Source organism: Parasteatoda tepidariorum, chromosome 5 (genome assembly GCF_043381705.1).
Source record: "Parasteatoda tepidariorum isolate YZ-2023 chromosome 5, CAS_Ptep_4.0, whole genome shotgun sequence".
In the NCBI taxonomy this organism is placed as follows: Eukaryota; Metazoa; Arthropoda; class Arachnida; order Araneae; family Theridiidae; genus Parasteatoda; species Parasteatoda tepidariorum.
Genome location: NC_092208.1, coordinates 38614807 through 38758985, shown reverse-complemented (window position 1 = coordinate 38758985; position 144179 = coordinate 38614807). Strand labels below are relative to the sequence as shown.

The 144179-nt window shown below is 27.9% G+C and overlaps 3 protein-coding genes across 5 annotated transcripts; 2 read left to right on the top strand and 1 right to left on the bottom strand.

The window, feature by feature from the left end:
* Positions 1-179: 179 nt before the first annotated feature.
* Positions 180-37114, bottom strand: LOC107440473 (AP-5 complex subunit beta-1). Of its 2 annotated transcripts, none has more exons than XM_043049034.2 (24): positions 36865-37114; positions 36247-36341; positions 34460-34583; positions 34230-34361; positions 29988-30109; positions 28698-28731; positions 26589-26729; positions 24794-24868; positions 23657-23803; positions 18402-18528; positions 16519-16672; positions 16332-16421; positions 13747-13888; positions 12377-12512; positions 12142-12248; positions 11567-11636; positions 10241-10307; positions 8450-8511; positions 6949-7022; positions 5803-5890; positions 5541-5585; positions 4931-4991; positions 1561-1743; positions 180-1477 (listed from the first exon to the last, which is right to left on the bottom strand). In XM_043049034.2, the coding sequence occupies exons 1-24, from the start codon at positions 36997-36999 to the stop codon at positions 1204-1206; spliced, it is 2685 nt and encodes an 894-aa protein (XP_042904968.1). In that variant the 5' UTR covers positions 37000-37114; the 3' UTR covers positions 180-1203. The 2 variants fall into 2 exon arrangements, with proteins under 2 accessions (XP_042904968.1, XP_042904969.1); XM_043049035.2 differs by having other exon boundaries at positions 18402-18525.
* Positions 37115-37294: 180 nt separating this feature from the next.
* On the top strand, positions 37295-61928 carry LOC107440468 (Poly(U)-binding-splicing factor hfp). The gene is made up of 13 exons (XM_043049036.2): positions 37295-37509; positions 39955-40018; positions 44671-44912; positions 45537-45583; positions 46044-46257; positions 50822-50949; positions 52731-52799; positions 52882-52984; positions 55266-55394; positions 56456-56642; positions 56782-57173; positions 58462-58651; positions 60273-61928. The coding sequence occupies exons 1-13, from the start codon at positions 37477-37479 to the stop codon at positions 60380-60382; spliced, it is 1908 nt and encodes a 635-aa protein (XP_042904970.1). The 5' UTR covers positions 37295-37476; the 3' UTR covers positions 60383-61928.
* A 6315-nt stretch (positions 61929-68243) lies between these two features.
* LOC107440467 (lateral signaling target protein 2 homolog) lies at positions 68244-134204 on the top strand. Of its 2 annotated transcripts, none has more exons than XM_016053385.3 (13): positions 68244-68629; positions 109809-109955; positions 111387-111518; positions 114331-114480; positions 116835-116887; positions 117247-117336; positions 118720-118809; positions 120615-120716; positions 121425-122708; positions 125631-125782; positions 126683-127060; positions 129172-129275; positions 131703-134204. In XM_016053385.3, the coding sequence occupies exons 1-13, from the start codon at positions 68594-68596 to the stop codon at positions 131829-131831; spliced, it is 2847 nt and encodes a 948-aa protein (XP_015908871.2). In that variant the 5' UTR covers positions 68244-68593; the 3' UTR covers positions 131832-134204. The 2 variants fall into 2 exon arrangements, with proteins under 2 accessions (XP_015908871.2, XP_042904972.2); XM_043049038.2 differs by lacking the exon at positions 68244-68629 and adding an exon at positions 98880-99057.
* The last annotated feature ends 9975 nt before the right edge of the window (positions 134205-144179 follow it).

Genomic DNA, 144179 nt, shown 5'->3' with positions numbered 1-144179 from the left:
ATAATTACATTTTATGCAATTTTAATTTTTTGCACAGAATTTCCTACATGTCCATAGATATAAAGTTTAATTCCTGCATGTTATTTTAGATATACGAAACCGAAGAGTAATGAAATAAATAAAAAAAAATTGTGAAGTAAATAATTTTAAATTTAAGAATATAATAATAAAAGAAAACATAGAAAAATATACAAAAAATTTATTTCAAAAATATTAATATTCACAATAATATACAAATCAAAAATATACATCTATAGCTTTAATCAAATTTAGTAACACCTAATTGTTTGAGTGTTACTTATATTAGGTAGTTAATTAGAATACTTTATTTTAACGAAGTTAAGATTTAACACCAATTACATATATTGGTTAGATTGTGACAAATTACTTGAAATTGTAAATAAAGGATTAAAAAATTTACAAATGTTATTATAAGTCATGATTACGAATACATTAATTATGCTTTACAATACTAACACTTCCATTTGGAAAAAAATTATTCCAGCATATAAATATATTTCATATTACATTGAAAAATACACAAAAAAAAACAAAAAAAATCCTTAATCTTAGGTATTGCAATAAATGAATTGTAATCTTGGATTACTTATAACAGATACTACAATTGTAATCAAAATTATGATTCCTTGCAACCAATCACATTTTTTCTACAGGAAAATAGAAAATGTATTTTAAAATAGAAAAGTTATAATTGTAATAGAAAAGTTATTATTGTAATAGAAAAGTTATTATTATAATGAAAAAGAAGTTACAACTGCATAGGAAAATTAAAAATTCCTATTTTTACAATAGAATTTATTTTATTTTTTTATGTTTCAATAAAAGGAATACAAAATATAAAATTTCATTTAACTAAACTTGGATATTGCAATAACTAGTAATAAATGTATAGAAACTTGTATTACTTATAACAATGCAACGATTGTAACCAAAGAAGTTATGTTAATTTGTAATCACGTTTTCTCGTTTGCGCAACTCTGATTTCTATACGATAAAATACTGCTTTATATTCTTTGACTTATATCATAGATAAATGAGAAATATAAAATAAATCAAATATGCATTTAAAATTTTAATTTACAATATCATACATGTTATAAATATATTATTGCATTCATTTATAAAAAACATTCACATAATAAACAAGGCATACATACTTTGAATGATTAAATTTACAAAGATTTAGAGAATTTCACTAATGTTTTGAAAATACAGTGTAATCCATGGCAAAGTTGAAATATTGTCTACAAGAATATGTACAAATGGTTTATCATTTACTAAATTAATTTTTAATAATAAATGATTGTGAGGAGGGAGGTGTATTGCAATTTTGTACTCAGGTGAAGGCAGTTTTGATACGATAAAATGCTTCCACTTCTTTTCAACAAAAGTTGAAAACTCTTCAGTTCCAATCTTTAATGCAAACACAGACTGACAGCACTTAGAACCTTCCTCACTAAAATATTTTAAATATAAATAAATGACTAAAGAAATTGCAAATAAATAATAATTCATAAAAAAGGGAGGGGAAATACATACTTTAATTTTATTTCATTTGTAAATCTTTCCCATAATGCATGAAATAAGAAAAGTCTCCATGATGAACTACATTGAAGGTAAGATTCTGAGACAGGTAGTGGCAAAAATAAATCATCCAAATTTAATGTGACAGATTGAAGATTGCAAGTGTAGCTGTAGCCATTATTGCATGTAAATTCTACCCTGTAAATAATATACATACAATTAAAAAAATTACTTGCAGTTACCAGTTTTCAATAGGGAATAAATTCATCTTTCCAAAAGTAAAAAAATATTACATGGAAGAAAAACTATTTTTTGATAAAATTTTCAAGTATTTACTCAAAATAATAACATTTGTGAACTTACTTGTGCAATAGTCATTCCTGAGAGCCATGACATTAGACATAGTTAATATTGGATATAATGTTTTTAACTAACAACAAAAAATTAATTCTTGAGTTAATTTTTGAGATTTAATTATCAATAGAATTAATTTTTAAATATATAATGCCTACAGGATAAAAAAATTCTAAATTTTAAAATATAATTATGTATCTATATAGACATATATTTATTAAGAGTAGAACGTGCTTTGATTCCTCTAACTAGTATTTAAATGCAAGGCGGTTTTAGGGACTTTTAAAGGCCTTTTTTTAAGGCCATTCAAATTTGTACATAACAAAAATTTAGTTTGAATGGTAAATTTTCAAAATCTGTATTCATTTTTTGAATTATATTCAATATATAATTAAAGATGGAGTTCAAATAACCAACTAAGATGTTTAAAAAATATCGATGTATAAATTTTCTTTAAATAAGACTTTTTGGTTTTCTCAAATTTATGTAATGTGTTATAAAGAGAAATTGTATGTAAAACTTCATAACTTATATTAAATATGACTAAAGTTTCATGAATGAGCAACATCATTAGAATTTCTTTAAATTATTTTAACACTATGTAAAAGTTTATTAAAATTACATTGTCAGGTTAATGTTGCAAAATTTAACTCATTTAACAATTTTGTTAAAAACACACACACATGCTCAAAAACATAAAACTAGAACATGAAACAAAACATTATGGCTCTTAAATAAGAATTTAAAAATTAAATATCTAGATGTTTGTTCAGTTTCAAAAAATTTAAAATTATTATAATTGCTTATTCTAAATTGAAATTGATAAATTTTAACACAAAACCAGATTTACAAGATCAAATATAAGAAAATTAATAGAATAGAAAGTCCCATTTATATAAATATACATCACCTTATTTTAGTTTATTTCACAGTTTTAGTTTTTTAATGTAAAATTGAAATCTTTCTTCATTACTTATACAATAAATAGGCAGAATTTATGAAAAATATTTTAAATTTTATTTAAATATTGCAGTAATATTATCAATGTAAAAATTTGATATAAAAATTTAAAATAAGAAAAACAAAAACATTAAATAAATTACCACAATTTGTAAACCAAGCCGTTGTAAATTTTTTTCCAGTTTAGAAGCAAATAGTAGTAATAAATTTTAAAAATTATTATGACAAAAAAAATTAGGAGATTGATTATTAGAAAAATATTTTGCAAACTGGAAAAGTTTCATTAGTTTAACCATAAATTCTTATCCATAACTCAAACAAGAAAAAAAAACTAATGACAGATTTTAAGTTTTAATTAAGATAGAAAATAGGTTTTAGACATTTAATATTTATTCATTTTGATTTTTTAATAACCGAAATGCATAATATTTTATTTGAATCATTTTTACAGCTTAGTTATACTAAGAATGGTACATGGAGTAATTATAAATACAATTTATGCATTTAAAATAAAAATTTAGGCCTTTGGAAGGGCCATATTTTGTTGCCATATTCTAATTTAAAGCAGCCTTTTTACGGACTTTTTAAAGCAGTGGCAACTCTGTAAAAATAAAAATGTAAACACTTGTGTGCTTTGAAACAATACATTGCTTTTAACAAACAATTTCATTGAAGATGTTATCTATGCCCAATTTTATTACAATTTTACTGATAGACTTTAAAAATATTACTAGGCAAAGAAATACCAGAATAAGTTTAAAAAAAGTTTTTATGTCAGTATATAATTAACAAGATATTGTTTTTGCCTTTACTTGTCATTCCTCAGGTCCATGAGCATACATAGTAAATGATTGATGTGCTTTTAAATATACAGGTATAGGACAAAATAATAGGAACACCTGTGCAAGAATGGAGTCGTCATTTGACCGTCCAATATACAGTGGACACGTGTCGCAAGAGTGTGCCACCTAGTGGTGATAAAAGGAAAAGTATCAGCATTTGACAGTGTGAGAGTTGCATGAGAAAAATCTGCTCCTAGGAAAGCGAGATTATGTCTGACCTTAAAAGAGGCATGATAATCGGAGCTCGCCTCGCTGGAGCGTCCCCGTCCTGAACAGTGAACCTTGTGGGTGTTTCAAGGACCACTGTATCAAGGACTCTGTAAGAATACACAAAGTTGGGTAAGGTGTCTTCTACGAAGCACAACAGCGGCAGGAAGTCAAAGTTTTCGGACCGTGATAGACAGTGTTGAAGAGAGTTCGAAAACGCAAGACTACACTGCCGGTGATAACGTCCGAGATGAATACCCACCTTCAGAACCCCGTATCCATGAAAACTATTCAACGGTCATTCAGGCCAAAGGTGGCCAAACTCCTCATTAATAAAATATTTTCATTTTTTCACATGTTTCCTATTATTTTGTTCTATTATTTCCTATTACTTTGTTGTAAGCACAATTGATGCTTTCGACTTATTAGTTTATATGCTAAAAGTTTAATTGTGCTGTATTGTTTTAAAAATTAGATAGCAAAACAGAAATAATTGCATTTTGTTAAAGCTTTGAAAAAATTTTGCTTTTAACAAACATCCCTTTTGCCTTTTATTTACAGATAATGACTGTGTTTACAATTTTATTAATACAATCATTATTGCAATGTGGGGCAGTCATTGCAATGTTTAAAATTAATATTTGTATAATGTAAAAAACTCAACTTTGCGGCAGTGGTATATCTGTTTTTAATTTAATTTGATTTCAGGTCAGAAAGTAATTTTTTATGCCTTTTTCGAAAACATAAAATTAACAAAGAGTATATAAATTTTAAAAATAAAATACTCAGCATAAAAAGGTAAGTGGAAGAAATTGAGCTCCATCAGTTTTTTTTCTTCTTTTTGTCATAAAACAATGCACACATCAAATAATTAGTTTTGTAATTAAGAGAAAGAAATTTTTAGATTTAGTTGTTTTACGACAGTACATAAAGTTGAAAAGAAAAACTGTTAAATGATACTATTTTCCCCAACTTATCTTATTTGCTTATTTCGTATAATGATGTAAGGTAAACATTTTTACTTAAAGCGCAGAGTCAAAGGCTGAGGTTCTCTTGGTTTTAACTGCAGTGTAACAATTTTCTCTAAAAAAGATTAAATAAAATTAAACATCTTCAACAAAAAATATATGTCTATTCATTCAAAAATATATCATAATTTGTATAATTATAAAATATTACACACTATATAGTCACTGATTATTTTGCTAAACAATGGAAAAAATAGCTGGCCACTTTAATAAAAATATTTAAATGTTCAGTCGAGCATACATAGCATTAATCAGAAACATAATATACTAAAATGTACTGATGTTTTATATTTAAGCTTATTATCGCTTTTCACTTATGCACATTTTTCCTCTGAACCCTGCTTCTGCACATAAATGACAGGTCACTGTAGTTCATTTAATTCAAGAAAAAAAATTTGGAGTACAAATAATTAGACAGATGCAACAATTCTTCGAAAGAAATTTTAAACAAAAAAGAAGTGTTACAAAATTTAAATTGAACTGAACAAGTAGAACTATTTGTTAAAACGACTGAAAACATTAACTTACAAATTTTTGATGACATTTGATCCTTTATAAATCAAAACACATACTACAAGTTTTTATTGCTAACAAAGATACATACCTTGGTTAGAAGTTGGTGTAGACTTCAGAATAGGAATTTCTATCACTGCAATTGTAAAAAATAATTGCTCAAACATAATGTCAAATAGTTTGATAAAAATTTTAACAGATTAAATTATATGTATTAGTAAATTCTAAGATTTTTAAATATGAAACACACATGAGTTGATCAGAATATACAATCTAAGTTCCTATTTTTAAAATACCATTTACTACAGTATTTTAGTTTGTTTTTATTTTATCATAAAATTAACAATTATTACCTGAGATTTCTTTACAAGAAGGTTCAGATTCAGCAGAAATCACAATACCATACAATTCAGCAAATGAATTTTCTTCCACAGTGCCAATCTATTTTTAAAAAAAATGTGTTTGCATTTTGAAAACAGGAAAAAATGCTGAACAACAAAGATTTTGCTAGTAAAAGAAATTAAGATAATAGCAACATGATCATCCATATCGTCTTAGTTGAAAATATACAAAATCCTGGAGGAAATAGAAAAGTCACAAAATGAATAAAGAAAATGTATGCTTCAAAAATATACCAAATGAATACTTGAGAATAAAATGAAAAATATACAAAAAATGATGTTCAAACAACTTGTGTGAGCAAAATGCAATCTACAAAAAGTGCAAAACGATAAGTTTTAGTGACTCACAAAAAGTGTTAAATTTGATTGCCCAGTGTGTTAATGTTGGCAGAACTATATCCTTTATGAACTATTCACCTTAAAGTTATAGAACAGCAGTGGTATTATGAATAAATTACTAAGTATTTGACGTTAAAATATCTGAATATCTGAAAAGGAGTTAGCAAGTTTCTTCGATTTCGGTAAAAATAATCATGAAAGTTTTGTTTGAGTATAGAAATACACATTTTTGCATTTTTATTTAAAGTCTTAAAACAATAACAATTTAAAAACTAGCTATATTAAAAGTCTCAAATTTAGGAAACTTAGATAATAAAAGGTGCCAAACAGTTGCAAGCAATACCTTTTACCTAAAACATTATCAATTATCAAATGCATATGCATATAAACAGTGTGTGTATAAAATTCACACATATTTTATACATAAATGGTAAAAAGGATTTATTATGCAAAAGTTTACAATGAATACACAATAGGAATATTTGCTACAATGAATTGAAGAAAAATTACATCTTAACTCACGTTAAAGAAAAATTAAATAAAGCCATTCAATCATGCAAGCTTGTAAGTTTATGTTAGAATGCATGAATAATTTAAATGTTGATTTAGAGTTTTTTAAGTCATATCATTGATAATATAAAACAAGCAATGGGTATAGCATTAGCATATATGAAGGTAATAACTACCATAATTGATTTTTAACAATTTTAATTTTCTCATGGAACTTTTTGTTTTATACGAATAAGTAAAAATACGTACATGTTTTAAAATGAAAGGCAACTGAAGAAATGATTCTTGTGAAGTAAGATGTTGCTGATATAATTCTAAAATACCTAAAAATGATATAGAGTTTGAGAACAATTCAAAATAAAGTCATATATATACCGCTACATTCAATTCAAAATTATTTCCAGCATTATGCATCTAGCAATATAAACTTAAGCACTCTTTTAACCATGTACGAGCATTAGTTACAGCTTCTCCATTTTAAATTTAATCTGATTTTCCTGCCATTGGGAATTTCATCAGAAAGTACAGCATATGCAGAGAATATTCAGTGTAAATTTTCCTGCAATTGAAACACTTCAAGCGTTTGAAAAAAATTTACTTAATTAATTAAATCTTTAAATTTATTTTTTTCAGACTCCTTAAAAAAACTGAGTTTGAGATCCAGTTGAGATGAAAGACAGAAACTGATTCAGATTTGGTTTATTATTGACTTTAAAAAAACTTTGAATATAATTTGCAGTAACATTTAGTTTGTAGTATAATCTTGTCTTTAACATTATTAACTGTAAAATTTAGTGCAAAAAGTTACAGTGTAGTTTACTTCCAAAGCTACATAGACTTGACTTTCAAAATATTTTAGAAAAGAGCAATTTATTTCTTTTATTTAAAAAAAAAATTCTGGTTATAAGCAATATCTCTTTTTTTATAAATTCTAATTAAGTAGAGAAATTAGTAAATATATACAAGTATTAATGTGGTTAGTTAAATTTAAAAGTAGGAATAAAATTTTAGTACCTAATGGGATATCACATTTAGCTATCACAATAACCATCATTTTGATGAAAAATTCTTAAATATTTTTTCATTACTNAGTTACAGCTTCTCAATTTTAAAATTTTAATCTGATTTTCCTGCCATTGGGAATTTTATCCAAAAGTACAGCATATGCAGAGAATATTCAGAGTAAATTTTCCTACAATTGAAATGCTACAAGCATTTGAAAAAAATTTACTTTTTTTAAATCCTTAAAGTTACTTTTTTTCAGACTCTTTAAAAAAACTGAGTTTGAGATCCAGTTGAGATGAAAGACAAAAATTTATTCAGATTTGGTTTATTATTCACTTAAAAAAAACTCTGAATCTAATTTGCAGTAACATTTGGTTCGTAGTATACTCTTGTCCTTAACATTATTAACTGTAAAATTCAGTACACAAAGTTACAGTGTTGTTTACTACCAAAGCTACATAGACTCGACTTTGAGAACATTTTACAAAAGAGCAATTTATTTCTATTATCTAAAAAAATATTATGTTCAGATGCAATATCTTCTTTTTTTTAATTCTAATTAAGTAGATAAATTAGTAAATATATGCAAGTATTTCTGTGGTTAGCTAAATTTAAAAATAGGAATAAAATTTTAGTACTTAATCTGATAACAAATTAAGATGGCAATAACCATCATTTCGATGAAAAATTAAATCCAAATAAGTATATTTTGTAATAATACATCCAACTAAAAGAGCTAAGTTACCAGATATCGGCTCTTCTATAAAATTATCATCAGTGTTTAGGCTATGAATTTCACTGTCAAGCCTGTAAACAAATAAATCATTAAATTAAAATAATTTCTATTCAACCATTTCAAGGAACTTTAAAATAAAATACAAAGTTTTATAAAATGCAGTGAAAACAATAAAGTGATATATAAAAAAAGTTATAAAATCTTGAAAAGACTGAAAGACTTCGTCACTTTAAAGATTTCCATTTAAGCTATTTAAATTTTTAATATTAGCTGCTTTAAACTTATAATTATTCATGAAAAAATTATTCAAAACACCTAATATTTATAAATAATCAATGCAAATGTTTCAGTTAATTTTCATATGGCTATTTTTCCAATTCAACATAAAACTATGTCTCAAAATTAAGAGGGTTGTTGCGATCCTTTTCTTCAATTGTAATATTATTCCGTTCATGATCCTTTAATAATTAATCCATTCAATTCAAAAGTAAAATACAAAGTTCAATAAAATGTATTGAAAACAATCAAGTGATACATAAAAAAAGCCATAAAATCTTGAAAAGACCAAAAAATCTCTGGCAACTTTAAAGATTTCCATTTAAGCAGTCTAAATTTTTAATATTTAAATAACAGCTGTCTTAAATTTATAATTAAAAAATAATGCAAAACATCTAATATTCATAATTAATCATTGCAAATATTTAAGTTAATTTTTATATGGGTGTTTTTCTAATTCAACATAAAAATTTTGTATCAAAATTATGAGAGTTGTTGCGAGATATCCATTACCTTGAGTGTAACATTAATCCCTTCATACAGGGCCCCCCACCAGGGGGGAAGGTGGGCGCAGGATGCGCCCACTTAAAGCTTGGAGGGGGGGGGGATTTTTACACTAATTAAAACGAATAGTTTGGGGGGGGGATTTAGAATTTTCCCAAGAGCTTGGGGGGGGGATGGGGGCCACTGTCTTCATAGTAATCTTATGCTATCTAAAAGTTAAAAAAAGGTTTCAAGGTTTTTGTAAAAGATATGAGTATCCTGCCCTAAAGAGGTTCTCATTTTCTTGGTTAGTTCATACTAATACAAAGTTGGGTTTTCAGCTGTTGTTCTGAAAAGAGCAAATACCTCTCAAAAATAAATATCAGAAAAGAAATGTGAGTAGCTACATAAAGTTTTATTTCAAGATAAGTACAGTTATGTAATGAGCAACCAACTAAATTATAACATGAAATGTATTACATGAAATACATGATTTCTTCAAGGGTGGACAATAAAATCTCCTTACATATGTCTTCTTTTATATTAATATAATGCCATATATTATTACAAATATCGTTTTATAATTTAAAGTGTGGATGTATTTCAAGCATGAGGTACATTGACTATATTCCTAATATTCTAATAAAAGACTAACTAAACTAAATAAAAAAAAGGAAGACATCAAATTGACACTTCTCACTTTTTATCCAGAAGATATAATAAATAATTTTGACTAATTTTAAAAGGCAAACGATTAAAACTTGGATCAACAGGAAACAAGTCTAATTTATTGAACTTAAAAATGAATGGTTGGGTAAGTAGACTCTAACTAGAAAACAAAACCGTAATTGGTAATTTTGCAGTTGCATTAATATTGTTTCATTGGTAATTTTGCAGACACACAACTGTCATTTCATATTAATTGGGTGAAAAATATTTTAATATCAATTACGTTTGTAATAAGCAAACAAACAGGTGTAGATAGGAAGAAGCATGTTTAATGCATTCTAAATGTGTAAAAATTAAGTAAATATTACAAACCTTAGCATCTGTAATATTGGATTGTTTAGTTTCTGAATACAAGATGCAAACTGCAATGATTCCCCACCTGCAATATCATACATCAAATAACAAAAATAATTATCATTGACTAATATACAGAATTAGCACCAATTAATGGAAAATAGTTTTTGGAACTATTATACATATAACATTACATATTCATTAAATTAAAGAAATATACTTGTAATTAATGTACAGTGTGCAAAACAACAACACAGCACCTTAAATAATTTTTGGTGGAATTTCATACACTGACGATTTTCACATGCAATCTTATTCAAACTTAATGTCTTATCTTAAATATGTTAATTATAGGTCAGGCTTTGAAGTGGGCACAAATAAAAAAATCAGAATATTTTTAGAAACAATATGCATATATACCAGACTACAATTATAAAAGGCAAACAGCAAACAAAAGAAACTATAATTTGCACTTCTACAAATTTTATGGCAGAGTAATAAAAAAATTTTTTGTTTTGGACAGAAAGTTGTAATAGTTTTCAATATAATTTTATTAATACTGACTCATAGTAATAGTTTAAAATCAATATATGAAAAGTTTTTACAGTACTGTTGCTTTAAAAAAAATTGCCAGTATAAATTAAATATTTCCTCATACCAATATAAAATAAAATTTTCAATTAATAATCTCAAAATGCAAACACAATGAATACGCGGCAATACATTTTTTTCTAATTTTAGAAGATGATCTCTAAATTCACAATTTAAAAACTCTAATGTGTTCAGAAAATGTTTCTATTCACTTAAAAAGTTCTAGAAAGAGGGCAAAATATGCAAAAAGTAAAAATGCCATTAAAGTGTCCAAACTTTCAAAAGAACTTGGTATATTTTAATTTTATACATTACTTATTGCAACATGAGTAATATTTTTGAAAATCTAAGTATTTAACAACTGATCATTTATTTGCACCAACTTCACATGACACAATGAATGTTTTTTTTTTTTTTTTTTTACAATATTGCTTACTTTTTTATTTATACAATAACAAATAATTGAACATATAATCACCATTTAAATATAGATTGAAGTAAATGACAACTTCTCTAATAAATAAATGTATGAATGTTTCATTTATCTATTTTTTTTATTTATTATAAAAAATAAAAAAATAACAGTTTAAATTCCAACAAAGCTAGCCATAATAAACTAAGAATGTGGTACTTTTTTTAAAAACAAATTTTGTGATATTAAAATTTCACTGTTCTTTGCATGCCTTTTTTAAATACTCTTAAAGTATTCATAAAATTAAGCGGATTCTATTTTAGAACGATAAATAAATATACCTGTAACAAAAGAATTCAGGGTATTCTTTCCCTCTTTTTCAGATGGATTCCAAGCAAAAATGGTTTGTACCTTTACAGAAATTAGAAAAGAAAAGAAAAGTTTGGTTTGAACATAAACTGAATAATTTATTGGGAATAAAACCTATCAAACTAAAGTTGTTACTACCAAACAACAGAGAGTTAAATCATTCTAGATATCTAGGTAATTGGCACAAATTATGAACTAAAAAAATACAACTATTTATTATTCAAAAAGGATCTGGAGGTCCATTATTTTATACCATTTTATATTTCTTACCAAAATTTTTTTTAGTAGAGTATTATTAAGTATTAGCAATTTAAGATACAAATTGGGCTACAAATTTCTGTACAGTCAGATATCTTAAGTTTTGCTTATTTTGGAAATTTGTAAATGTAACTAACACTTTAATTATCTTGATTAACAATATTTTCAAAAAATTAATATAGAACTTTTCTTTACTTAGGCCTTAGATGATTTAAAAAATATTCTAGTAAATTAAAATCTAAATTATACAATTTGGTTTCGAAATGGTAAACTTGATAAAATAACTCACTTTTAATTTCGATAAAGAGGTTAACATGCAGTAGTAGATTTTAGCTCTATCTTTCACATCTGTATCTTGAAACTGCTGAATGATAAGGCAAAGTACTTCTGCTAAATCTGATATTTGAATAACATGTTAAATTCAATATAAAAATCACATTAATGGCGCGAAAATAAATACATTATTGGCATTAAGCAAATCCTTACAGAATTTAATTTATAATTATTGTATAAAGATGAATTACCATAATAAAATATCTGAACATCATGATATTTCATCAAAGTCCGACAAAGAGATAAGATTCTGTTGCCAATACACCAGGTATTTTGAAGATTCAAATTACCCTCATTTAACATTTTCTGCAATAACCTTAAAACAGCCTAAAAATGTAAGATATACTTAGTAAAATCAATAAGTTTATTGGATAAAATAAAGAATTATACTGATAAATTATCAATGATATAAATAAAATGCTATGCATAAACAACAAATGAATCACTTGAAGCAAAAACGATGAAAACCATACAAAAATAGTGATATCTTTTATTCAATTATCCTAGGTTCAAACATTGTGTTTGAATATATAAGGAGATCAAACACCCAAACCACTAAAACAGTGGTTCATAAGCTTTTTCAATTGTGAATCAGTAAAATTAAGTTAAACAGTACACAGAGTGGCTGAACTTAAAAATAAGTACTAGTGTAGACAGATTTTAATTTCATCACTTTAACTGTAGAGGTATAAACATTTCATTTGTATGTAATTTCTTGAGAATAAGCCATACCTTCAACAGAACCAACTGCTTTTAAGAATAAGATTTCTAAATCATTGTTAGTAACAAATAAACAAAGCAGTTATATTTCAAAAACATTTTATGTTTTAAAAATGACAAAAACTCTGTTATAAAGATTATAAATACTTTAAAATGAAACAATTTTTTATTTAAAAAATTATCTAATCAATATAAAGCTACAGTAAACTCTGTCTAAGGCAAATAATGTATGGAACAGAATACCGGCTGAAATGGAAAATTTAGAAAACCTTGCAAAAGTTGCAGCAAATAACAGTAGATTGTCTACAGCTCCGCCTTTCATAATTAGCTGTTGAGGTACTGTAATTTTTGGTAGGTTATCCTTTGGTTTATAATAATTTGTACTGTTTCCAGTAGCTGAAATCTGTTTAATGCATAAATAAAAGTTAAAGCAGACAGAAAAAGACTTATCAAGCAAGGAAAAGAATTTCCTTAATTTTTTGCAATGATATTTATTCCTTTTTTCTTACAAAAATGTTTACTTATTAAGTTGGAACATTGATGACAAAAATTTGTATTGCTTAAATGAAAATTTTAGCGAGTTCCTAAATTCAACAATAATAAAGGTGCGGAAGAATGAAAACTTACAATGGACAACAGAAAAATGTGTTCCAAATAGGAAACAAAAAGAAACAAATCAAAATTTTCCCTATTGAATTAAAATAACATATATCTAGGGCAAATGTTTGATAAACAAACAAAAACAAAAAATTAGAAAAAAAAGATAAATTGGCAAAAATAAAATTGGTAAAAATAACAATAATCATAAAACAATTTAAACTAATCAAGAAATGTATCTTACCCGAGGTCTACATATAGATGCCGGTTCTTGAGAAGCACTTTCTAGTATGGCCAAATAATATTCAAGATTAGAATGAAATTGTTTTAAAGGAATGTTTAAAATATGTTCAACCATATGATCAAGAGCTTTTTCATGAAATTTTCTGGAGAAAAAAAAAGGAAAACATAAAAAAATTAACAACAGTGCTCAGTATGTTCTGCAACAGTTAGATACATTAAAAAAAGGATTAAATGAAATTTGGACATAACTAAAAAAATTTCACTACATAAACGATAATAAATTTGAAAATAAAAAAATTCATAACTATTCTGATAGCTACTAAGTGACATTTTGAAATTTAACTTAAAAAAGCAAAAACATTAAAAAAAATTAATAACAGTGCTTGATATATTCAGCAAAAGTTAGATACATTAAAAAAATTCATATAAATTTTGAATGTCGCTAAAAATATTTTACTAATAAATGAACTACAATAAATATAAAAATAAAGAAATCTAAAGCTATTCTGATTGTTACAAATATTAATATAATAGTATAAATCAAGTACTAATCTTAGATTCAACTTGATTTTTTAGCAAAGGGAAAATATTGCAAATATTTTTCCCACAGTAGAAGAGTTGATTTGTCAGGTATCTGGCTGTAGTTTATTTCCATCATATTTTAAATTTTACAACAGGAATGAATCTTACAAAATTATAAATCTTAAGATATAACTCATACATAAAGAAATTGAACACTCATAATTATTGATATGGAATCTGCCCTTAAAGATATAGACTAAGATGACAGATATTTCATTAAAACTACAGTATATTTTAACGAAGAGCCAACTAGTGGTCGAATGAGTAAAAATTATTCAAACTGTCTTAGGGGCCGTTCAAAAAGTACGTACACAAAAATGGAGAAATTTTAACCCCCTCCCTCCTTCGTACATTACCATACATAAGGTCTTACCCCCCCCTTAGAGTACGTACATTTTATAAGTCTGCTCCCCTTTTTCATAAAAATTATGTGACATTTTGCGAGACAGCTTTTTTTGAGAATTGATTTACGCATTCTAACAAGTGGTCGCCGTGTGAAAAAAGATACAAGAACAAACATATGTATAATACATGTGTAGGAAAAAGACAAATTTAAATTTGGTGTATGCTTATAATGTACATACTTTGTATAATACCTCCCCCCCTCCCCACCGTACAAAATAGCAAATCCCCTCCCATACCCCTTCGGGATGTACATATTTTTTGAACAGCCCCTTACCAGCAGAACATAAAAAAGACTTAAAATGTCAAAAAAATTATGAAAAATTATTAGTATTTTTAAATTTGGGGACAAATGATCACCTAACTAAAAAAAAAAATAACTGAAATAAAAGGGGAAAAAACGGAGACCTTTTAATTAAAAATTCAATGCAACTACACTTTAATTTAAATGACTAGTTGCAATTTTTAATTTTTCTAGAACTCAGTGTAAATAATATGTAATTCAATAAAATAAAGAAAGGTTTTACTGGTATAAAAAATATTAGTATTGTTTTAGGCACATTCTTTACAGATTATCTACTGAAAAAGTGATAAATTAAATTACGTGACAGAGAGTTTGGCCCAATGACGATAAAGTGATGGATATTTTTCAAAATGTACAAAAGTCATTGTTTTGTCAATAATTAATTCAACTTTACAATTTTAATTAATCATAGATGTTTTAAAAGAAACAACAATATTTAGAAATGAATTATTTTTATAAAAAAAGAAGAATTTGCAGATAATCAGTATTAAGAAATAAAAAAATCTTGTAGGAAGCTCATAAACATACAATCTTTAAATATTTCACTAGAAAAGTGAAATATAATGTTATTGATCATTGATGGCATGACAGTTGTGAGTGGGCTATGGCCTTTTTTTAAAATAAATTTTGCCAGGCCACTCTTACACAAGAAGCTGCTTTTGAATTAAAGACAACAATTATCCAATCCATTTTAATGTTTATTTTTCTTAAAAGCCCCTTGCCATTTGTGGGGATAAATAATCACTCATATTTTTTAAATCATTCAAAGCAAGAGAAAACTTGTTCTTAATTGAAATGTTATGTGCCCCACCCAATTTTATTAACCCAATTTAATGAATCCTACCCAATTTAATTAACCAGATTTAATTAACCCCACCTAATTAAATAAACTTGCTTTTATTTTAAATGTAATGTCCCACATGATTAAGCAATGTGCTATCATATTCATATCACAATTCAATTCAACTGCTGCAAAAATTAAATCATATTAAACAAAATTATTGAATTCAAAAAAGTAACAATCAATTTAAAGACCTTTGTCATTTTATTTAATATCTCATTTTTAAATGCATGCTATTTTCTTTTAATACCTATTTATACCTAATTTTTATTTTACAAAATAATATATTTGCATCTAGCCTACACTGATGTAAATAATTGGCAACATTTTTTTGCATTTCCTAAAAATTAGGAATCTGTTAATTTATCAGAAATGAGAATGCATAAAAATTTTCTTAACAATAAAGGAAATAAATTTTTATACAGTAGGCATAAAGAAGTGATGAACATTGTTTTACCTTTCATTATATTTAGTTCTTGCAGCATCCAAAAAACTTAAGGCATATGGTGTTAAATGTAGAGATGTTTTTAACATACCAGTAATCAACCTGAAATTAGTCAATTATATGTAAAAACAAAACTTTAAAAAAAGTTTTGTATAGTAACATTTTTAATTTACAAATGAACTTTACTGAATTTTCTCACTTATAAATAGAATTGGAAATGGTGTCTGACGTCTGTGTAGAGAAATATATAAATAATGTTCTGAATAAAGAAGGTGCTGCTTTTGTACCACCAGATAACATTGAACATTTTACTAGGCCATTTACTATCTCATTTAAGAATTCACCACTAGCTCCTATAAAAAAAGAAAATATTTGTAAATGCACTAAGTTTTCTATTTATAATAAAATTAAGAGCTATGTCAAAATTTTTAAGGGAAATAATTTTCAAAGGACTTAAAGACTGAAGTTATACATCACACATTAACTATAAAATTACATATGTAAAATAACTATGAAATATATTAATTTTTAATAATCATTTACTTAATTAAATGTAATTCAAATTCTAGTATGATTGAAATTATGCCCAACACATTCACTTTTTTTTTATCAGACCTGTTACTTATCTGTAAAAGATTTAAAAAATCTCATGGTAAGAATATCACTTTTCAACCACTTTTTGAGAAAAATAAACAATCTGTAACTATCACTACTTATTATAAAACATAACATATATTTCTCTGTTTAAGTTCAAAAATATTATATATGTCACTGTTAATGAAGTAGTCGTAGCTACAAATAGTTTATTCATTCAAAAAAAGGTAGCATTAAAACATACTTATATCTTTTCCCGATAATTAGTACCCATTTTATATTGATGTGACTATTGCAATTAAATTATGTCAATCGTACAAGTCCTTCTTTATACTTTGTAAACAAAATTTTATTTCCTTCCTTTAGACCAACAAAAGACAATTTGAAAAGATCATAATGACAAAGATAAAATGGCTGCCTTGTGTTTTGAATTTAAAAAAAAATATTGAAATTTGATAAATCCAAGATTTGAGAATATAGTTAGTACAACTAAAGGTTTTGATATTTATCATAAGTTAATACATATATGTATATATATATATGGGGTCGAAAATTATATTGCCCGAAATGTGTGGCACACATGCATTTTTTACGTCTACATCCCCAACTGGGAATATAAATATTCAGCCAGGAGTACTGTAAAATATCTATTATTAAGCACAATTTAATATAAAAAAAGAAAATTAATTTTGTTTAATAAAACTTAAATAGTATTAACCTTAATATTTCATAAATAAGAATTTATTAAATAAAATAAGCTTATTATTTCTCGTCTAGCCATGCTTATTTTTGTTTTAAGAAAATAATTAAAATAAAAGTTTGTAATGCTATAGTAAAGTAGTATGTCGAAGGTAAGTAATATGCTTGCCAATAGTACTTAATTTTGATTATATTACTTCTTTGTAAATAATAATGCTCTGCATTTATTTCATTAACACTAAATGCTTTCTTTATAATAATACTTAATACTTATAATTAATATTTTTTTAAAAAATGTTGAAGTAGACATAATGTTGCTTTTATCATTTTTTCTTGACAGATTAATAACAGAAACACTCATGTGTTCTCATTAATATGTTATTGAGTAAGATGCCAGAAAATGAAAAAAGTTAATCTGAAAATGTATTTTGAGACTAACCCGCCCAATTTTACTACCAAGCAATATTACTTTTCCGATACGCAAGTAAAAATTATGAGATTTTTAGAGTCCAGATATACATATATGTAAGAACATAATAGAATTATAATACAACCAATAGAATTATATAACAATCCAAAGATGAGGTTTCATTGGTATTATGAGGTATTTAATAAAAAAATAATAACTACCTATTTATATAAGGGTCATACAACAGTTTTTTTTTTAAATTTTCAACTATTATAAAATTATTAATGATTTGATTTTTAACAAAATTAATTAGATTGATTTATTAAAAAAGTTACTAAGTTTTATTAATTATTAATTTACAAATCTTAGATAATTCTTACTTTCTTCAGAATTTGGAGGAAGGGACAAAGCCAGAATGTGAGCCTTCTTCTCTACAGTAAGAGGACCATCAAATGGACTTGGTAAAAGTGTTTCAAGATCAGAAAATGATAGACATGAAAAAGCCTTCTAAAATTAAATGCATGCATAACCAATTTACTTAAAACATACAAATATTAAAATAATAGGTAGCATAAAAAAAAGTTGAAAAAATTCAACTTATATTGGACATAAAAAATTTCAAACACTCATATAACAGTCAGTTGTTGAGAAAGATGATGGTAGTTTAAATCATGGAGGTGACTGCATGATTTATGGCAATGTGATCAGCATTGGGTATGCTCATTGGGTAAGTTCAGTTATAATGATAAATAATGAAATTCAGACCATCTTTAAAGGTTTAAAAAAAATGTCATTACTTTAAATGCATGTTTAGGGTGGCTACTCTCCAGATAACACCAATTTCCTTGAGATTTTCAGAGTAAAATATTAAAAAATGTACCAGATTCATGTGGTTTAAATTAGTGAAATTTTAAAAAATTGCATATATTTATATAAAAAAGAACTTTTTTTGAAAAAAATTTATTCTTAAAATTTGTTCTTTTTTGCATTTTAAAAGCATGTCTATTAGTTTTTGCAGTACAAAATATAAATAAAAATTATATGATCAGTCAACCAACTTATTATCACAATAGATAAATATCAGTTGTGATCAACAGATTTCACAATAAATAAATATGATTTTCAAGAATAAAACATGTAATGTTTCAATCATTCATATAGTTTTACTTTAATGCAAGAAAACTCTGTTTGGAAGAAAGTCGAAACAATTATTAGAATTATTTATTCAACAGAACTGAATTTTGCATCAAAATAGCAATGATGGCAAGGAATTAAATGATAATACCACTAGATAAGTTTTTATAAGCTTACAAACAATTAAAGATTGTGTAAGAATAGATTAAAACACACTAGCAGTGAGTTTATATGTGATTCACAGATTATAGGTATGAAACTGCTGATTGCCAATACTTAACTTCCAGAGAAAATTGCAAATTTCTTAAAGAATTTCAGCTTTCAGTTACACTTAGCCTTCAAATAGTGGTACTTTAAAATTCCCTGAAAATTCTAGTTTTCCTGATTCTAGCACCAATGGCCCTCCTGCAATTGTAGAGCAGGCCGTCATGGACTTTAAAGCTCCATAATTACGAGACCTATAGTATAATGGTGGTAATAACGTTAGCACTGCCCATAGCTGATTTTTCTTCTTCAACAGCTGGAACCTATCAATCTGAAGCTGGGTGGCCTTCAAGTCGAAGAAAAAGGGATAAAAATTAGCTTCCACAAACATGAAAACTGACCTCCCAAGAGTTGGTGCAGGGTGTATAAAGAAAAAAGCAATATTTAGGGGCACAACAGCAAAGGATCTCTTTGAAATAAATTTATACCTACCTCTCCCCCCAACCATTCTGCTAGGATTGGTTAAGAAAAGGAATGTTTTCTCTATTTATTTATGGTTGACAAGTTATTGCATTTTCGTACTATTTATTAATAAAGTACTATTATGATATTTTCTAAAGAATTCATTTATACTATCGATGTTGATTATATCTGCTAGCACATTTTGAGAAAGAATAAAATGGCGATTGTAAGGCGCAAGGTACGCAGCCAACAACCAATTCAGGTAACATAGCTTCTGATAAACACTTTGCGTCTAATATGCTGAATCTTTATACACATATTGCTCTGCTAAATCTCAGTATGCTGCTCTCTCTGTAAGTTGTTTTCTAGTATGTCATTTCGTATTTAACAATTCCCCGAGTTACTAAACTATTCTTAAGAGCTGGACTTTTTCTTTCTATGTTTCGTTAAGGTTTCACAATTATAAGACTAACAGTATAACAGCGGCAATGTGATTGCTGCTTCGTGCAAGCTGCTTTTTCTATCTTGAGAAGCTGTTACCCATCAATCAAAACTAACCAAAGATAGATAACTGATTCATTACACTAACAATTTGGTGCCTTAACTAAACTGAACTATTGCAATGCCTAAAATCATCCTTTTACCTTTTTTTTTCTTTTGTGGAAAAAAACAGCTATCTACTTGTTTTTTAATGAGAAAGTTGTGTATTAAGGAGAAATCTCCATTCCAACCAGACCCGAACACTAAATGTTCAAAATGGGTAATAACTGTATATAAGGTAATAATAATCTAAACTAGAAAAGTAACAACTATCTGACACTAATCACCAGACTTTCTTGATAAAATTATCAAGATAGTCTGAATCAATTATCTGAATATAAATTAACAAAAAATAAAGACTAATAATGACTACAAAGATGTAATAAAAACACTACAATTGGATCTAGATTTAATTAATACATTAGAGCCTAAAATTTTGTTTGTCAAATTACGGTTATTCATAATATCAAAGTCTAAACTAAAAAGTTTCTTCACTTTACTTAAAAGCCATAATACGTAACTATACTAAAATATCCATAGCTAGAAATTGTACATTTTTTATTCAGCAACTAAAAATACAGTGAAGATCAGAAATATTTGTTCATTTCACTTATGTACATGAAAATTCTACTTTTTGAAAGCATTTTTCAATTTCATTTCTGGACCAAAAATTATAGCACAAAATATAGAAAACCCAAAAAGTTGACTTACCAGGGATACTAGGGAAGTGTGACTCGCCAATTTTGAAATAAACTAGTGGGATGTATGCCTTATGAGGAATAATTTTAGGGGGCAACATTCGTTTCAGCCCATAGAAGGTCCTATGAGAGATAAAAAATAATTCAATACCGTAAACCGGGGCGAGTCTACCCATTTTTTCAGTTTGTCAACTTTCAAGTGGTCAAACTTTTGTNTTCTGGACCAAAAATTATAGCACAAAATATAGAAAACCCAAAAAGTTGACTTACAAGGGATACTAGGGAAGTGTGACTCGCCAATTTTGAAATAAACTAGTGGGATGTATGCCTTATGAGGAATAATTTTAGGGGGCAACATTCGTTTCAGCCCATAGAAGGTCCTATGAGAGATAAAAAATTATTCAATACATAGAAAAATCGGTATTTTATTACTNAAACCTTTTTTCTTTAATATTTACAAAAGTTTGACCACTTGAAAGTTGACAAACTGAAAAAATGGGTAGACTCACCCCGGTTTACGGTACATAGAAAACTCGGTATTTTATTACTTCAATGCAAACTATTAGTTACTGTAATTATCTTAATACTCCAATTAATTTTGTGGGACTTTCACGTACTATATAATGCATATTTATTGTCAATATTGATTTCAAAATTTTATATATCTGTAGTTTTTCAGAAAAACCTGTTAGGTTAATTTAAAAACAAAAAAAAATTGGCATCAAATTTTTTAAATTTTCTTTTTCGAAAAATTTTTTAATATAAAAACAAGGGAACAGTAATAAGTTTTCTTTATATCATAGTCGAAATATAAGTCGAAATAAAATACGCATTTTCCCAACTGATGGAATTTCTTGTGGGTATAGCTTATGTAACATCCAAAAATGTGATTTATAAAAAATTAATTTTTTTCATATTTTTAGATCTTGTAAAAAAATCTGAAATAATTTATGTGATTGCAGAAAATTAAATTGCATTTTTAAAAATATGCTCAAATTTTTTCGGCGGGAAATTTGAACTTAAAAAATTTTTAATATTTCAATTCCATTTTTTTCATAAAAGATCAATTGTACTGTATACGCAAAATTTGAGGTGATTTGTCACTTTAAGGTAGAAAATCCGTTGATACCTATGTCCTGTGAATTGTTCATTATTTTGCGAAAACATTGCTATTTTTCTAATATTATTCATAGAATTATTTTTACATCTCATATCCTAGCTAATTTTTGAAATATTTAACTTTAAAAGTTGGCATCCTCCTATCTTGAAACATAGGTTAGAGTAGCGCCGCCATATAAAAAGAGACTACACGCTTTTGGTCCGTGCTATTCTATATGGCGGTGCTATTTTAACCTATTCGTCAAGATTGGAGAATGGATTGGAAGTATATTAAGCATTAATTTCTGGAAAATACATTTTTTTTAGGACTTTGATTTTTTCAAAAATGTTTTCTTACATTTTGGCTCTGATATAAATGAAATTTATTACTGTTCATTTGTTTTTATATTAGAAAATTTTTTGAAGAAAAATTTTTAAAAATTTGATGCCAATTTTTTTTTGTTTTTAAACTAACCTAACAGGTTTTTTTGAAAAACTACAGATATATAAAATTTTGAAATCAATTTTGACAATAAATATGCATTATATAGTACGTGAAAGTCCCACAAAATTAATTGGAGTGTTACAGTAACTAATAGTTTGCATTGAAGTAATAAAATACCGAGTTTTCTATGTATTGAATTATTTTTTATCTCTCATAGGACCTTCTACGGACCGAAACGAATGTCGCCCCCTAAAATTATTCCTCATAAGGCATTCATCCCACTAGTTAATTTCAAAATTGGCGAGCCACACTTCCCTAGTTTCCCTTGTTAGTATCTTTTCATAACATTTTTATACAATGATGCTATAATTCTTATTATAAGCACCTTTTCATTATTCATTTTTATAGAATGAATGATATCAAAGTCTAGTAACTGGAACACATTTTTACAATTTGAAACAAAAAAACATAACGTTCATGTTTTTTAATTTGCAAATTAGAGGGAGGATGGACATTGATGAATAAACATAAAAATCTTCCACTTTTATATCTTAATAAATTTACTAAAGGTTCCAAAATGTTTAAAATAATTTTTTCATAAAAAAAAATCACATTTTAACAAAAGAAACAAAAAAAAAATTTGGCCTGCTAAAATAATTTGCTTATTTGGGATTTATTGATTGTTAAATGGTGGGTTTTACCTTCCTTTAAATCTAATTTAAAGAAGGAGCACAGAGTGGGACATTGATAAACAAATAAATCTTTCTCTTATGTATCTTAAAGAATTCATTTAAAAGTGCCAAAATGTCAAATTTTTTTTTTTGCTATCCATTAAATATCCCTTACATTTTGACAAAAGAGGCAATTTTTTTTTTTCTGTCTGTTGAAATGAATTTGAGGTTTATTGTTTCAGAAAGGGAGGTTTCTTACCTTTCTTTAAATCTAAAATAAGGAAAAATGTGTTAAACTTCAAAATTTCAATAAATATTGATCTGTTAAATCAAAGTCCGACCGTACATGCAAATAAAATGAATTTAAGACATGAAATACTCACCTCATTATGCATAATAAAGGATTTTAACCAATCTAAGAACAATAATTTGTGAGATGAAGTAAGGCTAGGGTGAGTTGATAGATTCACAAGTTGCTTTAAAAGTTGTTTTTCTTCTTGGGTTGAAAGGAGATCAGAACCAAATGTTTCCTTAAATATTCAAAATACTTTATTATGATTAATAAATAAAATGGAAAATTAGTTTAATGATTTACTTAATTTAAAGAGACTCGAAATACATTCGATTTTTTATTCTAAAATTTTTTTTTTAAAAATTGTTTTATAGGAAAAGTTTTTTTTTTTTGGATTATTGTTTAAGTTTTCTAAATTTGATATCAATCAAAAGATTTTTTTTACTTATTTTTAGTCATATAAAAAAATTCAGAGGGTCTAAAATGTTTCAACTTTTGTTTTGATACTTTTTTTATAATATGTTCAATCAAATTAATTTATGTGATTTTCCGAAACAACACTATGTTATCACTAGCTAAAACAAATATGGTTAAATATTTTTAAAATTTCAACTATTAACTCAAGAAATGTAAGTAAATAATTCAGTTTATTTACAGTAAAATAATAGATTTTTATAACAGGCTCAATTAAAAATTTTATGAGATATAGTTTTAATTTTTTTGTAACAACTTCTTTAAAATTATTAGGATTCTATTATGTTTTTAAAATATGTAATTTTTATAAAGCATTGAAAAAAGTGGTACAAAACAAAGAAAATTTTGATCATTTTGCTTAGAATCATAGTATTTTCTGAGAATACAAACTTACATTTGACATTTTTTGATTTGATGATTTAAGTATCTGTTATAAGATTTTTTTCACCACCATTTTTGAAAATTGTGTTACTTATAATAAAACAAATTATTTTTAGCGCTGATCAGGAATTTTTTTAAAAACTATATTTGAAACTTATATAACATTTAAACGCACCACAAATAAAATAATTAATATAATTTTATTCTCTTTTACAAGAAAATAAAATATTAAATAAAGAAAGTGAGGAAATAAAATTCCATGTGCAATAAAACTTCCTTGTTATTAGTAACCCATATTCTATGTCATGCAAAAAAAAAAAAAAAAAATATTGAAACATTAAATATATTTCTAGACATAAAAACTTCAAAATACCTGTAAATCAAAAGCAAGATGTATGAGAGGTACTTCGGAAGATAGTGTTAAACCATTAAAATATAGCTTAAAAGTCTGAAAAAGAAAAACTTGCTCAATGCATGTTAACAAGCTGAACATTATAAAACTGACTAACTTATAAGTTTAATATTAAAACTTAAGAGTTATTAAACTCTTATTAAGAGTTATTAAACTCTTTAACTAATTAAAAGTTATAAGTGTACATTTAAAAGATTAGATAAGAAAACTTATAAGTACACACTTAAAAATTTCAAGTATGCATTATATTAAAATAGAATACAAATTTTTATGCCACATTTTATCGTCGTTTTCAGTGCAAAGTACACTACAGAAAAATAACAATAAAAAATATCTATATAAAATCTGAAAGTTTTTATTTATTTTTTAATGACCAAAAGGCAGCATTAGTTAAACTAAGCATGCACAGAATTTCATACTCAAAGAGCATGCATCAAAAAATTAATCATTCATTTATTGACAAACATTGATGGTCCAAGAACTATAAATACTTCTACTATTATTCAAAAGTATTTTTCTTTTATAGACTTGAACTACTGAAAAGTCTATCACATCATCAAAAACACTACAAACAATATATAAATTCACTTTTCTGGCTAAGCATTTTTTTCACCATTGAAACTTATATGTAACTGTTTGTGCTGTATGAAACTTGTATGTGATGTGTTTGAGAATTTTAACCTTGCTTTTGATCTTTTACTATCATCATCACAAAAGAAGAATGTTTCATTAGTTTGGAATTAATAAAGAAATTACACAAGCTTGTATCATTTACAAAATACTTCATAATATTTCTTTGGATTTTGGTCAGAAAAACTAAACCAATTCAATATCTTAAGCAAATATACTACATGTAATGTCTTTAATAAATATACACTAAAAGTTTTCTGTCTTTCCCTTCTGTTACAATAAAAAAAATTGACTTATTATTTTTCAAGACTGCTGAAAGTTTGACTGATTTAAGTTAAACGATGTGAGATTTTAATTTCGTTTTATAAAATAAAAATCTACTCTTTTAAATGTCACAAAGTTACAGTTAGAGAGAGAAATTCAAGTGTTACAAAAGCTGGAAAGTGTTCACTAAATATAACACATATTTGTATGATGCCATTAAAATATTGCATAAGCACCGTTTTTAGATTTTGAACAAAATATTAAAAAAAATAACAAATTGCAACCCTCCTCTTACAATAAAATTTCTTTCAAATTTAATTACTTTTTCCATTCATATGAACTTTTTAACAATAACAGTTGCTTACTTTCATGCATGTAGGCAATGGTCACACCCCTACTCCCTAGTCATCAAAAATAAACAAACTGCAATCCCTTCTATACATATACCAACCACAGCAAGGATAATGATTAACTAATGATTGCAAAATTCACAACTTAAGCTTTATCTTAGTCTTTTTGGAGATTAAATCTTTTATGTTGTCTTTTAGTTAAAATTGTTCTAAAATAAGTGTTTTATCAATACAAATATCATTTTAAAAAATATATACTATAAATAAATTAGATAAATGAATAAAAGAAAAGAAAAAAATCCCAAGCCAAAGAAGTAAAACACTTTAAATAAACAAACAAATAAAAAAAAAAGAATTTAAATATCAATGCTTCACAATGCCTAAGAAATCAAATAATTTAAATGATGGAATACCAATTTTTTCAATCCCTATTAATTTATCAAAGCAGTTTTTAAAATCATTAGTATTTATCATGCATTAAATATTGTAATAATAAAACCAAGAAAACTTACTTTAGGAGAAAATTGTGATGTATTTTTCACTACAGATATTAAGTTTTTCAGAACTCTATATTGAGCAGTGTGGGTCAAGAGAGGATACAGCTCTAAAATATTTGACATAATAGTCGAGATTAATGACTTGTTATTTAAAACCTGTAAATAAACAAGAAACAAACAAAAAAATTAAAGAGTATTTCTTAATAAAATGTATTCTCTCACAAACAATACTGATCTAATTCTTATAGTTGTGAGAAATTTATTACGATCAAAATGCATCAGCAAAAAAAATTTCACAGTCAATCAATATTTTTTAATAAATGGTTTTTAATATATTTAGAATAACAGCACCTCTGATGGCAATATCCTACCTAAAAACATTTTGCTGTTGCCTGATCAAACTTAATTATAACAATATTTGCATTTAGTAAATCAATTCATTGTATAAAATGTATGTTGCTCGCAATTACATCTCATTTATTTTGTATCAACCTGTACTATAATGCAGCACGGGCATTGCAATTTTTGAGGTGGAAAAAAATTGCTCTGATAAAATATGTAGTTCTCAATATTTTACAAATAAGAAAAAAATTCCTAAATGTGCTAAATACTTAAAAAAAGATTAATTATTTTTAACTCTTTCTTGTTGTTAACTTTAAAGAGTTTAAATCGATGATAGTTGACTAAATTTTCTTTATTTACAGATTTCTAATTATTGAGGGGGACATATACTCAGCGCCACTAACTCCACCAACAACGCCCATGTAAGGAAGGCTTTATAGTGGCTTTATAGTTATATAATAAAAATTAAGATGAATTTTACAACGAAAAAACAGGACATTTTTTTAGTACAATATACACACACTAAACTATTTTTAAGAAGGAGAAATGTAGAGCTAAAAAAATATTGTAATTTACTGTTTTGAAAACTTGGTTCTTTGCGGCATATTACTTTAATTGTCCACAATCTTAAGAATTAAGAGAAAAAACTTAAGCAGACACTTAACGCTTTGAAATAAAAAATTAAGATATGGGCAAGTTGTTTAGAAATGGATATAAGAAATGGTGCAATTTTGCGCATTAGTACACATAAAAAAGTTTGGAACCTGAGTCTTCTTGCCTTTGCAAATAGATTCATCAGTATAAAAATAGATTGAAATAAGTTTTAAAAAATTGATAATTATAGATATTTTTATGCAACAATAAATTATTTCAAACACTAAATTGTATATAATCTGCATACTAAATGATAAATGTGCACAAAAATAAACAAACAATAAGGAAACGTAATATACAGTTATCTGGAAACAAATGAAAGATTAATGAAAGAAGACACAATAAAAATTAAAAAAACTAAGAAACTAAACCATAAATTAAAGTGAATGGATATTTAAAATTGCTTTCCATTTTACAATAAATAAAATGAAAAGTTTAAGAAATTAAAAACAATCACTCAATTTGACGAACAAGAGAAACAAATTTCTACTGAAAAATTTCAAAGTTTACTTTTGGCAGCAAAAATGCCATGTTTCTTTCTCATAAGAAGTCAAAGAGTGTGAAACAAGATTAACAACTGGAACAATTAAATTTTGCAACTTTTACTAGTATTTTGACCACAAAAAAAAATAAATAAATAAAAAATTATATTGAAAATCAAAATCTTTTGATTCTTATAATCTATCATTTGTAAACACAAGCAAAAGGAGATAATTTAATTAAATACATCATTGCTCATTGCCTGAGATAACAAAATAGAAATAACACATCAATGTACATCCGCCACTAAAAATAAGTAATAGTGTTATAATGGAATTTTGAGTATTGTCATCCATAAGAAGGATAATCAATCAATTTTGAATAAGTATAAGAAACAGCAAGGCTGAAAATAGATTAGAAGGAAATTAATGAAAATTAGGGAAGGACGATCCTCAAGTGATTAGCACAATACAAATAGCAACACAGTAACCAAATAGGCAAATATATTATAAAAACATAAAAAGAAATTCACTTTTAAAAAAAAACCTACTTTGAAATGATTGGCAAATAAAGGAAATTTAAAACAATTAAATAGATTTAATAAGCGAATATCTTTAACATTACACAAAGAGTGGCAGTTACACTTACCATATCTTTACTTTCTTTGCCAGCCACATCAGTTCTGAAAAAACATTAATGTAAATCATAAAATATAAAAAAATATTGAATAGCTAAATTATTTCAAAGGTTAAAAAATATTTTAATTTATTATTACTGTCATGATTCTTTTAATTGATTAAAGATTAAAATATCTCAAAATGCATGAAATTTTTTTTATAAATGTTCAAGAAAAAAGTGGAATGCCTTAGTTAAAATAAAGAACAGTTATAGTTTGAGAAAAAAAACAGTTCTTAAATTACAAATCACCTTCGGTGTTTCTGATTTTTTTCTGAACTCTAAGCTGGTTGTTTTCCTGCAACAAAAACTTTTTCGTTTCTCACGTTTTACTTACCATCTTGGCCAGACTTGCCATATGTTATGGGCAAAAAAATAAGAATAAAGTTAGTTCAATAAAAGAGAAGTGATTACCTTAATATTATTGTGATATTTAACAAAGATTTTTGATGAGGAAATAAAACTATAATAATAGTAGCACTAGATAGTTATTTATTTATTTTGACACCCAGTAAACCAAAAATAATAGACAATTTAAAAAAATAATGATGGGAAAACTGTAGGAGATAGAATTAGTGATAGCTGTACTTTGCTGAGGAAACCAGAAAATTTATACCCACTCAGTCAACAATTTTGTAATTTTTGTAACAAAGCTCATTAACAGATGGCACTGCCATTAAAAAAAATACAAAATATTATTTTCTAAATAGTTACTATTTGCAGCAAAAATTTACAACAAAATTAAAAAAGGTCCATGCAATTATTTCAGTTAAGATGCTTGGACAAACAGCAGCAAAAACAGAAACATAGTTTTATATTTATTCTAGATTTTATAGATTCTAGGTTAGATGGGCATTCTTGGTTTTTCTTAACTTAATTTTTATCATTGGTCGTATCTGGGCCACCCATTAAATATTTTAATAAAATTATTTTTTTTATTTAACTGCTTGAGAAAGATTTGATTGCTTTTCCACACACGAAACCAATATTTCTCTAACTTATTTTTAAAAAAAATTTTAAAAACTTCATTTAGCACTAAGTTGAGAAACCATGTTCAAATAGTTTTTGTTACACACACCTTAATAAAGCGTTAACATAAACCTGCTCAGGTAAAGAAAAAAAAAAGATTACGTATTTTTCGGATTTCTAAAAATAATTTCATGAATTATGTGACTATGATGAAACTGAGGAATAAAAATTTGAAGGTAAGTAACCTAAATTAAATAAAAATAATAATAAATAATATTAAAGCTGTTGACTCACTTTTTCATGGATAATAGAGTTTCAGCACAAGTATTAAGCAATAAGACATAACTTTGGAAGGCAGCAGAAGTTTCTTGATCACAGGCTAGCAAAATATTTTCTATTTCTGCATGAAGCATACCCTATAAATATATATATCAGATCAGATAGATGATTTCACTAAGGTCTGGATAGCATTATATAGACCGGTGCAAAATTTTTCAGTTAAAATCATAAGAAACAATTGGAAGTAAAATCTATTCAATGGTTTCTGTCACAATATTTTCAGTTATTCCTTATAATAAACACCTTCAAAGCATTAATAATTTTTTGTTACACACGCCTTGATAACTAAATTGGTGATGCTGGTTTAAGACTAACTGACAGAACTATCGCTAGAATTTGCAGGGCCATTAATAAAATGGATCACTCAAGTAATCATCAGCAAAATCAACGAAATAAACTGATGGAAAAAATTTATTTCTCAAAAACAAACAACTAACACACATGCAAGTTCATTCAAGAATCCTGTAAAAACAAATGAATTTTTTACTTTGTTAAAGAAAAATTATCAGAAAATTTTAATAATATAGAAACTTAGCTTTTCAAAAATATTTTGAAAAGCTATTACAACTAAAAAAAAAGCATAATTTTGAAGGAAACTTTAAGGTAAAAAAAAAATTGTGTTCTGGAGAAATATTTAACTCTGAGAATTTTCAGTTACCCTGGATAATAATAGACCTCACAATGTAAGTCTTTATTACTTATCTACATACATTTTCTTTCTTTTTTTGATTACAGGGCTTTTAAAAAAATTGAATTTCCAGTAATTGAATACATTACCTTTCATCAAAAAACAAAAATTTAAAATTCATTAGAATTATTTCATAAGCATGCAATGATGAAAATTTTTTGCTTATGTATGTTTTTTCTCTAAATTTAACATACTACTTAACAAAAATTAGACAAATTAAAAAACTTTTTGTGTAACATGTTATTTTAAATTAAGTTCGTCAGTTGTGCGTAATTCAAAAACTACTTTATAAATTACTTTATAACTTACTTATAAAAGTTATATTTCTTGCAGTGATATGACTATATATTAAATGTAAACCTTTTGATTTAAGGTTTGCAAATAAACAATAATTTTTCAGCTGAACAAATTTTAAAAACTTCTCTCAACATGTTTCTTACAAAAAATGTGACAGTACATTCAAAGATCAAAATTTGTTTTAATAACCCCAAAAGGGCAATCCCACGGTCTTGGACATAAAAAATGAGCATAAATTTTTTTTTTTAAAAATTTCAAAAAATAATTCAAGTTTATAATCATAAAATTTCGTTAAGTTTATAATAATAAAATAATTAGTACATCATAACTTATCAAAAAGATATTTGATTCATAAAAACTGATTATAATAAGTTCGAATTAAATGGATTAAATTGTGGGTGTCGCATGTAAATCATATGAAAACAAAAAATAATTTCTCATTTACAAATTGTCTAAATTCTGAAAATTCATTTGTAATTTAAATGTAAACTTGACTGAATTTTGAAGCTGACACTTAAATAAAGAATTTTATGCTGTTATTAACTTGTAAAATGTGACGCATAATTAATTAGAAATTTTCCACTTTGGTGTTGGATACGGAATTTTTGGTGTCGGATGTAAATTCTTCAAGTTGCATATAAATTCAAGTTAGTGATAACAATTATAAATATTGAAAATTACTTTAATTTTTATTTAATTACTATAAATATTATTTTTCGATTAAATAGCTTTAATAGATTAAATAGTTGGTTTTTTTTTAATTATCTTCTATTTCCTGTTGAAATAGATGGATCAATGTGTTTTATAATTTTTTTCATCTTGTAAAAGTTAGTTGAAAAATCACTAATTTTAATTTTATATATCCAGTGTATACTAACAACAATACAAATAGAACTCACATTTAAGCATGTTTTAGGGAATATATCATTTAAATTCTTTCCAAATAACATGTGGAAAAAATAGGAAAAAAATGCAGAAAAGTTTCACAATTTACACATAAAATTAAAAAAATCTATTGAAAAATATGTTACTGTACATTAAAAAAGGAAGAAAAAAAATTACTGAATAATTAGTTTATAACAATTTTTTCCTGAAACAGAAAAATATATTTTGGCATAGGAAAAATGATAATTTAATAGCTTTATTTATTGCGTGGATAAAATTAAATAATCATTTTGTACAGTTTTTACAATTTATTGTTTTTGATGTTTCTAAGCAGACGATATTAATAGATAGACCTTTTACCTGTATTGAGTGGCATAGCTAGCAGGAGACAAGAAAGAACATTTGTCCCATTTGTAGCCCTAGATATGAGCTGATTTTATGAAAAATAATTAAAAATGAATTCCAGAATAAATTTTTATCTCTTTTAAATACCACTCCCCCAGTTTCTTTAGTCAAATACAGGCCTAAAACTACTAACCCAATAACAATTTTTATCCCATTTGCCTAAAACTTGAATAGGAGACGTATTATTATTAAACTTAGCTATACAAGTAGACTTATTATTTTTTTAAATCACTTTCTGCAAATTGGTGAAATAATAAGAAACAATTAACACTTATCCTTTAATCAAAAACAATAAATATCTAAGTGAAATCGAAACTACATACATTAGAAACGTGTACTGTTAAATTTTAAACTAAATCAAATTAATGTTTTTACGTTGATGAGTTATGTTGATTTAAAGTTGTAAATTTTTGTTGAATGTAAAATTTAATTAATGAATTTAGTTTTACAGAATCTAAACTTATAACTGTCCCAAATAGTTCCCTTAACTCTGACATAGACACATCTATATTCATATTAGAGGGTGCAAAAAATGAGTTTGTCCCCAGTGCTGTAAGTCCTAACTATGCCTTTATTTGTATTAGTAAGTTTGGCACTTAATATCTGAATGAATATGGCAACCAATTAGCAAGCCTTTATTTAACCTAAATATACGCATGTGCTTAAACTCGAAAACGGTTTTCTGAATATGGGCCTGAGTTTTGTTCTCAAAAAAATAAATAACTGCAGAACGTTCTAAAAAAGTTTTGCTCCAAATACAAACACTTTTCAAGCTTCGAAGCTAAATGATTAATTTAAAATGTTCTAGATAAAGTTAAATTGTTTCACAAAAAATTTTAACTAATTTGCTTACTTCAAAAAAAGGAAGAAAAAAAAGAAATAAAATAATAATATATAAGAAAAGAAATATATAAACAAACCTTATTGATCAATTTTAAATTCTAATATAAATACTTTTAACCAAAAGCAGAGTTAAGGGGATTTTATTAGATTACTGAGGTGAAATACATTATTCTAAATTAACCTATTAAACAGCCTTTATTCATATTTCACTATTTAGACAGTTTTTATTCATATTTCACTTCATTTTATAAAGAAAAAGCGAAATAATGAATGGAAATAGGTAAAATAAATATAATGAGAGAAAAGCAGTGGTGTTGGATTTGAAAATAATTAATTATTAGTTTTCAATAAAAATATTTAATATTTTCAAAATCAAAATAAACTATACAAATGAGACTTAGAATCTTGCTTTAAAAGAAGAAAAATAATTATTATGTAAAATCCTACTGGCACAGTTCAATTAAACATGTATTTTGGTTAAGACGTAAAATATCAAAAGTGCATAGTGGGATTTTTTTTTTGTAATTTTTAAATCAAAATCTGAAATGTTTCTACACATTTGTGCAAGATAATCAGTTTTATTATAGTTTACGTAATTATTTATTTCATGCAGATAAATTTTTCGAAAAAACTCTGTACTTGTTTGAGATTCAATTACCATAGTCAAAAATTTCAAATTATGTAGCCCCTCATTTAACAGCCTATAACTTAATGAACACTGCTTGTATTAAGTTAAAAGTCATTGTTTTAGAATCTTCAGTTTTTCACTTTGAAAATACTTTGTCAGCTTAAAAATATTAAGCTATAAATATAGCCATCTGGTTGACCTTACTGTAGAGTTGCCCAAAAGTGTTTTTTCCTATAAAACAATAAGTATAAAAAGACCATTTACATAAAAATATGTTTTATCATAAAGCTTAAAAGCATATTTTCTAATTCACAAATGGCTTTTAGCTAAATGATATAATTTCAACCTCTATATAAAAGTGTAAATATAAATTTTGAAACCATCAAAAAGTTTGATATTATTCACTTGAATTAGTAACATAATTAAAAAAGAACGAAATCAAATAACTTACTGGATAAAATATCTCTAGCTCTTCCAAACAACTACATGCACTTGATGTTACTATAGGATCTTCTGAAATACTATAAATAATTTCTAGCAAAAATATCTTTATTTTCTGTATGAAGGATGACAAATCTTGATCCTAAAATAATTATTTGGAAAATAATTAATACCAAATATAAATTATTATCGAATATATAATGAAATGAAGTTAATAAACTTTACTTAGGAATTTCTTACCAAATCAAGTGTTAGTAAAATTGTCACTACAGCTATAAGTACTTGACTTTTCAAAAGCCTTTTTTCAGTTTTTCTTCCTAAGGTTTTGAATAGATTTGTCAGAGATTCAATGCATTGTTCCAACCTAACAATTAATAAAACAAGAAAAAAAAATTTACAGTAAATAAAAAGGCTAAATGGCAAAATGCAAAAGTAAGTGTATATTAGAACTAATTCTACAAATAAAAAAAAACTAACATTATAATTTTAATGACCTAAATTTGTATTTTTTGTAACTGTTTAAAATTTAATAATTAACCCATAATAGGATAAACCAAGACGATAGGAATACAATTCATTTTAGTATGAGAAAATATTATGTTTTTTTTCCCATCAATTTCATACCATTATGAATGCAAATTTTTTAATTCATATCAGAACTGCTTTATCTTAATTTATGGTGAAGAAGATTAGTTCAATAAGACCACATCCACATGGGTACACTTATCCACAAAGGTATAGTTCCACTATTATCTAACTTTGACAACAAAATTAATAAAAGACAAAATTGTCAGAAACTTTGACACTTTTCCTCAACCTTTTGCCTATAATGACCCTTAGCATGCTAAAGCAAGTCATTCAGCTCCATTGCATACCTGCCAACTCTTCCGGATTTTCCGGAAGATTTTATTTTCATATTTAAAGTGGTAGTAAATATATACTATTTTTTCTTTTATAAACATAATTTTTAAATGATTTTGATCACCACTATTCTTTCAAAAACTAAGCACATATATTAATATGCAGTACTATCATGGTTGTCAACTTAAGTTTTTTCAAATGCAACATATTTGTTTGCTTAAAATTTTAATTAATAAGTTTGCTAAATAAGTTTTAATTCCATTTTAATACCACTGGGAAAAATGATAATGGAAGGGATTAAAAGTTGGCAGGTATGCCGTTGGTTGAATCAGCAATAAGCAAAAGATTAATAATGCCAACTGCAAAATTTATTTGTAGCATAATAAATACACATCTTATTATTACTAATACATTATAAAAAAATTTGTATTTTAATAAGTAATCAGAAAAATAAGTTAAGCATTCTTAATAAACAATTCTCAAAAATGAGAATACAAATCAACATTCATATCACATGCATGAATATGACAAATTGTCATATTCGTCACATCATTGTCATTGGCAATCAAATTGACATTGTCTAAATCATTGTCATTGACAATGATTTAGAATGTTTACAAATTACTTTACTAACCTTGTATTCTCTGAATTACTAGAATCAAAATTGAACTCTTCACAAAATTTCAATATCTGAACAACAAAAGAAAATTTCTTAATTATTTTGATGATGATAAATTAACAAGAGTTCATATAAGGTGTTTATTCCTGAATTACTTTCAGGAACCATTAATTAGGTTCAAAAATTTTACCTTGTGCATTTTTGATTATCTTTTTTTTAAAATCGAGTTTTTAAAGAAATCTTATTTACAAAGATAAACTCTTTGCATCTTTAAAAACTCAGAAATTTACCAAAGCAGGGTCCTTATATATGAAGGAATATGAAAGTCTCGAATTTGCCAGAGCAAAAAGATGTGTTAATCAGAGAATTTAAATGAGCAAAATTACAAAAAAAGAGCAAATCGTGAAATTAGTTTTAATCTGAATTTGTTTCATCATAAGAAATTAACTACATAAAATAGTAAGTTATACAAAAGAAGCCAAAACAGGTAAATGTAATATCAATAATGTTGGCAAAAAATAATTTAATTTTAAAGCATTGTACTTACACATTTACATCAGTAATCAACAGAGAAGAATATTCTTGTAACAAAAGTAATATATGGACCTTGCATTGAGTTTCAATATGATCAGAGTATAAATCCTGAAATCCAAAATATATAGTTACATATATTTTTATTTAGTGTATTTGGGTTAATTTAATTAAAATCAATTAAGATATTGTTGTTAATAACTCATGTAAAGCATCCCCTTAATAACAACAAAAGCTATTTCAATGTCCCTTCCCCCTTTAAGGGAATATTTTCGGAATAATTTCCAAACTCTAATAAATGTAGAGTAAAATAATAGAAAATTTTTATTCAAAGATATAAGTATCATGAAACACATTTTTTTCATAGTCCGCTTATAAAGCAAATATTTTTACAAACTTTAATGTTTTTAAAAGCTGTTGCTTCTGCAGTAAAATATATCATAACTATATTCTGTGCAAAACATACATTATTTCAATAAGCAATCTAATCTTCCCAAATTTTAAAACCTAAAAATAAGAAATCTTAAAGAACTAATTATTTTCAGGAGTGAAAAACATTTATGCATTAATTTCCCAATAACTTTTATAAAATGTGAATTTATGAAAGCTGTTTTAAAGTAATTATAAATTTAACCTTTAAAGCATCTAAACAAAATGCATCTTTAGTTAATTTCCTCCTATCTAGAAAGGCTTCTGGATTAAGACGAAATGTCAAAAATGTTTCAAACCAATCCTCCCCAAGCGTTGATTTTGTAATTTTTGAAGCCATATTTAATATTAATTTAGAAAGTGCTACATTCAGCTACTGGTATATTTAACATTTAGCAATCTTGCTCATTTTGAATAGCATATGATCGATTGGTTTATTTACTTTCTTGGCGTTAGTGTTGCCACTCAAAGGTTTGCCACTTAATAAGCATATGAATAAACTACTTCAACCCATTTCACTTTATAAAACCCTAAACAGAGACTTAATTTTTACTAAAAGAATATTTGCTGAATATTTAAATATAATTTAATTAATAATAATCATTCAAATCATTTTACAAATTTTTTCCAAAACTGTAAAATTGTGGCAACATTTCAGATTAATCGACTTCAATACTGCGGCTGCGGTGCTCTGTGAGCCAATTTTTTGGTTAAAATTGGTCATTTATTAATAGTAATATTTATGTTAAGGTCCTTCTTACCAGAAATTGCTGTGGAAGCTGTCTCCTCTGTCATAATATCTATCCATTTTTGAAAAATGGCTACTTTAGGAAATGGACAAATATTGGAGGTAATGATACTAGATAAAATGTATCTCACCGCAAATTAAAATGGCTGTCACATAAATAACACAAAACAAATAAATCAAACCTACGTGGTAAATGTATGCAAAGACAAATATCTTAATTGGTGGCAATCTTATTTTATATTTGAGGGAAATTTCAATCTGATAAATATTCTAAAAACTGTTCTCGTTCTATTGAAATCTTATGATGTACAGTAAATTTTATATATATATATTTTACTAATATAATCTTCTTTCACACTAAGATACAATTTTTTAACTTATTTGTCATGATTTGCTACAATAATTTTGTTTTATTTAGCTCTAAAGAAATGGATAGGCTACTAATTATTAACATCTGAGATTGATCGAAGATAAACTTAGTAGTCTTAAGTGTTTATGATCAGTACACGCTTACATGAATTTACATTAATCAGACAAAATATTTCTTAGAAATCATTAGAAAAAGATGAGCCTAATGTTGATCGATTTTAATAATGGTAGAATCAAATTTAATTGGATAAATTTTATAATCTAAATTATCTTTCTAACTTATCATTTTGACTTTTTATATACCTATATATAATAATAGGAACTGTACTACTGGTCAGTGAATAATATTCTTATTATTAAAATGAAAACTCAAAAGGACTGTGTTTTTTATGGCAACTTTTAAAATGGTGCTAAAATTAAATTTATTCTAATTTATAGAACTGTGCATTCAAAATATACTAAAGAATTAATAAATCCTTAATATATTTTAATTTAATATAATTATGAAATAATGAATACTCTAATAAAGTAAATAATCGCGAGTTGTATTCAGTAATTATGTGTATAAATAGCATACAAAAATTATTTTTTTATTTTAAATATAACAATATCAATAACAACATCAATTGATAAATTGGTGGCATAAATATTTATGTTATAATTTAATAAGAACAATGTAATTGAATTTTTTACTGTAATGCTTAGTCACAATTAAAAAAAAATATTGCCTAATTTTGTTGGCACAAGAGGACATATAGTATTTTGAAATGAAACTTGGCCTTTAAAACCATTAACCTATTCATTTTATCACTAACTATTACAGTAGTTTTTTTTATTACGAAGAATCTTTAAACTAAATAGCTTTTTTTGACTTACAGCATTTTCTTAAAAGCATTTTCTATCTGTATTTTATATGAAGTCGTTTTTTTTTTTTTACATGGTGTTTTTGTTTTATTTGATGTTATATGTTCTGCTTAATTCCGAATGAATATTTCTTGAATCTGCAAGTAAGGAATGGAAATAAAACTGATTTCTTTTAATTTAGTTTAAAATCCTATAACTTATTATATAGCCAACAAATTTTGCTAGGTATAATTATGATTACTGTTTATATATTTTAGTTTCTGATTATTTATTTTCAAAAGGTTGATAAAATTCAGCTAATTATTATATCACACATTTTCTTTCTCATTTCCCTGAAGAATATCACTCAAATGTAGTTATTTCCTTGAAGAATATCACTCAAATGTAAACTTATATTTTTTAACAATTGAAGAGGAATTAGAAGTCTGCTGTTTTGAACATTAATTGGTGTAATAATAAAAGTTTTTTTTAAACAGCAAACTGTAGATCATTGGATTAAATTTTATTTCATCAACGTTGTTGAGCAACCAACCCAATTTTGAGCTTACGACTACCAATGTTCAACTCCGTAGCCTTCCAATTTTGAACCTAACTCAAAAGACGAGCACTCCCGGATCAAGTATTAAGAGAAATTTGCCTTCGTGTAGCATTTTTTTTTTATGGCTCTAACCTGCATATGTATCACGTAGAGAGGAAAACCTATGGTTACCCCTGGCAGTGAGGGACTCTAAGCCGTGATCCATCTACTGCATAAATTGGGTTCAATGACAGTTATATATAAAATATATTCAAAGCATTTATGCTATATGTATTATATATATTAAAAGCTCAGCTTCATAGTAGCTGTTTGCCTGTTTTTTATTTTTTTTGTGTATATATATTAGAGTTTACATCCCTTGTTGAAACCTTTAAGAATAGCATATTTCTGCCAAATAACATTATTTTATATGATGACAAAGCCTTCAAAAAGTAGCATAGTTGCGCATGACACGTCATATAAAAATCTGACAATTAATTTTAAGATNCTCCCGGTTATAGTGAACCGAAATTTCGGTACCTTGATGGTTCACTATAGCGGGGTTTGACTGTATATATTAAAAGCTCAGCTTCATAGTAGCTGTTTGCCTGTTTTTTATTTTTTTGTGTAAATATATTAGAGTTTACATCCCTTGTTGAAACCTTTAAGAATAGCACATTTCTGCTAAATAACATTATTTTATATGATGACAAAGCCTTCAAAAAGTAGCATAGTTGCGCATGACACGTCATATAAAAATCTGACAATAAATTTTAAGATCTTTCCTTTTCTTTTAGAATGGCTTGAAGTTGGGGATTATAATACCTGAAGATCCTGCTTTAAAGAAACTAAAGTTAGATGGTGAGTTATTAATCAGTAATTTATGAACTTCGTTCACTTTTGAGTACAAGGTATTAATATAATAAGAAAACTGAGCTTGACTTGAAATAAATTTTTGTCAATTTTCTATTGTGAAATATTGTTTGGTTTTATGCTATTGAACAAAAGGGTATTCATTTTTCCTATCTTTTTTTTCTTTTGTGGGTTTTTCAGGTTGTCAGAATAGGTGTCCTGGCATGAAAGTTCTGGATGTTACATCTGCTTGTTATGTACCTGTTCAACTATTTTTTTTTTTTTTTAACTGCACATTATTGTAATTTGTATTTTTACAGTTTTTAATGTTAGGAAATTTTCTTTCTAAACAAATTGTGCATATACTATATAGTTTTTTAATTCTTAAAAGAAACTAGTTAAGCCCTGTAAATTGTCATTTCTAAAATTATACGTTCTAATCAATCTTAATTTTAAGAAATAAAAATAACATTATTTTTCAATCCCATGGATTGCCCTTAATAGATCTTTGAATATTTCAAAGTAATAATCAAAGTCTCTTTCTTTTCTTATGTATTTTCCAGAAGCTGAAAATATTTGCTAAAGTTTGTTTAAGGAAAGGACCATTATAGAGGAAGGTGGATTGCTTTTACTTGATGTTCCTAAACTGGAAAATGCCCTATTTTAATTTTGAAATAATATTTCTCAATATAAATGTATTTTATTTCTATTCAATGTGATGTATATTTTCTTCCCTTTTAATTTTTTTTTTTAATTTACAGCTTTTGTTAGAAAATGATTGTTTATAATAATTTTGTTTTTTGAGTTTTCATTTCAGCTTCTGGTTACTCTGCTACAACATTCATCCTATGTATATGTGTGAAATTTGTATCGCTCATTCGCATAGTTTTCTTTAAAAATTTGATATGGAGGAAATTGTTTACCTCTTGTGCTTGAGGTTGTATATTCTATATCTCCTCTAGTTGATTTTTACAAAGCCTCTCCAACTCTTGTGAGCTTATGAAGTTGGAAGTTAGATTTCGTTTTAACCACTCCTGGTCTGATAAATCTTAGGAGCATTTAGATTATTTATTGACTAAAAGATTGATTTAAGTTCAAAAGTTGGAAACTTTAATTTATTGGATTGCAATAGTTAAGAATAGAATCAAAATTACTTTCAAAAAGGGAAATAATATTAGAGACAATCTATAAAAATTAGGTCTGTTCAAGGATACTTCACAAAAATTGCAAACCTTAAAAAAAACCTTTTAAAAATCCAAACCATGAAATACGACTCAATAGTCATTACAATGACAAACAAAGTTTTCCATATAAACTGTTCACTTAGTGGTCTTATATACATGTGGCTTTTGCTAGAATATGTATTTCATAGAGATAGAGCATTATTTTTTGAAATAGTTAATATAAAACTGTCCTTCATTGATCCTTGTAATGATGTGTAATACAGCTATTTAGCTTGTTATCTTCTATTGTTTAATTTTGAAAGATAAAAAGTAATTAATTAAAAATTAGCATAGCTAAAGACATAAAGACTGATTTCTTGACAATAAACTAAGCTATTTTTTTTCAAATTATAGCTGAACTGAAAAAAATCAACTTTGTAATGATGATTTAAAATATAATGTTAAATCAATGCTGAATATCATGTTATTAATCAATATTCCTACAAACTACTTTAAAGAGGAAAAACCATGAGAGTTAATCAATATTTTAAGAACTACAGTACAATTATTTTCCAAAATACTTGTTTCATCTTTGTTTCAAATTGTATATTTGCTCTTTTGTTGTATGTACCAGTTACTAATTTTTTGATTTTTATTTAGTATCTGAATAAGTTAAAACAAGTAAACCATTCAAATCAATATGCATTGTTGTTATTAAGTTTTATCAGAACTAGTTGCATATCTAATGTTTCAGAATTTCCTAAAGCACTTCATATATAATGTCAGATAAATTGGTTTTTGCCTTTAAGGAGAAAAAACAATTGTTGACTGCCTTTAAGGAAAAATTATTGTTTGAAATTGAGGATTTTTGAAATGCTAGTTTTTGCTTAGCATGTAATCTTTAGTATCAGATTTTCCTTAAGTTTATTAATGTGTTCTAAATCCAGAACTCTAAATTAACCAGTTTTTTTATTTATTTATTTTTTTTTTGCATAAAAAAAGTTAATTATTTGGCTATATTTTAACTAATTTAATTTTAAGAATTAATTATTTTATTAAAATAGTTTTGTGTTCCCCTTTGTATGTTAGTTATTTCTAAAAGTTTTCTTCTTTTCATTAAAAAAACTACTCAAAAATTGCTGCGTAGTTCCCTAATTTTTCATTTAGTAATTATAATTTTTTTAAATTTTTAATGTAGTTGGAAAAAATTTCTTTTGAATTTTTTTTCTAATTAATGATATAGTTTCAGCATAAGACATTTTAGACATGATGGTAAAAACTATGATTTTCACCACAGTGTTCAAAATGTTACAAATTCTGCTATCTCTTCAAGACAAGACTGAGATTTTATTATTCCATATTAATTAACATCTTGCACCATTTCAACTTTTATTGCAAATTATTGTTCCATTTAGAAAGTATTTTCTTTCATAACTTCACCTATTATTAGATAAGAATTTTTATAAATAGCAATTATTTGGGTTTATTGTATTTATTTAGACAGTTTTCATTTTTTGTTTAATATATTTTCAGTAGCCAATTGGAGTGCTGTTGCATAGTCTTTGAAGTTCTTCTTACTTAGCTATAATTTCTAATGAATTTCTGACAACATTCTTTTGGAATATCAGTTGCCTAGATTTCTTTAATAATATTTTGGTATCTTCGAAAAAGTATCTCAATCATCACATCTTAATGCTTAGATTTTTTTTTCTTCCTGGATACTGGAATTTTTAATTGTGTATAAATAACGTACTACATTTATTTAGCCTTTTATGGCTGTTTGTAGTTAATTATATTTGTTTTTTAAGTATTTTTATGCATTCTCTTATAATTAGTATTTAAGTATTTGTTTTTTATTGTAACTGGTCTAAATATAGAATCTGAATATGATAAAAATATTATATTTGCTGAAGAACTTTAATGCTTGTTCATTCTAAACGGAACCATTGAACTGAACCTCAACTTCTTTTGTTTAACAATTTTAATTTCTCTTTTTCTCCTTTTTTTTCGTTTATTTTATTTTCTCTGGATTTCTAAATGATATTAATCACTGAGTATTTCCCGAATTCATAGCAGTTATTCGTTTAAAAAATACATAAGTCATTGTTTATGTACATTCTTTATGCCATGCATCAGCATTTAACATAGATGCTACTCTTCAGTCTTGTGGACTGAAATCAGTCTTAAGAAAAGATCAGTGAACTGAATTCTATTCTCAAATCAATATTTATTACCATTTTTTTTAAAATTAAGTTTTCAAAAGAAATTCTTCAAAATAATGGAAGTGAGGTATAATTATTGCAAAATGATGGCACACTATAGTGAAAGATAAGGATTAGCTGAATTTCAGCATTTGCTTGTATGAGCAAAATTTTTATTTGCTTGAGTTTTATTTTTCCTTGACATCCTGAGATGCTGGATAGAATTAAAAAGGTTATTTTTGAAAAAATGGAAATTTATAGATCTGGGACAAAACATTAATGATGAGAAAGGAAAAATAAGTAAAGATATACTCCAAAAAAAGTTAATGGTTGTAATTCAGGGGTTGATGCAAAAAGATATATGATGTTCATTTGTTTTGTTTGCTTTAAAATATAAACTCATGAAATTTAAAATAAGTCTTTTTTTTCTGCTATGGTGCACCTATTTCATAAATTTATCATTATTCAGATTCTTTTTTTAGACATAAATATTTGAATCAAATGTGTTCTATTTTAAAAAAGAGTATTTTTAGCTTTGCGGAAAAGTAGTAAACATCCAATTATTTGTAATAAATTTAGTGTTTGTTTTGTTCCGTTTTAATACATTAAATAAAGAACTGAAAAATTAAGCATGGTATTGTCAAGTAAAAAATATTCTTGTTTCTGTGCTGTAGTTGGCTTTAAGAGGTTAACCAAATATATTGCATTGCTGTTCCTATGTAAGAAATTTTTCCCAATGCTTTAAATGCTCTTTTATGTGAATTTTCTTTTTTTAGGATAATCAAATATGTTTATGTTCAACTTTAATTTTTCTTGTTCTTTTCTCTTTTTCTTGTATTTTTATGTGGTTTACTTCGAAACTGACAGAAGACCGATGCTCTGGTCTCAGCATTTCATTTGCTCTTGTGAATCACTTGCAGCACTGTGATTAGCAAAAAGCGGTAAAGGTCATATTTCGAATGTTTCTTTTAGTTATCCTTTTATGGGGTACTATTTACATTTATTGAACAATGTGCGCAGTCTTCTTCAGAAAAGAGTATTAATTTTTTTTAAAAAACAAATTACATTATATATTTTTTCAAAATTTATAAATTATATTTTAGCTTTAAATGCTTTTAATAAGTTGCTCATTTTAAATCAGTTCAGTCCAGCTGATGAGTACAGATGTAATTTGATTTTGAAAAACTGGAGTAACAGCTAAATTCAGAAATTTTTCCATTTATTATGATGTAATTTGGAAAAACTTCTTATTGAGTTTTTTTCATTAATCTAATATATATAATTTCATGCATTTCAGATGGGTCGCCAATCCCACAACTACCGGAACTTGATCTTTTGTCCCTGGAAGCACAACTGGAGCAATCTGGGCCGGTGCTTGCGGGACCGGGTGCCTTGAAAACTCCGAGTGGCATCTTAGGTATAGGTCTTACTAAACTCACATCTGAGCAACAAGAAATGGTAACCAAAGCGAAGAAGTATGCTATGGAACAAAGCATTAAAAATGTTTTAATGAAACAGACTATTGCTCATCAACAGCAAGTAAGTAATGGGCACCAAAACTTTTTACAACTTTGCCAATAAAATAAATAACCATAGATTAAATATTTATAAATAAATTGATAAATTTAGACTGGGCAGTCTCCAATAAATTCTCAACATAAATCAAGTTATGGTAGTTACTGTTTTATATGGCTTTGCAGATCTTAACTCTCAATTAATCTTTCAAAGCTTATCTCCCTGCTCTTTGACCCTCATAGTGGTCATTCTCCCATATCCTCAAGTATCCACTTTGCTAAAACTGGACAAGTTATTTGTGTTTACTACTAAAGACACCTAATTGCTTTGGAAACTGACCAATTGAGGTTTTAGTTGTCTACTAACTTTGACTTGTTTCTTGTTCATTATTAATTTTATGCATGCTAAAAATGTCTTTGGTTTAAATAAAGAAATATTTATAATGTTTTTTTTTTATTAATTAAAAATATTTTTTTTCTTAACAGTTAAAATTTTGCTTCTACATCCATTTATAGCAACAAACCTATTTTTAAAGCATAAAATTTATTCATTATAGCATACATAAGAAAAATTAAAAAATTCTATTTTCAATGTTATTTATGTTTTTATCTTCTTCTGTTTGTCAATTATCTTCCTTTCTCTTTTCAGCAACAAAAGACTCTTCAACGACATCAAGCTCTGGTCTTAATGTGCCGGTATGACTCTTTATTTTTTATTTTTACTAAACAAATAATGGATAAGAAAATATTGAAATAATATGGATTAACATATCATTCAATCTTTTCTTTTATCATATTAACTTAATATGCTATTTAATCTAAAACAAGATACAATTCTAAGCCGGTAATGTTTTACTCTAAAAGCAGTTTACTGCAATTAGTTAAATAAAATTCAAATGATAATATGGGTATGCATATCAACTTACGAATTTGTTATTTTAAATTAAACCTAGCTTTTAACTTTTTTGATTTGGAATACATTGATTTTACTTGCGCAATAGAAAAATCTCATCAAATTCAGTTAATTCATCAAATTTCCTTTTACTATTAAACTTGTGTTTTATTTCATTTTAATTCATTGGTCTGATTCATTTGTAAATTTTTATATATCTGTTAAGAAACAAGTTTTAAAATATCAATTGTTGTTCCCATTCAGTGTATATGTTGGCAGCATCAGCTTTGAGCTAAAGGAAGATACCATACGACAAGCTTTCATTCCTTTTGGACCTATTAAGTCCATTAATATGAGCTGGGATCCAGTTACGCAGAAGCACAAAGGATTTGCATTTGTGGAATATGAACTTCCTGAAGCTGCGCAATTGGCACTCGATCAGATGAATGGAGTTATGATAGGTGGAAGGAATATTAAGGTAACTATACTTTAATATCTTTTAAACACATTCTATTGCTCCCCTCCCACTGTTTTTAAGTGACTTTCAAAATTTAAGTGTTTACTAGAATAATATGGTCTAAAAATATGAAATCTTCACTCATCTTAATTGTGGATGATTTACAAATTTTCCTCATTGTATTATAAAAGTCTTTAATGAACTTGCTCAGTTTTAGGACAGTCAACTCTGATGTGTTTTATTAACCCCTTTACCTTTCCTCATTGATTTCTTTCAATAACAAGAAATCTTACAAATTAAATATATTTTTTCATTCTGAAATTCTGTTAGATTTTATGATATATTAAATCTATTGTATCAAGGTTTTTATTTAATTGAAGTTAGTATAATCAAGGAATTCTTTTTTCCCAAAAGCAAACTGAATTTTTCTCTAAATATTTCACTCTATCTTATTTCTGTTACATGCGAATGTGTGAATTTTCTGCCTTTCAAATGTTCTTTGAATATAATATTAAAATGAATGGTAATGTAAAAAAATTGAAGGAAAAAGTCTCGTTTTTATTTGATACTTTAGTATTACTATTTGTAGGTATTTGAAATAGTTTAAATGATCTTTTGACTTATTTTGCCATAAAAAATTAAATACTTGAAAGCATATGGCACTTTTTCTCTGTATAATCCCGCAGAAATATTCTGTTGAAATTATTCCAATTTTTATTACAAAATATATAGCATAGTGGTACAAAAATACATTGAAACCTGTATGAGTTGGTTAACTTATAAAGGAAAAGTTGGTTTATTCCAGTTTGATACTTGAGCATTAAAATAAACTTAAATGCATAATAAATATACAGAGTGTTACGCTGAACAAGGTTCACTGTATTGTGTAACAAACATTAATGTCATGGATTTAGCAACAAAAAAAAAATAGTTTTTACTTTAAATTTAAAAAACTGAGTTTACTAGAAAGAAAGAAAGATATAATGATTTAATGGCAATGTTTGGGATAATATATACGTTTCATATTAAATTATTATTTTGCTTGTTTATCGAAGACATTTTTTGACATCATTTGGGCATTTTTTTGTTCTTAGTTTATTTTATTTTTCTCTATAATTTCACTTATTGTGTGGTAATAAGTTTCGTTCTGGAAATTTTAAATTAAGCTCTATCATTGCATGTTGTTAAAAGCAAAATATTATGTTCATAAGTAAAAGAAGGTCTTCTGAATAAAATGGTTTTTTGAAATTTAAGAAGAAAAAATAATTTTTTAACTACAGTTTACAGTTAAGCTGAATGTATTGTGATTTTGTTATTTTCATGTAAGCAAACCTTATGAAAGCCATTGCTAGAGGTCTATTTTATTTTTAAAATAGAAACCTGTTAAATGTGGCTTACAATGAATCTTGTACTTTTCGAGGAATTTATTTCAATTAATTCTTTCCTCAGCCCAATGCAGGATACATTTAAATGTGCAGTCACAGTTTTACTGGGGAAGTCTACTATTTTAATTTATAATGTGATACATGTTTATTTGTTGGTGAAGAGTCTTTTTTCATTTTATGGGAGATAATAAATTTTTTGTTGGTGTTGATAAATAGGACCATTTTATAATCTCAACTGAAATTTTATGTGCATTAGCATTTAAACTAAGAACTTTTAGATTTAGGATCATGACGACATTGTCATAGAATTTTACAGGGTTTTTGCAGAAAGATTTTTTTTTGGGGGGGGGATAAAAAATGTTGGTTAGCTTTTCTACAGAAATTGACACACAAAATTTGAATGGTGCATTTAAATGATCGCATTTTGAAGCGCTCTGTTTATGCCGATATAGTAAATCTGCTTTGATTGTATTTTCTCCAGTTATTGGCATTGATTTTCACATGGCTTTTAGATATACCAATATAATTCAGTTGATATGGAAAATTCGAATTGCTCATTTGATCATTTACTCTTTAAGGCAATGATTCTATCGATTTTTTTGGCAGTTATTGCCTTTGGTTTTTCACATTTTGGTTTAATTTAATTGATCACCGTATAGTTTCAAATTAGTTTCGTTAAATATGGCAAATAAATCAGTCATATAGGCTTTGTCTTTTTTTGAGTTAATTAAATTGTGTCACAAATCATTGTCTTTACTTTCCCGGAATTTGAACACTGAGTCAAAGAGAGCATAAAATCGATTTAAACATATATTTTTAGATAACCACGTAACCTCTGTGTGAAGTAGTAAATTATTATACTGCCGTGCAATTGAAAAATTAACGTAAACACCAAAAAATTTTAAGTTGTTACTTTCATACATTTGGCATCTTTGCTCGGTTAGCTACATATTGCAGAAAGAAAAAAAACTTCAAAAATATTTTTTATCAGTTTTTTAAAATTCTATTTTAGCATTCATAACATTAGCAATAGAGGAAAAATAGTTGCCAAGCCACTTTTCTAGGAATCAATCGTGAAGCACTTGTGTTGTTTTTGAATTACTCTTTTACAAATCTTATATAAGTTAAAAGTAAAGCTTCGTTTCCTGTTAAAGTGGACTTGTCAAGCTGTATAGAAAATGACAATGTTTTAAGTACTGACATAAAAAATTTCTACGCACTGAACCATTTCATCAATTTCTTTTACTCTATCATTACTCTGGAATTCGTTTTATAATCTCAAAAATTGGTTTCCTCACTTACAGCTGGTAAAATAAGTTCTATGTCAGTAGTGTGCGGCTTTCCGGGAAGAATTAAATGATGAATGAAAAAATATTGTAAGAAGCGTGCAGTTCATTGTCACTTAAATGTTGTCCCTATGAGTTGTTGCAGCGACTGTGTTTTCAAATACTTTTCTTTGGCAGTTTTAAAAAAAAAAAGAACTTAAATGCTTATCTTTCTTGTCCCTATGGATTTTTGTTAAATGTTCCTTAATCTTAGAAGGTTTCATTGAATCATTTGACATAGTTTTATTACATAGAAGATGCCTAGGTAAATTCCTGGCGAAGAAATAAAGCCATACTTCAAATATTCGACACTGTATGGTCAGTATTTTTTCTTCAGCTCACTCATACTGTTATCTGTTAAAAAGAGCACAAAAGGATAAAAAATTAAATATCAAATGTTTTGTTAGTAATAATTTTGTTAGTTATTAACTTTTTCAATGGAATGCTGCAGCAAAATCCTTTTGAATTAATTATTTGAAGTAAGGATAAAATTTCAAGCAATTTTTAAATAAAGTATAATTTTCAATAATTAACTTCTTCCAAAAAGTATCTGTGTTAAAAAAAAAAATTGCGATCTCTTCTTATATTTTCAATTAAAAAAAGGTAATCCCTTAACTCAGGATGTAAAATCCACTACTGTTTTATTTATTGTTATTTATTTTAATTTCCATTATAATAAAAATATATCAAAATTTTATTATTTTATATTGAACCTTGTGTGGACCCCCTGATGTTGTTCAGAGACCCCCAAATCAATTTTAATTTACCCCCTGAATGATACTGGGGGTCCATAGGGACCACTTTGGGAACCAGTTGCAAAAAACCAGGGTTTTTTCGGAAAAACCCAACCCAGGTGGGATTTATTGTGCTTTTATGGTTTTTTTATTTTTTTTTTATTATTATTTATTTATTTATTTATTTATTTATTTATTTTTTTCAAAATAGAGGGCAGGAATAAGTACCTTATTTTAAAAACGCTTATATTAATAATTAAGTTTAATTTTATGAATTGATTTAACATATAGGTAATTAAAGTGTATTTCATAATTATACAAATAAATTGGTGCAATAGTCGGAAAAAAGTTTCGTCTGACATCACGATATAAAATGTTATGTGTACTCACATACGTCACACATTTGTAACTTATTTTAAAACAGGATTACATTTTATATTTTAATCTTAAAAAAATATTTGACGAAATATTTTTTTTTTTTTGCATAGAAAGCCAATTAAAGGCACTGGCTAATCATAGTCAAATCTAGCCAACAAGGTAACTCTTAGTCTCCAAACACTCTCCAATGAAATACCTTTTATTGTAGTATGACTTATAGTCATATTATTCTGTTTTTTATATAAAAGCTCTAGAAAAAAAAATTTCATGATTTCCACAAATAATTTTCTTTTCAGATTATTAGTTATTTCACCATAGGTTCATTTTTTAGGCTAGACTACATATATATTTCAATAGAATAGCTCCTTAATATAACAAAGGATCAAAAAGAAATCAAATTTAGAAAAACCCACTTTAGGGTGGGTTTTACCCAGTAAAACCCGGTGGGTTTTTTGCAACCCACCACTGGTTTGCAACCCACCACTGGTTGGAACCACTGGTTTAAAGGGTTGTTTTATTTCTATCATGTCACCATACGTTCAAACCAAATTTCATTCAAACCTGTCCAGTGGTTTCTGAAGATAGTAATAATCTGATGAAGTTCCTAATTCTAAACATGATTTTATAATAGTACATTATTGAAATAGTTTTTATGAGTTTCATGACTTAAAGCAGATTAATGATTTAAACTGATCAATGCTCACTATCAGAAGCAGTTATTAATTTATAAATAGTTATAAGGTGAAATTTTTATCTGTTTTAGGTTGGGCGTCCTAGTAATATGCCTCAAGCAGCACCTATCATTGAGCAAATAATGGAAGAAGCAAAAACATATAATCGCATTTATGTTGCATCTGTTCACCAAGACCTTACTGAACAGGATATTCAAAGGTTTGCATTAACTTATATTGTTGATTCTCTTTGCTGAAATAAGGAACTGTTTTCTTGCTTGAAGTAAAATCTGTATAGATCTTTGATGTTGTTATTAAATTTAATTTCAGGTGAAGGGGTTAATTTTATGCTGTTATTTTCTTCTTGTTTTTTGCATTAAAGAATGTTTTTTTTTTTTTTTTTTACGTACGTACGTACGTTTACGGAAAATAGAATATTTAAAAGGATGACTGACTTCTTCTCAGAAACTAGGATTGCTTTGCTTTTATCAGCACATAAACATATTTTATTCCTTATATGTAAGCATCAAAGTTTAAAAATTGTATTAATATTTCTTAATTAGTGTATCCTTTTACCTGATTATAAGGTTAAAACATCCCTGCCAGCATCACCTAAAGTAAAAAAAAGAAAAGAAAAATATGAAACATCCTGTTGTACGTAATCATCAAAATTGGAAAACAGTACAAATTTTTGTGCTTTTACAACTTCATATGGTTAAAACATTCCTGTCATTATCAACGAGAGTAAGAAAAATAAGATATACTGTCTGTTTATAATTCTTTGTTTAGTATATATGTTTTTACTATATTTTCAAAAAACCATAAATATATACTTTGTGAAAGTATATATTTCTTTTAAATGTCAGGTGATGTAAAATTTTTCTCCACTAAATTGTTAAATTATTACAATGTATGTAAAAGCAATAAAATTTACCCGCAAAGCCTTCAGCTAACATTTCTTGTTTGGTGCACAAGTAAAACACAGGGCAGAATATTTCTATTATCTGTATTTGGGAAGACAATAAGTCAAAGTTTAAAATCTAATACCTTTCCTATATTTAAATCCTTTTGCGCTTACACAAGACTTTAGAGTGTGACAACACTGTGAAATATTGTGCTGTTGCATAGAGACAAATTTAAATTGTTTTGATGCAATTCAAATTCTAAAATTTTAGGGTTTATGGGAAAGTTTTTGCATTGGTTTTGTCTTCAATTTAATATTCATTTTACGTGCTCAAATAAAATGCCAACTTTATAGATTATGCAATAAAGATGCAGCGCTTTAGTTTTATGTGGACAAGCTTACAGTGACTTAGAAAGAAGCTTTAAAAAAAAATAATTATAGTAAGGAGTGGAAATCCAATTTAGAATAGAAGTTTGTATTACAGTAAAGATTTTTACCAAGTTACTTTGCATCCCTATTTTCAGCATTACAGCAATTATTAAAGAAGAGAAGTTAGTGACAGATTGAGTTGTTTCACAATGTTTTGAATGTGGCATCACAGAAAGCATTTGCTTTGCTTAAGTCTTAGTTAAAACATTCTTTATCTTATTTTTTGTATACAGTATGCTAGAGTTTTATAGATAGATCACTCATTCGTGCAATATTTTTTTTTAATAATATTTGTTAGATCTTTGTTCGGGAGCAAAAACTTGAGTAGCTTTCTTGAAGTTTAATGCCTAAACTTAAGCCGTAAAGAATTGAAAAAGTAAAGTGGCTTGAGAAGGAAAAAAAATTTAAAGACAGGCTTATCTGGTAAATGACTAGATTTTGCTAAGAAATAAAACTTGTGCGGGTATTTTATGATTATGCAAGTAGTTAAAAATTATGCTGTTTCTGCATCTTTCTGTATGAACGATCTATAAGACCTTATTGATTTGTATTGTATTGTACTGTACTAAACTAAATTTAACTTATTCTTAAATTAAAAGGTTTTATTTTATGTCACTTTGAAAGTCATACTTCTTGTTTTTTATTAGAAATATTTTATTTCTTCCTAGTGTCTTTGAAGCATTTGGTAAAATTAAGATGTGTAAATTGCAAAGTGGTGGCATTCCTGGCAAGCACAAGTGAGTAATGTATTATCCTCTTCTCCTTTTTTTTCATTTTTGATAAATCTAGTATTTTATTAATTTTTTTCTTTTTCTTTAGGGGTTATGGCTTTATAGAATATGAAAATTATCAATCAGCACAAGATGCAATATCATCAATGAATTTATTTGACTTAGGTGGACAATATCTAAGAGTAGGAAGGGTAATATACTTTTTTTTTCTAATTAAACTTTTGAATCTGGTTTAATAACATTTCTGAACTAGTAACGTTCCGTAACAAATCTGCCGATCTGCTCATGTTATGGGTCCAATTCTTTATTTTATTTACTCTTGTTTTGGTGTCGGTTTGATACCAGTGAGCAAGGCTATCATATGTAGCGTCATATATAAAGTCATACCTTAGAATTGGCAGTTAAAAGTTAATGTTAATAGTTTACTCTTGTTAGATATTGGCAGCAAATCAGGATAGAGTTTAAATAAATTATATGCAAATATAATTTAAAATAATTTATATAAATAAAATAATTTATATAATTTAAAATAATTTATATGCAAATCAGGATAGAGTTTAAATAAATTTTTCACTCGTGCTTGTTTTGCTATTATTATTACTGATGTTAATAGGAATATTATTTGTTTCTCATGCATTTCAATATTAAGTTAATAAGTTGCTTTTTTGTTCTGTATTCTTCATTTTAATATATTTCTCTTTAAATATATAAGTGTTTGTAAAAGTCTAAAGTTCCTAAGTTTAAGTTATCTTTGGCCTCCAGTCGATGAACGTTCCTTGAAGTCAGTAGGGGAAAGTTGGATGAAACGGGATAGTCGGACAAAACGGGATACGTCGCCTAGGGACCAGACTATTACAGCTATCTAGTGGACAACGACAGAAACGTGTTATTCGACCGTGATTATATTATTCTCGGTGCGTCCCGTCTCGAGATCACTATTCGATAGAAAGTTGTAGGTCTCAGAATTTTTTTATTCTATTTTCTTGCCATTTTCTACATTTACGTACGTTGTTTTTTACATTGTACTGCCTCTATATATGGGAATAAAATTCCGGTGAATATTAAATTCGATTAACCATTTATTTACCAATACTTTTATGTGCAGTCTATCGAATTTTCTTTGCACATTTAGGCAGCAGCCATGTTTGTTTCAAAAAGGATCGGAGTCGGACAAAACGGGACACTTATGAGTTGGACAAAACGGGATAGAGTTTTTTATGTCCCGTTTTATCCACCTATTTATTTGTTGGATTATTACATTTTAAAATAGTCATATATTAATGTAGGCCTAGACTTTTTNGTATTTTATGATTATGCAAGTAGTTAAAAATTATGCTGTTTCTGCATCTTTCTGTATGAACGATCTATAAGACCTTATTGATTTGTATTGTATTGTACTGTACTAAACTAAATTTAACTTATTCTTAAATTAAAAGGTTTTATTTTATGTCACTTTGAAAGTCATACTTCTTGTTTTTTATTAGAAATATTTTATTTCTTCCTAGTGTCTTTGAAGCATTTGGTAAAATTAAGATGTGTAAATTGCAAAGTGGTGGCATTCCTGGCAAGCACAAGTGAGTAATGTATTATCCTCTTCTCCTTTTTTTTCATTTTTGATAAATCTAGTATTTTATTAATTTTTTTCTTTTTCTTTAGGGGTTATGGCTTTATAGAATATGAAAATTATCAATCAGCACAAGATGCAATATCATCAATGAATTTATTTGACTTAGGTGGACAATATCTAAGAGTAGGAAGGGTAATATACTTTTTTTTCCTAATTAAACTTTTGAATCTGGTTTACCAACATTTCTGAACTCATAACGTTCCATAACAAATCTGTCGATCTGCTCATGTTACGGGTTCAATTCTTTCTTTTGTTTACACTTGTTTGGGTGTCAGTTTGATACCAGTGAGCAAGGTCATCATATGTAGCATCATATATAAAGTCATACCTTAGAATTAGCAGTTAAACGTTAATGTTAATAGTTTACTCTTGTTAGATATTGGCAGCAACTATATACAAATCAGGATAGAGTTTAAATAAATTTTTCACTCGTGCTTGTTTTGCTATTATTATTACTGATTATTACTCAATAGGAATATTATTTGTTTCTCATGCATTTTCATATTAAGTTAATAAGTTGCTTTTTTGTTCTGTATTCTTCATTTTAATATATATCTCTTTAAATATATAAGTGTTTGTGAAAGTCTAAAGTTCCTAAGTTTAAGTTATCTTTGCCCTCCAGTCGATGAACGTTCCTTGAAGTCAGTACATTGTCTTTTGCAAAAATTTTTCACTCTTAAAGAGGTGCATGTCAGCTTCTTATACCAATTAGTACAGATGCTTATAGATATAAGCATAGTGTTACAAATTATTATTCTAAACTTGTTCAAATAGTTTTATATTTGGAATTTGTTACTTTCCAATTTTTTTATTGTTATTTTTCTCATGCTATTTTTTTTCTTTAGGCAATAACACCTCCAAATGCACTACAGGCTCCAACCACAGCAAGTACTATGCCTACTGCTGCTGCAGTTGCAGCAGCTGCTGCTACAGCTAAAATTCAGGCTATGGATGCTGTAGCTAGCAACGCTATTGTAAGTCGATTGATTGAAAAATCAATGAATCTGATAATTTAACTTAGTTGTTTCACCTGACCAGAACAAACTTAAGTGTTTATAAACTTTCTTCAATGTTAATTTTGGAAAAGAAATTAGTTTAGAGCATGCATTACACATTGAAAATAGCTATTAATTCTCAACAAATAATTATGAACCGATAAAAGTGTCATTTTAAAGTAATCACAGCATACTTATTTTACTTTATTTACCTTTTTTTAATAATCAATAATAAGTCCCATATTTAATGTAAATTTAAGATCACCCTTTGTAATCTCAGTTTTCCATTTATGGATGATAATTGTATTTTAAATTTAAGAAGATAATTCTTCAATAGGTCAAGTCCTACGTCACAGTTAGCTAGCATTATTTAACCAGGAGCTAACCCAGAATTTTAAACTTAAAACCTTTTTTTTTTTTTTTTTCCAAAAAAAAAAAAATGTTTTACAAAATTTTTTGATGGTAAAATTTTTACGAAATATATAGAAAACATTTTCCTTAATAATAAAAAGCAATAAGATACTAATTTACAACTCTTTATAGCATAATACCTTATTAACATGAAAGACACTTACTATTTACAGAATTATTTCTTGGATAATTAAAATATTTGCCAAAGTGCTGATAAACGGTAATGAAATCCACCTGTATTAAGCCTTGTTAGAATGGGTGAATTAAGCCAATTATCAAGGTAAATGTAACCACTCCCAAATAGTTTTTGAAAAATCCTTTTAGGTTTCATTTTTAATTCTCCTGGCCAGTTTTGAATGCTTAGAGTGATTTTGCCTCATTCAAAATGAAACAGTAAAGGCAATTTTTATCTTTAATATGTTTTCTATGGAATAAACATCACAATTGTAGTGTTTCAAACTCAAAGTTTGCTTTTGAAATTTTATCTTTAATTTTTTGCACTTTATCTTATAATATTATTTATTATGATAAAAAAACACTATTTTTATCAGTATAACTTATTTATTGTTAAAAAAATTACTTTTATACATTGATTTGGATGTTATTTAATGCTCTCTGTATATTCATAGGCTTTGGGCTTGGGTGCATCTGCTGCTGTTACCCCTGTCGTTACAGCTACTCCAACTGAAGCCACACTAAGTCCTGTTATACCACCACCTGGTCTTGCCATACCTGGAATAGGTGCTCCTGGTTTAGTCACCCCTTCCATTTTGCCTCAACCTGTGTTAGCTGCTAATGCTCCTGGCATTATAACAGGTAATTTTATATATTTGCCTTGAGAATAGTTTTGTTGCAGTAATGAAACAATCCTTTTAAGTGTCAAGATTGCTTTAAATGGGGAAGATAATAATTGCTTCATGACTTAAAAAATTGTTGATTTTCTTTTTCATTTCAGGGGTTACACCAGTACGTCCACCAATTATTATTCCACCTCCTGGAATTGTGACCCTTCCTATCGTTGCTCCTCCGTCTTTAAGTGCTGTAGTTACCGCAGCAAAATCGGAGCTTTCAAATTCTCCTAGTTTGAAAGCTGTGATACCGCCTCCTGTTATGGCAGAAATACTACCCCCAATAACATCTACTGCTATGATATCTGGTGTTCCTGTGCCTCCCGTGTCAACTGCTGAAATAGCAACTACAGATGCACAAAAACAAAAGTTAGAAGAGCTTGAAAAGAAACTAGCTGAGGAACAAGAACCCCAAACATTACAGCAACAGGAAAATATGATGATTAAAGGAACTAATGCTAGACACATATTAATGCAGAAACTTATGAGGAGGAATGAGGTGAGATTATTTATATATATATTATATGATTGAACTTGTTCAAAAAGAGAACAAATAAATAAAAGAGAAGTACGATTTCAAATCCATTGTTATGGGCATTTCTCTTTGCAAGATATCGATTCAACAGCATTAGTACATACTGTATAAATTTATGTGAATGTTATATTAAAAAGTATACATTTAAAAGGAACATGACTGTTGTAATATATTGTACGTCTATTTTAAAAGAATGAAGATTTAGGAGATAAAAAATAAAGGCAAATGGCAAAATTATAGAAATTTAGATGGGGGAAAGGCAATAAAGCAAAACTGCTCTTATGTCCTTTTACTAAAAATAATTTTATAAATAAAGAAATGGGAAGTTAAATATTTACTCACTTTAACTATAGTTAACAGTAAGGAAACACGAGAGAAAGAGGGGTAAGCCAGGACAAAAGACGTAATATGGGTAAGCTACGTTTGTAATTGCATACTCAAAATATTTTTCACTTATATTTAAATATCAAAAAATAGGAAAAGTATTGACTTATTCTTATTTTTTTACAACTGTGAAAAGAATGAAAGTAGGGGAAAGGCTATTATAAAAAAAAATAATAAAAATGCAGGTGGACTCTAATGCTCCTGTATGCCTGATCAATCACTTAACTTGTCCGTTTAATCTAGCTATGATCATGCTTTAACTTGTAGATAATTTTGTTGCATTTTATCAAAATAATATTTTTCTTTTGATTACTTAAACAAGCTGAACATGTGCTAGCAGATAATATCCTAAAAACAAAAAGCGCATTCTCTGTACACATTTTAATTAACAAAAAATTTGTTACTTTGTAAGTATACAAAATAAATGTTAATGATTTTTTTTTTTTTTTTTTTTTTGAGACGAAGTTTCACTCTTGTTGCCNTTTTTTTTTTTTTTTTGTTCGTTCTTAGTATATTGTTAAGAAACTTCGTAGCTGTAAATTTGCAAGCTAGTTATACACTTTTTGATCTGTATACGCAACTCTTAGCTTTAAATCGTTTATGTATCTGTTAATTTTAATTTCAACTTGAAAATTTTTACTATTTGATGCGAATTCCAGAAAGGATTTCTTTGGAGAGAATACACAACTCATTAAGTCAGTAATATTATAGTTGGGAAAATCTAATTTTTAAAAATATATTTTTGTGTGTGTGTATTTAAACTTAAAAGTTTGATAATGTTAGCTTTTCTTGCCTGAAAATGATTTATTAAATGAAGTTAATTGTTATGTATCTAAGCACCTTTATTGACAGTTATCTCTTATTTTAGTCTTCCGTTATTGTTCTCAGAAATATGGTTGGGGTTGAAGATTTAGATGATGATCTAGAGTCTGAAGTTACAGATGAATGTGGCAGATATGGTGTCGTAAATCGAGTAATAATTTATCAAGAACGTCAATCAGAAGATGATGATGCTGATATAATTGTAAAAATTTTTGTGGAATTTAACACCTCTACAGGTTTGTATTTATTTATTTTTTGAATATTAGTATTTACGATATTATCTTTATATAAAAATTTTATTCCTTATGTGCTTTAAGATAGAGTTCTTGAATATGTGTATAATGTTTTTTTTAAGCTTCAATTAATCTTTTTATGTTATTCCTTTTCTGTAAATTCTTTTCTTAATTTATTATTGAAAGCGAATTTCTCACACTTTTAAATTCACATCCTGTCCTTTAATCTATTTTTGACTACAAGTATGCATTTATCAAAAGTAAGACATTTTGCTCTTTGTGGGAATCGTGCGACCTATTTAATAAACCAATTACAATTAGGGGAGAGGGGGGCACATGTGAGCAATTTTTTTTATTTCTTCATTTTTCAAAAATACCATCAATTTTTCTTAGCAAAAAAAGTCCATATGTTTAAAGAGTCTTTTCTTTGTCTTATGGAATTTTTTGAGATTTTTCAATAAAATATTTCTTTACTTTATGATATTTTAGAAAAATAACTTCAATTGTTCTAGGGGCAAATGTGAACATGCCTGGGGCACATATGAGCAAGATCTTTTCATTCGTAGCTTTAGCAATTCTATTTTCTCAGTTGTATCAGTAAATATGCGTGATTCGCGATCAACCATTTAATAAAATTAAAAAAAAAAATTATTTAAATTAAAAATTTATGAATTAACTGTGGAAAATTAAATAATAATAATTTTAAATGAATACATATTTTTTAAACTTATAATATCATGAGGATAATAATCTTAATACTGTGTAGGGGCACTTGTGAATTGTTCACATCTGCCCCAGATGTTTTGTTCACAAGTGCCCCATCATCCTTCTTAAACCTAACTTGAAAAATGAAGAATTTATAATTGAGTAAAAAAAAAAAAAAAGAATAATTGTCATAAACTTACCTGACTGCTCATGTAATGGTCTGCAATAGTTAATTTTAGTTTAGTAGTTGATTTATACTATGCTTTCACTTGAAGAAGCGAGTGGTTATAATATATACAACACCAGCTGATACAAAGAAATAGTCAGAATAGAACAACAAAATGTCTCATTGTTCTGAAAGTTTTTCAGAGAGGTAAGACTAGTACTGCCATCAATTGAAAATTTTTCGAGATTTTTTATTTCAAATCATATTGTTAAAACATACCATGTTCACATGTGCCCCCCTCTCCCCTACTAAGTTTTTCCTAAAATGAAACATTTTACGGATTTACTTTGCAAGATTTTCCCTTACTTATATTGAGCACGACATTTCGTGACCACTTAGATAAACGTTCTCTGTCTAATAATTAATAAATAAATTTTGTACCCTCCTTCCCTGTCTAAGACCTGTTTTAAACCTTCCACTCGACAACGACGTATATATATATATAATTTTTTCATAAAACCAGAGATATCTTCCATTTCAAAAACTTGTTTTCAAGAAAGTGACTATGATGGTAGTTATGTATCTATATTTTCTAAAGATAGTGTGTATGCAATTTCATTTTACGCAATTGTGGGCAATGAATTTCTAAGAGAAAAATTTTCCTCATTCTTGTTACTTGTGCTTCGATTTATCTCACTATAACTAAAATGTTATAATGTCTTATATTCATATGTTTTTCTTTTATCTTTGCAGAAGCGTGTAAAGCAAGAGATGCCTTAAATGGACGATTTTTCGGAGGACGAATTGTAAAAGCTGAACTATACGATCAAACGTTGTATGAGGCTAATGATTTATCAGGCTGATAGAATGAAAACAATTTATCATTTTATGTTATCATTATCATTGTGATGAATTATCATCTTTCATTCATGCGTTGTAAATATGTCTGCATGCCTTATTTTGTTTTGTAAAGTTTCATTAACTATTTTTCAGAGAAATCGCTCGCATCCAACCACAGCTACCAAAAGGCTTCGCGTGCAATATATTGGCAAGCAATTCCACAACATGATTAAGAAGCCTGGTCCTGAAGAATTGTTTTATGTATGAAGTAAATTAAATTTATTCTATGCAGAGTTACTGTATCAGCCAAAATGTATATAATTAAAATTTTGTTTTTATCATTGTAGGCTCATTTAACCAATTTATCTAAATTATTACTTGAGTGCTTTTTCTAATGCTGAAACCACAGCCAGGTTTCTTATATGCTATGTTAATTGCTTGCTTGCATGCGAAATCCTTTGTTAGTGGCTGTGGTTGGGTGTGAACTTGTGGTTTCAGCAGACTAGCACATCATCCTTGTAATTTTATATGACCTTCCCTCTTCATTGTAATGATGCTTACATAAGAATATCAGAATGCATAAGAATTTATAGGTAAAAATATTATCTGGATGATAATTTTTATAAAGCTTAATCTAATTTAAAATCTTGAATGCAATATTGTTTTCATTTCTCACCTGCATGTAACAAACTGTACATTAATTCATATCTTAAGGGTTTGCTTGAAGAAGAATGTTTAAGTTAGATGAAATTATCTTTTATGCATTATCAGGTTACATTTTATTTAACTATAATTATTTATTGCTATAGAAAAGTAAAAGTTAAAATATTTATTTACAAAAATAATCACTAAATGTTGTCAGGAATTAGTGATTACTACGTTTTATTTTTGACTTAAATGCATTGATTTTGTAGTAAACTTCCATATGTTTATAAATCATATTAAATTTATGTTGATAATCAGATGATACAGAAGAAATAGTTTTGCTAGTGAAAGAAACTGATGTCGGGATTTTATATATTAACGAAGAAAAAAAAATTTCCTCATTAAAAAATTTGTGTTTATTATATGAATTACCAACAATAATTTTATCCTATTCTTTTAATTAAGCTTTTATATTTTTCTGCACCATAATTTGTCTTCAAATGTAATCTTACTTGGAGGAACTAAAATTACTCCTAAAAATTTAAATACCGTTTGAATTATTGTTGATTATTATAACTTGAAACATTGAAGTTTATTCCATCCCTATTAGATTCCAAAATGTATACATAAAAAATTTAATATTGTATCTTAAATGATCTTATATTAAATTATTTTGTTGGTGCTATTAAATTTTTCTTTTAAGTTAACTTGCTTCAATCTAGTGACGAATGTAATACTTTTTTTTCCAACTGATAATTATTTTTGTGATAATTTAGTTTTATTGTTACTTATTACATAACTTCTCAATCCTTTGTTATAAATTATTAATAATTGGTTATTTGTTTTATCTCCTTTTTTCTTGTTTTAATTGTATCAAAAAATGTAAACATATTTGTACAAAATAAAATTTAAATATTATTTGTGTATTTTGTTTCTGAATTTTTTTTTATTTTTATGTTTAACCAAAGTTAAAACAAACTGATCATTATCTTTTATTGATAAGAATTACTCTTACTGTTATATTAGTTTGATCATTTTGTGATCTCTTAAAGTAATTTTACTTGAGAAAGTGCAATTTTTTACATACCCAGTCTCTTATGATCGACACTCAAACCCACTATATTCATTGATGCACGAACTTACAATCTTTTTACTGGTCCTCAGACCCGCAATCATTTCATCAGTACTCGAACCTGTTTTTATCATTTGCGAGTGCAACGCTCAAATCATCTGGGAGAATCCAAGTCCATATGGGGAGAAAATTGGTTCTATGTCTAAAACCTCTCTTCTCAGCTCAGATGTAACGGAAAGTTTAGGGATGTTTCCCTAATCCATAATATCCACATTTAGATGTCAAAAATATTTTTTTAAATCCAACTTTCCTTACTTTAAGCGCTATCTTTAGTGCAATATTGAGTTCCATATAGTGTCCAAGCTTGTAAATCAAGAAAGAAATTAATGTACTTCGTACTCCTGTGATCTTTACACGCTAATGCTGAAAGCATGCCTTGTGCTGCCATATATAAAAAGAGTTCTGTTATTTACCACCTGAAGTCCATTTCGATCGCCAACGCTCAAATCGATTTTTTTTTTTTTCGGTACTCGAACACGCTATCATTTGATCAGTACTTGAACTTAGTATCTTTTTATAAGTACTCTAACGTACAATCATTCGATCGATTTCCTAGCGGATTCTATTTTGTTCAAAATTCTAGCCCACTGTCTTTTTATTGATTTAACAGTACTTGAGCCCTCTAACATTTGATCAATAATCGAACTTTTTTTTTTTTAATGTGGTACTTAATCCCGTTGTCATTTGATCAGCACTCGAACCCTTTACTTAATTATATGATCAATAATTGAACCTATTATAATGTGATCATTAATCGGACTCACTATCATTTGATCACCTTTCTGAACTACTTTTTTTTTTTTTTTTTTAAATACTCGAACTTGCTACCTTTTAATTGGTACTCGAATTGCTTTTATTTAAACCCACTATTTTGTACCGGTTCTCGAACTCGCCTCATTTGTTTAGTACCATTGAAGAACTGGAATATCCTGGAGGTCAGTGAACGCAACTTCAAGGAAGTGCCATACCGTATATATTAAACTAAATTGGAAAATTTCTTTTTGAATATTAAATTTTTCTGAATCTTAGATTATGAGTTATTTGAAGAAACTACTTTTTTTTTTTTGTTGTTGCGGGATCTTGAACCTTCTTTTATTTGATCAGAACTAGAACTATTGATTATTCAATCATTGATTGAACCCTCTCGCCTATAGCCAGTTCTCGAACCTACTCTCTCTTGATCAATATTCGAATCCACTACCTGCACTCAAACCCAGTGTTGTGACCTTTTGGTATACTGAAAATTTGCACCCGTTTTTAAATCTAACAGTCGTTTCAATGTGTAACCTCTCGTGAAGTTGTAGTAAAAATATTACTGTTTAAAACCATTTATATTAATCTTGTGGAAAAAAAGCACTAATTTTACTACTAATTATAACTTATTAAAAAACTAACCGCATCCGGCCCGCGAAACCTTTTTTTGTAGCCCGCGAACTAAAATATATTAGTTGTCAATTTTCGTAAAAAATCTATTAAAATACTTTTCTCGTTAATATAAACCTAATTTCTTCGTTTCTGTGAAATTTAACATACCAACTGTGCAAAAAAAAAAATTATTTCTCAGGTTTTGCATCCAAGAAATATTTATTCAAATACAAAAATAATCGTGTATGTTGCTCTTTTTTTTTTTTTTTTTTTGTATTTTGTGAAGATAATTTTGCATGTGCGTATTAGAAATTTTCTCAAAGAAATTCTCCGATTTAACTTTTTGAAACCACTCATTTTGGATGAAAATATTTACAAACACATTTGTAAACTTAAAATGTAAATTTCTATTTTCTGGTGGTTGCAGCAGACAAACCTCAATTTTCTCATTGAATATTTTGTGTGCTACTATGTAAGTTTTAATACCAACCTTTTTGAAGTTTTATATCTTAACAATTAGCTATCTGTTGCACATTAAAGTTATTGTAGCACGAATTTTTATTATTTATTTAATATTTTTAAAAATCTACTTATTTTTTTAATTTGTAATTCAATACTTTTGTTTAGTACAACTTGGTAAAATACTGACAGTAATATTTAATGTTCCTTCAATCAAACATAAAAGAGTCCTACATAAAATGTTGATAAAGTTGCGACCAGCCATTTGATTTGCGTTTTCAATTGTGGCCCCCGGCCTCATGTAAGTTGGAAACCCCTGCTCCAGCGCAATCTTTTTCGCACTTTCAACATAACTGTTGACTACAGTTGAAGGTGGCAGATTTACAGTAGGAATTGCATCGTTCCTAAAACATGGTCTTCGTGTAGGAATGCTTGAAAGTAACGATAGGTCATTAATCAGAAACAGAGCAAGAGGAGTTTTATCTATTTTTTTCTTTCTTGCAGAAGCAGTTCCTTCTTAATTATAACTGTAAATTAAAATGCTCCATTCAAATAATTTCTGCTTAAATTTTGAATCTCGTATTTCACTTTGAAAACTGTAGTTTCTAATTTTTTTAAAACCTGCTTCCATTCTCAAAATATACTCCATTAACCATTATTTAAAGTACATTACAAGTGTAAAAAATCTATTGAGAATATTGCGTTAAGTTCGAAAGTTCAAGATAGTGCTCTGTGTATCTAAATTCGCAACCTGCAAGTGCATATACTAATCTTTGCTGTACACTTACTGTGTTAGTATTAAGTACAAAATCAATCATTTTGAAAAGAATACTATTATCTTTCTTTTATTATCTTTTATTTTTTATACTATTATCTTTTATTTATTAGGCTTTATAGAGAAGACAGTCAGAATTGATTTCTTTTTATCTTCAAGGAACGTTTTGGATGCAGAGAGGTACGTACCTCAGTACTGTTGACAATTATCGGTCGCTGTCCCAGCAATTCTGTACATGTTGGAGGAGCGTGAAGGGGGGGGGAGATCGTGAAAAGAATTCCGTGTATAAACCGGGCAATGGCACTTGACCGTAAAAAAACATCAGTATAGGGTATACCGGGCAAATGTATACCGGGCAGTGGCACTTAACTAGACCTTGTATATATTTCAGACATTTAGCAAAAGTCTAGCCAACTAGACCTAGTATAAGTGCCACTGTCTGGTATACCCTACACTGATGCTTTTTTTTAAGGTCAAGTGCCTTTGCCCGGTATACGCTGCACTGATGTTTTCTTAAGGTCAAGTGTCCCTGCCCGGTATACCCTACACTGATGTTTTTTATTAAGGTTCAGTGCCATTGCCCGGTATACCCTCGCTGCACTGATGTTTTTTAAGCTCAAGTGCCATTGCCCGGTATACCCTACACTGATGTTTTTATAAGGTTCAGTGCCACTGTCCGGTATACCATGCAATTATGTTTTTTTAAGGTTTAGTGCCACTGCCCAGTATACATTTGCCCGATACTCCAAACACTGATGTTTCTTCTAATCTATCGTCAGTAAGTATTAAAATATCGAATAAATGTAATTATATAAACGAAATAAATTAATATCAAATCGGATGTAATAAATATTTCGGACATTCACCAAAGCGACAATGTGATAGTCAACATTCACCGATGAAAGTCAACAACCACCGATTTCGGTCATTCACAGTAACATGCACATCATTTACATAATAGCCGCATCAGGACGTTTATTTCATACTTTGTCTAAATAGCATTTGTCATTCTATAGAATGCCTAGGCATTATATACATTGCCTAGGGAAAATATGTTATAATTCTCATATTTCCTACTTTGCCTAAAAACATCCAGCATTCTATACAATGCTGGCGTTTCATACTTTGCCGATAACATACATATATTAAGATCTAACTAACTTTAAAGTTAAAAAAAATTTAAAAACGAAAGCAAAACAAATAACAATAATAAAAACAAAGACATAACGACAAAATTCAACAAAAAACATATTTTATACGAGTTCGAAAATGACAGCAAACGTCGCAAAAAATAAACGTAAAAACAAATGCGAACGGTGACGGTAAACCTTTGAAATTTAGTCAATACGCCAAGGAAGCGAACAAAGAAATCCCCTATATTCTCAGTGTAATTTCCCTCTTTCTCTATTTTCACTCTTCCGACGAAACTCTAAGTTTTTAACATTATGGAATCGTCCTTTCCCTAGTCCAGGGATGGCGAACCAATGGCACGCGTGCCATTTATGGCACTCGACACAATATTTTGGGCACGCCACCTATCACAATTGAAGCATATGTAACAATTAAATTGAAATTCACGAAAAACAAACAAAATAATAAGCAATTATTAAAAAAAAATTAACAATTAATGCTAAAAAAACAATTAATAACCATAAAAAACAAGCTAACAATAAATAACTAGCAGAAATAATTTAAGAGTCCTGCTTAAACTAACATCTTACAACCTAATATAAGTTATTTGTCATCTAATCTGCAACAACAGAAGTCACACTGATGTTACTTTAAGTTGAATTGTGCGTATAACTGAGACATTGCAAAATGTATTTTATTTCAATGTAAATAAAGAGTTTTGAGTTGATAGTGTTTAGTATTATTATTTTCCCTATAATCACGAAGTCAAAATTATTTGACGGCACGTCTATGACCTCATTAAAAATTTTTTTTAGAAAAATGGCACGTTGATGTATAAAGGTTCGCCACCCCTGCCCTAGTCGCTTGTTTTTAAACTAGCACATTTTTTTTAAAAAATAAGCATGCAGATGTTTGCCCAAGGGTTATACCTTTCGATGAGTGTTATACCTTTCGAGTTGGTCCCTTTCTGTGATGTTTCTTTGTTTTTGTTGTTGTTGCTGTTTAGATTATCGCGTTAACGAGACGGCGAGTATCCTGCCATGGATCACAACACGGAAATCTCCCCTTTTGAAATTCTGACATGAACACACGGATCAATTTGGTTGGCAGACCTTGTGAAACGTGGTATGATTGTATATGCGCGTGATAAATTGTTGAAAACATACACATGGTTTTAAACATTAAACTACACAATGCATTGATTTAAAAAAGTATACAGTATATACTTATAGTAAGATATTATATACAATTATACAAATAATTAAACTAGTTAGATTAAAATAACTCCTAAGTATTCAAAGTTCATTATATAACCCAAGTTAAAAGGAAATTATAAAAATCTAACCCTACTTCCATAAAGTACCTATTTCTTAAAATATGGAAAGGTGATTCACTATTTATTAAAAAACTTTTGAAATGATAACATATGAACACGCAGATAATATGATTGCAAATAAATTGAATTACTATAAGCTTACTCAATTTACTCTATCAACTATCTACAATCAACTTTGCGGTAGAACAGTTTAACGAGGACCAATACAGCACACCCTCGGTCCCTACGCAGACTAATCCAAGTGATCACCCACCCGCACGACTTCTGTGATCTGCTGGGAACCGCGTCTTAACGATCAGTCCACTGCGGGACGGAAACTTACGGAAGGATTTCTAAACACATACGCCGTATATCTAGGTACGCAGCAATATGTTTTGTCAAAATCATTTACATTTTTTCTACCTATAATGCGATTCCTAACTCAATGAGAAATGAGACAACTAGCTAGTACATGCGACTCTTTTCGAGACTTGCTGAAGAGTATGAGACGGAGGGGGTGGGGCTGTTGACATGGAACTGGTTTTTCTCTACAGATTGCGTATTCGAGCATTGCGATCGCGAATACGCAATCAGTTCCAAGTCTAGACCCCCTTCCTCTTCTCCTGTAGTACGATATCTTCCCCTTTCCTATGATATTTTTCTACTTTTAAAAATTTTCCCGACACTTTCTTTTAGAACTATGTTAAATGTAGTTTTTAGTTCCGCATAGTTTGATCATTTAAAAGTTTTAATCTATTTGAAAATTAAGACGGAAACTAACGTACTTCCTTCTCCTGTGACTCTCCACAAGCTAATGGTGAAAGCATGAAGCATGCAAAGTGTTCCCAGCCATCTGTAGCCCCTTTGGATTTCTCTCTTTCACGGGTTCTAACTCGCATACTTGAATTTCATTTGTACAGTGAAAACGGTCTTTCATTCATCTTAGTCAGACTGCCGATTTTTAACGTCATAGAAATCCATGAAGATGCTTTTTATTGGTAATTTTAAATCATTTGATCTTCTATTAAAACCAATGAGAAGTTGGAACGCAGGTTTAATACCAGTCTGAATGTCTATTATCAGATCACATGGATACTTTTTTGCAGCTGTTTTTTTTTATTTTTTAAATCTGCTAACGGGTCGAGGATATTTTGAAATGAAGACAAAACTAAAAATGAAGAAAAACATTGGGTTGTAGGAAGTTTTGGATTGTCGAGTTAGGAAGTGTATATTAGTTATTTTAAGGTTTTTAGAACATATGCTCCATACTATTATGAAAAATTTTGGAAATAAAGAATTACAGTGATGGTTTTATGTATATACAATGTTTGACGACGGGCATTGTGCATGTGTGTTAGTGTTGTGAAACTATTATTGAGCCAATTGGTATTTAATAAGGATAAAACTTTGGGATGCATTCTTTAAGAAAATGGTTTTATAGACCTAAGGTATGTAAATTATTTTAATTCAACAACAATATTCTTAATAATAGTTGATAAATGCTGTAGTTGAATTTCGCATTCATGTGTGGCTTCATAATTGGGACATACTACGATATCCGACACAATTAGATAATAGATTGTAAAATGTATTTTTTGATACTCAGAAAAGAACTGGTTTTAAATAGTTTATTTATTTCTATACTAATGCACTATATTTTAAAATTGAGGGGAAAATGACACTTCTTGAACTTGTTTTATAATTCGAAAGCTTCATATTCTTTTTAATGTGCTATTATTAGTATTTGTGGTTAAAATTAAGCTACTTTCTTAAATATCTCTATCGAAACTTCACGTTTGCCTTTGATATATGCATAAAAACTTATGTTACGATGCGCATTAAGTAATAAACATTATGGTCTGCTATTTTCACTTAGATTATTAAAATTTATCATAATCTAGCTATGGTAGCTTAGAAACTACTTAGGAATACTTATAAAAATATTTCAAAAATAATAGCGGCCAGTTTGTATATTACTAAAGATTAATGAGTTCGTCATATTATTACTAGGGAACTACACTAGGGTATAATGAACAATAATTTTATTTAGCACAAAGATTTGTGTCTTGAGTAGCTAGGTGATAGCTCTTGAGCGGAATTTAATATTTTGCTACAAGACTTAATAATTGAAAATGTTTTGCAGTTGTTAAAATAATTAACTCTTATTAAGTAAATCATTATTGTTTTCTTTATTTAAATTTTATTTTGCCAAAAAAATTCCAAAAAAAGTACCTTAATTAGTTAAATGTCAAATAATGCTTTATATGTCTACATAACATAACCAAACAAAATTTCTTAATAGCATCTAAAATTTTTATCACTACTTAGACATAAATTGCTATTTAATGACATGAAAGTAAACAGTGGTCAGCAAGGGGCTTGGATATGTTGCCTCATAAGTCTCAGTTTTGTAAGCCTTCTTCTTTAGGGAGTGATAATGAGTTATTTTAAAGGATTTCTGTTCTAAATTAGATTTTAATTTCTGTTATAGCAAGTTTATTATTTGCCAAATTATTTTATTAATAACTTTAGTTATTTATACACATAGATTTGTTAATACCTAAAAAGTTTAGATGTAGTACTTGGAACTAAATTTATACCTACTTACTATTATTAAGGTAAATATAATTAAATAATGATTTCACTCTTTGTGTATTCCTTATTTATTTGTATTTTTTTCTATTAAATTTTAAGATATCCTACAAATCAGTTTTTATAAAGTCTTATAAAAATTATTTCACCGTAAGTGATAGTAATACAGTTGACCATTGCTGAATGTTATCTGCTAGATTAGTTCTATAGTTGTGATGTACCTATTTGTTTTGTTCTTTTTCCTATTATCTTCTGCTTATTTTGAAAGGTATAATAAACCTTTTTCAATTAGATAAGGGGCAATTCCATGGCGGATAACATTGCATTTTGATAATATTTCTATTTTTAAACTTTTTTTTTTTCATTAATAAATAATAATTTTCTTTAAAAATTATATAGGATATTTTTCAATGGTCTATTAGTATAGTTACTCATTTAAAAATAGGGTAAAAAGTTTTGAAGATTTATTTAGAATAAAAATATTAAATGTTACTGACGTTACATGGGGTAAAATATATTTATATTTAGAATTTCTCATTCTGTAAGCAATAAAAGGATTATTATTTTAAAATTTATCTGAAAAAAGCTTCCAAGTTAAGAGGAAACATGGAAGTACACATGAAATGAAACATAAAATGGCAAATAGAGAAAAAGATATTGCAAATTATGTTAACATTATAAACTATTTTATTGTTACATAACATTTAAAAGCAATTGTTTTTATATTATATCTAAAATATTTATTAAAATACTAAGTAATTTATTAACCGATTCGTTTATGCTATTAAATGTTTATTTTTTAATTTTGTCTTCTCTATCATGGAATTGCCCCAACTATCATTTTATTTCATTCTAATTTTGAAACACTGTTATTCCTGGGTAACATAAAAATAAAAATGATTTGCTACATTATGCTACTGTAGTCTAGTATTATTTAAAGGTTGGAAAGAGGGATGAAATTTTATTTTTTATCATTAGAAATGGATAATAATATTTATACATTAAATTAATTTGAAACTTTTTCTGAATCTGTAATGAAAAAACATAATTATAATAAATTTAATTTTTATGTATTCTCATTTTTTTTGCATGCTTTGTTATTTTTTAAAAATTAAATTTCTAAAAGATAACAGAATTTCAATTTTTAATAAAAGTATCAGGGTTGGGTTTTTGACGTCAAAAAGTAGTTTTTGACATGACAAGGGTATAATACTGGTTTAAACCGTCAAAAACCTCAAAAACTGAAGTTTGCCAAGAAAATATATAAACTTCAAAACTACCAACAGTTGCCATGCATTATATTGAAATTTAATTATACTATAGGTAATCAGCAGGTTTTAAAATATTTTTTAATTAAAATTAAGGTAAAATAACAGATTTAAAATCTCAGAAATTTATATTCAAATGCATGTGCAGAAAAATTTTGCACAAAAATTGTTTAAATATTTATATTTAAAAAAAAATTTTTTTTTTTTTTTGATACTTAAGAAAATTAAAAGTTTATTACTATGCATTTTTGACATATAAGGAACATATAACTAATATTTATAAGGAACTTACAAGTTATGTTGTATAAATACAAACTTGATACAAGTGTATAAAAAAAAATTTTAATGTTATACCGAATATCTTTATTATCCAGTATGTTAATTTGAATTTAAAAGTAGTTATATTTGTGAATAATGATAAATATAATTCATATTGTTTATTATATTTATTTATAATTATTACACTTATCATTTTAAAACAATTTTTACCTCTTAATTTTTTTTTCTCCACTTGTATTAAGAATACAAATAATGCATATCTTGAAAGCAAGAAGTAATTATTCAACAGCTGAATATTTAGATATTCAACAAAACTATATCGTATTCAGCAAAATGAAATTCACAAGTATTTGGATAAACTAAATTTTCAGCATAGTAAATGAATAGGCTGAATATACTGTAAATCGACACTAACTACTCTGTGTATTTAACAGAAAGCACTTAAATTTGTATTGTCTTATGTTAAAAAGATTATTAAGAAGATTTAAAAGAATATTAAAAAGATTTTTCTTTAAAAGAAGATGTCTAATGTACAAAACTGCTAATGTTTATCTTTAAAAATGTCTAATTTTTAGTATAATCTATACTATACACTAAATTTGGTTATAAATAAATTTCTTAATAATATCACTGCAGATTTTCAATAACACATGAAAATGAATACATAATATTACAAAAGATGTGAGTTTTCAAAAGTACAAGATTTTGGTTACTATTCAAAATATAAGTGTTTCTTCAAAATTTTAAATTTATTTTTTCTAGAACATATTTAGAAACACTATCCTTTATAAAAAATATATAAATTTTATGTATTAATTAAATTTCACATATGAATATAGGTTTTTGACATTTTCGACATTTTTGACAGTGAGGTTTTTGACGTGACGGTTTAAACCATGGTTTAAACTGTCAAAAACTGTCACATGTCAAAAACCTGCCAACCCTGAAAAGTATTTAGTTTTATTCTAGATTAATTTTAATGTTTAATAAAAATTAATATAATTGCTTTTATGTAAGGATGATCTACTTTGTAATACACAGCCAATTTGTAATATCTTAAATTTAATTGAACTGATGAAAAACTTAGATTTAAACTTAGATTAGGAAGCTGTACTGCTAGATTTAATTTTCGAGTTTAAACAAATACTTCATCTGTGAGATATTTTGATTAATGCATACATATTAATAATGTAGCTTCAATTTTATCAGAAGCGGCAATTCATTAGGGTAAGGTCTTACTTTTTGACAGCAGATTCGTAGATTTATACCTATTGCCTATGGATTATTTTTCTTTCTTTAAATATTAGCATTAAAGTATTCGGGAAAACTCAAACTGTATTCTTCCTAATCATGGTTAGATTTTAACTCACAATTTTTTAAATGTTAATTTTTTTCTAGTGTTAAAAGGTCTTTTTCTAACATCTTTTTTTCCGAAAATGCTTTTTCTGCCTAGTTCCAAGAGTAAATCATGAATGCAAATTTGATATTGGTGTGTTTGAAATTTAGCAGTAGAATTTAGATATGTAGAACTGTATTGAATCTTTTAATTTCCAAATTTTAATGTTATGCTGTGTTGCACTGAAGCTGACAATATACAAGTGTATACAATGGCACAGCTAAGATCGGGTTTTGTGGAATATAACCTCTCCCAGGAATCATACTCAAGAATTAAATCAACTGCTGATCAGTCAGAAAAGGGAATTGATTTAAAAGAAGCTATTACAGAGTGAAAATGCATAAAACACAATACAAATAGAAGGTAAAATATTTCTCTGGAGCTGTGTGAGGAGGAATGAAAATAAATACATGCGTTTGAAATGTCCAAAAATAAAAAAACTTTTGTAAGAAAAATAGAAAAAGTGTGAGGCAGGAAATAATTCTAAAAATTAACAAAGTCAAATATGTACAATTCAAAGTGAAGATAAGAGTTCAAATTTTAATTTAAAAGAAATAGTTGACAATTATATATTTGATAATATATTTATTATAAATATTTTACACACTGGGTTCGTCACACCCGCTTATTGTCTTATGGTTCTTATTAACTATAGTTAAAAATAGTTAATTGTTTAAAATAATTCTTATTTAAACTGTTGTGTACTGAAAATTTATGGGTATTAAAGCAATTCTTTTTTGGCTGCACCATTGATTAATTGTGTTCCATTGTTGACTAAACTTGTTCTGATTGGTTTAACTTGTTGTGTATAGATTCTGATAGAAAGCATAAGAAATTGGGTATTTGCATTTCAAGAAGATTACGATAGCCCACACATGTGGCCAATGATGTTAGCACATAGTTTATGAGCAAAATGGCATGTTAAAGTTGAGCTAAGTTTCTTCACATAAGTAAGAATGTTAATTAAATGCAACGCCGTATTATATCGAATTTGTTGAAATATAATTTTTTCTCCTCTACGTCTTTTATTTTACTTAGATTTTTTATTTTTTTTATGTATTTTATTGTAACCGTGATATATTTTTGTTTTGTGTACATGGCAATTTTGGTACATAATTAGTTTATTTATCTTCTATGTGGCTGTCTTTGTGCTAAGTAGGAAAGATATATATAGTGAAAGAATTGAATATGTTCTACATGGCTGTCATTGTGCTATGTAAGGAATATATGTACATTGAAAGATTTGAAATTTTCATGACAGAAACTTTCTCAAAAAATATATAGAATGTGTCACTTAGGAGAATTGATACTTCACCGGCTTGGCTTTATTTGAAATAGAATAATAACAGTTGTTAACGTAAACATATGCCACATTTCAACACACTATCAGATATCAACACTACGTCACTTGCAGGTATCCCATTTATGATGTTATAGTTACATTTTTTTTACTATGAAAGATTGAGTTTTATAAAAACAATTGAATTAATAGGAGTAAAAGTCAAAAATAATTTGAAGTTTAAGAATCTCAAAATAATAAAAAATATCAAGCTGTAGCATATTGACTGTATTCTGTTTATATTTATATCCTATTTATGCAGAATTTAATATAAAAATTCCTTTTCGACACACATTGAAAACCAGAAAATAAAAAGCATTTATTTTACATCAGTAGTGCAAAATCTTTTTTAGGGAGGTGAAAACTAATGAACTATCAGTTTAGTTTTTTGATGCCAGTTTCCAAATTTTTAATTACTTGTGTAGTAAAAACAATCAATTTGTTATACAAATTAAATTATTAAGTACTGGAAATAATGTAGCTTTTATTAAGAATGTATTGAAGTGTAAAAAGCCTGAAGTTTGTTTTCATTGTAATATTTATGAAATTTTTTTAATTTTCATGCCAAGGATGGTATCTATAAATTTAAATTTTGTAAGGGTTTTTTAAATTTTAAAATCTTATTATGGGGATAAAATGACCCAATCATGGTGCTCTGAAGGTTAAGAATCATCATTTTTTTTTCTCCTCTCCTAAAGCTTGGAAATGTTTCACAAGCACTTGTTGGGAATTATAAGTTATGGCTATTTAAACTTTTCAGTTAATTAACAGTCTTTGCTTAGATCTAAAAGCTACAATTATCAAATTTAAAAAGCTGGCATGATATTTATTTTGGACGAGGTAATTTTTATGGCCTAGTCCTATAAATTTGTTTAAATTACTATTCAAAAAGGCTAAGTATAATGTCGCGTGCAAAAAAAAAAAAAAAAATGTTTACAAAACTTATATAAAGATAAAAGAAAAAAAAAAAAAACGTACGCGGAAGTTTCTGTTTCATCATGTGAATATCAATTTTAAAGTGTTTAAAAAAGTCAACCTTTAAAAAAAAATTACTGGGGCTGGTTGTATCATTTAATGAAGGAAAGTAAGGAATTTGCAGATTTTGAAAGTAAAAAGAATAAAAGAGTTAGTTGAAAGGGAATAAAAATCGAAGTTAGGAAAAAAAAATCGGGCCGCTGATTCTTCAAACGGGTCGTTGCACTGTGGGAATGAGAATAATAACGGGAGTTCTTCCGCAAAATATTTTTCGAACAGGGAAAAAAACTAATGTTGAAGGATTCGCTTGATTGTTTACTGACAAGAAAAAAAAAAATCGCGTGATGTGATGTTTTTCATTTTTTTAAATTTTTTCTTAGGATTGCACTAGTGTCATTGCCTAACACATACTTCCATCTAAACCTTTTAATAGTTTACTGGTTACAACTCTAAGTTTGTTCTTAGTGGTTATGGTTAATGAAAAGTAAAGGGGGACTAAGTTCGTCGAAGGCTCCGTCGTAATTTGAAATTATGCTTTTTTGCGAATAATATGCTATGTTTATAAATGCTGCGAGTTTGCAACTTTTTCTCATGACTGCTAGGTCAAGTTCAACCTATCTAAAGCCTGCACTGCCTACGCTTATTTTGAAATTGGCGCAAAACGTCAATATGGAGAAAAGCGTTGGTGGTCTAATTTTTTAATATTTAAAAACTTACTCCAATACTGCATTACCTGGGCTCATAAAAATTTGCAAAAATTGAGAATTAGGCAGTGATGGAAGAATAAGAGACAGGCTAGGAAAAATGTCGCCAAATTAGCGATATTTGTAAAAGTTTAATAACTCTTAAAATTTTATTTAATGTAGTATATTCGGCGATTTCTGAGTGAGACAAAAGACACGCCAAGGTTAGGCGATTGGGGAGTGATGTGTCCAGCCCGCTTTGCGCAGGAGCATATATTTCAAGGTTTATAACTTTAATAACGTTATTATAATGTCATTATGAATTGACACGCGCTAATAAACTGTAAATATTCATTTAGGTTTAGTTTTAAAATTATGAAGTATATTTCCCCCCCGGCTTGTTTGCTGTCTGTTGTATGTCCAGAAGCTGCTTCGTTCACAGTACTTAAAGCAATTTCAATATTTATTACTAATTTGTAGTTGCTTCGTGTAAGAAATTGTCTTTTTTTTTCTTTCTACCGAGTCTAGGAATAGTTTTCATTTGTCAGGTAATTTCTCCCAATTTACTTTTTTTTCCCCTCTTTTTTTTGTTGTTGTTGTAATTTTGAACTCCTTTTTAACTGATTTTTGTATGACCAGTTATATGCGGCGTGCCTAAGATTTAGATATTTAGTAATTTTAAATGTTGATGTAGATGCATTGCTGTGATTATTGCATGCTAACCTTTTCTTTTTTTTTGTCTGAATGTTTTGTTAATGTTAAAAATTCATTTTTATTTTTACAGCTTTACCGAATTTCGCTTATATCTTTTAAACATGAATGATTTTCTTAACCATTTGCTCTGTTCAGAAATTCACAGATATGCTTACTAAAATAGTCTGCTGCAACTAACTGCTAAGCAGCGTTAAATGTTCAATGCCTTTTAGAAATTGAAATAATTTATTTTATATTTTTGATTCGAATCACGTGCGTCATCAGGGGTCTGTTTAGAAGAAATTTGGGTCCGTTAACGGACCCTTCACGAAATATCTTTTCATAAAAACGGACCCTTCACAAATTTGTTTATCTTCATTATTATTTTGTTAATCGAATAAACCCTTTTCAGGGCAGAAAACAAGAAAGATGGATGTAAACGAATTAAGTTTTGTCTTCGGCAGACGATTCTTCCATTATTCGTCCGAAATGAATATTCTGCGTTCAGCAGTATAGGCTAAATACCAAATAATTGTATGTTGCATCTCTAATTTAGTAGCAGCAATTGTTGTTTATTTTTTAAAATTTAATTTTTTTAATTATAATTTTACAGTGTTGAGCATAATCTTGTATGTCTTTACAATTTAAAAACTCCTTGAAAAAGTTTTTTTTGCAATAACGGACCCTGTTTGCAGAAATTCATAAAAGCGGACCCTGATTGAAAAAATGTGAGTAATTTTTTCACAATTTCACGAAAAACGGACCTTTCACAAAATGTCTGGACAGACTCCTGGTCATTTATATTTGAGTCGACGTGTACATCGCGTCGATTTTGTGACACTCATTTTGACGTGCGTAGCACGTCTTTCGAGCACAAATGGTTACTTTTTTTTTGTTAAATTAAGTCTTAAATGTGTTGTAAAAACTTTTATATAAAAATTATTATTTAAACAGTGATAAGCAGCTTTGCTGTTGCTGCAGTATTATGTCCGCTATTTTAGGCGATAAATTTAGGGCTTATCCTTTCGAGCTAAATAACTAATAAACAACTAATTTCATACTTATTTACGCTAGCTTTGTTAGAATATTCTTCAGGATGTGTGACATAGATTTTTAAATGAATGCGAAATACACAAATCCTTTCTCGATTTTCTCCTGGCGAAAGAAACGTTAAGTTTCTTTTTGAAGGCCAAGTTTAAGTCGTGGTTTTTGTTTCTGTAAAAATGTTACTCATTTATTTTGCTAAAGAATTTCTCTTCATTCGCAATGAGTATTATTTGGCTAACTTTGACACGCAATAACTCGTAGAAGAAATAATATACCCTGTCAGATCTCACATAAGTTCATGTACTTGCATTGTGATCCTATGGGAACATCAGCATTGTTACTCCCTGTAGTTAGAATTTTTCCAAGCAGTTAAATAAAAATATTTTTTTGGAAGGCCGTGATTAAAGTTTTCAGAAATTGTATTTACCTTATTTGTAGACTATAATTAATGGAAACAATTACGTAATTATTTCCTTTTTGAAAAACGAAGCATTTAAAAAAAAGGTAGATTTTTTAAAATTTCTAGGCATTTTTTGTAATCTAGAAAGAATATCAATTTTTTGTTTTCTGTTTTGCATCAACATACATTAATTTTGCTTTCTATTTCGCATATAGTCCACTACCTAACATACTAACTTTTCCTGTATAAAAACGAATTTTTGGAACTGCTGTTATTCAAAATTGGATTAAAATTGCAGTTTAAAATTTGTGAAAACATTTGCGTGTTTGGATTTTCTTTTGAATAGCAGAAAATCTTGAGAAATGTCGTTTTTGTCAAGTAATAAGTATTTTTGCGATATATGAGAGCGTGTTTTGTGTGAAAACAACCATTAAGTGATTTATTCTATATAATCCATCCCAATTTCTCTTACAAATAGTCTTTACAAATTTTCATTAAAGTAGTACAATTGTGGAGCTTGGTTCAAAGACGAAGTTAAAGTTTAGGTTTGCAAATTATTGGCAATAGTCAATTTAAATTAAAAAGGCTAAGAGGTTTTTATAATTCCCACAGTTGTGCCTGGTCTTTGTACTTATCGATAGCAATATTGGCCGTGGCATGTATTAAAATTTTTTCCTTTTTACGAAGCCCTAAATTTTTTTAAAGTTTTGATCACGGTCTTTCAAAATATCTCAGCAATTTCGAAATGTAAAATTTTTTGGTGAAAATTTTAGCGAATTTTTTTTTTCCCCCTCACAGAAATACAATAAGTAGGTGCATGAAAAATGAGAAACCTAGCACCTGCATAAAATATACACCCTGGCGTGTTCAACCGTATTTTATGATGGAAATAGTAACAATAAAAAAAGTTTAATTTTTTACTTGTGTATATTGTTTAACGTGATTATGTTAATCAACTAGATATAATAGCTACAGATTCTTCCTGATTTTTCAGAAAATTTTATTCTTATACTTAAAGTGAAAATTTAGCTCTTCTATTTAATTTTAGAATTTATTCATTAATTTAGGAATGCTTTTAACTACCACTGCAAATGAATTAATTAAACATATATACAAATATATTTGTTTATAATTTATTTTTCATTTCCCTTCCTTTTTCAAAAATCATTTTTGAAAACAGCCAACGTTGGCAGGTATGATACTATATATCCATTAATTAAATAGATCTATAACATTTTTTATTTTATGATCTTGTTATTTGTTTATTAAAAACTTATGATTTTGTTATTTGTTTATTAAAAACTTAAAGCTATACATTATTTGTTCCCTTGAATATTTAAATCCAATCTGTTTTGGTCGATTGCCTTGATGTGTTTGTTTACCCTCTTGCCATATGCACTTCGCTTTTGATATGTTTGAGTGTTTTCTTTATCTCAAGGTCAGAGTCGCGGATTATACTTTAGGTAAAAAATGCATGCACACGGGTTTGAGTGTACAGATAGCAATCGGTTATGTTCTCACGCAAGGACAGTGTTTCAAGGTGTGGGGACAACCGCCGGTGTTGACGCGTTTTCGAGGGCAATTGACGCAAAAACCTTGGGATTCTTCGCTTTTATTTGCACTTTTCATGTGGAGATGCGTTATCAAACTTCGATTTCTTTCCTTCTCTAAAGCATCATGACCTTTATGTCAATGCTTAGATGTTGCTTCTCTGTTTACACGTCATGATGGCTTGGTTTATTAGTTTTATGTCCTTATAAATGTTGCATCTAATTTTAGGCATATATAAATTAAAGGTGAAAAAATCTATATATAACGTGCAATAAATTCGCATTATATACAGAATATGTAAAGGAGTTAAAAAAATTAAATGCTTCTAACAAATTAAGATGGAAAAATTTATTAAACTGATTCATTCTTGCGTTCTCTTTTAGAATGAAATGAAAATATTTCCTCATCCATGCCGAAAGTGGTATGGCCGAAAAAGGTTTCTTCATAACGCTTTTTGTCTGGTTTACGAGTAGCAAAATGTCCGGCCGTAGCACTTTTGTCCTAGATCGGACCAAGTCCGTACGTAATGGTGTATCGGTTAAATGCATTTCTTCTTGATTCATAAAATTTTCAGTTAAAGCGATACTTTCATTGTAACTTTAATTATATTTTTAAATTAAACCTCATCTTGTGTATCATTGTTTTTATGAAACCACTTTTTCAAACAGCGAAGAAGAAAAAATAGTAAGAAATAAAAGCCGCTATTTATTTATTTTTATTCCCCCCTTCCACATTATGTTACAAATCTAAAAGTAGAAACCTATATTCAGTTTTAATTTCAGACTTACGGTTTACAAATCTTCAGTAGTAAATATATGCATTTTTATAAAAACTATTTCACAATGCCTGACCCCATTGCCACTATCATACTTTCGGTCAACTGAAATTGTGAAGCCTTTAATCAGGGTGCGTAGCGGTTTTTAAAAAGTGTTTAAAGGTGCTTATTTTCGATTATCGTTTTTTAAAAGCCCTTAAAGGTGTTTTTTTCATTAGGTGTTTTTAAAAAGTGCTTAATTTTCCCTTTATCCTGTTGCTTTTAGCCATGTATTATGCAAAGAGACACTGTTCTTATTGTTCTATTCGACGTTTTCGCAATTAATTCAAACCCAATCTATTTCGGCCTACCGTCAGCCTTAGCGTATGAAAACGCCATAAATTTCATGATTTTTGACAATTGTCAAAAACTATGCCAAAAGTTTTTTTTCTTTTGACACGATGGTTAAATCCGTATAAAACCGTCAATTATCAAGAACTTGCCAACCCTGCCTAATTATATTTTTTATAAGTGCTTAAAAATATTTTTGAGTGCTAAAAAAGGTGCTTATTTTTTGTTGAAAAATTTGGCTACGCACCCTGTTAATAAACTCCTAACCCACAATGGGCTGCCGCGGGTGTGCTTTACTTTTATATGAGAATGCCCTCACCGACATTTATTAATGTCTGTTCCATCAGTCGTACCTGTATGTTAATGAATGTTTGTAATGTTTAGGTTAAGTTTGAGCTTGTTTTAATAATATATTTATTTTTACGCCGAATGACACTTATTTCATTTTTCTACTCCCCCCCCCTTAGTTACTGATATTTTTAATATATTAGATAAATCTTTGCTTTTTGTGACGAAAATGGATTGTTATTAATACTAATGTCTTTGTGTAGAAATTATAAAATATTTAAGTACAAAATAGTCTGCATCCTTAAGTATAGACATATGATTCTGCTTTTCTTCAACTCTGTTTTATTTCGTTGTTCCAAGTGCAGCAATAAAAAATAGCCGTTTGAATGCGAATGGCCAATGGAATAAAGAAATCTTAATGTCCGTAATGCGTTTCCTGATAAATAAATTGCGTGTGTGTGTTTGTACCAGTAAAAGAATTTACCTATTTTTATGACATTTCCATGTGACTTTGTTTGTTGCCATCGGACAAAAAGAAAAAATATCCCACCCACTTTTTTTTCTGATGCAGACGGTTGATTTCGTCATAAGTGACTCACCGAATGGCCCTTTCTCAAAAGGTTGCTCGTAACCTACGTATAAGCTTTATGCTTCCGCCTTGAATTTCCAGAAATCTCATTTTAAGAAATATAAAAGGTTTACTCCTTTTTTCTACTTCCTAGCTTCTTGTTTTCAAACAGTGTATTGTTTTTTCTTTCTTCTTTTTTTTACTTCTACATGTATCTCACGTTTTTTGTTTTTGAAGTTCCATCGTCGAACAAATGCCTTTTAAAGAGTTTAGAAATAAAATTAATAACAAATCTTTTCGAGGTCTTATGTTTTTATTTTGAATCAAATATGACTGAATAAACTGACTGGGGATAATGGTTCTCATTTTGGGGGCAACATACCTTTGGGGGTAGACCGAAAATAACCACTCGCTACGTGACGAGTCTATAAGAATAAGTGGGACTTAAATAAAATAAACAACCTGTTACTTTTCGCCTTTTCTATTTATTTTTTATAATTTTTTTTAAACATCGCTTAGTGATTAAAGTACATCAATGTAGGGACTATGGAAAATAAAATTTTTTTAAATTGTCCAATGTCACCAGTCAAAATTTTTAGAATTCATGAATTTGTGGTGGAAAGATTCATGTGGAAGGAGAGTTCTTTAACAATTCATATTTTAAATTGAATGTACTTAGCCTCCCCGAATATTTTTACTTGAAGTTCTTTAAAGTCAGTATGTTTAACTAAATTTTGTCACACGTTTATGTTATTTTTATTGTTGAATTAAATTTTTTATAGCCGTAAATTATTTCCTTTGGTGAATTTTTTAAAAAAAGAAAATTACAAAAAGTGGCTATTAACTGAAAATGATCTTTCAATACCGGCCACCGATTTATTCGGTTTGAGGAAAAAATGGCTACTAACTGAAAATTTGAATTTTCAGGTCTACTTTGGGGTGTATTTTAACGTTACAAGGGGAATGAACATAAAATTAGTTTAAATGCGGGATTTTCATTTAATATATGACTTTTCATTGATGAAAGTTAAATTGTAAGCTTCGATTGATAAGGAAAAGTTCGATAGCAGGTGTGCTATCGAAGTTATGTGTTATCGAAGTGCTATCAATTGAGGTTGATTGTTTTTATAAATAATTAATTTTAGTTAATGTCTATAAAATGCTACTTTTATTTAAGTTTTAATGTTTGTTATCAATATCTACTATTTTTTGTGTGTTTATTTTATGCACCGCATTGGAAAAAAAAATTGAATCTAAATGTATATTATGTATACATTTTTTAGTTTTCAAAATGATTTAGCGATAATATTATAAATGGCAGCAAGAGAAAATGTAGGTAGAGAATTTGTTCAGAATTAGAATGCCCTTGCTTTTTGTAAGGGGATTCTCATAATAAGGTTGTTTTGAGATTGTTTCAAGGTAAATTACATAATTGTGAATGTTCTTTTTAAACTGTTTTTACGATAACTACGTTTGTGCTTCATGTACTTATGATTTATTCTCTCTTTTGTAATTCTCAGGATAGGAAAACTGCTGTCTTAGCAACAGTAAAATCTCAAATTTGGATAAATTTTATAATCATTTATTTTTATCTTATAATTACGTTATCTGAAACTTATCTGTTCTTTTAAGCGGTATAAGTTCCTTTTCCAGTCCTTTACTGAAACACCTAGAATTAAATTGAATTGATTTTGCCTTTTTTGGTACACTTAGAGTTATTTTGTATTCTACTCATAGGCATGTAGTAGTTTATGAATAAATTTTTTTTGTTCTAGTGCCAAATACTCTAAATCGATTTATCTGTGAGTGGGCACGGACGGCATTTTATTTATTAATTCCTACTGGCCAATAAGGAAGTAAAATAGAGCATTAATTATACAAACCGAGAACAACGAGTTATCGTTGCTCTGCTTTCATCCGTATCTCATCTATATTGTACAACGAACGGCCCATCGTTCTGTGACATTTACAGTATCACCTTTGCTCGTCCTTCAACCTGGAATGAACCGTTCATTTTATTCGTGCCGTTATTATATTAGTCATCTTGTTTTACTCAGAAATGAGTAAATTTTATCTTTGTTCCCAGCAATACTCGTGTAAATAGTTGTTTTTTTTATCCATTTACTTTCTGTAACTTAGCGATGGATATTGTCTGAGCATTTCTTTGGCAAACCAGAGCTATTGTTATCTGTATTGCGTTTTTTCAATTTGATATGTAAATCTTCCCGTTTTGTTATGAAATCTAATTTCAGTAATTTCATATTTAATTTAAAGTATTGATATGCAGACACAACTTGTGTGCCGCGGGGCAAGAGTAACTCTCGAAATTAATAATTTGGCTCTTGAACATTAATAAATATTATGTAGGTAGCTTTTTTTTTTTTTAAGTAACATATGAAATATATTTTTTCAGCCAGTCAAATAATATTATTTAATTAGTGGACTGCTCCCCCTGCTCGCTAACGCTCGCCAACCCCCGAAAATTGCTACGCAATTTATATGGTTTCCTTCGCAAACCAAGCTCGCTTCGCTCGCTACTAACTTAGGTACATTGCAAATGCACAAAATTCTAAGAATTTAAAACAATCGTTCAAATCCATATAACAACTTTTTTTTTAAAAAAAAAATTACATCTTTTTAGTAAATACTAAGTCATTAAAATAAATTTGAATTCAAATAAATGACGTGTAATTCGTTAAACCTATTAGAAATGTGCTATAGTATAAAATCTTAAGATAAAATTTCTAAAACTGATATCTCTTTAAAAAGGTTAAAATTTTGGCTATAATTAAGTCTATTAAAAATTGAAATAAGTGAATTGCAATGGAAAAACCTGCATAAACAAATAAATTCTAGTAAAACAAATAAATTCGTGATATAAATCAAAAATCGTAAAATAAATTCGTAATATATAAATTCGTGAAAAAAAGCGCTTTCGACAAAATACTAAAATAGAGATCTATCGACAAAGACTACTCACTTCTGCCTAGCTTATGCTCTCTCTGGTTATTTCAGTTTCCGTTTTTAAAAGCGCTATATGTTGAGCCACCTCAGCTAGATTTGACATGTGACATTTTTAGCGGCAATCATTGGTCGATTTTCTAGCGTTGCCATTCGGGGAGTTGTAATGAGGCTTTTTTTTGTCGCCGTGTAAGAGAAATATATATATAGATTGTTTATTATTTTTTGGTTACTAGGAGGCTCTGTTTCTTGCCCGCTATCGCTTGCCGATCCTCATTGATTAGAATTGATTAATAAATTATTTCACGATCTGATTTTACTCTGCTTGTTCCTTCTACTTGCCTACCTAGGGCGAATTTCCCATTGAGTGGCTAAAAATCGAGATATCGAATAGGTATTTTTGGTATGAAGAAGAATTAATCGTACATTAGAAAAAGAAACTTTGCAATTTCATCACACCAAAACTAATTAGAAATTTTAACGAATTACGATGTATTGTTTCTTTTCAAAGAGAGTTAGTGGACGCAACGAGGTCTAATTCTACTGCTAATAGTTTTCGCTGTATTAAATGAAGTGGGAAAAAGATTAATAAATAAAATATCTTCAATTATTAAACAAATAAACTCAAAAACTTAAGTTCTTTTAGTTAAAATTTGTTACAGTCCACTGTTTGACATGGCTTTCCAACTCTCGGAACTTGTAACTCAGTTCAGATCGCTTTGCTCACTCATATTGAAAATAAATAAAATATGTTTGTTAAAATAATTTATGTTTTGAAAAAAATAAATTCAAATCGAAAAAGTGCTTTTATTTCTTTTTCTTATTTATTTTTTAAATTTTTTCCTGATCTTACTTATTAGAAGTTGAAGAAATGTTTCATCAATATAGAATAAAAATTCTTATTAAAAAGTCAAAATGAAAACTCAAGTAAAGACATTTTAAAAGTTCTTAATTTAAAAACTTAATTCTAATTCGGCAGTAAATTATTAAATTCAACTTGAAATTCTAACAATTTTATGTGACACACATATATTTAAGATTTAATGTTATTAAAATAAATTAAAATAATTCTTTGCTAATGAATAAAAATGTAAATGGAATCAGAAACAGGAAAAAGAGGATATCGAAGACGCGCTAAATTACGTTTCCTTCCAAAATACAGAGAAAAAAAGAATTTATCGCTAGTCTTTCGGAGTTGCGTATGAAAACTTTAAATAAAATTTAAATCCTCGAAATTTGAAATAATTAGAAATTGAAAACTTAGAGAAGGAAATTTTTTTTTCTGCAGTCGTAAGAGTGCATGGTTGCAAAAACTTTACAATAAAAATGATTAGTTTACATTAAAAAATCTGAAAGATCGTCTATATAAAATATTTTATTATTCCAAAACTAATTCGAAATTTAAACTAAGTGAGACGTCTGGCTCATCACATATCGGAATACGTGGCTGCAAAAAACCACAATCGCCCTGCTGATAGTTTTCGCTGAAGAATATAAAAACGACTTTAGGCTTAAAATAACACTATAATTAATGACAGCACTTTTGAAATTTTGACATCAAAATGTTGCTTATACAATATTTTAGAAATGTACAAAATTTGATATTTTATTTAGTGGTTTTTGAGTGTGAAGCCCCCTTGTCTAAAAAGACCAGCCGGCTTTTAGTAAAGACAGATTTTTGTTAACATTTTTTTTTTATCTTGTTATTCAAGGTTAGCATATGTATATTTGAATTCAATTTAATGATTAATATTCATTAAAAAGCAGAGCTACAATTTGTTATGGTAATTAACATGATGCAGATGCATAATATGTCTTATACTGCAATATTCAAAAATATAAACGTTTATGCTACCAAGCAATTATTACTGCGTACTACAAGTTATATAATGCCACTAGGATTTTAGATGTTTTCTTGTCTTTAAGTTGCGGAAATTTGGCTTTTTCTTTTTCAGAATAAAACTTTATTTTCAGAAACACTGTAAGTAATAATAGATTTATGAAATAAATATGAGCTACAAAATAAATAAGCCAGTTTTAAGATGTTTAGTGTACTAATGTTTTAAATATACATAAAAACATTTATAACCGAAAAATATAAGGTTTAAGTTTCCATAGTGTTTTACGGAGTAGATATAATAATAAAAAAATTTCATCCATTTATTTTATCTTTAATTTCTATTTTTTTTATCACATTATCATAGATTTATTTAAGAAAAATTGTTTTATAAATCTTACCATCAATTTCTTCCTATTGATAGTTTCTTTTTTAAATGTAGTTTCAAATAAGATGTAAAACATTATATTAAAAAAAACTGGTAGCTAAATAGAATTATTTTTAATGGCCACTGAAAGGGTTATTTGTTTTTTTATTTTATTATTACAATTTATAACATTAAAGGTAAATATTTAATAAGATATTTGTACTAGTTAAAATGTTTACTGTGCAGATTAATTATTGTATTTTTCCTTTCAACTTTTTTTTTTGTTTACTTTTATTCAGTTAGTTTTTACTTTTATTTCTTGAAAGCTTATTACATAACTAGTTAAAAAAATGTTAGTAGTTATTGTGATGCAATTCACCCTATTTACGTAGAAACCAACTCAAAATCACTTTAAACATATTAGTCATGTTCTCAAGCATCCCAGTTAGTGCTTTAAATTGCTTCTGAATAAGCGTTTTTTAAAGTTTTGCTAAATATTGTTTTTAACAGGAATTTTCTTCAAAACTGTAACATCCGTTCCAAATATTAATGACAACATATTTGGTTGTAAAAGTTGGGAAATTATTATAATTCCAAGTAGTTTAGAATTATTGTCGCTTTTAAAGTTTACAGCTGTTGCATTAAACTAACAAGTTTCGAAAGTGCAAATCTGCTGTTCCATTTAGTTCCTAATATCCAATCACACCTCTGTAATTTTTTAAAACAGAATTGTGTTTCTTTCATTTGATCTCATTTTTGAAAAATATTTTGTTTTAATAAAAATCCACCTTTTTTCAGTGGTTAAAAAAAGAAAAACTGTTCGGTTGGCAACCCTCCTACACAGAACTTTTTCTTCTTTTTAAATAAAGAGATTCTTGCTACTGTTCTGTTTATTATTGTCTCTGAGCGAGCCTAAATTTAATTATAACCAAATCGTCTTGCAAATTTTGTTAGCTAGAGTTCAACGCTTGCGGTGAAACGTAATTTCTGAGAATGTTGTTAAAATAAAACTGGACAAAATGAATAGGAAAATTCGATTAAGATCATCACAATATTCAATAACTGTATAAGTAACTTTAAAAATAGAACTTGTTTTCTGAATAGTGTACTTATTTAATAAATGTTTATTTATTAATATTTTTTTTGTACTATTTTTTATTTTCTGTTTCTTTTTTATAAACCTCTAAATGTCTAGACTTGTACCTACGTATATTCCTTTTACAATCAATGCTCTCTTTTTTTTAAAATTATTACTTATACAATTTGTACTTGAGTAAAAAAAATTAGTTTAGCGGTGTGAGTCATACATGTTTTTTTAATATAAGAAACTTATAACACCAATCATGTTTAAGATTAAAGCTTTATGTAATTATCGTTGCTCCCAATATGGCAATTTTTAGTTATTGTATACCGCTGTCAAAAAAAAAAAGTTGCTCTTGTTTAAAAAAATTAAAAACATATTTTACATATTTTTTTTAATCTAATGAATAAAAATAGAGAGCCAAAAACATTTTGAATTATTTTTGTGACATTTTTACCTTAAGCTTTAAAATTACCAATATTTTCCACAACTGGTGATTTCAATACTGAATATCGCCGTAGAATATATTTTAATGGTTCGTAATTGTCTTTGAATTAGATTTATAGTTCATTAATATTTCATAAGACTAGTTTAATAGCATCTATTATTTTTTTTCCAATAATGACAGGATTTATTATTGTCAAGAATTTTTCTAAATTGAGTAAGACCTGTCGTAAATTTAGTAATACTGGTCAGTACTTGGTATTGATGAACTCGAGCTAACTATACCCGCCCGAACTCAATAACTTGAAATCCAAGACTGAGATCGATAGGATTTTCTCCTAAATAGGTTAATAATTCCAAAAAGATAGTTAAAATTCGGGAACATATCAGATAAATTGTTTTAGATTTGCGAATGGCTATTTTCGAATCCCTATATTTAATATTTTAATGGTTTATGCTTAATAGCTTTTACTTGTTTTTTATACTAAACCATATTTTTATTTTGTTTAGTTTGGTGCTAGTAAGAAAGTTCTTATTCTAAACTATGATTGGAAACATTCACTGTTTATAGATTTTTTTGTTATAATGACTTTCGGGAGAATATTTGGCAAAAAATAAATATTTATACTGTTTAAATCTATATTTTTTTTAATGCGTTTTTTTATCAGCAGATCTATTTTATATCTCTGAAAATAAGCAAGCTTTTTTTAATTTTAATTAAAAACAGCCAAAGTGAAATCCTAATTATCATAATTAGGTCTCTGATGCATATCTACAGATATCTTGTTTTTAAAAGTGGACTACTACGTAGTTAATGAACTTAGTCGTTGTGCTGAGTGTTGATGTCATTATCATTGTTGTTGGGAAATGCTTTCTTTTATGCCTCAATTAAAATGAAACTTATTGCAATTTGTCGAACTATTATTGTCTTCTGAGAACGTTTAAATCGTTCCCCGTTCGGAAATTTGATCACGAAGTTAAAATAGATTTTTATTAGGTAACAAACTGAGTAAAAATAACCATTGTTAATGATGACAAGATGAGGCTACAATGAACATTTTTCACTATACCATTTTCCATCCAATTAGTATATTTAATTGTGAAATTTAAATTTTTTTTTATTAAAATAAATTGGCTTGATAAGTTTTCTAATAGATTTTAATTTTTGGATTTTCATTGCATACTACATCTTTGTAATTATTTGTTGCATTAACTGTAGTGATATTACAAAAAATTGGAAATATTACAAACAAGAAATTGTTGATTTTAGGTTCGATTTTATCTTAATACTATATTATTATAAATTTTTGTTATAAAAATAATTTAAACCAGTCTTGTTTCTGTTCAGTTTATTTTTATTACACTTTTAGAATACGGATTATTTTTTATTATTGATAAATTGAATTAGAATTACTATTGGAGAAAATTACACGATTTTCATATTCAGTAATCACTGACAGTCCTGTTCCTCTTATTTTTCTCATTATTTTTTTAGATTATGTATTATTATGTATTATTGGTTAATTGATTTAAAATTTCAATTGGAGAAAACTACGCAACTTTTGTTTTCAGTAATCACAGACAGTAACTGATGACTGGATTGCCTAAAAAGCATTTCACAAGATTATTTAGCGTTTGGGTTAATAATTTTATGTTGGATGAGGATATGAAGCATCATAGGAAAAATAAAGTTAATCATGTTTCTTATGAAAAACATCAGTTAAAAATTATGAAAATCATCAATTAATCAATTAAAAAACTAAATTTTGTTATTCTTTTTTGGTTAGTTTTTTTTTCTCAGTAAGATAGATATTAGATATAAAAATTATTCTATTTTGGGCTTTTTCTGAAAATATTGGTTTTAACGAAACTAGCAAAATATAACGTAGTACATTTGAGATAAACTCAACTTTTTAAGGGTCTGCTTTGGATTCCGCAACTCTGACGCATCTTTCTGGATTTTTTTTTGTTGTTTCTTTTTTCTTTCCGTTTTTCATAAGATTTGGTTTATAACACTGCTATATTTCTTTACTTTTACTGCGTAACATCATTAGAGTTGATCGCAGTGTAGCCCGTTCTGGCTGTCATGCATTTTGAATTTACAGTCGGCCACTCAGTTATAACTATCCCATTTTATTAATGATGTACAATGGCCATCACAACTTATTAATAATTTTGTGTTTCTAAACTAAATTGCTTTTTTGAAAGTAAACTAAGTGGTGAAAACTGGAAAATGTCCTTATTTATAAGCTTAATATTGCCCCACGACATGAATTGACGGTCTTGCAATTGAAAAAACAAAATAAGTGCTTCATGACCAATTTCGAGAAAAGTGACTCGGCAGCTGTTTTCTTTCTATAATTGCTAATGTTATTAATGCTAAAATTGAAATTTAAAAAACTGATAAAACCAAATTGTTCATTTTTTTGTTGCTATAAATGAAGTAGCTTATATAAAAATGCCAAATATATAAAAATCTCAATTTTGAATTTTTTGTCGCTTACTTTGATTTTTTTTATATTTGTACTGCGGAATGCACGGAAGCGTGCTGCAAGTGGCACGCAAACCTTTCCCCAACTGTAAAAATGATTTTTACAACGTTTTTCTTTCTCCCCCCCCCTTTCTTTCTCTCCTTCTTTTTTTTTTTTTTTTTTTTTTTTTTTTTTTTTTTAAAGAAAGCTTACTACTCGTCTTTTTTTCCAGTTTTGGAATGGATGTACTTTATTATTGCTGCTTCATAATGAATTTAGTTAAAAACAAGTAGTGTTCATCATGGTGAACATCTTAACTTTAACTTAGTCACCGAGTATCGAAAAATTAGTGAAAATCACAATGTGCGTATAAGTTTTACTTCTTAATTATTTGTGTTTGTAAAATTATTGTTAATTTTTTTTTTAAATGACTATGATAATTTTATGTCTGCAACTATAAATTGCTTATTGAAAACTAATTTCCATAATTATTTTAATATAATTTAATATTTATTTCAATTAATCTATTAATCGAAAGAATTTTGTAATATGTTAAAAATAAATACATGGTTTTAAATTTCTGATCTTATTATTTTGTAACTTTTAGCAATGTAAAATTTTTTATTGCGAATTTTAATTTATTGGAGTGACATATTTGAGATTTTTTAACTAAAAGTGCTCAATGTTAGCCATCGTTGCTCTGCGCTATAACTCCTGTAATTTAATATCAGAGTCGGCTAAATATAGTCAAAGCAAATACGTTTTGTATTTATTTTGAAATGAAAGCAGCATTTGTCTTGTGTTGTGTATGCTAGAACAGGTGTTCATACGCACCTGGAAAAAATTTTTAAGTGGTCGTAAAATATGTATAAAATTCTTTTTACATTATGTTTGTAGCTACCAGAATATTTATGAAATTTTATTTTGATAGTGGAAGTTAATATTAAAAACATTTCAGCTTCAATTGTGACTATTTTGATACTAGATATTCATTTTACCCCGGTGCATGTTACTTTATGTGCAGTTACCCTGTAGAAACTGATACATTTCGTAAATGCTGTTTCTAACTATTTGATATGGAATATTCATTGAACATATTTTTCATAATTTTTATTAATTTGCTGTTTCTAACTCTTTGAATATTCATTAAACATATTTTTCATAATTTTTATTAATTTGCTGTTTCTAACTCTTTGACGCGGAATATTCATTAAACTTATTTTTCATAATTTTTATTAATTTAGGTCGAAACAAGGGAAAAATATTACATATAGCATTTTTAATAATTTATGGTTATGAAATACTGTATGAATCAACGGCGACTTTTCATACAGTATTTCATAACCGGAGTTAAAGGTAAAATATTTCAAGCAAGGCTCACTTTGTTCCAATTTCCAGTTGTTTAGATCCGAGAAACAGTTATTCATCATTGATTTTTTTTAAAAATAATTTTTTTTATCATTGAAATTTTTTACATTGATAAATTTTTGAATATGAATAAAAATGAATTTTTTAAAACTCTTTTTAGATTTTATATATTAATACAAATATAATTTCGATAACCTAACAGATTTTTTTAGTAACTCTTAGGCTGCTTTTTTTTTATAATAGAAAAAATATCGAAAAATATTTTTGCTTGTATGAAAAAAATATGTAAAAGGGACATCTGTGTCCCATCTGCGTCAAAGGGTTAATCCAAAACAAATTTTGATTATATTATTTGAAATCCGCATTTATGTTCTCGCTCTGGTATTCTGGAAATAAAAAGATGTATCAAATAGTTTCTGAAATCATAGGTAACGTTTCTCTTAACCATTTACCCAGACAATCTAAATTTAGTAACTCTTTAGGATAATAATGATTCCATGGAATAATGTAAGAAATAAAAGTTTTGATTATTCTTATTTAGCTAACACGACATTTATTTATTCATCATTGTTGTTTGCCGTGAAAAAAAAAGAAGGAAAAAGAAACGTGATTCTTTACCTAATGCTTATACAACATCATGCATCCGTAAAGAGAAACTTGATGTTGACCTAATTTTACGGCCAGTTTTATTACGCTAGACTAATCTTCTTGCTTTAAACTACTTTTTCAACTTGTTGCTTGAAAATATAAAACTTAAAAGAGTTTTATGATGCTATTTATGCATCACTGAGGCTGTTCACGGCTTCTATGTTGACGGTTTTTAAAATTTAGAAATACTACATATTTTTTTCTGTATTAAAAAGTCGTTATCTATCTCTGTTAAGGTTTTCAATCTTACATTATATTTTGATTAGCTGCACGGAAACAGGGCACTTAAGAACGGGAAATTATAAAGTAAGATGTAGAGCATTATATAATGAAAAATATTTAACTGTGGTTAAAAAGTACCGTACGGGAAGCTTTAGCGTGCAATAAAGCAGCTGAATAGCTGATATTTGTTGTGTTATATTGTCAAGGCTCCCTGTTGTCTCCAATCGGTCCTTACAAGCAAAAACTTACTTTCAATATCTATTGATAGAGCCATGTGGTTCAGGGGATAGTGTTTGCTCTGTCCTATTAGGGGACACACGTTCGAATTCTAGCGGTAGCTGGTTGATAATATTTCTGCTCCCGACTCCCAGTGACTGCACTGCTGTCGTAAAATATCTTCAATGGTAGACTGATCATAGGTTAGTCCAGGGGTCTGTTTAGAAGAAATTTGGGTCCGTTAACGGATCATTCACAAATATCTTTTCATAAAAACGGACCCTTCACAAAATATTTAAACTTTTCCCAGGGGGAAAAAAATAAAAGAAAGATGGATGTAAATGAATTTTTGTCTTCGGCAGACGCTTCTTCCATTATTCGTCCGAAATGAATATGCTGCGTTCAGCAGTGTAGGATAAATACCAAATGTTGCATCTCTAATTTATAAGTAGCAATTGCTGTTTATTTTTGAAAATTTAATTTTTTAAAAATTATATTTTTACAGTGTTGAGCGTAATCATGTATCTATTTACAATTTAAAACTCATTGAAAAAGGTTTTTGCAATAACAGGACTCTATTTGCAAAAATTCATAAAAGCAGGACCCTGGTAGAAAGAATGTGACTTAACGTTTATTTTACATTCACAAATTACGAGTAATTTTTTCACAATTTTACAAAAGCAGGACCTATCACAAAATGTCGGCGAAACTGTGCAAGATTTTCACGGTTTTCCTCTCCCATGTAAAGAAAATGCGGGTTAGTTCCATTAAAAAGTCCTCCACGCAGAAGGCTAGATTTTTCTAATGTTTGCTCTTGGAGTTCCTTTGTCTTCTGGGTTGAGTTCAGAATTAAAAGGTTACGGATTTGAACATTGACAGTCGTGAACTTATAATTGGGTCGGCTGTTCAATGCCAAGAATAATAGAAAAATAATTGGGTCGCCTGTTTATCGTTAATATAATATAAAAATTATATATCGATAGTTAGAATGGAACATTAAAATAATATATCGATTGTTAGAGTGGATAGAACGTTCGCCTTCCAGTTATGTGACCCAGGTTTGGATCTCAGCCGTGGCTAGTGTTGGCGCGCATGCGCGTCAGCGCCCCAACCGGCAGAAGATTTTGTAACTTCCACAATGACAGACGGCTCTCATGTAGCTCCGTCTAATTAAAAATAATTCTCTGAAATCGCTTTAGCGATAATTAAAAAAGATTAAATAAAATCATCTCTTTTTAAGAAAGAGTGGTCCGTCTTATAAAATTTTTTCTATTCAGCTAGTTTATACGAATTCTGCTCTTTACTCGCACCAACCATAGTGCTGACATGAAATATCCTCTGTGGTAGACTGTTCATGAATTGAAATCTCCTTAACATTAGGCTAACCGTGGCAGGTTTTTAGTGGTTTTCCTCGCAATGTACTCATACATAATTACTATTATCAATAAAATCTGAGTTTGTTACTTACAAGATTATAGACAATATTAATCCGAATATTACGTATCGCAGTATAAACAGTGCTTAAAGATTAGGTTTACTGCGAGTATAAATCGTCTGCAACACTAATGATAAGAAATATTTGTTAATTTTACAAAAGGAATAGTTCAGAATACCATCGTGAAAGTATAATGAAAGGGTAAGAAAAAATTTAAAACCATGAGTCCGTTTTTCGAAGGCTAGTAGTCGCATGAAATGATGCTTTTTTTGCGAATAATATGCTATTTCAATAACTACCGTGAGTTAGCAACAGTTATTCATGACTGTTAGGTTAATTTAAGATAATATTCAGCACTCTCTATATATTTTCTTAAAATGGCGCATAGCGTCAATACGGAGGAAATTCACAGGTTTGAGAAAATGAAAAGCGTTTGTGGTTTAATTTTTTAACTTTTAGAAACTTACTCCAATGCTGCATTATCTGGGCTCATAAAAATTTGCAAAAAAATGAGAAGGCATTTGTTTTGATAATATTCATCTAGGTAGGAAAATGTTGCCAAATTTGCGGTTTTTAAAAAAAGTTAACTTATAAAATGTTTTGGTTTCTTGTCCGTTCTAATCCTAAGATCCTGCCGTAAAGATTCTAATAAATCTTTACGGTAAGATTGCATAGTTTAAAATTGTAGTTTTGTTTAAGTATAAGACGCTTAAATTGTGCCTTTTTTAATATTCTTGGCGAAAGAGCATTGATAAACCATGTTAAAATTATAAAAGAATCATAAAAAATGCTTTATTATTTATCAGAGATTTCGCTTTAACATAATTTAGTTCATTTGTTAATTTAAATGTAAATAGCTATTTTATGGCAATACCAATAAAAGCTTTTGTATGGTTAAAGGAGGTCAAACTATAAAATGTATTAAGACGTTCCTTCGGTTTTTATTTCATTTTATATTTTTATACTGTGATAATAATTTATGTGACTTCAACAGTGTAAAGAAAATTATCATATAACTTTTTTGGTAACTTCAAGGTTAACAACAAGGAGATTGCCATAGGAATTGTGGCGCGTCAACAGGAAGAACATTTTAATTGGTTTTCCTAATTTCTTATTCTAGTCGTTGCCTTATACGATCCAGTTTTTGTTTATCTGGATAGCTGTGATTTAGTTAAAATGAAGAGTATGCTAATTTACTTTTTGTCTTAATTTTTGTAGCTAGGGAAACTTATCTCATGACCTGTTTTCTTTATCATATTTTAATTACATGAGGCGAAACATAATTTTCGTTATCTTAATTTAATATAAAATTATTAAATTCGTATAAATGAATGTTTTATAATCTCGTCTTACCATTTTGCCATCTTGCTTTTTTTTTTGTGTTGAAAACATTTATATTCCGTTATATCGTCTATTGTTATTGCTGCGTGGGCCTAAAGAGGTTATAACAACTGACTTCAGTATTCTGAAGTATTTTTACATTTTTTCTGTGATTGCAAAATCTGATTTCCGATATCTCTATTTTTCAACTCTTTTATAGTTTCGATCTATAACGTGCTTCTTTAAGTATAATTGATCAAGAATTAAATGTAATAAAAAATATTATCAATTAACTAAATGCATAATAATAAAAAATATATCAGATAAAAAAATTGTGTTAAAGTTTATTTCAAAAACTATTTTTGGATTGTGTTTTCTACATTTATCTTTCAAATACAATGTGAGCGAAAGTGCAATTTTAATGAAGATAAATTGAATAACTTCTGTCTGCTAACCTTGGGCATGAAGGGAATAGGATATTTCATATCTCTTGTGGACAATGCAGAATATGTATATTTTTTTTTTAACTTAAATTTAAAATGTCCTCAGATCTAGGTTTTTGTAGACGTCAAAATGGAAGAAACAATTTTTGCGAATTTTAGATTTGTTGCAATAGTAGCGAATCAAATATTTTATTATTTATGCTTTGATTAAAAGTAAATGAAAATCTTGGAATCGTGCCGCGGTAGCTTTGCATGTGTGTTGGAAACCTTGCATGTATCTTGGAAACCTTGCATTAGATGGAAAATATTTAAGTTTTGATTTCATTATGATCAAGTTCATACTGAAGAACGTTCTTCTGTAACTCTTTTTTTTCTTTCCAAAAGTTTTGACCTTTTGACAGTAGAGCCCTCTAATAACTAATAAATAAATAAAAAATTTAAAATAAAGGGTTAGTTTATGCTGTGGATTTGAAGATTAAACAGTTTAAAATACATTGATAATTGAAAATATCGCTGCCATATTTTTGTTTATTTATGTTCATTTTGTGTCAATGTTATGATGATGTTCATCATTCTAAAGTTCAGTCTTCATTTTGTTATATATCCATAAATATTATTAAATCAAGATAGGCTGTGTGAATTTGATAGTGTTTTTGAAATATATTTTTATATTGTGCGTTTGTGTGACAAGATGATACATATTACGGCTTTGCCGAGTGAAAATGAAAATATATGTAAAAAAATATGATAATAAATAAATAAATGAAAATAATAATGTCTTCAATAGCATGCCAATTTGAAAATAGTGTTTGAAATTAATGTTAGTAAGTTATTTCAAAAACATTATATAGTCCAAATGTAAGATTAATTTTTAAAAAAAAAACATTTTATCAATGCTTATCAAATATTTACACTGTGTCTCTGTATAAAATTAAAGCGTAAAGGGCATAAATTAGTTCTCCATTATCGGCTCATTCTTATTGTCTGGAAATTCACGTGATATTATCCAGTTTTCTCACAAAAAATCCAGATTTCTTTGGTTGTACTCAGTCTAAGAATAGTAAAAGTTATAACGGTATTGTTTAACTGTAAAACAAATTTTTTTTAGCCTTAATTATTTATTATCTAAATGTTTGAATGGAACTAATTACTTTTGATAAGTAGTTGCGCACTGAATATTGCACCGTGAAATGGGTTCGTCCGTTGTCTGCAAAGTATTCGAAGATCAGCTCTTAAGTAAATTTTATTTTCTATGCATACAATATCTATCTCCCATGTTTATAAAATGTTAACTTCTTTTAACAGTGGTAGAAAAATGTAAATAGAATATTTTTAGCGTGACAAAATCACTTTTAAAGAGGATGGTATGTAAAAATTGCTACAAATAGAGTAAATGTCACTCACCGTGAATAGTAGGTTATGACACGAGCATTGTAATTGTTTGATGTGACCTATTTTATTTTTATGTTGTTCAGTAGCTCATGACAAAGAGATCTATTAATTAACTTTCTACGTTGTAGTAATCTTTGCGTTTTTTTTTCAGTCTTTGATATATTGATCGGATAAGTATTTTTTCACGCATAGTAATCCTCCACGCATTTTTTATTTTAAATCTAGAATCCGAAGCCTTAAATAACCTTTTGTGACTCGAGATTTACATGATGGAATAAACTGCGATTTTACTTTGATGCTTATAACCGAGGGAAAAAAAAACTCGTAAATGCGATAAAATATGTAAAAAGATCAATTATTGAACATGGGTAACGTTTTTGGTTAGTTTTATGATTGATTGATTAAATAAATGGTTGAAAAAAGCAGTTTAAAGAATTTTAATGATTTCTTAAAATCTATCCACATAACAATTACAAAATACAGAGAAACAGAACAACGAATCAGTTTTTTGTCCATTCTTCTGTCGACAGAGGGCGCTATTTGTGTTGTGGGAAAAGAGACAAGAGTGCTGCCTATTTCGGCAGAATTATTTATTACAGTTGTAATTATTACATAAAAAGTGATAATTTTCAACTTTTTACATTTTCAGCATATTGTAGAAGATATTTATCGCTTATTTATTCACATTTTGGTCATAATACAAAATCCACTAGATTTACAGATTTATGGCACACAAATATCTTATTTTTTAAAAGTTGCTTACAGGGAAGTTCTTACCTTTCTTAAAGCTTTTTAATAAACTCCGACCAACGAGGATTAATCCTGTTTTATTTTTACTTAGACAATAGCATTGTAAAATCATATTAAAAAAAGCCTATAATATAAAATTGTACCAAGTGTTGTCCAATATATTGGACATATCAGGAGGAGGAAGTGGTTATCTTCTGTTTGCCTCCGGTGTTGCGAACGATCAACCGTGTGTTGCAGCTTAAAAAATTTAAAATATTATTTTAAGAGGTTGACTGTGTGCAAATGAAAAATAAATTAAAATGAATTAAAAAGGTCCGCCACCTGTCTGAAGAAAAACTAATGAAAAAAATTATCCTGGCTGGGCGTATGTCTTTTTTTCTTTCTTTTTCCTATTTTTCCATCTTGTTATCATTGATCCTCTTGTCTGAGAACATTAATCTATTTGCTGATCCAAGTAGATTCTAACTCACATCTATTGACATATCCTATCTCCTAGCTATTTTTTTTCTCGTGTACACAATTGAGATATTTCTCGACTTTCTTTACGAATCTTTATTGATTCAACTGATTTTACATTAAAATGATCCAGCTGAAACTCCTCTGCTCGAACACATTTTTTAAAAAAAAACTTTTGAAAATAAATGTTTAAAATTTTTTTAAAGTTTTTTTTCACTATGTATTACTATATTTTCGGATATCTTCCTTTCTTCAATGTTAACAGTTATACAACTGTGAAGGTAAGCTGGTAATTTCTTTTTTTAGCGTGACATTTCATAATTTTGCCGAAGTCTATTTTTTGTTTTGTGACTGTTGAATTTTGTTACTGTCTTAAACGGACTTGAGTTGGAACTTACGTACAGTTATACTTGTTTGTGACGAGCCCCGATTTTTTAATAAATAGTTCTTTTAATTAATTTGATTAGAGCTTCTATAAAGCCCTGTTATTACGTGCATTAATTGGATTTTTTTTAAATTGATTTTATTTTTGTTGCAAGAAAAAAGTATTTGACTGCAGGTCGAAATTTCATTCCCTTCGAAAGGATTTTAAGCACCCTGTTTGTTCATTTTTGTCAAAAATAGTGAACTGTTAAACAATGAAAAATAACAATGTGAAGTTCCCCATATGTCTTGCTATGAATTACTATAATTGTAGTTTCTATAGTTAATAGAAGATGTCGCCGTGATAGAATAAGTAGTTTTTATACCTACTGTTGCTCTTGTATCTGCATTTTTCTGTCAAAATGTTATCAAAATGCAGAATTTGATGGTGATGGGGTTAAAACAATCTAACAGCCGACATCCACAACCGATCCCATGGTGTGATATTGCAAACTGTTCTGGAAGAAATAGTTGAAACGTTGGAAATATAGTATATCTCAACAATTTGGTGCGAAGTGCCATTGACCGATTCATCGAGTTTTTGGATCTTGTATTAAATGTTATAAAATTGAAGTAAACTGGAGGGAAAAGCGGGCTATCAGTAGTCATAATATTTAAATACAGTGAAATAAAAAATAAACAATTTGCAAGTAAAAGTAATTTACATAAATAATGAAACATTGAGAAATAAGATGTATAAAAATAATACAATAATAAGAACAAAATTAATTTTTACATATTTAAAAAGATTTTTTTAATAAAATCTACTGGTCTTAGTTATGAAACTACGGAAAACCTTCTCTAATGAGTGTGGAATTCCATTGCTTGTCCTGCGATTGGCACATTCAAATCATAATTTTGGTGAAAGGAGTGGAACTTTTTGTAACTGTGTTCATGTGCTTGAAATACCCTTATAATAAATGATTGTTATAATGATACTTTTTATAACAAATTATGATTTGTGATGTCTTGTACATGAAGCTTATTTTCCATGTCGTTGGAAAGGTAAATAAAAGATATTCTTTTTTAAACCTTGGTTTTTAAATATGGAGAGTAACAAAATGTAATATTGTTAATATTAGGATAAAAAAGGGTTAAAAGATCGTAACGCTCCTACATCGTAATAACATCGTTCTAAACATCGTAAGGCTCCAACGTGTTTATTTATTTTTATTTTATTGCAAAACTATTCTTAATTTTTGGAGATTTAGCAATTTAATTCATTTTTTTTTAAAAATCTGGGTTCAACACATGCTTTGAAAAAAGCTGTTAATGATTAATAAATGTTAAATTTAATGAATTTGACCTTCCTTATCGTCACTTTGTTCTGATTTCAGTCCTTTTGATAAAAATACATTTAAAACAACAAAATGTGCTTTAGATGTATCTAATATGTTTTAAAGCACATTTTTCAGTTAATAATTTTAGCTATATATGATAGTAAGAATGATAAAAATCACAGTAGACACATTTTAAACGCAAAAAAAAACAAAAAAAAAACGGTATACCTGGTTAATTTGAAAGGAAATGAAAAAAACTGTATCTCATCTAAGTATTTAAATTTAGGTAAATGTTAATTTAGCTTTTGTATTATTTTAGGGCAATTTGTAACGTAAAAATAATTTTTTTTTAATATGAGTTAACAAAAAAGTTTTTTGAACTGGCTTGTTATTCAATAAAGTTACCGTTCTTTTTAGCACAAAAAAAAAAACTGTACTGCTTTATTTTGCGGTTGAATTGTGTAAGTAAATATAGAGTTATGAATATTTTCCGAAAGAAATGTATTTTTTTAGGCATTCACGTTTACTATGTTTTTGGAGTAATATATTAAAAAAAAAACAATGTTGTATAACAAACAATGTTGTATACAAAAACTAATATAGATGAGAACGAAGAATGACCCCTCCTCCCGGCAACTTCTCTGGAAGAGGTTAAGAAAAGGTTTTGAAAACGAATGAATAAATAAAATAAGTCGAAGCATATAATTAAATTATTAAAAAAAAGGGAAGAGTTTAGTTATTAAGGAAAAGAGTTATTAAAACACTTGAACGGAAAAAAGATAGAAGAGAAAAAAACGCACGTACAAAAAAAAAAAAAAAAAAAAAAAAAAAAAAAAAAAAAAAANAAAAAAAAAAAAAAAAAAAAAAAAAAAAAAAATATCTATACTATATACTATATTTCAGATTCAGAATAAGAAAACCAAAGCTCCTGGCAATATCGGTATAAAAAAAAAATTTACGAATCATATGTAGGCTTAAATGGAGATGCGTTAAATTTTATTTTCATTAAATTGCATTGTGGAGTCTCAAACACATTAAAAATTTCAATTAATTAATATATTTTAGTTTGATTGTTAATATTTTTTGCCCACTAGTCGCCAACCCTTTGCAGTTGTATTTTGTTGATTTCTATTAAATAGGAATTGGTGGCAGAACGCTGCCATACAACGGTTAATAGTTAAATAAGTTTTTTTAGCCTTATTATCCGTACATTTTTTTTATGTGGTTGTGTGAAAGGATTGTTTATCTATCTGACTTCGATCACGCATGAAATGGTATCATTCTCGAAATTAGATGGGGAGTATCTGAATCCAATTAGAACCGCTCCATTTCTTTACGTTAGGTCTCTATATTTTGTTCCAATGATGCGTTTTGAGATCGTATGAATAACGATAATTTGTCTAGTGGAAAAAAAATAATCCAAGTGTTTTTTCTCTTTTAACGAGGAAAATTATTTAAATATTTGTAATGTTTCAAAATGACTTATTTTATCCTGTTTTATGTTAGAATAATTAATCGTTTTAAAATTTATTTTTATTTCTCTTTTAATTAGGTAATTGTGTCAAAATTACATCTTTTTTATCAAATTTTTTTTTTTATCAACCCTACTTTATTTTGTAAATCTGAATTATATCTGAATATCTAAATCAGCGGTGACTAGTTTATACGAATTTTGTAGCATCTATTTTTTATATCTGAAATTTATGAAATTGGAGTAAATTGTTGCACATGTATATTTCCGTGTTTTTAGTAAATTAAAAAAATAATTAGAGATAATTTAAGTTTAACTGGCAAATTACTGGAAATATTATTTGAAATTTTTTAAAAGCAAAAGAAGAAAGGAAAAAAAAAGAGTTTATAAATTATTGAGAATATAAGCTGATTTTGTGCATAAATATGAACAAGAGTGTACGTTAGTTAAAAATATCTTAGAACTAAGTTCAGTTTCTAAGAGCCGGTATGTGATAGAATGGAAAGTAACGTAATTGTTATAATTTAATTTTTATAAAAATTTATAAAATTTATTTTTGTAAAATTTTCTAATGACCATTTTTTTAAAACTTTTACACTGTTATCTAAAATTTTAAACAATATATTCAACAATAATCAGAGCACAGTAAATTAAAATTAAAACGGAACTAAGTACGTGCGATGAGATCCAACTACGTTAGACTTAAAGAATGTTCTGTCGGGTATTATGTTTTGATTTTTTTTTTTGTCGAAAATATTTCAAGTTGAATTAAAAAATATTTTACCACAGTATTAAGCGCCAGCCATGATATTTTCAGTTATCGGGCACCCGGCATGTACCCTTAATGATGCACCAATATATTTCTTTTTTATGTGTTGATGCTGATCACGGTAAGTTTTGTAGATACCTTTGATTAAGAATACATTAAGTTTTTATACCATAAAACGCATTTATATAATCTGAATATTGAGAGCTCTATCATATGAATATGAGTCCTATGATTAGTTGAATTATTAGATGTCATTCATATGATTTTTATATTCTAATTTTTCGAATTTAGTGTATTTTATTACATTAAAAAAATAGTAATATATAAAATGCAAATTTCCTTGTTCTTCTGGTTGAGATTGAATCTGTTTTTTTGTTTTAACACCAAAAAAATTTCTAATAACTTTTTTTTTTTTTTTTGCAATATGCTATACTATAAGTTGTATTCTAGTTGCAAAATTAGGCGATGACATTAAAAATGCTGTGATTTGTGCTCCTATCCAGTGATCTTTTCACACTTGAACGATTTTTTTTTCTCTAATGAAAAAATAAAACCCGGTAAAATTGGTACTTGGCGGGCTTACCCATTTATAGCTTAGCTTACTCGTAAAAGAACAGTTGCTAACGTAAACAAATGCCAAGTTTCAATATCCAATCAGGATCTAGATATCCTTATTACTTCACTTGCAAATATCCGATTACTGGTATGAGTTGAAGTATGTCTGAGTGAAATTTTGGTATTATTTTAAATAAATTTCGTGAAGGACATACACCGGATACGATTACGTTCATTATAATAAAATATTTGTTATGTAAACACTTTTTTTAATCTACTAAATTAATTTTTTTATGACTGATAAAATAATCTGCAGTAAAATTTACATTCAAACTATCATATACAGAGTTTTGATATGTGGCAATGATGTCATCAACTGAGATAGCAAATAATGTCACTATATTTATGTGATTAGATCACCTTCCTTTTTTTGCTGTTTAATTATGAATCATTCTTTTAAATTATTTATGTGCCCCGGTTTTGATTACGTAGCCATCATTTGAAATAATTTCTCTGATGACTAAACGCTTTTGTTTTTCCTCTTTAAAGACATTTAATATAGCCGTTTTAAAGAGTTTTCAAAATAAGTAGAAAATTTGAGAAATAGATTTGTGCGCAATTATAAACATGAAATATTTTTTTTTCCTTTCCCCCGCCAAATGGTTGTTGGCGCGTTGTGACGTGCTTGATATTACAAAATATCAAACTGTTGTATAATTTTTTTTTTTTTTTTTTTTTTTTTTTTTTTTTTTTTAATGTGTGCTATAATCAATCTTGCTTTTTTTATGTGCCTTAATTCAGGAAGAAAATTTATTTCAATTAGGCGAAATTTAAAATTTCTGCTAGCTATTGATTACAAAAATATTTTTGGAACTATGAAACAGAAAATATCCATTTTTAAAATGAACGAAATAAAAGTCAAATTTGATTTATGTTATGAATATTGAATGATATGTTACATTTTTAAATTTTTTTTTTCTCTCTTAGAACATAAATACTCCTATTTGTATTTGAGAATTGCTATGGTTGTCCAAGGATAGCCTGTTTCAATAATATTTTATTCTGAACCTTCTTGTCTTTTGAGGATGGTTCAGTTTAAAGTTACATTATAAAACACTCTTTTTATTTCTTCATTTGTAGCTATCATCAATTTGGTTGCATCGTTTATTCTCTTTCCTTAGAATAAAACTTTTGTTATTTTACATCGATGCAAATTGTTTTGTAACAATAATTATAATGCTTTTTTTTTTATTTTTGGTTTCTAAATGGTTCTATAAAAGAGACTGTTAAACAGCTATGGATTTTTCCTAATTTGTGTATATTATAAGCGACATTGAAAGAACTGTAAAATAACTGTTTTTAAATAAGAAGATTCACGATTTTTTTTTATTTCTTTTTTTTTTTTCAATTTATGAACAACTGTTTATCAGTAGAAATTTTTTTCCAGCCTTGAGGATCCTTGTTTCGTCTCTTGGAAAAAAAACGCATTTATTTGTTCGTGATTAAATTCGAAATAATCTCTGATTATAAATTTTTGCATAATTTTGAATGTACGAAATTAATTTGTTTATATATTTCTATAATTGTTAATTGTGTCTTGTTGAGTTTAAATTAAAGAAAAATAATTTGGCAATGATTTAAAAGTTTCACAATGATTTGTTGCAAAGCGCTTTAACCAAATAATCCCCCCGTCCCACTTTCAATTAAAAGTTATGCTGATTAGAAAGAAATTTCAAAATATTTTTATAAAATGCGAATGATTTTCCTTATCGAACTTTTATGAGTATTTTTAGATAAACAAACATGAAATCTATCAAAACAATATTTTTTCTCTTAATTCCTCGTTGATTAAATTAAAAGCATTAAAAATAGTAACTAAGCAGATTAATTTTAAATATTTACTAAGCAGACTTTACGCGTCGCGTAATATATGAAATGATTTAAATTTATCATCTAACTTTTTTTTATCACAAAACATCAAACACTATAATGTCAATATTTTCAAAATTAATTATCTTACATTTTTAAAAATTAAATTTATGTTTGGTTGGTGTCTCGTATTTGTATTTGAGTGCTTTACATACCAGGGATCTGTTTAGAAGAAATTTGGGTCCGTTAACGGACCCTTCACAAAATATCTTTTCATAAAAACGGACCCTTCACAAAATATTTTAACTTAAAAACGGACCCTTCACAAAATGATTTTTCTTTTAATCGTTTATTATTATTTTGTTAATCGAATAAACCCTTTCCAGGACAGAAAACAAGAAAGATGGATGTAAACGAATTAAGTTTTGTCTTCGGCAGACGATTCTTCCATTATTCGTCCGAAATTAATATTCTGCGTTCAGCAGTATAGGCTAAATACCAAATATTTGTATGTTGCATCTCTAATTTAGAAGCAGCAATTGTTGTTTATTTTTTAAAATTTAATTTTTTTAATTATAATTTTACAGTGTTGAGCATAATCTTGTATGTCTTTACAATTTAAAAACTCCTTGAAATTTTTTTTTTGCAATAACGGACCCTATTTGCACAAATTCATAAAAGCGGACCCTGGTTGAAAGAATGTGAGTAATTTTTTCACAATTTCACAAAAAACGGACTTTTCACAAAATGTCTGGACAGACCCCTGCATACATATTCCAGATACTGATTGATTTAATTTTTTGTCCATTGTTTCACGAAAGTTTTTTTAAAAAAAAATGCTATTCTTTAAAGTTTTTTTCCCCCCTAAACACAATTTTCCTTATTCAATTATGCTTCAGCGACATTTCGAATAACTTTTGTAACCTAGCATCCAAAATCAAAGCGTCGTATTAAGTTTTTATGAGTGGTTTTTTTATTCACAGAGAAATCATGGTCACGTGAGCCGCTTTTCATTGTGATGGTGCAATGATTTAATTATTTAATGTCTTTAACTACCGTTTCATTCGTGCGTCGTTTTTCTTCGAACAGGATGACGAGATCTTGCCGTGTTCGAAGTCAAACGATTTCAAATTAGTGTCGCTGAAAGCTGAAGTTTTTACCGGGAAAGCGGGACATGTAACGTCACAACTCCGTATGACACCATTTCATCACCGTTACGCCATATCCCTTCGTTTTACCAAAACAGGCTAAAGAAGTGAGATTTGAAGCGTATAGTTGTCCAATTTCTAAAGGTTGTTCTTTTGGTTGCAATTGAATAGTGGGTGGAGGCTTTTTATTTTTGTCAGCGATATTATCTTATTCGATTGGGTGATTGTTGCATGTTGAGTTGAGACGACCTGTTCGACGTAGATTGTTTTGAATATGCATGGTTACTTAAATTTGCTTTAAGCATACTGAAAACAGCTCGTGACTTTTCTTTAAAGCTTATGAAGTTTCAAAAATCTTTTTGTTTTTTGATATTTTTCTGAATCCTGTACAATCAGTTTTCTCATTTACATGGTTTGATGACCAAAACTTAATTTCGAGTGTCAATTAGTATAATGCCAAAATAAATAAATAACGATAGTAATGAAAGACAATTAATATGCGTCTTGAAGAAAAAAATGCACTAAATGGCAAAAGGGTAAAAGGAAAAAATTATTTAGTTATAGTTGCCAACTCAGCTGGATTTTCAAGTAGGCTACCAGATTTTGTCAGTTTCGCTTTGTCTACTGGTTTAGTTTAAAAAAAAAAATTTTTTTTTAAACAGATTTCTGAAAATTCTCTAAAATTTAGTAAGTTTCCTAAAAAAACGCTATTCAAATAGAATTTTAACGCATTTTATTGCTTACTCGAATATTTAAATAAGTTTTACTAATAAATTATGAAGCAATCCTCATTTATAGTAATCGGTTTAAAGCTTTTTATCAGAAAAGTTCTAGAATTTTCTAAATTTTCAGTTTAATTTTATTCAGAATTCTCGTTCCAAATTAATTAAATCCTTAATGATTTAGAATGAATTTAAATGTCTGAAATAAATTAAATTTTGATTACTATTCGAAATTATGTGTAAACATAAAAATATTTCGATTTAAAGCTCATTTTTTGTCAATCATAAATTGAAAACATTGCAGACAATTAATAGTTTATTAATGTAATAGAATTATTGTATTTGGATGACTTAAAAAATACCTAAAATTTCATATGTGTAGAATATTTACTAAATTGTGGGACTATATTGTTTTGTAAAATCGAATGTGGCAGCATGTTTAATGAAAGGACAGTTTCTTTTTTTATAAATTTTAGAAGTAAGCGTTTACCTAAAGTTAGTTTAATCTAATTGTATATTTGACAAATTCATTATACTACTAATATATACTATAGTACTATATGTATATATACTATAGATAGTGGTGGTCTAAAAATGAGATATGGGTGTTCTTTAGTGATGGTTCACCCAGGGTTCTATTGATCGAATGTTTACGAAATCTGTAAAAAATAAGTCGAAATTAGAATAAAAATCTTACATGCACAAAAATTAGTACAATACAGTTAGTTTCATAAGTCTGAAAATCTTGAAATATCTTGAAAATTCTGTGTCATAATATTAGGGCTGGGATGAGGCTCATAAAAGACTGAAAGATCTTTCAAAATCCTTTGTAATAGAAAATATAGTTTTTAAAAATTTTATTTTTAAATGAAGTAAAAATTGAAGTTACGTGTAGTCAAGATTTTAAAAATCTAACTACCTTTTAAATTTGCTATTCTGAATTGCATTTAATTGCACTGAAATCCAGTTTTGTAAGATATTTGTCAGGATATACAGGCTAAAAACTTAAATACATTAACTGCCTTAATAAGCTTTGCAGGATTAAATACATTTTGTAGTTGTAAGTTTGTTTTAATTGTCATGGAAATAACTGTAATATACCAATACTCTAAATTATTGTTTTATTTATTTTGTTAATCAATGTATCAGAATCTTTTCCGCTCTGAACAGGATACCTTTTCTGTTTCCTAATTCGGAATTTTGTCAGTTTGTTATTAAAATTGTGTCTTGGCTAAGTAAAGTGGCTAAGATTTACTTGATAATATCACTTACTGCATTCCTATTTTCAATGGAATATTAAACATAAATAAGTAAACTAATCACATGTGCAAACTTGGGCGATAGTTAAGAAGCTTTTCTTAGTAGTAGCATCATTGTTTTAAAGCATAAATCTTAATTTCAAAAGATAAATCTTAAATTGTTTTACCTACCTTGACAAAAAAATATATACATAAGATATATTTTTTTGATAAATTGGCTTTTTAAGTATTTAGAAAGTAACTTAATTTTTGAGAAATTTTTATACTAACACTTTATACATGTTTCTAACTGACTGTACAAATTGGCAGCTATGTATTCATTATTTTATATTCTCACATTGTTAATGTACAAAACAGTGTGTCCATAAAGTTGTGTACTCCTTTGTTTCAGGAATTTCTTCTAAACCGTATTATCATTAACCAAAACTAGGGTCAAAATACAGGATAATGTGGCATGCCTACTCTTCAATTTAATATTAGAAAAAGTGATAAGAGATTCCAACATTAACATCAGGGGAAATATTTTTAATAAATCTGTGCAACTGTTGGCCTTTGCTGATGACATAGACATTATTGCTAGAACACTTATAGCACTAGAACAGGCTTTTATTTCTTTAGAAAAAGCGGCTTTCAACACTTTATTAAAGGACAAAGAATAAAATGGGCAGTCCACGTTATCAGAATGGACTAAGATCGTACCGCAAAAAGAGTTCTCAATGCCGGACCAGTTGGCACGCGAAAAAGAGGCAGGTCGAATTTGAGATGGATAGATGGCCTAGAAAAGACCTTTTGGTCTTAAAAACTAAAAACTGGAAAACACTAGCAGGAAAAAGGCTAGCCTGGGAAAAACTCTTTGAGAAGGCCAAAGCCCATCCTGGGCTGTCGGATGATGATTATTATTATTTTATAACATCTTTCCCACTGATTGTACAAAGTGGTAGCTATGTATTCATTGCTATTTATTCACATTGTATAACACAGGGTGTCCATAAGGTTCTGTACTTCTTTGCTTCTAAATGTTGACTATTTCTTTTTAAAATTTGTATATCTGTTAATATTAACTATTAGCTATTTAATATAACCATAAACATTCCTTTTTTAAAATATGTGGGATCATTAATAGTTTTTATTTCAAAAACGAGTAACAACTTAGTGGAAATAAAAGTTTGGGTACTTGTCATCTGACATTGAAGTAGTTATCTTTGTATAATTATAATTTTTTTCTGAAAATAAAATTTTTTATTTTGCATATTGGTTTAATCATCTTGCAATATAAAGAGTTTAAGTAATTGCTTTAAATGCTTTTCGTTTTGATTCCAGTTTTCATTATCATTAATAGTTTTTATTTCAAAAACGAGTAACAACTTAGTGGAAATAAAAGTTTGGGTACTTGTCATCTGACATTGAAGTAGTTATCTTTGTATAATTATAATTTGTTTCTGAAATTAAAATTTTTTATTTTGCATATTGGTTTAATCATCTTGCAATATAAAGAGTTTAAGTAATTGCTTTAAATGCTTTTCGTTTTGATTCCAGAAAGAAGATAGTTCTAAGTTGGCTCTCTTTTATTGGGCTGATGAAGAACTTACTATGGTTGCTACAGAACTGGATAGTTTTGATGGTCGGACAGATCCAGATAGGTGTTCCATTTTGGTTAGTCAGCTTCGAATATGTCAAGATAAAGTAAGTTGATTACTGTATTTCTCATTCTGAAGTTTAAATTTAACTTTCCTTCAAAGTTTTAGTGAGCAGTTAATAAATATTGTTACAATAATACCATGTTTAGTTTAATTATTTTTTTTATTGTAATCTGTTTGTGAAATTTATCTCAGGATGTGCATTGTTTTCAAAAGCTTAACATCTCTCCTCATATTCCAATTAAATTGTCAAGGGGGATTCTAATTATTTTAATAAATTTGATTTAATTTTCACAAATAAACTAATAAACTGATGTTTATTTTTCTCCTCAGCAGGTATTCTTCAAAACTTGAAATACAATGACGACACCCAATACAAATTTTAGAAATATTTGATATTCTCTATTGATTTTTCTGACAAAATTATACCTACCAATACAATTAAGTAATCAGCATTTTTTTTAAATAGTTTATTATATATTTGTCTGTTTTTAGATTTTTAATACATATTTTTGTTATCAAAAATCAGCAAGGGGAAAAAAGAAAAGAAAAAGAGGGAACAAAAATTAAACCAAAATCTGTGATAGCAAGAGAAGTCTCTTATTTTCCTTATTTCTCTGTATGTTTCTTCTGTTAAATATTTTTTAATTTACCCATTAAATTGATGCATTTTCTAAAAATTTTATAATGATTATGAATTTTAAATTTTTCTTTTAAATAAAATTGAACTTCAAATTGTAATGAGAAATTGTTAAATGTATTTCCCAAACAACTTTTCTCAACTAATCTGCTTTGTTTCTATCTGATTTATAAATTACCTAAGTATAAGAGGGACAACCATTTGATAGTTTTTTTTAGTTATTATGCCCTTCAAAGTCTTTACTACATTTGAGTTGCATATTTTCAAACATAATAACATTTTATAATATATTAATGTTTACTGGAATAATTTGTATTGTATTGTAAGTATAAAACTTTAAATTCTATATTAAGTTTTTACCATTTAATTAACCCTGTACTCAGATCAGGAAAAAACTTGGTTACTTCCTGTGCAGCAGACTCGGTTTTTTTCTGTCATTCAATGGAGAAACCCCACTTGACAGTAATATTTTATACAATTTCTTTCGAGTGACTCCATGGTTAAACTCTCATGGTTTTTTAAAGAGTAAAATATCTGAACTTTTGTTATATTTTTGTTTTTTATATTTTTGAAAAACTTTCCTTTCAAAATAATTTTGATGTTTAATTATTTTTATTTCTCTTAAGGCTTTTCATGTTTTTATCAGGATATATTTTTATGTATGTTCTAAGTTTATATGTAACTGAACATTGAATTTTGCACCTCTTTTTTTCTTCTAAGGTTTTCTTTTATTTCTTCTAGGTTAACTTCGAAATTTTATTTTTGTTGAATAGAAAATTATAATATATTGGCATGTTTCCTTGTTTGATTGCTTCTAACTTTTACTCTGTCTTATAGGTATTAAGCATTTGCAATGATATAATGGATGAAGCAATTCCTGATATAAGGGCAAATAGGGATTTCCGTGCTAAATTTCCTGATGATGTTCTTCATGAAAATCTTGCTGGTCAACTTTGGTTTGGAGCAGAAGTAATTTCTTAGTTATTTTTATTCCCTTTTGACTGTATGTAAATAATTTTTAAATAATAAAAAATGTTCTGATCATACAAACATCAAATAAGCTTTATATGTTTAAAATAAATGGCAAAAGGTATTTTACTTTTAGTATATTACTAAAAATTATTCATTTGACTATTTAGGAGAAGAACCCTTTACAAATTGTCATAAAAACAGACCATTTGCAAAATTCACCTTTGAAAAATAGAACTGATGGCATCATTAATCATTGCTCTGAACATAGTATGAGGGGAGTAGAATAATTTCAGAATGGACAACTTTTGTTGTTTTTCTCAATTATAAAAATGGCACCATGTTTTTACTCATTGCCGAAAACAGGAACCTGATTGAAAGAACTAGATTTAATGCTAATTGTAGATTTAAAAAATTGTTTGTTTTTCATAAAAGGACCTTTTGCAAAAAGTCTGGATCGGTCTCTGACAGGGTTGGTATTTTGCTCAGAAGGTTTTTTATTCACTATTTCATCCTGAAGACTGGAAGAACTGCATACTTGCCAACTTTTAATCCTTTTGACGATGATTTTTGCCAGTGGTAGTAAAATGGAATTTAAATTAAAATTTTCGGCTGTAACATACGCTGTAATTTTGAGAAGTTTATGTAGGATAAAACAATAGTATTTTATTAATATATGCTTAATTTTTTAAAAAATAGTGGTGGTCAGAAATATTATAAATTAAGTTTATAAATGCAAGGAATATATAGAAGACATACATTTTACTACCACTTTAAATATAGGAATAAAAGTTGGCAGGTATGGAACTGTGCAGAATTGAAAAAAAAAAAAATGAATAAGACCAATACAAATGTTTAGAAGTAGTAGAAGAATAGGTTAAATTTAATACATTTAGTACCAGGAAGTAAAAAAATATTCACATTACTTTAAAAATAATTTTTTATGCAGAATTTTTAAAATTTATATCATATTTAAGAATTTATTTGAATATCCATACATAACAACAGTATTTGATTTAATAATATGCTATTTCCAATTGTGAATTCAATATGTGTTTTTTAGTAATGTGTATGTTTATATTACATATATAAGTTACTGATTTAGTAGTATTAATAAAATCTGATTGTCATTTCAGCAGTTCTTCATATTATTAAAAATTAGGATTTACTATACTAATTTCCAAAAAATATCGTAAAATACAGTTTCTTAAGAAATTCATTAAATTATTTTTCTCCCAATTGTTGCTTTCCTACTTCTAAACTACTAGTTAAATAGTAGTACTAAATTAGTACTACTATTAAAACCAGATTGCAATTACAAATTGTTTTAATATTTGATATTTTGTTTTGAAATTTTTTATCTTCCCTTTTTTTCACTTTGTTCGAAAAAACCTATTTCTTCCTGGGCGATATTTTCCATGGGGTTTTTCTTTGTTTATTTTTTCCATTGTTGAAGAAATTTCCCATTCCTGATCTTAAACATTGCTGAAATTTGTAATTCTGTTATTACTATTTTTAGTGATTGGATTCTAATTTTTAGGAACCAGTTCCTGATCAAAAAAGAGTATTTTCCGATAGTTTTGCATACTATTATGCAAAAATAATCAATCTTAGTTGCTTTGAGATTGATTAAAACAATCCAGATTGAATCTCTTTTTCGTTTTTCCCTTTGGATAACATTAAAACTGTTCTTAAATTAAAAATGCTAAATACAAAAACTTTTACAGCATATTAATCAAACTTATTATTTATTAGAGTAAATGACTTAAAAATCATTTGGTCACAGATTTCTTATCACAATTTAAATGCTATTAATTTTGAAATTTGTTTGATATTTTATTTATAGTATATATAAAACAATTTAATATTTTAAAATATTCCTATACCATTTATTTCCTACAACTTAAATGTGTGCTGTGGGTTTCAGAGTGAGCTGAATTCTGTAAATCACGTGAATTAGGTATCAGATCATTAGGATTAGATAGCACATACTCAAGTTTAATTTATTTTTCTATCTTATTTATAACTAGAGAGTCCTTATTAAGGATGAGAAGCTATTAAAAGTTCTTAATTAAAAGGCCACCTTGACTCTAAAGAATTTTGGAACTGCGACTTTAACTTATTAACTGCAATTTCTTAACTACTATATTTATATTACAGTCTTTGTGTAAAAACCTTACAATCAATACTTAAATACTATCATACTCTTGAAATGATTGTTCAATTTATAAAATTCTGAAACCTTATGTGTGTGATAGCTTCAATTAATGGGTTATTCCTTTTATCTATATTTGAGATGAAATAAAGGAATAGCAGAAATCCTTTTTTTGTTTGTAGCTTTCATAACCAGTGTTGAATAACTATTACAATTGAGAATTGAGTTAGACAATCAATGTTTTACTTCGTAGCCTTGTAATTTTGAACCCAATCCAGAAGGCAAGGAAGCTCCTGGATCATGCATTGGGACAAATTAGCCTTTGTGGAAGACTTTTTGATGAAACTAACTCACATTTGCACTACTAAAAGACGAAAATCACAGAAACCTCCCATAGTAAGCCTAATGGCAAAGAGATTCTAATCTATGATCTATCAACCACTGATGATATTTTATTCAGCCCTGTGGTCAGTGCAGGCCAGATGCAGGATTTGTATTGACCAGCCATCTCTGGAATTTGAACCCGAGAGAGCACTTTATCCTCTGAGCCAGCATGGCCCATAGTTTTTATTTTTATCATTATTCATATTTTGTATTTTTCATAATTTTGTACTTCGTATATCTTATCTCTTAACATCAATTTTTTTCTTTATTTAGTGCCTTGCTGCTGGTTCTAATATAATTCACAGAGAGCTTGAAAGTGCCAGCATGAGGCCTCTGGCTAAAGCCTTGACTCGTGCTTTAGATAATGTCCGTTGCCTTTTAAGAGAACAGTCATTAAAAAATTCTCTTGTATATTCGGATAAAGTAAGTTAAATGAGTTTAGTAAATCTACTTTGTATTTTATTTTTATTGGAACAGCATATTTATTTTTTAAAAGAAAAAGCTGACTCTTTGCAAATTCCACTTCATTATTTTTGCGTATTTTTTTAAAAAAAAATATTTATTTACTAATACTGTGTTGTTAATTTTACTCTACAAGACAAATATAAGTATGTATATTTATTTTAAATATTATAGAACATTCAGATGCATTTATTTAAATTATAAAAATGAGGTCTGTCTTGGGAAAAAAAAGTACAATTTTAATATAAATTTATTAAAATCCTTTTTGTGAATGCATTTAAATATTTTGTGCATATATTTTAAATTAGGCATGCATTTTAAAATAAGGAAATAGTAAGAGTCTTGTGTATGGAGGATGTTTTAATTTTTACCCTCATGTTAAACCAAACTTTAATCTTGAAGGTTTTTGAAGTATAGAAAAATTTTGCATACATATGTTTTTCTTTTTGATGAGAAATTATAAAAAAAATTAACTTAAGTTTTGTAGTTCTTAACATAACACTTTGTAAACTATTGAAGAGTCTGTAACTCAAAAATTGTTTTGATTTACTTTTAGTTAAAAAGTTAACAAGAATTAATAAATTTGGAAAAAATTATTCTATAGTGTGGCTTAGATTCTTTTAAAAGGGCATTTTGGAATAATTTTAATTCTTTTAAAATTCTTTTTGCTTTTATATAAAATAAGACATACCGTATATTCCGTCGCATAACGCGCCCGGGCGTATAACGCGCACCCGTAATTTCTAATAACTTATTTGAAATTTTAAGATATACTCCTCGTATAACGCGCACGAAAATTTGGATTGTACATGTGCAGTATCTCGTCTAGTATCTATAGAAAACCAGAAAGCCTTTAAGTGTGGGACATGTTTAGGTCCCACCTTACAGATAATACAAAAAAATTGTTGAAAGAATGTAACACCGATATGGCAGTTATTCCGGGCGGATTGACACCATTAGTTTAGCCATTAGACGTCTGCTTTTAAAGCCAATTTAAAAAAACAGTAGAACACTTGGATGTTGGAGGGCAAGAAAACCTTTACGAAAGGAGGACATATGCGCCATGCAAGTTTGGAAACAGTGATGGATATTAATGGATATTAAAAGCATGGGATGAAATTAAGCCTGAGATGGTTAGAAAATCATTCAAAAAATGCAGCATTTCAAATAATCTGCTCGAATCAGAAGATAACTGTTTATTTATGGATGAGGGTAACACAGATGATGAAGACGAAACAGATTGTGATGACGCGCCTGAAGAAATAACGGAAGACGAATATAATGAACTGTTTATGTAATAACGAAAATCAATAAAGTATATAGGTAAAGGTATGTTATTTCTTTAAAATAAAAGTATTTTTCTATATTTAAATTTTTTTAATCTATAATTTTTTATATTCGGCGTATACCACGCACCCGTAAATTCCAATGTTATTTTTTGTGTTAAAAGTGCGCGGTATACGCCGGAATATACGGTAACTCTTTTAATATCAAATTATTCTGAAATGGATTGTAAGTTGTGTTAATTTTTATCGCATTTTAACACACTATCTGCCCAAATAGTATTAAAACGTTACGCTGAATGTATAGTGGAATTCCTTATGGCTTTTCATCTCTAATGATCATACATACACAAATGTTTATCTTACCTATAATCTTAATGTTTTATGTTTCCAAGGGATAACTTAGTGCTGATTAGTTAAAGCAGATATTTTGTGATACAAAATGAGATGCAAAATTTTACTTTCTCTGAATAAACATAGTTTCTTTTGATACTTAACAGATTGGGATTCTCTTTTTTATGTGAAATTGGGATGGGGGATAGCTACAATTCGGAAAATATGGTCCATATAATTAATCAGATGAATGACAATTTTCTTTTTTGTGAAGTGTATTTCGTAAGAGACTAATTTAAATGAATCAAACACTTTTTACACACAATTGTAAAGCTCATTTATCCAATGATTATTTAGTGCTCAATATAATTTATTATTTAAATTTAAAATTTGAAAAACAAATTGAACTCTAAGTTATGGGAATTTTTGAATCCTTTTGTCAATATCAATAAAATTTGAGTTTCAAATGTCAATAAAATTTGAGTGGTATTGGTCAATTAGTTTTTGAGAAATAAATATTTAAAAATGCAATTCAGCAACTATTTAGCAGATGAAACAAAATTGCAAAATATAATTTGATATTTCCATTACAATTAAAGCGAAATATAATTTATGATTATGTTTAATGAGATGTATGAAATTTTATTAATATGTAAATTTATATTTTAATTACTGGACTGTTCTTTTATCTCATTGCAGGTGCGAGAAGCTTTGAGAATATTTGATAGGCTTTTTGCAGAATTCGAACTATGGTATATTTATTTGTATAATTTTTTTTATGTGATTTTGTAAATTTCGTAGTGTATCATTCTTTTATTTTCTTCTATAAGATATAAAATGGAAGAAAAAAAAGTTAAAACAGTTATTTTGATTATTATTAGTATAATATAGTTATTTTTTGGGTAGAAAACTAGTTATTAACATAAATTACAGTTTAGAAAATATTTAAAAGTAAATTTATGTACTTGATAACTGGTTAAAAAGAATGTATGGTCTGAATTTAATTTTCTACTTTTTCTTAGTTTTTTCGTTTAGATAGTTTTTTGTAACTAAAAATTTGTTTACTAATTCTTGTTCTTTAAAAGTATTATATTACTTTTCTCTTTAACAGCTACGTAAGTGCTATGGTTCCTATTAAGAGTGCTAAGGAATATCACCTTCAACAAGAAATTGTGGTTTTGTTCTCTGAAACTCTTATAAGGTATTAATTTTAACACAGATTGACACTATTCTGCTGTTAAGAATTTCACATTTAATACTTATTAATTGTTATTATTTCTGTATTTTGTTTGTACAAGCCATGTGGGGTACTAAAAAAGATGAAGTATATTTTTTTACATTAACAAAATGACCCCATGATATGAAATGTGTCTCTTACTCTATCAGCAATTTCATTTCAATAGTATGTTAACTTACAAAATAAAGAGTATGATTGAACAGCAAAATAAATATGCTATTTGTATTCAAAGTTATGAAAATACAAATTTTATTTTGTACTAAAAATATTTTTTGCATGCTTTTTATGCAGCTAACAATTAGCTCAAATTATGTTTTGTATTATATAATCTTGAATTTTTTTATTTTGTTTTTTAGTATTCATAATAGCCTAAATGTAGTTATATAATTTTAATTTTTCCAATTACAGGTTTTTATTTTCTCAAATTTCAAAAAGAAGTTTAAATTTCATTAGCAGAAAATTACATGAATAGGATTTTTTTAATCTCAAATTTATTTTATCATTTAATTTCCATTCTTAATATTTTTGTTTACAAAATGCTTTGCTGAAATACATACTTTTTCATAGCTGCCAACTGCTCAGAATTTTTCGGATTTGTTCCTAATTTTTAAATCCAATCTGCAAATCTGATATTTTTATAAAAAATTTGAATTTTCATAAAATTTTTGATTTTAAACCAATCCTTTTTTCTGATCGCCACAAGCATGCATCCTGTGATTATTGTGCTAAAGTAATTTTTAGTAGCTTTTTATTGGAAAATATTATTCCAATAGCTGTCTGTTGCTGATTATTTCACTAAATTATTATTTTTGGAAATTTTTTTTTGTAGTATTTAAACACTTGCATCAGAAATATTTGTTTATGATGTAGATTATTATTTACCAGTGTTTTATAATTTGGAGATAAATAATTATATATTAATAGGTAATGTTTGTTTTTAATATATTATACCGGTATTCCTAATTATAAAACATTAATATTATAAGTTTCCCACAAAAGATAGTGTTTATAGTTTTGTTTTACTAATTTACATATTTAAATATATGTCTATTAATGTTATGATTTAATAGTTAAATTTTTATCTTACTCTCATAATTAGTGCGTATAATTTTGTCGCATATAGTGTTCCTTATTTTTTATTCCTAAGGTTGGCAGCTATGCTTTTTATGTCATTTGTATTATATATTTTTTCATTATGTCATTTGTTCATTTAATTCAGACTAAGAAAAAATAATGAGTTAGCTATAATACTTCAATATTTAGTTTAAAAAAAAGACTTTTAGTTTCTATTGCTATGAAGTTATCTCTCATTCTTATGTATGTTCTATCTTGTATTTTATTATGTAGAGCTTTAAAAATGGGAATGGTGACTCAAGACATGGTAGATGATTATGATCCATCTTTAATGTTTACAATTCCTAGGCTTGCCATTGTTTGGTAAGTAATAAGTCAAAAATTTCTTTTGTTAGTTCAATATGTCCGAGAAACTTATTCATGAAGCTAAGTTTGCCAACTCATAGGAACCTTACTAGAGTCTGGTTTACTTAAATGATCATCTGCGATAGTATACATAGGCCAGGGGTCTGTCTAGGTTTTTCTGAGAGATACCTATTTTGTGAAAATTTAGACATAATTTGTGAAAATTAAAAATTATGGTAAAAAATCAACACAAAAAAATGGTAAAAATATGGCTTTATTGCTTCTTATGGGATACAAAAATAAAATTTTAAGAGAAAGTATTTTGTGTAACTACCGTTTTTTCTAAAGTTGAATTTGTGAAGGTACCGCTAAACGGTAGTAAATTTGGCCTGGACAGACCCCTGTAGGCGTATCAAATATTACAATATTTTGATCTGCATTAATAATAGATAATTAATGATACTAGTGGGCTGCGCCCCCTGCTTGCTAACGCTCGCCAACCCCCGAAAATTGCTACGCAATCTTATATGGTTTGCTTCGCAAACCAAGGTCGCTTCGCTCGCAGCTAACTTCATTACATTACGAATGCACAAAATTCTAAGAATTCAAAACAATCATTCAAATCCATATACTTTAAAATCCCATACTTTAAAAAAAAACAAAAAAAAAACAAACATCTTTTTAGTAAATACTAAGTCATTAAAATAAATTTGAATTCAAATAAATGACGTCTAATTTGTTAAACCTATTAGAAATGTGCTATAGTATAAAATATTAAAGCGTAACAGCATGACTGAGACTCATTTTTCAATGAATAACTAATAATAATAAAACAAATAAATTCGTGATATAAATCAAAAATCGTCAAATGAATTCATAATATTCGTTAAATTCGTAATATTGGTAAATTCGTGAAAAGAAGCGCTTTCGATAAATACTAAAATAGAGATCTATCGACAAAGACTACTCACTTCTGCCCAGCTTAATAGTATGAGATTGTCGCAGCTGATGCTCTCTCAGGTTATTTCAGTTTCCGTTTTTAAAAGCGCTACATGTTGAGCCACCTCAACTAGATTTGGTATGTGACATTTTTAGCGGCAATCATTGGTCGATTTTCTAGCGTTGCCATTCGGGGAGTTGTAATGAGGCTTTTTTTTTTGTCGCCGTGTAAGAGAAATATATATATAGATTGTGATCATTATCGATTGCATAACATATCAAAAAGATAATATTGTGAATATTATAAGCAATGATAATTATTGAATAGGATATTGTGAGCATTGATAAATTTTATTTAAGTAATGAAAGTATTGACCACTGCAAAAATATAAATTTGTTAAACTTGAAAAAAATGTTAAGTATTAATACTTTTGAAAATACATCAAATTATTAACATTTATACTTACTGGTTTTTGGGGACAATGTTTGTGATGGTAAAAACTTGGAAAAAGTAATCTATATAAACATTTAAAATTTTTATAATTTATAAATTTTTGTTGCAAAACAATGTGTTAACTTTAAAAACTTCAATGTTTTTTTATTTTTTGATAACAAAAGTTTAATATTTAGAATGGGTTTTCTTCTCTCTCCAAAGATTTAATAAATAAAAAATATGTCAAAATACAATACTTTTTTAATTGTAAGCTTTACTCTAACAATATTGTATTGTGTATAAGTTTTCTGTTAAAATTGTATAGTTATAAAGTAGCAAATTTGTGTTATTTTAACTTTGGCTTAAATTTTGAAAATATTTGGTTTTAGTAACAGTCAGTGATAAATATTTATTTAAATTTTTGTGACTAATATATGGAAATGTTGTTTAGGGGTCTTTTGCTTTATCCTGATGGTCCATTCAATGTTGAGAAAGATTCATCAGATATATCTGAACTTTTCCGGCCTTTCTGCAATTTACTGTTTAAAATAAGGTAAGAATTTTCAACAATAGTTTGAAGTGAACATATTGTGTTGGGCAGATATGTTTAATATGCATGAACAGGCAAATGTTGTTCGAGGAAAATTTTTTTGTATTTGACTGACTAAAGTCATGCCAGTTTATCTGAAACTTTTAAGTTTAGTTTGATTTTGATAAATTTGTCTCACACAACATTCTTGTTTTATTTTTTGTACATTTTTTTAATTTTTTTTAAATTTTTCTCTATTTTATTTTTGTAATCTCATGCCTGATTAAAAAAAAAAAATTTAAAGATAAATGAATTTTCCATTTATTTTTTTGAAGAATCGCTTCAGGATACCCATGGAACTTAAAAAAAGTGGTGTGTAAATTGAATTTAATAATAATACATATAAATGATATGAGTGGTCTAAATGATATTATAATAATTTAAATATTACTGTGGTAGCTAAGAAAAATAAACTAGCTGTTCAGTAAATTTACATCCACAATTTAAATTTCTTAAGGCCCATGTGTGTTTGTGGAAACCTTTGAATTTTTCATGCTTGACAAAATCAATATTTTTATGTCAGAAATCGTTAAAGAAAGTGGGGGTTTTGCTGTTCAGAATGATTAAAATGTGTTATGTTCAGTAAAATGTGTTATTTGTTTGTTTTAATGAAGAGATAGTTTGAAACTTTCAATGAAAATACAAGTTACTAAATATTATTTCTTATTTTAGAGATTTATTATGGACTTTGACTGAAAAAGAACTCCATAAACTTGAAAAGATGTTGTGCAGCTTGGAAGAACCAAAGATTGATGATAAGTCAGAGGCTAATGATGATATATCTTTAAAAGTTTCAGAGGATTCTGTATCTCTCTTTTATAAAAATCAGTTGAACTGCAAGCAGTTTATTCATGAATTTTATGCTTATAATTTTGGTATACTAACAACAGAAAATGGTATTCCTGAAAATTCAGAGGACACTTTAAACACAGAAAAGCATTCTTCAAATAAAAAGAAGCATGAAAAAAATCAAAATAGCATAGAATTTGAGGTAAAATATCATAACTCAAGTACAACGAACAATGTTCAAAAATCTTATATCAGTAATAATGAAAATTTTGTCACAAATGAACTTGGACTTTCAGATTGTGATGAAACTCGAGACAAGGCTGTAACTGATGGTGTTAGGACTCGTTCAGATAATATTGAAGAATCTTTCAGTGATGAAAGGTTTAGGCCGATGAGCCAACATTTAGGCAATGCGCCTGCCCATCATAATCAAATGCTTTGTAATTTGCAAAATGCAGAAAGTTATCAAACTAGTTCAAGTAATAACACACGATTACAGAATCAAATTTTAGAGAACAAAGAGTATGAGGACTCGTGGAGCGAAGCCGGGTTGAGAACTAGTCTCCCTCACATCGAAAACAATGAAATTGTCAACGATGTTTACTCTCAACCAGCTTCAGAGAGTACCTTTCTAGAACATTCTGCATCCTCACTCGAAAACCGCCTTAGCGTTCTCCACGATAACTGTACTTGCAACCTCAATAGTTCTTCAAGAGAGCATTTGACTCCTTCCAGAGAAATAATGAGACAGGTGATGAGGAAGGTTGAAATCGTACCTCCAGGCCAACGAGTTTCAGAGTACAGTTCTTCTTTAGAAAATAGCCCTCGTGCCTATCACCATGGACTACTGAGCCGCTCTTTTCCTATCCACCCACATGCTTCTTCAGAGACGCCTAGAAAAAGGACTAAAAAAGGCCGTAGCAAAAACTCACAACCTTCTGCACGGCAACAGAATGAAAAATCACCATCTAGGTGTTGTAGTGATAACTATCGTCATGCTCACCCGTCTGAAGCACAGAACTCTAATAGTTTGTACAATAGCTCACCTCTTATGATTCCCCGAGTACAACACTTGCGCCAGGAAGAGAATAGTGAAGCAACTTACTCTTCCTGCTCTAGCTGTCAGAGTATATCTAGTGTATCAAGTTCTGAATGGGAATCTACAAGGTAATATTTTTAGGTACTACTATGCTTCTGGGGGCTGTAAGAAATATTAATACAGTACCTATATTTATAAATTAAGTGCTATGACTGTAAAAGTATATTGCAAAACATGCTGAAGATTTGGAAAAAGTTGTTAAATAAACTAAATTAGCTTATTCTTTTTAGTATCCAAGTAATTAAAAAAAGTATTGAAAGTTAAAATTGCAGTACCAAAGCAAATAGAAGAGCAGGAGATTTTTTTTAAATGTAATTTTATTTAAAATTTGTTCCTATTTTATATTCATGTTTTTTTCCTTTTTTTTTCTTCCTTTTGCTGAAAGGAGTTGACGCCCACTTAATAATTCCTAATACTTAAATACTTCAGATTTGTCCTTTAACTAATAATATGTATGTTGTTAATGTCATTTTTTTTACAGATTAATAATTAGTACATTCATGTCTTAATAGTTATTAGAAAAACTGTTTTCTCATGTTAGTTTCATTCAGGCATACTTTTTGTAGACTAACATGTGGCAAGTGCTTGTAAAATTTTAAACTCCCTGTTAGGTACACCTATTACTGAGTTTGCAAGTTTGTAATGAGGCAAATTTCCTTGATAATCATTATTTTATTTCTTGCATTTTAATAGCAATTACTACTTTTCTGAAGCTTTTCAGTTGACAATGTACTATTGACAAAATATTTAAGAGAGTGTATAAATTTCAAAATAACATTTTAATGACAAGTTTGAAAACATCTGAATCTACAAATTGAATGTTTGCAAAGCAACTGTCAATGAATTAGAGGCAGATTCATTTGACTTTGGAAATCTAAGACATAATTATCCTAAACTGGCTATCAATAAGTGGCTATTCTACATTTGTCAGTATCTACGAATAGCTTGGACGATGAGCGATTACTTTCGAAGAATAAACATTTATCAAGCAATGAAAGATAAAATGAAAGCAAATAATTCAACCATGTGCAGTGTTTTGCCCCAAAATGAAAATATTCCTCCCAGTGAATTTATTTTTAATTTCTTTTTGTATTCCTACAAAGTTTTCAAAATTTTTTATGAGTTTACTGCAAATTAAGTCTATTATCACTTATCTATTATCCCAATACCAGTAGTACCTATCACCACAATAAATTACGAATCACTGGCATTGATAATAGTTTGGTGATTTTTATGGCCCCTAGAAAAAAAGTAGTATATATTTTTGTTAATTTAACACATTTCGCTTTTCAATTAGTATATTTACATATTATGAAATACTACATTGTATTAATAATTTAAATTTCCAATCTTTATAGAAATTATTCTCATAATGTAAATTCATTCAGTGATTTTTGCTACACATATTATTTTATAACATTATTTAAAAGCTGTTTTCTTTTAAAAATGTTTCCATAACAATCAATTACATTCTTATTATTTCATTACATATGTCTATTTCTTGATTGCTTTTTAAGTGGTAGGTACTACAAAAAGTTTTTAAAAATAAAGTACAGTAGGGAACCGATTATCCGGAACGATCGGGACCATCGCTATTCCGGATAACTGATTTTTCCGGTTTTCTGAATCGCTACAAAAAGCCGTTTTTTTTTTTATTGTTAAACCCAACTAAAAAATATTTTTTTTGGAAATAATCTTAAAAAGAAGAAAAAACGATGAAGTAATACACTAATGATTATTTCCAAAATGATGGTAAGGTAAACATCTTTCAAAAAAGAAAGAAAAATCCTAAAATCTTATGCGGAAATGTTTTTTTTTTTTTTTTTTAAATTGCGGGAAAATTTGTCGAATTTCGTTCCGGTTTTTTGGTTTTCTGATTTCCGGATAACGGGTTCTGTACTGTATGTAGATTTTCTTAATGCATATTCATGTTGTAACTTTTTAAAAATTAGCTTGTGTGGTAAGTTGCAACATTAAATTCGATTTTGTTTTTGTACAGCAATGCACTGCTTATATAAAAGAAATATATAATTCCATAATTAAATTCTCTTAATTCCTAAATTTTGAAATGTTTAAAAAATTATAATCTCTTAAATTCTGAAAATATAATCAAAAACTTTAGAAAGCAATCTTAATAACACATTAATTGCTTTATTTTTTCTACTTAAAAAGAATTTAAAAAAAAATTATTTGTAGAAGTTACAATTTTTATAGAAATTAGAATAAACTTTTTTTTTACAGAAATTAACAGTTAATCATATAGTTAATTATTTGTCACGAAGTGAATATAATCATTATTTTACATCACATTAATAATTTCCTTGAATTTTCAAATTATTTTTTTGTTTTAATGCTTTTGATGAATATTTAATCTGTTAAAGTTGTTAATGGAGACTTTATTTGGATCATATGTAAAGTGAAAAAACTTTGCATGTTTCAAGCACATGCACTCTGCCTATTTACAAGACATGAGAATGATAAATACAAAACAGGTCAAAATTAAGAAAGGCAACAAAAAAAAAAGCGGAAGAAAAATAACTAGGATAAAAAGTGGTTTTCCGACAATCAGGGCATGATATAATTTTTGTAGAAAGTCGTAGTATGAGAAACTGATGCCATTCATAAGTGAATCGGCAATTATATGAATGAAGCTATATGCTCAAGAGTATTAAAGTAAGATGATTTAGAAAAAGGAGAAAAAAAAATTGGTGTCATTAAAGTTAAATTTAATTTAAAAGAAAGTTAGTTGAAATAGAAAATTTTCTGTTACGCATTATTTATTAATAGAATAAAGTTTAGAATTAGTTTATTTGATTGTAAAGCAGTCAGATTTTTCTATTCAGTTTTGAATCAACAGTTAGGGCTAAAATTAATTTATTGATTAGGTATTTGATATTTGTTTCGATAATGCTTAGGACAATGATAGTAATTTTATTTTCATTTATTATTTTATCTATGTGAATAAAGTTTACTTTAATATTTATAAATAGCCCAGACACCAGTTCCTATAACTCAGAGTGTCAAGACGATGAGGAAATCGCTTTAGCTTTACAGGCAGCAGAAATAGCATCTCGAAATAAAGCAAGATCAAGATTCAAAAGCAGCAGGGATCTTTTACACAAGTTATTTGTTTGTGTCTCAGGTATACTTATATATTTTTGAAATTTAAAATGTTTTATTTATTGCAAATACTTCTTTTTTTTTTTAATGTAGCCTTCTTAAAGTATTAGTTAATGTTTCTGCTATGTTTCTAATCGTAATTTCTAGAAGTCTTGATGCTATAGCTTGTAAATATTCTTTTTTATTTCATTATGATTCGTAATTTACTTCACTTATATACATATTTTCCAAGTTTTGTTAACTGTATATTATCTGCTTGTTCATCCACTTAATTTAAAAACCATGCACAATTGATATAAATTTTGCAAAACTGCTTTTAAGCCAAATAATTTTTAAACATTTGTAGCTCTAAGAATTGCTTCCTTTTCAATGTTTAGATTACGGCTAGCACATGCAAATGTGGATATTCACATATGGATAATTACACATTTTTCTTTATACTTTTATTAATTATAAAAAATGTGTAATTATATTTTTGTGATAAAAATTTTGTGGAATTTTAATTGTGAAGGATATTATAAATGCTTAATTTTTCTTTGTTATATTTGGCACAAAAAAAAAATTGAATTTATAAAACTATAGTTAATTTTAAACATGTTTAGTGTTTTTCTAGTTTTAGTTTGACCATGAGATGTGGAATTATGCTATTAACATTTAACACTAATAAAATCTATAATAATTTATATACTTATTTTACTTTATTTAATAAAAATTGCATAGTCACTTTTATAACATCATTGGTGCAGTTGAATTTTTATTGTATTATATTTCAATATCTTAGGTAATTGTAAATTTTTTTGTAACTGGGTCACTATTCTAAATATGTGTTTTGACAATTGAAAAGTATCGTTATGTGCTATTTTTAAACTATTGACTATTTGGGAATAATTATTAGTTAGTTTAAACCATGAAATATGTTTAGGTGTTGCTGATCAACTACAAACTAACTATGCAAGTGACTTGAGAAACATATTGAAAAGTGTCTTTGATATGAATTGTTCGCAAAGTCAGCAAGAAGTATGTGATAATTCTCAGACGGATAATTCGAATGACATAAATAGCCCTGATGTTGCTTGGACCTTGCCCCCAATAAGTGCAGCCTTCAGTGATAATGGAAATAGCATACTTACGAATGAAATGTCAGAGTCTCTGTTAAATGGCAATTCTCCAGATGAATATGACAGAGATCAAAGTTCCGTGGATAGTGCTGAGGAGGTTGTGGCTGACAATTCTCCTACTCCATCATTGGTGTTGCCCAATATTAGCCAACAAAATGAGAACAGCATAGGTGTTTTTACAGGTATTTTTGATTCACTTTGCCTCTTCATTATTGCTATAAATAATTTTTCAACATAATTTGTTTTAAAATTAGTTTTTTAATTTAAAAGAAAATTGTATTTGTTGAAAATGGACAATGTTTTGTATTGATTACGTGGAAGAGAAATTCTTCTGTTACAAAAAAAATAATGTAAGTGTTTCCAACTATTCTGGGATTTATGTACTTTTTCATGGATTCTATTTCAAATAACAGTAAGCTCTTAAAAGTCATATATAAGTTCAGTTTTTCTGATATATATATTTTTAAAATTTATGAATTGTGTTATAAATAAATTTCAAGTTTGAAATGGAAAACTCTTATTTTTTTGTTATCTATATACAAAGATATTGTTCAAAAGTTTTTTTTTTGTATACTTAAATCTATTAAAGTTTATTTAATTGCATGAAATGAATTAAATAATGGAATATCATAAATTAGCTTTTATATTTTAATATTACTACCAAAATGCTTTTTGATCTTTCATAAAATTAGCTCTATGATCACGGAAAGGCATAGTATTGCATTCCTGAAATAGAAAGAATTTTTTTAAGATTATATCTTGAAGGAAAAACTTATTTAACTTTATGAATATTACAAATCTTTGAAATTTGTAAATAAAAGGACATATTATTTTCTAATTTATTTACTAATGTGATGGATCTTTCATTTAAAGATCTATCACATTAAGACATTAGTCTTTTATTCAAAAACATAGTATAGATGGCTAAATGTATTTTAGATGAACAGTTTAAAGTACCCAAATGATATATTTGAATTCTTTAGTGCAAAAAAAATAAATGAGCTGCAGTATTCAATTTGACTTGAATATAGTTATGAATTAAGATTACTTTGTGTTTTCCATTCACACATCCTTTTTTTATTAGCAAGTAAAATTTTTGTGAACAGTAAATTTATTGTCTATATGATTTGGCTAAATTTATATTATAATTTTTAAGCTCACATTGAAATATTTTATATGTTTTGTACTAGGTTTGGTTTAAATCTTTAAAGTTTCGTTAGTTTTCATCCTAAAAAGAATTTTCATTGAAAAAAATTTTAACAAGAAAGTTAAAATTTCGTTTTTCTAAATTTGAACACAAATTGCATTGAAAGTAAATTGTATTTCAAACTCAAAAATTTTTCAATATTATAGTTAATTATGAGGAATAGTTTTAATTTAAACTTTCTTTTGTAAAGTTAACTATTAAAATTTCTGCCGAATTGTTTGGGAATTTTATTAAATATTTTTTACTTTAGTTTCTGTTCTTGTAATTATTTTCAAAATAATTTTAAGATGAAATTCTTTGTTTACTCAAATTATTAAATTTTTTTTTAATATACTTTCTTACTCAGATATTCTTTTTTCTTAACATGTAAATTTAGATGTATTTTGTGCGAATTTAAATACTTTTCAGGTTGTGAAAATTGCTGATTATCATAATACGGGAATAATTAGGTTAAACTGAATTATTTTGTTTCAATTTTTATCTACAAATTAGAGAAAGTCATCACGAATTTCATTCTGAAGAAGAACCAAGAATTTCTTTTTTTTTATTCCAATAATTTATTTATGTTACCCTAAAAATAATGTTCATTGTTCATAAAAATAGTTGGCTGCTTGTCATAATTTATATTAATGTTTTGAATACTCATTAATAAATGCAAATGAAATGCTTTATTATGGTATTAAAGTTTGTTTTAAAGTCCCAATTATTTCAAATTATCATTTTTAATGTTTAGTTAGTGTAAAGTCATGATAAGAAAAATGTAAGTATCGAAATGTTGAATGTTATATATTAATCAAAATTTAAAGTTTTTAAGTAATTTTTTTATTCTTACTGTGATTCCTTCAAAACATAAAAAACAAAACAATAAGAGACTGGAATTTTCAACTGTGTTTACTCAACTAATTGGGTCACATTCTTTAAATTGCAATTCTCTTATTTTAATATTGAATTATATGGGCAAGAATTATCTCTCAAGCCAAGATATCATTTTCTGATCTATATATTGAAAGTTATTGATAATTTTTGGTGTGTTATTTCACTAATTATGCTAATGCAAAACAATAATAGCAAATTTGTTTGATTTAGGTCCACCTGAATGGATGCCAGATGAATTCAGTCCTAATTGTATGGCTTGTAAAATGCAGTTCACTATTTTACGGCGGCGCCATCACTGTAGAAATTGTGGAAAGGTATGTTACCAAATTCACTTTATAAATATCTATTTTGAGCCTTGTTTATTAGTCATATTTTAGACTTAATCTTGTATATTATTTCCTGGATTTTTCATTTAATTATGCAGCATATTTTTTATAAATATTGTTTTTAAACCATTTTTATATTTATACTATAACTCAAAAATAATTGTCAATTGTTTTATTTCTATGTCTGTAAGATATGTGAGAATGTAATGTTTTTATTATTTCAGTATTTAAATTTGAAAAATGAAGCTTGCAGATAAAAGCAACTTAATCCATGGTGCCTTATGTTTTTAAATTAAAAGAAAAAAAAACGTTAAAATTAGAGGAGTCCATTTCAGAATTATTGAATAAAATATGCTGTTTTAATTATTTAACAATATTTAGTGGATACAATTAAGGATTAAATGAAAATTGTTTTATTTATTAAAATTATTTTTGAATTATTAAAACATGTTGCAATTCCTATTTTTCTACATTTATATTTTTTTCTTTGTAGTGGGTATTTAAGTATTATGTTCATTTTTTAAATTGTTCAAAATTATAGTTAACAACTTGTTACAGATAATTTTTTTCAGTGTGGCACAAATAACTGAGTACAGCTTATGTACTATAAAACTAGAGTGCTTTTAAAAATAGAATTGTCCCGAAGATATTTGATTTTTATAACTAGTACAGTTATCGAAAAAGTTTTCAAACTTAACTTCAAAAATATATTAGTTTAATTAAATGCTGCATTTATATTTTATATTAACTGTTTTAATTTACATTTGTTTTGTTTAAATATGAGCTGTATTTTTTAATTTGCAGGTGAGTTTTGAAATATAGTTGTTTGATAAGCAAAATTTTAAATTAAATTCAAAATCCTTTGAGATCTTGTAAATAGTTTTGCCACCTTCAATATCACATTGAGTATATAAATTTGAATACATTTTGAAATCGTACTTTGCACTGATATCTTGCCATTTAGGTGCTGTTCCTAGCTAACAAATTTAATTTAAAGGGAAAGAAAAAATGCAGTCTCAGTTTTTATTATTAGTTTAATCTTAATATAATATGACCACTAACTGGTTTAAAATTGTTCATGTATATTCTGATTCACTCTTTATGTTAAATAAAATATCCAATATGGTTTATCTCATTGAATGCATAAGGCGTTCAATCTATTCTTGATTTTTGCAACAAATCTGTCTTTCGACTGATTTTATAAATCAAAGTTTGTATGCATTAGGAATATTGGGAAAACGAGAAGTTGTCAGGGAAAATGAGTTTTGAAACGGGTCAAGGTTTTTTCAAAGAAAAGGACAATTTCACCCCAAAACTGGGTATTGTCAGGGAATTTGACACCCTATCAAATTATGCTATTTCACTTTTCTGATTATCCTCTTCGCATTTGCGCAACAGAGGATTAAAAAAAATCAGTTTGTTTTTTAATTGTCTGCTTTGTTTTGTTAAAGGAACAATATTTTTTAATTTAATAAATTCTGCTTCCTCCGAGGTGATATCATTTGTAAGTTTTGCATGATGTGGAATCCCATCTGCTTGTGTTAAAAATTGTCTGCTTTTGTAAAGAAATGAAAGCAGATGATCATTTATTAATATAAGCACACAATTATTTGTAACTAAAAGCAGACTTATTTTATGAAGCAGATTGCAGCTTTCTCATTTTACAAACAGTTTAAATTTCTGATTCCAATATGTTCTGAGTTTTTTTTCCTGTTGATAAAATAAATTAATTTTGTACTCAATAAATTAGTTCTCCTTATTCATGAATTTTAAAATGGATTTTTTCAAAAATTAAGTTGAATTTATATAATATACTGTTTTGTTCTGGGTTTTAATATTTGTTAGCACTTTTAAATATCAAATCGCAATGAACTATGGGGTTGTTGTTGTTGTATGAGACTAATAGCTGCAATTTCTATATGAACAGTAATTTAGTTGCTCTGGAGATGTCTTTAATGTAGCATGTAGCATTCCTTCTTTATTGTGGCTTATTAAATTTAAAAAAGAAAAACATTTATTTATTGGAATGAAGTAAGCAATGTTGACTTCACTTCCGTTTGTAATGAATTGAAGACAAAAAAAAATATTATTTTACCGTAATACACAAATCTGCAACAGCAATGCGATCACGAAATCGGAAGTTATGTTGTTGATAATTCATAAATCTGGTAGATTTTACATAAATCTACCTGAAAAACGAGGGAAAATACCTCTTTGAGTATGAATCTCAATTAATAATTTTTTTAGTAGCAGTCACTGTACTATCAATTGACCACTAATTAGTGCTTAAGTCTTACCACAAAGTTAATAAATCACATTTTCTGGGGAATTAAAAAATTGTAATATATAGAAACTTAAGAAATATCGTTTTGTTTGCCTCTGTTCTAGTTATTAATTGTTTGTTTTTACTTCCAGATATTTTGTTCCCGCTGCAGCTCTAACACTATTGCTCTGCCTCATTATGGACATTTAAAACCTGTGCGTGTTTGTAATCATTGTTTTATGTATCAATTGACCAGCTTTGTTATGCAAAGGCAGCTGTGACCCGTATAATATAGATATATATATTGTTCCAATAAAACAATTTCAAATTTATTCATTTATCCTGGTGCTAAAAGAAAGGCTATTTTACTCAATGACAAATTTCTGTAGAATACTGGTCAGTTTATATTGTTGTTTAATCTATTGTACTGATATATCTATAAATATTTTAAAATTAATTTTTTCGACAAAAACTATATAGTCTAGTTTAATGGCACCCTAATCATTTCATAAATTACGATAGAGAATTGATTTCTTGAGTTTGAATGTTGCTGTGAAAAATATCTGAAATTGGTTGTTTTTAGGCTTGAATAATAATTTTTAAATTTAGATATTTTATATGAATTGTTATTATTAGACAGTTATCCAGGGAACTGGCACATGAATTTAACGATGTGACTCTATGATATTTTTCTTTATTTTGAAAGTCACTGATTAGTATTTTATATAAGTATGTGTAAAAGAAATCGGCAATTCAAGATTGCGTGGCTGAAGTGCAGCAATGCAGTATGCGAACTTATTATTTTATCCTGAATCCAAAACTTATTATTTTACTCTGAATCAACTCTTTATAATATCAAGCTTTGTAAGTGACTGAATTCTAAAGAGTTAATTAGTTATATATTTTTTCACCTCTAGCCATTTTTCTCAATAAATTTTTTTATTTATATGTTTTCTTTTTCAAGCTCGTTATACTGTTAATGGAGGAATATGGATTCATAAATTATTTATTCATCAAGATGATAAAAAATTAATTTATGGTTGTGGTTATAAGTGGCAAAATAATATGTATTGAATGTTTTTGTTTTACATCTGTATCACTGTTTAATATAGAAATATAGAGTACAAAAAAGCCTGTACAAAAACATAATTTTTTTCTCTCTCTGTAAATGAAGTTAAGATTTTAAAAAAATGTTTAAGTTCTGAAATGCCATTTTCATTACATTACTCTTAGTACTCCTTAGTGATAATGAGAGTTATGTGAAGCGTAAAAGTGATACTGATTAAAGGAATTAAATCTATTAGAAGGTTAGTTTTTGACAGAACTCCCAAACCTCATCTAAACAATGGCACTTCGATTTTGTATTGTTAAAACAGGAGAATAAATTTTGAGTTAAATAATGCCATAATGATGCAATATTACATGTTGTGATGGCACTTTAATATCATGATCAAAGGCCATGATGATACAATAGTAGAATGTACAGTTAAAATAATTATAATTTTTTATCATAGCGAAATTGCAATTTAGAATTTTTAAAAAACTGATTATATTATTGGTCTTTTGTGCCAAAATATTTTGAGAGATTGAAAATGCCACTGTAATAAGTGTAGCAATGATAATTTTGGTTTAACTTAATAGTTTTTATGCAGATTTAAACGTTGTTAAACTTTAATTATATTTCTAATTAATTCAACATATATTCTTAATAGTAGCCTTAAATTGAGGAAAATATTTTGAATCCCTCATTGATGACATTTTTTGTCACTTTTTTTTCAAACTCTCATTCCAAATATAAATAAATTTAACTGTAGATTGTTGAAAAATGGAGTGATTGCTGTTAAAATAGTTCACGATTCATGAATAAAAAGTGGATCCTGATTTGCCTATTTCTTTTAGACAGACTAATACATATATCTACATTTTTCTTCTAAGCAGTATCTAGATCAGTATCTAAACTGTATTTTTAAATTACTAGATTTCTTTCATATTTACCAGGTCAGATTGTATTAAAAAATATCTTGTTTTATTTAAATTGCAAATAAGTTTTTTGTGGTTAAGATTAGAAGGTTTTTTTTCACTGTTTGTGTATTGTGATTTACAGAAAAAAATTTTGTGATAAATTCTCAGTTTATGGGAAAAAGACTGGTTATGTAAAATGAGCTTCTAAATAAAAATTAATAAAATTATCTGAAATATAAAAATGTACAAAGTTAAGAAATGTTTTTCTGTTTTTTACTTTTAATTAGTATTATATTCCTTTAGTTCTATATTTCTCTCTTTTAAGCAAGTTTTGCTGTGTCTTTAAGTATTTCTTTATTACTTTTATGCTTATTTCTGATTTATGGGTGGCTTGTTTTTATTATATACTGACATGTTGAACATTACATAATTAGCTTAATCACTTTAAGTTGTCTTTTAATTTCAGAAGCCTATCAGTATGCTCTGTTAGTATTGTCTGTCTTTTTTTTTTTAAATGAAGGTTCTTGTCTTATTGGTATATATTCTCATATTTTTGTACATATAATGTCAATAATTGTTTTAATGTGATTTTTTTCTTCAAATATTTGATATGGGAATTTTTTTTTCACTAAGAATGTTTGAATCTTGTGATTTATATGCATTTAGTTCAATAAACAAATGCAATAAATTCATATGTGTTGCAAATTTTTACATTCTAAAACTATCTTTTTAAAATAATTGTTTGGCTTATTATGAAACAATCAGTTGTTTAAATTATTTTTACTGCAGATATATAACTAGCCAAATATTGTTAAAACCCTGATTTCTCTCCGCTATATATTTCTATATATATTTGCCTATATATCTCACTTTATATGATTTAATGTCGGTTTTAATTTTAACGTACAATGTACAAAATAAATAAAGTTATACTCTGAATAACTTTTGATCTAATAACATTTTCATTTAGCCATTATTTGAGAGACCCATTTTAGGTTTTCCAACTAATAGTTATGTGCAGATAATTTCAGATATCAGGACTCAAAACATATCTTCGATGATTAAGTTATTGGATGTAATCCCAATAATAAATATAATAAATTAATTATGCTCACATGCATTTGTATAATCATAAAGCATGTTTACAATTCTAATTAATTCAAATTGCTTTATTTTTGTCACAAAACACTTATCTTGACATGAAACTTTATTTTAGTGAACAAAAATACGAATAAAAAGCATTAAAAAACTTAAATATTGCAATGACAAATAATGTAGTTGTGGCTTATGATTACTTTATTATGTTATGTTTTGATTCTTAAGTGGTCATTAAAAATGCTCGACATTTGAATTTGGGGTATAGGTCTTTCCAACTAGTGTCAAGGGACAATCCAGCTTCTTCCCGAAACATATTCTTGATTATTTGGGTATAGAGTTGAATGATATTTATTTGTATCTTTTAATGTGTTTAATTTTGTGATTTTTGACAGGAAGTACGAGCTTCTGAATGGTATCTAGCTGGCTCTAGATCCTGAAGATTCGTAACACATAATCATGAAAGATATTGTGTGTGAACTTGATTTCCTGTGATCATTTATCATGATTACATTTGTGATCAAAATTACGATTATTAATGATACTTATTTGCAATCAATGGCCACATAGTAGTTATGGTATAGTTTAATTAGGAGACTGATGAAAATTATAAAATTTTTTTTTTTTTTATTGTAAGGTATACTAATTGTTGCTTCTCCTTAAACTATAGTTTTAGGAGTTGAAATCTTTAATTTGAGTGAAATCGGCTTAAAAGTTCTTGAGCTGCAAAAATAATAAGTTTTATTTTTTAGGAATAACAACATAAATGATCAACAGATTTTTTTTCACGAAGTTTTAAGAATTTTTTTTTTATCTAATTTGATTTAAATTTAAGGGTGTTGAAATTTGCTCACTCAACTAAATAATGACCAATAATTTTGATCATTATGTAATAAAAAGATTTTTAAAAAGTAGTTTTCCAAAATTATTTTTTTTTGCCTGAAACTATCTTTCAGTGAAAGTTTTACAGAGAGTTACAAATATTTATATCTACTCTACTCCTCTTTTGGTCTTAGATTTCATTCAGGTCAACGGTTTTATAGATCTGGTCTGATTTCCTCAGGCCCGAAGAGGATAGGCAACAACAACAAATATTTATTTTTTGATTTGTGTCATTACTTTCTTTCACACAAAAATAAAAACTGAATTTAAGTGGTATGACCATTAGGTCCATTGGTGTCAATCCAAATCCATTGAAATGAACCATGTAAGTTTATTCAGAGAAAGTATGTTTTTAAGATTGCTTATTAGTATGTTTATATCCTATTACAAGATCAAAAGTTATTCAGGGTGTAACCTTTTTTACTTTCCACATTGTACACATTTTCAAAATAATTGTTAAAAAATTTAAATTCTTTATTCGACATTCACAAACTACATTTTAAGGCACACAGCATATACATATACACACACACCATATACAAATGTATAGTTAATAATAGGTGAAATTCAAAAGATGTTTGATGGGTAGAATATATTTTAGACTCATGGTACAGGGGAAGGTGTTACAGCTTCTGTTGGCCGAAAGTGACCTGGAGCACCAAAGGTAGAAGACTGATTTAGCTCCATAGTTTCACCTGCTAGCATTAGCTGGGCATAATGGAATGGCCTTCACGCCTAGGGTGGCCCTACCAGGAGCTAAGCTCCCGACGTACTTCGCCCATTCCGCCCAGTGGCACCCCCTCGCCACGGTGAGGCAGCTAGCAGGATTTGAGGGAGAACCTCAGGATTAGGGAAGGGATTTAAACCTCATCTGTTTTTAGACTTCCTGGACATTTTTGGACTTATGGAATTGGTCTAATTGGGAAGGACCTCTTGGGGATTAGAAACAACGAAACATATATTTTAAGTTTAAAAAATCTTTTGCAGACTTATTTAAAAGCTAAGCTAAACCCGGTATTTTAATGAAGAAAATAATTTGTTTTTGTTTACTATATTGTGATTTCTAATTTTTTATTTATAAACTGATTAGCCCATTTATTGAGTGGATTTCTTTCTTACTCTGTTCTGTTAATTTCATCCCTTATTCATCAGAGGGGTGGCGTGTATGCATGAGCTAACTCTGCCTTTAAAAGAGAAGTGAAATTATTGATGAGGGCAATAGGAAAAAAAGGCCAATTTAATTTTTAAATGAAGTGTGGTAAAAAGTATATATTTATAAAAATCTAAATCGAATTTGAAACTTATGTAAAAGTATGTAAACATTCTAAAAGTAAAAAAAAAGTCTGTTCTTCTAAGTGTTGGCAATAATTGCTGTTTACTTTCTTAACAAAGGAAGAAGAAAAAAAGGACACTAATTAATTATCATACATAAAGAGTCTTTCGGACTATAAAAATTGTATTCATGGAAATCTGATTATTATATCAAAAGTTATTTTGAATTAAACATGTTTTTTTTATTGTTCACTTTATACATAATCATTATTTTATTATATGCACAAAAAAAAGCTTTTAACACATTTTGAGATTTATTGAGTAGAGGAGATTTGAACTAAATCGGGGCATGTCATTTTTGACAAGATTACTGATGCTATTTATAGGAAATCGCACGAAACCAACTGAAGATAGACAGGTTAATTTCACATCAATGAGGAGACATGATGAGGTAAAGTATTTTTAAATAAGTTAGGTTAGAACCATCATCGTATAATAGCTGATTGTATCCAAACCTTTTAAACCATAAGCTAAGAATTCAGTTTCAACAATGAAAGTCTCATTTGATAAACAACGGGCTGTTAATAGAGAATGCTATATTATACTGTGTTATTCTATTGATGTGTTACATAAAGAACAAATAATTTATTGTAAAGAAATTTTCTTCAAGGTAAGTGGTAGATTCGAATAAAACAAATATAGCATTTGTGGAATTGAATAATCTTGAGAAATTGAAGCAGAAAGATGTAAGAGGAAAGTTTGCCTAAATTGTATCACTTTTCATATTAAAATTTTTATCAGTCACGAGTCACTGGCAATTATATTTCAAATATTTAAATAATTTGCGTAATTCAGCTACTTAAAATCTGTAGCCTAATTCCTACCACCTCTTTCTAAATCTTGTGAATCTTAAAAATATTGAGTATTTATGATTAAGAGCATAAGTGACTCAAAACAGTTGTTTAATAGCGTAATAAGAAATGTAATATCAAATTTATGAACTGTGACTAGTATAGTTATAGTGTTACAAGTTTATATAAAACTGTTATACGGGACATGTTACGCAAGCATGACTTTTACAGTGCTGCTTGTTAATATCTTTTTGGGGTTTAAAACCAACGTTTTTCTCAGGTTTCAGAAATCGGAAAATTGGTTCGATGGAANGAGGAGCTGGTTTTCTGCCTTGCTGATTTTGCTTTGCTTTGCTTCTTCTTCCTCTTTCTCCTCTTCTTCCCTGGAGGTTGTTCTATATTTTCAGAGTCTGAGGCCGTGGCCTCGACACTAAGCTCCGTATTTTCCACCGCGGGGGGAGGGATGATTTCGGCTGTTGGTGTGTTACTTTCGGGCGTTGTAGTGGTTGGCTCGGGAACGCTAGTAGTTTCATGTCTTGGTATTGGTTCCTCCTTTTCGGTCTGTTTTCTCCTTTCTTCCCTTCTTTTTCTATCTCTCCTCAACTTGCGAACTACTAAGACCGTGTCAAGCATTTTTTGAAAGTGGTCGAAAATCTGTCCATATTCGCAGGAATTGAGAAAAGTCTGAAATAGTTCTTTTATCTCGTTTAGTTCATCATCACTGAACCAACTGTAGAATGCAACTGGAAGTTGAGTTGAATCTGGACGCATGATGAATTTTGGGTGGACTTTACTGGCCTTGATGGCTTCTTCATATGAATCGTAGACGATAACATCCACGTACTCTCCATTCGATTCCTCCTGCTGAGGTGTGATTGGGCGGCTAGGCGGTAGCACCTTTCCGCCGCGTGCTGTTCTGTTGTACGGCATTATTCGCTCAGAGATAAGACACGTCTTTACTCGACAAAGGCATCAATCGATCTCCAAAATCGAAAAACCGAAAATCATTCGGGACATGTTACGCAAGCATGACTTATATAGTGCTGCTTGTTAACATCTTTTTGGGGTTTAAAACCAGCGTTTTTCTCAGGTTTTAGAAATCGGAAAATTGGTTCGATGGAAGCCTTTAACGTAGAAGATACTGGGACAGGTCAATAATTATTAAACACAATAAAACACATGATCAATAATTATTACATCATTACCTGACGAACCAAAAGTCTCATCACTAAGATGTTTTTCCTTCCTTTTTACTAAATATGAATCTCGTTTAATTTATGTGAAATAGTTTCGTTTTCTTCTGATTGGTTCATGAATAAATTGAAGTGCTGCTAAGAAATTAGCTTAATTTAATATTGACGGACCAGATTAGTTAAACCCTTTTAAATAGAGTTTAGCTACTTCCAATACTTAAAAAAAAAAAAAAAAAAAAAAAAAAAAAAAAAAAAAAAANAAAAAAAAAATCGTTATTTACCCACGTACCTTATAATGCATGAAGACCTCTGAATAAAGTGGTCACTGAACATTAAGACTTAGAAATATTAATATTTAGAGTGGGCAGTGGTGCCCGAGAAACACCTTTCGAGTACAAAGGCTTAAAAGCCTTTCCTACGAGATGTGAAATTGGTCAAAAGTTAGTCCAGAAATACAGGGTTGTTCAAAATGAACACAGCTATTTCAAACGGCCATAACTATTTAATGAAAGATAATTTATCGATAGAATTTACACAGAATGTAGAAGGAACTTCAAAATTTGGTATACATGCGTCACAAATTTTTATGTGACTTCCCTTGGTCACACAGACAACATCTAGGCTATAATCCATTTTACATCATATATACTCTAAAGCATTACAAATGCGTTCTTTGAGTTCTTAAATTGCTTTGGACAGAGCCGCGATGGCTGGTCAATTACGAATTCCGCATCCGGCTTGCACCGACCACAGTGTTGACGTGACATATCCTCTGTGGAAGATGAATCATGTGTTAAAAGTCCCCTTGCCATCAAGCTAACCGTGGGAGATTCTCGTGGTCCTCCCCTCCATATAACGGAAATGCGGGTTATTTCCATCAAAAAGACCTCCACGAAGGCAAATTTCTTCTAATACTTGATCCAGTAATTAGTAGTTCCATTGTTTTCTGGATTAGGTTCGAAATTACATGGCTACGGAGTTGAACAATAGTAGTCGTGAACCCAAAAATTGGTTGGCTGTTTTATGACTGTTATTAAATAAATTTGTTTTGGGCATGGGAAGCACATACGTAATGAACGCACGATGGCTAACACTGAAGGCATCGTCGGCATCTCCACTTCGATCGATCCAACGGTTTGGAAAATGTTGATTTAAAAATGTGCCAACCATCGTACCCCAGTGTGTGGGTGCTACATCTTGCTGTAAGATGTAATCCGTAGAATCAGTATTTAGCTGTGGCATAAACGTACCTCAAGCATAAAATTTTAATCAAGATAAACATTTGACGTATCGCTTCGCTCACAGAAGAAAAAAGGACCGTACAATTTACGTGATGAGATCGCGCTGAATACATTAACTTTCGCTAAGTCACGTTCATGTTCAATTACAGTGGGAGGCTTCTCCTTACCCATTCACCTTCCCACTTAAGTTGAAGGTATCTCCATCGCTAAAAATGAGACGATCAGTCATTGTTTCACGCTTTCCAGCATAAACGTAGCGCAAATTCACACGGTTGCCGTAGTATTCCTGTTTCAATTGTTGCACAAGTTGAATTCTGTACGGTTTTAGTTGCAGTCTCTGTCTGAGAACATGCCATACCGTTGTTTGTGGCTTTTGTAACTCCCTATTGCCTTCGTATGTCGATTTTTGAAGTTCTAATACGCAGAATGCTTTCTGCACGGGACTTGCCATTTTCACTAATGAGCTCGCGCATCTTCTTCACTGCTGTTGCGCCTGACGTAAAGAAATTTTGAAGTTCCATCTACATTTAATGTTGATTTAATGTCTTTTTTATTAAATATTTATAGCTGTTTGTAATCGCTATATTAATTTTGAGTTATCCTGTAGTTTTCAGCTACTCTAGCTAAAGTTGATACGTTTCTTCTAAATCATTCCGGTACAATTTAGGTGCAAACATCAAGCAAAGTGTTAAGTCCTAAACAATAGTTAGCTAGTAATAAAACAAGAAGAACATAACAGAATAAATTTATTAGTGATTATATAAATAATTAAATAATATTTAATTGCTTTAGTTCAGGGGTGTCAAACTCAGAAGCTAACTTGGGCCAAATAAACAATGCTTAACTTTAGGGGGGCCGCAAAAAAGAAAAAAAATTAATGTTCATAGAAACAAATATTTTTATTTTGAATTGTAATAAACATGTATAAAGTTAAATTATTGTTTACGTCCTGATACTTGACATCTCTTCTCTGCTACTATCTTTTCTATTTCGGGAGAAATTTTATTGGCTGAGACTACTTTCAAAATTGACCCTACGTGAGCGTTATTAATACGGTTTCGGACAGGAGATTTATTTTCATTCATAACAGAAAAAAATTGTTCTCACTGGTAGAACTTCCAAACATGGAAATAATTTTATACTCGAATTTTCGAGCATTTTCAAACCTTGCTGGTAAATATTTGTGAAATTCAGGCACACCCACTTCAATGAATTTTGCCTTCAAATTTGAGTCGCACTGAATCTCAATTACTGCCATTTGCATATAACTGGGTACTGAGTCTATATTTATTGAGAAAATCGAAGAACCTTGTTTCAAATTCTGTTCTAAGATTTGAAATTTTTTTCTGCGTATTTTTGTACAATGCAGTATCTTCTTAACTAGATTTGTTCTTGTTGCACGTTAAGAAGAGCGTTAAATCTTCATTTTTCAGTTGCCTTTCCCAAAGAAATAGTTTACATTTGAATGCTTTAATTCTGTCAAACATGTTCGTAATGATCTAATCCTCGCCTTGTAACAATAAATTTAAATCGGACAAGTGTTTGGTTATATCAACCATGAAAGATAAACCTTGCAACCATATTTGATCGGAGAACAAGCTTGTATCTTGATTTATAGTTTGTAAAAACTTACATATTTTTTCTTTCAAATCCCAGAATTGTTTGAGAACCTTGGAGCAAGATACCCAACTTACCTCGCTATAGTAGGATAAACCTGATTATGTACTATCTAATTGATAGCTTAGTGTGAAACGGACACCATTTCAGTCAATTAGAATTTTAGATTTTCGCGCGTACAATTTATAAATAAAGTATATTATAATTTTATATGCTGGTTTCGTTTCAAATTCACATTTCTATTTTATTTTTAATTTGCCTCGGATATATTGACTGGGCCACAAAATTGTTCATCTCAGGCAGCATGCGGGCCGCGAGTTTGACACCCCTGCTTTAGTTACACAATGTTCTTTCACAGGATGATCAAAAATTACTCGAAAAATATTTAAAACCCAATAACTTAGATGAAAGCTTAACGCAAGTACATTGCGACTTGATTCTTCTGCAGGGATCTCCATTGTTATGAGAGCTTCCTATTTTATTTGCTCAATACTTTAGTAATCAGAGTAAGGCCGGGATAGCTTGGTTGGTAAGGCGTTGGGCCCATGACAAAGACTCCCCGTGTAATTGGTGACTGGTGCACCTTAAATCTGTAGGGTCAAAAAGTCATCCATGTTCCCATAACAAATCATACCTCTGGGGGTACTGAATTAGAGATTGATGGTTCTCAGGTTCAGGTCAAAATTACGATCTGTAGATGAATGTATGAATGGGTCCATCTTATAAACGGATTGTGACTGTGTATGGCTAGATTCTGGTTTTCCGTATTCTGGGCTATAGATGGCTCCTTTGAAAAACAAGAAACGCCCCCTCTGCCTCAAATAAGCTTGGTTTCTCCAAACAGGCTTGTTGGATCGGCGAGTGGCATTAGAAACAGCAACAGAAATCAGCGTTGGTACTGATAGTCGTCGTTGGCGGTGGTATATATTTCGTCCCATTAATTTGAAATCTCTAAGATAAAGCCCCAATCTCTAAATCAGTATTTCAGACAAATGAAGAAAATTAAGTCGTGGTGACTCAGGAGATAGAGCGTTCTCCTTCCAAAGAGGTGAACCGGTTTACGAATTCCGGCGATTGCTGGTAGATACGAATTCCCCAGCCGGATAGCAACGACTATAATGCTGATCTAAAATATTTTCAGTGATAGAGGGATCATGAGTTAGAGGCCCCTTGCAGTCAGGCTAACCGATTGAGGTTTTCCTCTCCGTGTAACGCAAAGGCGGTTTAGTTATATCAAAAAGTTCTCGATGAAAATCAATACTTGATCCTGAAGTTCTTTCCCCTTCTGGATTAGGTTCAAAATTACAAAGCTCCGAGCAGAACATCGGTAGATCGTAAATTTAAAAAATTTGGTCTGTTCAACGATGGTTACCAAAAAAATAAAGAAAATTGTCATGAATCATCATCGTTTTAAATTCACCAAAGTTAAAAAAAAGGAAAAAAATTCTTCAATATCTTTACAGATATTTAGCAGATGTACGAAATACTTTTTCTTATGTGTGTAATTTAGAGAACTATTGTGACTGCGTTTTGATTCCCCCTCCCCTCAAAAATTGGACACCTGATAACGCCCATGTTGGTATGGTTTAAGCAACATTTATCTACATTGTCAATAGAAAAACAACATTTGCTTCAAAAAAGAAATAGCTTATTTTAAAACAAATGCAGTTTTTCCATTGACGAACATAGCATTTCTTTTTATTAGTTTGTTTTAGGATGGGGAAAAAAAATCTGCTTAACTCTAATAAAATCTTGATTTGGAATGGCAAACAAGGTAAAAATGGTCCTATCTAAAATAGTGAGGCAAGTGACTGAAATTTCACTTTCCTAAAATTTAACAAAAAATTAGTTTTTAGGAAGTTTTTAAAATTACGGACAGTTTGATTAAAATTCAAGATAATTTGTGACTTTCGTCAAGAAGTCCAAGTATCCTTCAGTCAAGTTACAGTAGGGAATATTATCTGATAGTTAAACAATATAAAGTAACGCCTACTTTTTACTTAAGCTTCAATTGGAACTGTGAGCAGCTTATTTTAACATACGAGCTGAACTGAAAAAAAAAAATCGCAATTTTCTAAAATTTGATCGAATCTACAAGCTGTTAGTCATTACAATTCCGAAAGAATTCTAGGAACCGGGGTGGATCGGGGGATAGAGCGTTCACCTTCCAATGAGATGATCCGGGCTCCAATCCCAGCGAAGGCTGGTAGATGCCAATTACTCACCCTGCTCGCACCGACCACAATGCTGACGTAAGATACCCTCAGTGGTAGACGGATCATGGGTTAAAGTACCTTTACCGTCAGGCTAACAGTGGGAAGTTTTCGTCGTTTTCCTCTCCATGTAACGCAATGCCGGTTAGTTCCATCAAAAAGTCCTCCACGAAGGCATATTTTTCCCAATATTTGATCCAGGAGTGCTCTTGTCTTCTGGATTAGGTTCGAAATTGCAAGATAACGGAGTTGAACATTAATAGTCGTAAGCCCCCCCCCAAAAAAAAAATTGGGAAAAAATAA

What these genes read in the sequence shown, in the direction of transcription:
- LOC107440473 (XM_043049034.2), bottom strand. Translation starts at nt 36,999, where the DNA reads ATGGCTTCAAAAATTACAAAATCAACGCTTGGGGAGGATTGGTTTGAA. An exon ending in TTCTTGTAAAGAAATCTCAG is followed by an intron (nt 5,586 to 5,802) that starts GTAATAATTGTT and finishes TTACAATTGCAG; the next exon opens with TGATAGAAATTCCTATTCTG. An exon ending in ACAAATGAAATAAAATTAAA is followed by an intron (nt 1,478 to 1,560) that starts GTATGTATTTCC and finishes AAAATATTTTAG; the next exon opens with TGAGGAAGGTTCTAAGTGCT.
- LOC107440468 (XM_043049036.2), top strand. Translation starts at nt 37,477, where the DNA reads ATGGCTACTTTAGGAAATGGACAAATATTGGAG. An exon ending in CTATTGCTCATCAACAGCAA is followed by an intron (nt 44,913 to 45,536) that starts GTAAGTAATGGG and finishes TTCTCTTTTCAG; the next exon opens with CAACAAAAGACTCTTCAACG. An exon ending in TGCTCCTGGCATTATAACAG is followed by an intron (nt 56,643 to 56,781) that starts GTAATTTTATAT and finishes TTTTCATTTCAG; the next exon opens with GGGTTACACCAGTACGTCCA.
- LOC107440467 (XM_043049038.2), top strand. Translation starts at nt 98,962, where the DNA reads ATGTTTAAAATTTTTTTAAAGTTTTTTTTCACTATGTATTACTATATT. An exon ending in GTTATTTGTTTGTGTCTCAG is followed by an intron (nt 125,783 to 126,682) that starts GTATACTTATAT and finishes AAATATGTTTAG; the next exon opens with GTGTTGCTGATCAACTACAA. An exon ending in ACTGTAGAAATTGTGGAAAG is followed by an intron (nt 129,276 to 131,702) that starts GTATGTTACCAA and finishes TTTTACTTCCAG; the next exon opens with ATATTTTGTTCCCGCTGCAG.